The sequence below is a fragment of the Camelus ferus genome, chromosome 6 (genome assembly GCF_009834535.1).
Source record: "Camelus ferus isolate YT-003-E chromosome 6, BCGSAC_Cfer_1.0, whole genome shotgun sequence".
NCBI lineage: Eukaryota > Metazoa > Chordata > Mammalia > Artiodactyla > Camelidae > Camelus > Camelus ferus.
The window spans coordinates 58,576,140-58,690,623 of record NC_045701.1 but is presented as its reverse complement, the minus strand read 5'-3'; the positions used below and the strand labels follow the sequence as shown (position 1 = coordinate 58,690,623).

At 39.3% G+C, this 114,484-nt stretch overlaps 4 protein-coding genes and 1 long non-coding RNA gene across 14 annotated transcripts; 4 read left to right on the top strand and 1 right to left on the bottom strand.

Annotated features, from left to right (window-relative positions):
* Positions 1 to 1,478: 1,478 nt before the first annotated feature.
* CCDC175 (coiled-coil domain containing 175) lies at positions 1,479 to 58,111 on the top strand. The gene is made up of 20 exons (XM_032482131.1): positions 1,479 to 1,647; positions 3,342 to 3,427; positions 5,248 to 5,359; positions 9,185 to 9,320; positions 11,936 to 12,164; positions 16,555 to 16,677; positions 19,300 to 19,409; positions 23,484 to 23,565; positions 29,955 to 30,091; positions 32,359 to 32,469; positions 33,298 to 33,369; positions 34,399 to 34,534; positions 35,096 to 35,227; positions 40,531 to 40,669; positions 44,535 to 44,614; positions 45,838 to 45,990; positions 48,228 to 48,330; positions 51,379 to 51,422; positions 52,716 to 52,878; positions 57,980 to 58,111. Exons 1-20 carry the CDS (start codon positions 1,491 to 1,493, stop codon positions 58,069 to 58,071), a joined length of 2,397 nt encoding a protein of 798 aa, XP_032338022.1. The 5' UTR covers positions 1,479 to 1,490; the 3' UTR covers positions 58,072 to 58,111.
* A 542-nt stretch (positions 58,112 to 58,653) lies between these two features.
* Positions 58,654 to 73,437, bottom strand: JKAMP (JNK1/MAPK8 associated membrane protein). Of its 4 annotated transcripts, none has more exons than XM_006185714.3 (7): positions 73,321 to 73,437; positions 71,299 to 71,390; positions 70,591 to 70,745; positions 66,012 to 66,218; positions 65,081 to 65,262; positions 61,415 to 61,491; positions 58,654 to 59,542 (listed from the first exon to the last, which is right to left on the bottom strand). In XM_006185714.3, exons 1-7 carry the CDS (start codon positions 73,322 to 73,324, stop codon positions 59,324 to 59,326), a joined length of 936 nt encoding a protein of 311 aa, XP_006185776.1. In that variant the 5' UTR covers positions 73,325 to 73,437; the 3' UTR covers positions 58,654 to 59,323. The 4 variants fall into 4 exon arrangements, with proteins under 4 accessions (XP_006185776.1, XP_006185777.1, XP_014415636.1 ...); XM_006185715.3 differs by having other exon boundaries at positions 71,299 to 71,372; positions 73,321 to 73,436; XM_014560150.2 differs by lacking the exon at positions 73,321 to 73,437 and adding an exon at positions 73,173 to 73,308.
* Positions 59,551 to 61,715, top strand: LOC116664294. Its single transcript, XR_004320733.1, has 4 exons — positions 59,551 to 59,916; positions 60,164 to 60,284; positions 60,468 to 60,573; positions 61,579 to 61,715. It is a non-coding gene; the product is annotated as an uncharacterized LOC116664294 (long non-coding RNA).
* Positions 73,438 to 73,500: 63 nt separating the features above from the next.
* L3HYPDH (trans-L-3-hydroxyproline dehydratase) lies at positions 73,501 to 86,243 on the top strand. Its single transcript, XM_006185711.3, has 5 exons — positions 73,501 to 74,094; positions 77,634 to 77,803; positions 80,194 to 80,316; positions 80,407 to 80,544; positions 84,650 to 86,243. The coding sequence occupies exons 1-5, from the start codon at positions 73,587 to 73,589 to the stop codon at positions 84,773 to 84,775; spliced, it is 1,065 nt and encodes a 354-aa protein (XP_006185773.2). The 5' UTR covers positions 73,501 to 73,586; the 3' UTR covers positions 84,776 to 86,243.
* A 3,747-nt stretch (positions 86,244 to 89,990) lies between these two features.
* Positions 89,991 to 103,753, top strand: GPR135 (G protein-coupled receptor 135). 7 transcript variants are annotated; one of them, XM_032482128.1, is made up of 4 exons: positions 89,991 to 92,552; positions 95,081 to 96,887; positions 99,912 to 99,993; positions 102,514 to 103,753. In XM_032482128.1, exon 1 carries the CDS (start codon positions 90,125 to 90,127, stop codon positions 91,619 to 91,621), a length of 1,497 nt encoding a protein of 498 aa, XP_032338019.1. In that variant the 5' UTR covers positions 89,991 to 90,124; the 3' UTR covers positions 91,622 to 92,552; positions 95,081 to 96,887; positions 99,912 to 99,993; positions 102,514 to 103,753. The 7 variants fall into 7 exon arrangements, with proteins under 7 accessions (XP_032338019.1, XP_032338018.1, XP_032338016.1 ...); XM_032482127.1 differs by having other exon boundaries at positions 94,066 to 96,887; XM_032482125.1 differs by having other exon boundaries at positions 92,860 to 96,887.
* The last annotated feature ends 10,731 nt before the right edge of the window (positions 103,754 to 114,484 follow it).

Here is a 114,484-nt window from a genome sequence, read left to right as displayed (position 1 = left end):
TGAGGAGATGAGCAGGAATACTCTGGTGTCAGCATAAAGGTTGGCTCAGGGTGGTCCAATCCAGATAGTTGAAGAAGAGAAGAATTTATCACGGGGACTATGCCTCAAGGGCTATAGAAACCAAAGGGAACATAAGTGAAGAAGATCCCAGAGACCAGAAAGCTGCCCACATGCCTGCACTGGCTGATGAGCAGCTGGAGAAAGACTGCTGGAAGCACTGACTCCCACTCCTGCCACCTCTGGAGCCACCAAAACTGCTGGGACATGCAGTCAACTGTGGTGGCCTGAATCTGCTACTCCAGGAGACAGGAACAGAATGGCTTCTTTGTCAGCTAATCTACCAGCCTGTCCAGTCAGGGTGTTTGAGAAATGTAGTTCCTAGGCATCCTGCCCCTGCTACACAGGAGAGCACAGAAGGCCAGGGACGGACCTGAATGCCAAGTCTTGCAAAAGAGGGGACCCAGGAGAGTGTCCAAGGCCAGGATACGGTTCTCCCTGGAGGAGGCCTGGGTTCTAGAGCTGTTTCTGCTGTTGATGTGCTTGCTGTGTCCTCTCCAGGGCAGCGTAGCATAGTTATTCAGGGCATAGGCTCTGTGTCCTCATACCCAAAGTGGGAACTAACACCTACCTCAAAGGATTGCTATGAGGATTAAATTGACTACTGTAGGTAAAGTATTTGGGACGGTGCCCCAAACACAGGAAGCATTCAGCAAGTGATAGCTATTGTCATTGTTACTTTCACGCTGATTCCACTTTTGCCCTCTGTATAGACAGCTTAAGGAGGAGAGGGTTAAATCATCTTTGCTGCTCTCTAGCCAGCAGAGGAAAGAGGAACACAGTTACAGTCTGAGGCTGATACGGGGCTGGATTTTGGAGGCGCAGAAAAGAGTAAATAATATCCCTGCTTTCAAAGAGCTCACAGTTTGATGAGAAGGCAGAAGAAAATCACTGATTCAAGGTAAAATGTGCTCAGTGGTAGAAATATATACAGAGAAAGTTCTAGAAGAATACAGAGACAGGTTTTGTAGCATAATGGAAAGATTCATACAAACTCCACTTTAAGCCCCAAATTATCCTCTTGTGATCCTGGGCGATTCACTTAGTCATCCCTGCCTCGAGTTGTGAAAGTGGAGATAATAACGTTCCTGGTCGAGCCATTGTGAACACCGAGGAAGCTGTACATTATTTGGCACAGAGATGCGTTCAAAAGTGGTCATTATTATGATCCCCGTGGTCCGCAAGAAGTGCACAAGTGTTCAGGTACAAGGCCTGAACTAAAGAAATGAAAATGAAAGGAGGAAAGGACGGCTGAAGAGGGACTCGTCCTTAGCGGATTGCGTAACTATCGTGGATAAAGCTAGATAAATCGCGAGGTTTCTCGCCAGGTGAGAGCCGCGGGCCTTTGCGCAGTCTCGGTGCCCTCGTTGCCCCTGACAACCGGCGGTCCTTACCTCTGACTGCAGGCGCCTGCGCTGCGCAGGAGCAGCAACATGGCTCTGAGCTCCTGGTACCCTGAGCTGGGGTTCGGCGAGAAGGTGGTGCAGGTGACCGCTGTCTCCACGGGCCCCTCCCTGGAGTTATGCACTTTCCCGTCCACCCTCGGCTCCTCGGTCGCGGCTGCCGCCCTTGATCAGCTCTTTGTTGTGGGTGAGAAGCCCGTGGGCTCCCCAAGGGACGTCTTCTTAGAAGTGATGCCTAAATGGCGCTCAGCAGGAACCCTCATGGGGACCCTCCTCCCAGAACCCGGGGCATCCCTGGCTAGGGCATAACCTTTTCTGGCTCCTTGGGACCCAGGGCTCAGCTCTGACTTGGCCCAGCTCACTAGTGGCTGGTGACAAATCCAAGTCACTGCCACTTGCCTGTGACCAGAGTGCCCACCTGCATTTTGATTATGCGTTTAATTTCAGCTTATCCCTTCTTGTCTTTTCTTAGCAAGTTAATTTCGTCCAACACTTTGCCATGGCAAACTGGAGAATTTAACAGGCAAATAAGAAACGGAGTGTTTAAGAAGCTCCTGTTGCATTAAGCAAGGAATTGTGTATTGGGCACAAATACTTTTTCTGCCAATAATTTCTGGACCCTCAGAAGGTTTTTCGTAGAAAAAAGCTTCCTTATGCTTTCTTGCCCTCAGTGTGAGTTATAAAATATGTAGTTTTCCAGCCAATTTGCAAGTGGGAACAAGCTTGTGCTCATTCATTCCATAGGAGAAAGAAAAGGAGACAGCAGACAATGCCTGTCCCTCCATAAGTCACACTTGCTTGGAAGCTCAGTAACTGAGTTTCACTTGGTTTGAGAGCTTATTCATTAAGAGAATTCAGGTTCCCTGGAACAGAGGAACTGCTGTTTACTCTTCTGAGAGGTGAGGATGTCCACTAAAGGCATGGACTCTGGAGTCACACCACTTGTGTCTGAATCCAGTGATGGGCTCTCTGACCTTGAGCACATGACATGACCTCAAAGTCTTAGATTTCTTACCTGTGAAATGGGAATCATGAGGTTATAAGAATCAATTTAGATTACACATACGTGTAAGACATTAAACACATCAAACTCATCCCACACATGAGAATGCAGGCCTGGAATCCATTTAGACAGTATCTGTATAATGCAGTCGTGACAGAGCCAAGATGAGTCGAGTTTCCTCTGTTCTCTCTCCTCATCCTTTTATGTTTTCTTTTTTCCTTCCTTCCTTCCTTCCTTCTTCCCATTCTGCATGTATCTTGTCTTCCTTACCTTTGCAAGCATTTCCCAAGTGTCTCTTCTGTGTTTTCAATGTACAGTTTGTGAGAGAAAAGGTGATATCTTTCTTACATCAGTGGGGTTAGAAACTCTGCCTACATTTTAACTACCACTTTTATAATGTTTACTCTCATCCCATGATTAAAATATTGGCACAGAAGTGAAAATGACATAATGGGTTTTTAAAGAATTAAATGCTTTTTTTTTTTTGCAAAATACTACATTTAGTATATATGTATACAAATATGTGTATATATGAAAACATTCTTAAACCTACATTATGGACATGTTATATTTATCCCTTTCATAAATATTTGTTGAATTTTTTTGTCCTATCCTATACAGATCCCTTCTTTCTACCATGAGTGATACAAAGATGGCGTCTTAAGAGAACTTTGTCCTCAAGTAGCATAAAGTATATACCTTAATTAGAACACTGTAAAAATAATAGCAAGTACAAAAGAGATTCTTATTAAGTACTATAGAAATTCAGAGATGGAAAATGTAATTTTCAGTCGAGTAAGCATTTGAGCTAGATCTTATAGAGTTAAATCAGATTTGGACAGATAAATAAGCGATCTTAACTTTCAAATTTTTTTTAGAACAATCACTGCAAAGCGATTATTTTAAATGCAATGAAGAAGCTAGGACATTTCTTAAGGACGTTGCTGTCGCTGTTAAGAAATTGGTATTGTATTATCTATAAGAGCTACTTTTTCAATCTTCCACTTATTTCTTCCTCAAACTTTAACTTAGTGCCAACTCTGTTCAAGGTACTTCAGTAGGTGAATAGGGAAAATACTTGCCCTGAATGAAAATTTCTCTCATTTTACTAATTGCACCAGTGTGGATCAGCTGTGGATTGCTGCCCAGTTTCCCATACAGAGCACTAAATTAAGGACCTGTGCTCTGAATGAGGGCAAGCCTGCTCAGGAGAAATGACCTGGTGGTAACAGAGCTCAGTTCAGGGGTGGGCCACATGGGTAAAGGCTCACAACCCCAAGATGTGAGCATTGCTTAAAATCAGGAAGCAACGTCTCGGATAAATTGCACATGTGGTGCCAGTTTTCTCAGGTCTCTAGAAGCAATTCCTTACAAAACAAATGAAAGATTATTTGGTACCTACTCTGTTGACATAGACAGTGCTTTTCACTGGAAACAAACAGGAACTCTTTCAGTTACATAAACTTGGCCCCATCAAAGAAATATTTTTAAAATTTCCTTTTGAAGTGTCACAAATGCGTCTCTTTGGCCCTGGATGATGTCTGTGATGCTTCCCCGGCAGGGTCAGAAGGGTGACATCTGTTCATTTGATTTAAAAATATTAAGGATCTACTACATATGAAGTATCTAAAAAATGTGGAAATCTGGCTGTAAAGTAAGTGAGCTCAAGTCTACAGACTGAGAAAAGTTACTCTCATTACTTTGTGATCATATTTTTATGTAATTATATGTAGTTGTGTATGTATACTACAGAATTATACTTTATAATCCCACTTAATTAAGTACATACATGTAAACACTGAGAATGTGCATTGTCCTACACTACAGTCCTGTGGAAACCTTTTCCTCTGCTTTGTTCTTTTAGTTATGTCTTTCTCCAGGACTTAGAGGGGTCAAAATATTTATTGTGGCTTATTAAATTATCTAGTATGTCTCCATTTAATATCTGAGCTGTGAAATCTCTTAAATAGAGATAAATCCTCCCATTTTTTTAAAGTAACACATTTTTGCTATTATAAAAACATTGTGGGTTTACTCTGGAAAATTTAGAAAAAAATAGATAAGCAAAAGAAAGAAAGTAAAAAACCAGCATGAGCCCACCCTAAAATAATCACAGTTAACTCTTTGATCAATGTCTTTCCTATTTTCAGGACATAGATGTACCTGTATTGAAGTTCATTTTTTACAGAAAAGTGATCATACTAAATATATAATTATGCAACCTGCTTTTTATTATTCATAAATTATAATGGCAATTTCTCAGTCCATAAAGTAACTATAGCCCTTATGATCTCTTATTTAAAAGAAGATTTATCTATTTTTTCCACTGTCAGATTTTTGGATGTTTTTCCTTTTTAAAATAGTCCCACCAATATAAAATTATAGGATATTTGTTTGGATTTTTAGGTGTGTATAAGAAAACCATTTTTCTTTTTATACCTGAACATGCTTTTATAGGCATTTTCCATTCTTTAATTCAGTAAGTTTCTCAGTGTCACCCTTTTGTTGGAGCCTTTCCTTTTAAACTGATTGAAAAGATGGGAAAGGTGATTTCTCAGTAGAAGAAAATCAGCAGAAATGTAAAGATAAAATAACAGTGACACCTTAAAAACTGATTGTAGAATAATTATTTTTCCTGCTTTCTATTCCAAATAAAAATAATAGCAGAAGGCATTTAATGAAAAGCAAATTTTGATCTCTGAAAACATTTACAGGACATTGTTTAGGAAATCAATCTTATATTTTAATGTCTTAACTTTTAAAATATGTAATTTAAACTTTCAGGAAGAAATGAGAAAAGCCACAATTGATCTTCTGGAAATTGAAAGCATGGAATTCAGCAGACTATATTTTCTACTGGAAACTCTTCCCACTGATGTTAGCAGAGAATTGGAAGGTACTTTTGAAGTTATCAACTCTAGAAATTTAGCTTATCTTATAAAATCGAGCTCAGTACTTGAAACAAGTACGTTTAATAGTTATTTCATATCAAAAATAACTAGGAAGAGTACACAACACAAATAAAATGAGATCCATAATCATTTTCCCTTACTTTTTAAGTGGAGGTAATATATGTGACTTGAATTTATGTAATTACTTATAAATAGGCTAAATATATATAGATCAGCCCATTCCAAATTGCTATTTATCCAATTAAATTAGGCAGCTTGCCTGACCTAACCCACTACTCTGATTTCTGTCTCTATGAGTTGATTACTCTAGGTACCTCATGTTGGTGGAATCATACGTTTGTCCTTTTGTGACTGGCTTTTTTCACTTGGTATGTCATTAAGATTCATCGGTGTTGTAGCATGTGACAGGATTTCCTTTCCTTTTAAGACTGAACAGTATTCCATTACATGTATATGCCACGTTTTGTTTTCCATTCATCCATAGATAGACCCATGCATTGTTTCTATCTTTTGGTTATTATAAACAATGCTGCTACAAAAGAATAAAAATAATAATAAATAATGATGTTACAAACATGAGTGTGCAAATATCTATTCAAGTCCCTGCTTCCAGTTCTTTTGGGTATAAATGCAGAAAGGAATTGCTGGATTGTATGTTAACATGGTAATTTTATGTTTAATTTTTTGAGAAGCTGCCATACTGTTTTCCACAGCAGCTGCACCGTTGTACCTTCTTGTTCACAAAGCACAAGTGTTCCAATTTCTCCACATTCTTGCCAGCACTTATTATTTTCTTTTTTTTTTTTAAACAGTCACCCTTATGGGTATAAATTGGTATCTCATTGTGGTTTTGATTTGCATTTTCCTAATGATTAGTGATGTTGAGCATCTTTTTATGTGCTTATTGGCTATTGGTATATCTTCTTTGAATAAATGTCTGTTCAGGTCCTTTTTTCCTCTTTTAATCAGGCTGTTTGTTTTGTTGTTTTTGAGCTGTGGGACTTCTTCATATACCCTGGATGTTAACCCCTTATCATAATATATGTGTGTGTGTGTGTGTGTGTGTGTGTGTGTGTATTTGCAAATATTTTGCCCCATTCGATGGGTTGCCTTATCACTCTTGTTAATAATGACTTTTGATACACAAACATTTTTAACTTTCAGATAGTCCAGTATATCTATTTTTTCATTTGTTGCCTGTGCCTTGGTGTCATATCCAAGAAATCATGGCTAAATCCAATGTTATGAAGATTTCCCCTATGTTTTCTCCTAAGAGTTTTGTCTTTTTCATTCTTACATTTAGGTCTTTGATCCATTTAGAGTTAAATTTTGTATTTGGTGTAAGATGAGGCTCCAACTCTATTTACCCAGTTGCCAGGAATGTTGGCTAAGGCTCACAGCTCAGTTCCTCTGCAGGAATTGCTCTACAAAAGAGAAAGGCCTCACTGCAGGTTCCCCAAGTGCTGCCCACATTCAGTGATTGGTCACCAAGAGAGTACAAGGTCTACCTCCCTTGCTCAGTGTAGAACAACTCTGCCATGTCACCACAGCTCCAGAGCTCATCACCATTTAAGCCCCCCACCCCTGCCCAACCCTGATTTCCTCAGAGATGTTCCTAAGAGCTCTACTTAATAAATTTTCTACATACAAATTTAAAAATTTGTTTCCCAGGGAGCCCAACCTAAAAGAGTGGTCTGAATAAATAAAAACTGATTTTTGAAGTAGATGTTACCCATTTATTGCCTTGCAGCTCCAAATCTACCTTCATTGTCTGCTCTGTCATAAGGGAGATGGACCCTGTGATGGGCCCTTTGCCAGCTGGTACAATGTTAAGCTTTGTCATCAGAGAGCACCAGAGGGACACTGGAGGAAAAAGGGGTTTTCTTCCCGGTCTCAGTGTTCCCAGCTTGGCTAGCTCCTGCAGTGCAGGCAGCTTCTCCAGTGCAGGCAGCTTCTCCCTTAGCGAGCACCAGTCCTTGGTGCCCAGCAGCTTCCTCCAATAACCCCTGGGCAGCTCCAAAGTAGATTGCTACCAGTGAGGCACCTCCCTGTAAACAGTTTCCCTGGTGTCCTTTGGGTGGTTTTGCAGTGAGTTCTAGAGTATGGCAATTCCCTGTGGACAGGTTTTCCTCAATGCCCCTAGAAGCCAGATTTCTAGTAAGTTCTGCCAGCCCAGCATTTCACAAATTTTCTTGCCATCTAGTGAGCCACCACCCTTTTCGATGAGGTCTGAATCTCAGGTCTGGAGGTGCTCCTTCCTGGAAGGCACTCTGTCTCAGCCATAGGGGTAATGCTGCTGCTTATGCCTGCTATTTCTGAATTCTTTAGAGTTCTCTTTATTGTCTTACTATTTATTCCTTCGTTACTCTAATCCTCTGTTACAGTTAATGATTCTTCATATTAAAATTCCCCTGTTCAATTTACTATAAGATTTCTATCTCTCAATTAGACTCTGAGTGATAAAGTCAGTTATAAAACAATATGCACGGTGTTAGTCTAGTGCTGGCAGGGAAAATACAACAAACTCCTACATGCAGGGAAAGAAATAAGACTTCAGAGAATCTGTGCTTAAGGCAGAATTAGGAATGTTTTTGTTTTATTTTCTTTGCTTTCTTTGCTGTCCATTTGAATTATTTTTATAAGCAGGAAAAATATTTTAGAAGGAAAAAATACCATTCTAGTTTATAAAGTCCTTGGTACACACTGAATACTTAACCAAGTAAATTTAATTGGCCTTAATGTTTTAAAGCTTTGCTGCTAGAAGAATGGTCCTTGGATGAGTAGCACCAGCATCACCTGAAAACTTGTTACAAAATGCAGAATCTTTAGGTCAACTTCAGACCTGCTATATCAAAATCTGTATTTCAGCAACATCTCCAGGTGATGCACGTGCATATACGAGACATAAAATTTCAGAAGTCCTGCTACAATGAACAATGTAACTAGTAGCCTACAAAAAAATAACCTGGCTCTCTAGGGGAGCTACCAGTCCTTTTCTAGAGAATTTTTTTTTATAAGAAATGAGTAACCCACTACCCATTTCTAAATAGCAGTGTTCAAAAATTCATGCATTTTTACCATTTATCTATCAAGCACTGAGGTAATCCTTTGAAGTTATGTGATTATACACTAATTTGCTATTTATTGATGAATAATTATTTCTTTAATACACTCGATTCCCTAGAAAGCAGAGCCAGAGGCAATGGCTTTTGCACTATTGTTTTATTAGGAGATATAATCCACAGAGGAGGAGGATGGGATAAGAAGACCAAAGCAGGGAAACAGGAGAGTTGATATGGGTGGCAATATGTTGTTGACTGTCGCTGAAGGCAACTAAGTGTAAGAATATGCCCCAGGACACAGTGTTACCTCTTCTCAGGCACATCCAGGCACTGGCTCCTGTCCACCATTGGTCCCATTGGTCCAGTGCTTGTCACACTTCCCGCACTTTGGGTTACACATGCATGGGTGTGGGTGTCTAAAGAAGTCCGATGACAGAGGCGACAGGGAAGTCTTAGATAGGTGGGAAGTGGCTGTGACAGGCAGAAATCAGGTGCACTGAGTCTGAAGTTGTTCAGAGCTCATAGAAAGCTGGTCACCGACCATAGCAGCAGCTGAAATAAGGGAAATAATTGATAGGTAAGATTGAGAGGGTCCAAAGGAGTAAGTAAGAGGTGTCTGATACAGGAATACCAATTAGAGGAATATTTCAAATAAAGATATAATTTGTTTATGATTTTAAAAGTCAGTATCTACAGTTATGCTGTTTCTCAAATAATTGAGTAACATTTCTTCTACTTACTTTTAAGAATGTGTCAAGGATGCTCGAAGATTAAATCTTGTTGAGATAAATCAGTTACACACGAAAATTACAAGGATGAACAATGAAATAGAGTTTCTGAAGAAGAATATACTCAAACTGAAAAAAATTAATAAAGCTCTGGGGTACGTACTTTTTTTATTTAGTCCTTGAGGGAATCAGAGTCTGAGGCTGAAGTGGGACATTTTTCCTGAAGGGTTTGTCCTCTGGTCTGAACTAGCGCAGTGTGAGTTAAGAGGCAGAGATCACTTATAGATGACCTGGACTGATGAGGGGTGTGGGATGGCTGCATAGAGCTCAGGAAGAAAGCAGAACATCTTTAACTACTGCAGCCAGGAGATCTGCAAAATTTCAGAGGCAATCTAGCTTCCCAACTCCTACCTCGCACCTCACCTCCAAAGGTAGAAACACACAGTGGTTGTCATTTGATTTTTAGTAAAATTAAGTTTGTAAGTCTCAACCACCAAAGCAAGAAATCTTGCCGGGTATTGTTTTGCAAATATAATATCAAACTAGATATACTATAATTAGTTTAGTTCCTTGAAAACATTCTTCTGAAGGGCTGAGAATGTAATTGGTTCTAGGTTTCATCTGCAATTAAATGAGAGCTGACACCTGTTAGCTTCTTTCCTTTATCCCTCAGCTGTGTTGCCAGCACTTCGCCTCTGTGGGCCTCATTTTCTCCATCTATAAAATGGGGCTTACAAATCTTGACTTTCCCACCCCATAGGGAAGAGATCTATTCTGAAAGAAAAAAAAACAAAACAAAACCATGAAGAATAACTCAGCACTGCAAGTCAATTTGCAAGACTAATATATAAATGTCAGATTTTCAGTTTGTTTAGAGTAAGAAATACTCGAAGAGCCCTCATTAGAGTGAAAAAATCTTCTTGGGAAGTAAAATAATCAGAAGGTGGCTTGGTGGACAAGATATCAAAGCATCAGGAATTAGGTGGAGACCTCAAGACACGTTTCAAAAAGTAGGCCCTCAGAACACCTATTCTGGCAGATGCTCCATGAAAAGGCAAGTTCATGATCACATAAGTTTGAGAAAGAGTGCATACTCTAACTCCCTGTTAGGGATTCACAGTGCAGATTTGTGCATGGTGCATACTAGCCACAGTCACCAGAGACCACTGTATAAACTAGACTAGCAATTTCTAAATTAATAATGAGGAAGAGAAAACCCAGGCTGGAATACTCACCTCAGTTGGCCAGCACCTTCACCCCACTATAGACCAGTGATTCTCAAACTTGAGTGCTCATCAGAATCACCTGGAATGCTTGTTAAATCACAAAGTACTGGGACCTCCACCCAGATTTCCGATTTAGTAGGTCTAGGGAATAGGGGTAAGAATTTGTATTTCTAACAAGTTTCTAGGTGATGCTGCTGCTGCTGGTCCTGACCACACTTTGAGAATCACTGCTCCAGAGAAGTCTTCATGGAAAGGCAAATTACAGACATAAGGTGGGTTGCCCAATGAGCTGGCATCATCAAGCTATAATCACTTTTCAAAGAAAGATGTCTATCAGGGTGCCCACAGCGCTCTGATGGTGATCCTCTCCTGGACAGTCCTCAAAAACTGGACATGTGCAAGCTTTTTTGGGAGGAGGGGAGCTCCTTTGGTCCTGCATTTCATTTCTGAGAACTCTCTTCCCAACCTATCACAATACACCTAGTCAGTTTTTTTTTTTATTTGACTTGGTTGTTTTTTTTTTTTTTTTTCTTTTTTCTTTGCTTCCTTCAGGCTACTCAATCCTTAATTTGCTTCTTTCTTAGAAAGCTTCCTTTATTAAACCTGGGAAGCACCCGTTATCTGACCCAGTCTAGACTGGGCTGCTTTTAATTGCCTTTCTATGCTGGAGTTGACTTTTGGAAAATGAACTTACCAACAACCTGTTTCCATTTTCCTGAGCCTTTGCATACAATCGCCCTGAACTAAAGTGTTTACCCTGGAGACTAGAAAAGGGAAAATGTGTTTACATTGTAGGAGCTTTGAAAAGAGGGAAAAATAGAAAAGGTACCAATTGTCCCTCCTCCAAACCTTTTATTATTAGCCCTGGGGTAGATGTTTCTCACAATCTTAAGGTTTTCCTCAGGTGGATGTGGACAGCAAGGGCTATGTGAGGTTAATGTCTCCTCTTGAACTCAGATTTGGCTGCAGCTGTGAGGAGATAAGAGGGTTCAAATTAGACATCAAGCACCCTCTGAGTGGTGAAGATGGACTCAGATCCCTTCTCCCCAACTCCTGTCCATCAGAGAAGTACTAGCTTTCTCCTGAGCCCTCCCTGCAGGGCAGTGGTGTCAGAAGGCGGCTGGAGGGGTGGCGGGATGTTTATCTCTTTTTAGTTTCGCTACATATCTCAGGATGATAAGATAGCTTTGGCAATGCTGCATATCAAACCAGTTTGGGCAGATTCCATTCACCTGTTCAAAATTATTTTTGAATCATTGTATGGTTTAAACCAAAACATCCCCATAGTGACTACCTGGTGTGTGAGAATGGGTTGCGTGAGGCAGGACTGCATGACACTTTTGCAGTGGTAAACAGTTGCAAGGTTAACACTTGTGTTTCCTTCTGTCCTTCATGTCAACCAAGGTTAGGCAATCACAAATACAACTCTAAAATAAGTATGCCTTACAATTTCCCTCTTTATGGTGATTTATCTCACCAAGTGGACTTTAAATTTCTTTCCTAAAAGCCATCCTTTTCATACCATGAATAATTCTTTCTCCTAGTGAACAGCAAGAGGAGATAGCAAGGCAGCATGAAAAGATTGTCCTGTCACTCAACCACGCAATGAAAGAAAAAGCCATTACCAGCATTTACATCAATGAGACTTACACCAAAATTAACTTGGAGAAGGAAGAAATAGAATTGCAAAAAAAATATATTCAAGAAGTAGAGGAGCAAATGGGAAAAGAAAAACAAGAATATTTGAAAAGAAAACAAAAATTGAATCAAGAAGTAAGTGACATGATTTTTTTTTAATATACAGAATTAGTACAGAATCAAGGGCAGGAAATGGGAAATAACTTATTCGTCCTCAAGGCTAGCAAGTGCTCCTTGCATTATCTTCTGCAGGAATAGAGCAGAGACTCAGGGACATGGGAGCCCCATGGGGAGAACGTTTGATTGTAGAGCAGCATCTCAGTTCATGGGAAAGAATAATGTAAGTGACAGGATTGCTAACACTAGGGTGGTCCCTTGCTCACTTGCAGCCCGTTAGGGACAAGGAATTTGCTTCCATGTCATCCGAGGCCCTATGTCTGCACAAAGGATCAGTGAGTTTAGCCCTGCTGGAGCTTGTGCCTCCTGCTGAATGAATCTGAGAGGAGAGGCCTGTAGAGGGGCTGTGCAGAGCCAAGGGTCCTGTAGACCGAATAAACAAAAACAAAACCAAAAAACCACATAGTCTAAAATTTGCAAGTTTTGTTTCATTTGAGGACTTTTCTGAGGACTATAGCCCAGCAAGGCAGCCTCTCAGATAGCTAATAGGAACTGTTCCAAAGAGGTAAGGGAGGAGCCAGGATATAAAGGATCTTGCTTGGGAAAAACAAACAAACAAACAAACAATCAGGAGTTGAACCTCAAAAGATTACTGCTAATTACAAAAAACAGACATCTCAAGTTAATGACTTTAGTGCTTTCCTATGTATGGGAGGATGCAAAAGTCTGGGCTCATCGAAATCATTCCTTTGAGACACATCTTAACTATGTAGGGCCAGTATCGTGTTTTTCTCCACCCTCGGCTCAGAGTCAGGCGGCAGCTGCAGAGGCTGATGGGTTGATGGTAGGCAACATTCTTTGTTTACCCGAATGGCAGGCAACATTTTTTTTCTGTCCACAGCCCCAACAGAGAAGAGTATTTTGAGACTAGAAATTTTGTGAGTGTCAGTGGGGATAATTTACTGCATCTTGAATTCTTAAGAATTCACACTCAGAATGGCTTCTGATGGATTCCTCTTTGTTCTGCTTCCAGCTGCCCCAGGAGAAGCAGGGCTGTTTCTGTATTAGGTGTTCCCAGCAGGAGCCTTCTTTTCCCCCATGCAGTGAGGGCCTGGCCCAGGATGAGCACTGCTGTTGAACTCCTGATGCTGCCCAGTCCATCCCGGGAACTGGCATAAGGATAATGCAGAATTGAAATTGGACCAGGGCTTGCAACTCTGCTATATTATATACATATGAACATTTGTTAAATTGCATTTCTTGAGTCAATTAAAATTTAGTGGAATACAATCTGGCAGTGATCAAATTTGGTTCTTATGATGATTGGTTTCATAAGACTGTTCATTAAGTTCCAGTCAGGTTTGAGAGTCTATATTCTTTACAGCGCCTGTCTCTTCAGAAACAGTTTTACACTAAAACCATGGATTATGTTTCTTGAGTAGAGATAACTCAGCCCTAGTCATCCTTGGAATGGGCAGTTTGTGAAGTCCCTGGCAAGGAGTCTCTTGGTCAGTCTGCAGCCACTAAACAGAATTTGTAAAAGCCAAGCTTCCTGGACTTTTTCAGGGGTTGAAGCCAGCTGTTAGTGTTCCAGTGCTGGAATGAACTGAAATCCATGGCTCCTATCACTGGGCTAGACCTTACTTGGATTTATTGTTATTTTAATGAAATAGTGTCAGGGCAAAAACAACAATGCTGTGAGGACTTCATCTCCCACACTGTTTGCAGCCCTCTGCTGGACTGTTCTCTCTGAGCAGTATAGAACACTCATGCTGAAGCAGCGTACTTAAGTTATAGGGGCAAAAAGTGGGATGTGTCTGTGTGGACACAGCTGAGGGATGACTCGCAGGGTGCTGTGGGCAAGGAGTGGGGAGCCTTCTCCCTTTTCTTACTTCCCTTGGGTTTGAAACAATGGTCAGTGGTAGCATGGATCTGAGTTTTGCCCACCAGGAGGAAGGCTCCTCCAGGCAAGGATTTTGTCTGTTTTATTCATTGCTGAATCCTAGCACCATGATCCGTGCCTAGCATACCTGGTTCGAGGTAGGCACTCTGTCATGTTACTTTATTGAATGACTGAGTTTCTAACTTCATTTTAAGCCCTAAAGGGAAGTTTTTCCCATCTTTCTATTCTTTAACATAAATGTTAAAATACAAGAAAGAGAGCCCAGAGAGGCTTCAAATGGAATTTGAGAATGTGATAGGTTCTTCCTTTTGTGAATAGTGTTCCTCAGGGATCCACAAACTTTTTCTGAAAGGAGCCAGAGGGTAAATTAGGGTATTGTGGAACATATACAGTGTGGGTCGCAACTACTCAACTCTGCCATTTTAACACAAAGGAGCCATAAGTAATACCCAAATGAATAAGAGTGCTTTACAAAAACATGTGGTGGCTGGATTTGGCCCATGGGTAGTAGTTTGTCTACCCCTAGTCTATCTCCCTGGAAGAGGGCACCACTTTCAGATGGAAATAGCAGAAGCCCTGACTCAAACTGGCTTAAACAGTCAATAAGAGCATTTATTATCTCATAGTAGGAATTCCCAAGGAAAAGCAGACTCCAGGACTAGTTAATTAAGTGGCTCATCCCTCTTCTCCTCCATCCTTCATCTTAAGGCTGGTTTCCCTCATGGTCACAAGATGGCTGCCAGTGACAACTGGACTATATGCTTCCTCGTTCAACTAGAAAGAAGAAAACCTTTTCCAACCAAGGACATAAGTCTTTTTGCTGTGTCTGATCCAGCAGGTTAAGACACTGCCTACCCCAGAACAACAACGGATCCTAAGGGAATACTGTGTGCCAGTGGGCTAGACCAGCTGGAGTGGATTATTAAGGAGTCAACCACTGATGTTCACTAAATGCACATGATATGCATGGTGACAGCCTGTTAATTCCCTTTACTTCCTATAAAAAAGGAAAAGCTGTTTACAGGTTCAGAGTCTTCAAACCCATAAGGTCTCCCCTAACACAAAACAAAATGTTTTTTGCTAATATTATTTCTATAGTTGTAAGACCTAAGACCTTGGGAGAAGGCTTAGGCCAAAGTATGAGCACAGAAGTTCAATTTTCAACAAAATGTATTGATCACAGAGTTTCATTCCTATGCAACTGTGCCCTGCGGCAGAGATAATTGATAATCTCATTCAGAGTAGCCACCTGGGGTGAATTTGCTGCTGGCTTTGAATGGAAAACCACCCAAACATGTGTTTTCATAACTCTTTAATGCAGAGTTAAGTATGCTTTCTCAGGCCTTACAACTTAGTTACCTTGTTCTTGATAATTCATTTTGCCAGACAAATCATGATGAGTTTGATTCTGATAAGAAGGTGACCCACTTCAGTAGGGTCTGACAAGTAATCAGAATATGTTTGCTTTTAGTAAAATTGTTATTTATCACCAACGGGTCGGTGACTTTCTCAGGGTTCTTTGCCTGGAGTCGCAAATGCCAATCAAACGAAACCGGGTTAGGTGTAGCAGATCAGAAACTTGATTCAATGATCAAGGAATGGAGAAGGGAGAGCTTGTGCTCTGAAAATATCTTCTCCCTTAAGGGAGGGGAGTAAGGGAATTTTAAAGAGTAGGAGGCAGACGTCATCAGAGCTCTAGGAAAGGGGCGGAGATTTCCAGGGTCATGCGCAGTCTTTTGCTTCTTTGCGCAGAGCATGAATTGTGCCTAGCAGAGTGCAAATCCTCCCTTTTGGCAGAGATCTTAGCATGGTGATGAAGCAAAGGTAACTTTCAAACACCTCCAGGTCTCATCCTCGCAGGCAACTCATTCCTGTGGTCAAGTCACAACCAGTTCAGGGCAGTTGACCACTGCGTATCTCTTAAGGCATAGCTGCAAAACATCTCTGCTGAATACCAGGTGCTTTTGAAACAGAGATAAATCGAGGCAAGGATCCATTAGCTCTCAGGGGCTGGTATGGATGGCAAAACGGTGGGTTGTTCAGGATTGTGAGCTTCCCTGTCTTCAATGATTTTGTTTTTGGTATGTTTTATTTCCCATTAAATAACGTGAATTTAGATTTCTGAATAATTCTTCATTCCTTCCTTTGACTCTTCTGCTGTGCTTAGCACACTGTAAATCTGGTAACCATTGCTGTAATGTTTTACTAGTAAATTTTACAATGGCAGTTACTTTCGTAATTTGCTATTAATGATCATTGTTTTATTGTTCTAAATTTACTATTTCAGTATTTTATAATTAACACTTTGGTCGTTGTGGTTCATTATTTTTCCTTTGATGCGGCAAAATAAGCAAACCTGGTTGTTGTTTTTCTGAATTTGATAATATACTTAGATTGAATGTGGCATACTTATATTAAATATGAATTAGGTTGGCAAAATAGAAAGATTTCCTAAGCTGTGTTGTCTTAAGCTTTTTGATTGGTTGATTATGTTTGTCACTACAGATTGATGAATATAACAAATTCTGTGAATTAAAGAGAAAGGAGACTTACAAAAAGAAGACAGAATTGGATGGATTAAAGCTTAAAATGAAAAAAATTAGAGAAACAATTACTGCCAGCACAGGGGTAAGAAAGAAAGAAAACGTATTTTTCAAGCTTGACCTAGGGCACCTCAGAATACACTACCTTCAGTATAGCTGGGAGCAGGTGATTTAGTTCATCTTCATGACATTGAAAGGAGTTGATTTGAATTCAAATTCTTGCCGTTCTGGGGAGAATGTTTTTGGCATCTTAAGTTTCTGACTCTTAGTTTAAGTGTTATAATGCAACTGCGTTTTGTCCTTCAGGAATACGATGGAAGGAAGTGTGGAATGCTTTAGGTATAAATTGCATTTGATGGTCCAAAAAACTGTAAAAATGACTTTAAAAGATACATATAGAGCCGACTGAGTGCATGCAGAACAATACGTAACATTTCTGTGAGATTGCTTTATTTTACATAACAAAGTGAATGACTATGGGCAGATTCCTCAATTCTGACTGTGTGATAGTAAAACAGTTTAGGCTCTCCATTTATATTGAGTACAGGAACATTAATATGGAAAGGGGACTATTTGTTTGAAGTAGAAAATACTTCCGAGTTCTGCACTTCTATTTTTTAAAAATTGATAAGATTGATTGAAAGCCAGTACTGTGGTGTTTTGTGAGGGTTATCTTTATTTTAAAGATATGAGAACTGAAATTTATGGAGATGACTGTAACTGAAGAGACTGTAACACCACTTCTATGTTAATTAACAGAAACACCTGTTAATCTTCTATCACAATTAGTTGAATTAATGAATCTTTAGTGTATTTCTTCTCTCTGTATTAATTCCATGTAAAACTATATGGGGCAATAGTAACACTAAAATATCATTTCTCATCAGAATGTTCAGTGAATTCCGTTATACTTTTTATAGGGTGGTTCTGATCATTATAGTTACAATATATCTATTATGACATCCAATTATAAAACATGAGTAAAATTAAAAATTTTCCACAAATATGTGCATTTAAAAAGATCATTATCTATTTTTAAATGTCAACATACTAAGGAAGCATGAGTCAGGCTAGGCTCAAAGGGGTTGTGTAAAACAGATTTTATCTGCATGCCTTAGCTCATATCTCCAGTTTGGGCCTCATAAATCATGTCAAGCACACCACAAACCTAGCTTGGGAAGATGAAGTATGCATCCCTTAACCTGAATTCCAAAGACCTCTAAGGCCAAGTTAGACAAGGCTTGAGGTGGCAGGGATAAACTCACCTCCAGTGTCATTCTCCACCGCCTCCAGTCCAGCCTACCCACCCCACCCCACCCCTCTTACCAGTAGAAAATAGTGTCTAAAGCATTAACTTCAATTGAAAAAAATAAATAAATCATAAACTTCAGTGTCACAGAGACCTGGGTTTGAATCTTGGCTCTTCCAGTGTGAAGTTTCCTCACCTCTAAAATGGGGGTAAGAATCCTGCCTACGTCTTAAGGGCGTTTGTGGAGATGGAATGAGGTCATGTCTGCAAGGCTTTTAGCTGAGTGCTTTGTATCTGGCACAGTTTTGTTGTTGTTGCCTGAGATGAAAAAATAACATTTTTGGCTATGGACTGAGACTACAGGGAATTTCAGATTCATCTTGGTGTAGTGCTTTAAGTTTAGAAAACTCTGCAGCCAGCTCAAGCTAGTGTTGTGTTGGCAGAAAAGAATACTGGTATGTGATTCTCAAGGTCCCCTCTGCGTCCAGGGCAGGGAGGACCAAGGGCTGGAGGTTACAGATGTCAGGCCGGATGGGCCTTCAGCATACAGTCATTAATCCTGAAGATTGGTCAGAGTCCTTTGGATATTCTGCTAATTTTTGATGGCAGTTCTAGGATTTCAGACCCCTGTTAACTTTGGAACTAGTTATAGCTCACAGGTTCAATCATGTGAGTGCTTTAGAGAAAAAACAGTTTTGGGGCGCTTTCACCCACCTGTCTCACCTGACAGGTGCTTCTCTGACCCCACATTGCTGGGGGTCCATGGGAGCTCTATGCCAGAGAGCAGAGGAATTTTTGATCAGTTTCTCTCTCAGCTCACTCTCCTTTACAAGCTGAAATGCAGACCTAAGCTCTGATAAGTTTGCCTTCTCTTTTCTTTATTCCAAAACTACATTGTAAAAATATCTATTTCACTATGAATTTTTTCCATCTATATTTCCTTCTACTTAATCATTTGAACATATTTTCACAGTAACCAATTTTACCATTTCCAAAATACTGATGGAAAACTAAGAAAAATTTTCGGCGTGAACATAGCTGCCAACTAAGGCAAAAGACCAAATTTGTTTTGACTTTTGTATAATTAATCCTCGTTCTAGTATCCTCGAATAATACTTTGAAAATAATTATGAAAATGTATATCTAATTTTAAAATAGTAGTCAAAATGAATTTATGTCTTGAAAGTTGTTTTTATAGTTTCCACGTTCCTATTGCTATAATTGGTTGTTCTCACTCCCAAATTTTGTTTTCTTTTCTGATGATTTCAGGATTATTTCTGTCCCAATTTTTTTTTGTAAATTAGTCTAATGGCTGCTTTTTACTTTAACTAAAGGACAGGACACCCCCCCCCCATGTAAAAGTTGAGCGGGTGATACGTGAATATTTAGTGAGTTGAACTGCTGTCATGAATCATGTGGTGATGATTGAGTGCCATAATTTTACTGAATTTTCAACAGGTTCTTAGTGATGACAATTTAAAGATAGCACAATTACACGAATCAATAAGATTTTGGGAACAACAAGCTGAAGACATTAAGAAATCCTGTAAGGACCTGGAGGACAAAGTGTGAGTATAATACTTTATTTTTACTGAAGCATTTCCAGATGTTATGTTCCTTTCATTTAAAAAAATTTAATATCAGATGAAAATTATATTTTCTTAGTTTGCTAAAATTTGTGTGATTGTCAGTTTTATAGAGCCTCCTCTTCATTTTGAAATTAACCAGTCTCTCAGATGATCAAGAGGGAAAATTGAGGATGTGGTTAGTCAGGAAAAGGGAGGGACTTCTGGGTATGTACTACCCTCACTTCGGTTCCTGACTCCCTACAAATATGCCCTTTGGGGAAGGCACTGCCATAAAGCTATAAAGTCAACTAACCATGTTGTTACAGTTGTTCTTAGTCAAGGGGACTTCCAGAACTTACTAAGAAAATACAGGGAAACCTCAGAGTGAAAACTTTTACCTATGAGACTAGAACCAGAAACGTAAGGAAATAGTCCATCTATCCCAAGGCCCACAGTCTTTGCCTCCTTCTGCAAACATGTCCATACCTCTCTCTTTATCTACGTGCTGTGTTCTCTTCTTGATGACCCCATGGCTAAGCACAGCCATGCCAAACCCTCTGAGTTTGTTGCCAGTGACTAAGTTATTTTCCCGTCGCAGAAAGAATTCAGAGATGGCACATGGAGGTTAAGCGAGTAAAGTGGGGATTTTTTAAGGGAGAGATAGTACACTCTTGAGGGGAGAGCGGACAGGCTCAGGTGAGCGGCTGCCCTGAATTTCTTTGGCAAGTTGGTTACACAGGGTGTAAAGATGAATGGTTGGAATATTCACTGGGGAGGGAAAGGTTTGGGGTTGCATTCCTAGATTTTTATCCCAATTCCACCTTCCCAAAGGGAGGAGGGATTTTTATCCTTATTTAGTGTGGATCAGAAGTGTCATGTCATGGGTGCATGATGGGTACTTCTCATCTGCAAGGCTAGTTTTATTGAAATGAGGGTATAATGAGCAAAAGGTTACATCCAGACCTTCCTACCTTTTCGCATCTTTCTTTGTTGGCCTCCAGGCAACTTGTCACCCCAAAATAGACGACTGCTTATCAGCCCAGAGGTTCCTGCTTTTCTTTCTCTGCCCAGGGACCTCTGTTGTTTACATGATGTTTGGTTTCCTGCCCTGTGCCCCTCCTTTTTGCCCAGTTCCTGCCATTTGGCCTGCGTCCTCCTTTCTCTGCTCATATCTAGCTATCTGCTTGCTCTAACAGGTTTACCTGTCACAGTTCCATCTGTCTTTAGAGACTGTGACATACTCTTTCCCAGGAGAGTTCCCAAATTTCCCATCAAAAGCTGTTTGGCTCAGCTCTTGACAGGAAGGCGGGGCCTTTTAATATAAATATGGCTTTTGGGTTTACCCCCAGGGTTTGCTGAGAGTTTAAAAGACAGATTGTGGGTGATCAGATTCCCCAAGAGACAAGAAATTTCACATGTGGGATCCTGTTGTGCTCATTTCTACATAGGTTTTCATGTATTGTGATTAAAATTATGTCCTTGAAAATAGCAATTGCACAGTTCAATGCCTACTCTACCATCACCAGTCCATAAAATAGGCAATAATCTTTACATTCAGTATCAGATTTAAAAATGGAAACTCAAGTAATACAACACCTAAGACTCAGAATAAAAAATCTTTTTCTTTTAAAGTGATTTGATAGTTTTAGTTGATATGTAATTTTTACAAACTAGGTAAAGAATCAACATGGAAAATACAGATTAGCTCTTAAATTATTTCTAAGAGTTATAATTAAAAACCATCCACCCTGATGTTTTATTTATAAGCAGCCTTCATGTTGGCTAACTTATTTTAAATATATTTTCAAGGAGGAAATGGAGATTCATTGATCTTTTATTTTGAATGGCTCGTTTTATTCCCTCAATCCCTTTTCAAGAGTTTTCATGTGAAATCTCACTGAGGAAAAGCACTTTTGACTAATTGGGTGACTGGGGATATGTTTACCCCCTTTTATTAAAAAAAATTTACTTTTTCCTCTTTGTTATTTGGCAAATAAAGAGAATTTTCTGTATTTTTATTTTCTCAGTTCATTTTCTCTATCTTTGGAGGTGGGGAGAGGCAGCTCAGTTCTTATCTGGTGAATTTGAAGAATCAAAGTTTTATAATAAACATGTGATTCTTTAAGAATAAATTACATTAGAAACTAAAATAATTTGCTCAAGTCATCTTCCTTTTAACCTGTAAGTCTGAATTCCTTCCCCCTCACACCATGAAATCTTTACCTTGCAAACTCATTACCTATTTTAAGGTCAAAGTATTGAGGAAAAACGAAAATTACTCAACTATAAGTTTACATTCTCTATGTGGACAGTGAAGAGTACTTCAAAGTCTCCACAAGTCCACAGGAGGCATTGATAGTTTAATCCTTGTTCTTTGTTATTATTGATACCCAGCATGATGTGTTTGCATAATAAAGGCAAATCAGTGCCTATCTTTCTAAATGCTATGCTCTTTCTTTGCTATTCAGCTGGTTTTCCGCACATGGGAAGTGGGGGGCTGGAAGCTAAATGTTGTGTATAAATGACATCCAGTTTGTGAGTCAGAGTATATACTTGCCATTACAGTGCAGGAAGCTATACAAATTATGGATGCTTTTCTAAAACGGCTGAGATGGTTTCAAAATTATCAAGGTTACTAATGACTTCTATCCTACCAAATTTTAGTTATCTGGTCAATTCCTTAGAGATTTTGAATTCTTAATAGTTTGACACAGATGCTCACTTTTACCTTATTGAAATACTTTCTTCACTTGGCTTCCCAAACATCACATTCTCTTATTTCACTCATTACACTGCTCCTTCTCAGGACCCTTTACTTGTGCCAGTTCTTCTTTCAACTCGAAATTTTGGAGTTCTAAGCCCTTCAGTAGTCTCTATTCTCTACTCATACTCTCCATACATGATTTCATTCAGCCTCATACTTTGTTACCCCAGTGACTCCCAAATTTATATATCCAGCCTTGATCTCTAAATGCATATAGTCTCTAGCTTATTTGACCTTTCTACTTGGAGGATATCTCAAATATAATGTGTCCCAAACAGAATTCTTAATTTCTCATCTCCTTGAAATAGTTCATCTTTCAGTCTTTCATGTTACCATGTACCTAGTTACTTCAGCCAAAAACTAAGACTCATCCACCATTCCTGTTTTCTTCACTACCTGACCCTAACCCAAATCTAACTCCAACCAAATCCAAATGCAAACTCATTTTCAAAACTAAATCCAACTATTTCTCACCACCTCCACCAATACAACCTTAGTCTGAGCCACCATTATTTCTTCTGATCCACTGCCATAAACTTCTACATAGTCTCTCTTCCTACACTGTTGTCTTTCTCCACTGAGTAGCCAGAGTCATCTTTATAAGATGTTGATCAGTTCACGTCACTCTTCTCCTTAAAAAAATCCTCCCCTGGTTCCCTTCAAAATAAAATCTGAACTTTTGCCTTGTTCTCAAGACCCTACATGATCTGGACTCTGTTCTACCTCTTCAGCTTTCTCGTACTCCTGTCTTCAGCAAATACATCAGCCTCATTCCTATCTTAGGATATCATCATCTGCTGTTCCTTCTACATGAAAAGCTCTTTCTTCAGAACATCATATATCTGATTCCTTCTCATCCTTCAGGTATTTCACAGGTTATACCAGGAAGTGTCCCCTAACCACCTGTCTAAGGTACTTTCTCACTCTCAGGATTTCTCTATCCTTTACCCTACTTTGTGATCTTTGGAGCACTTAATACTATCTGAAATTTATGTGTATTTTTGATAACTCACTTATATTCTGACTACTCCACTAGAGTGCAATTTTCGTGAGGGTAGAGACTTTGCCTGTGCTGTATCTCTAGTACTTATAACCCTTGCAGAGTGCACATGTTTAAAATTGCTTCTTAATGTATAAATAAGTATTAATAGATCAATTCAAATAGTAAAATTTTTGTTTATTTTAATGAATTGTAAATAAATATGTTGCATAGGGAGATGGGGCCTGGAAGTTTCTGATGTCATAAGTAAATGTGGCTTTGCAGGAAAACATGTCCTCATAGAAATTTACTTGGCTTTCTTTGTTCATAGGGTTTTTTTTAGGAATAACAAGGAAGACCTGGATGATTCATCTAATTGTGAAAAAAATGAATTATTGCTGAAAATAAAACAGGTAGGAAGATAGATATGATGGTTTTAAGATTATAATAGTATTTTATTTTTAGTTAACATTTTAATTGTAAGAAATGTGAGATTTTCCAAAAGTAGCATTTTCATTAACTCATAATAATCATGATCATTCATAGTAATTGATTTAAAGATTTGATCAGCAAACTGGAAGACAGGGTATTGGAAATCATCCAAGCTAAACAAAAAAAAAAAAAAAGAAAGAAAGAAAAAATTTTTAAAAAATGAGTGTAGATTGAGAGACCTCTGAGACAACATTAAGTGTACTAACATTCACATTATAGGGGTCTCAGAAAGAGAGAAAGGGGCAGAGAGCATAACTGAAGAAATACATCTGAAAACTTCCCTAACCTAGGAAAGAAAACAGACATCTAAGTCCAGGAAGCACAGACCAAAATGAAACACAATGAACACAAACAAAATGAACATAGAGGTCTACACCAAGGCACAATGTAATTTAAATCGCAAAAAGTAAAGATAAAGAGAGAATCTTAAAAGCAGCAAGGGAAAAGCAATTAGCTATGTACGAGGAAACTCCCATAAGACTGTCAGCTGACTTTTCACTGGAAACTTTGCAGGCCAGAAAGGAAGTGGAATAATATATTTAAAATGATAAAAGGAAAAAACCTACAACCAAGAACACTCTACCCAGCAAGGCTGTTATTCAGATTTGAATAAGAGATAAAGAGTTTTACAGATAAGCAAAAGCTAAAAGAATTCAGCAACACTATACCCACTTTACAAGAAACATTCAAGAGATTTCTCTAAGTGGAAAAGAAAAGACCACAACTAAAAATATGAAAATTATGAAAGGAGAAATCTCATTGTTAAAGGCAAACAGACAGTAAAGGTAGTAGATCAACTACTTCAAAAGCTAATAGAAAGGTTAAGAGGCAAAAGTTAAGGGGTACACAAAACAAAAAAATTAAAAATATGTCAAAAACATTAAATATGATAGAGGGGGAGTAAAAATACAGGGTTTTAGAATGAGTTCAAACTTAAGATCAACTTAATCACACACACACACACACACACACACACTCACTCATATATATATAAGTTGTTATATATAAACTTCATGCTAACCACAGACCAAAAAAATCTATAATAGGTACACACAAAAAAGAAAATAATCCAAACATAACACTAAAGATAGTCATCAAATCACAAGGAAAGAGAGCAAAAGAAGAAAGGAACATAAAAGGACTACCAAAGCAAACAGAAAACAATCAACAAAATGGCAAAAAGTACATACCTATCAATAATTACCTGAAATGCAAATGGACTTAATACTCCAATCAGAAGACATAGAACGGCTGGTAGATTAAAAATAAAAAAGATCCTTATATATGCTGCCTACAAGAGACTCACTTCAGATCTAAAGACAGACACAGACTGAAAGTGAGAGCGTGGGAAAGGGTGTTCAGTGTAAATGGAAACAAAGAGAAAGCTGGGATAGCAATACTTATATCAGACAAATAGGCTTTAGAACAAAGACTGTAACAAGAGGCAAAGAAGGACACTACATACAGACAAAGGGATCAATCTAACAAGAAGAAATAACAATTGAAATACATATGCACCCAAATACTATTTCTAAAAGAGATACACACACCTATGTTTATTGCAGCATTATTTACAATAGCCAAAATATGGGCACAACCTAAATGCCCATTAGTAGATGAATGGATAAAAAATATGTGACGTATATATACATATATGTACACAATAGAATATTTCTCAGTCATAAAGAAGAATGAAATCTTGCTATTTGAAACAATGTGGTTGGGCCTGGAGGATATTATGCTAAGTGAAATAAGTCAGAGAAAGACAAATACCACATGATTTCACTTATGCGTGGAATGTAATAAACAAAATGAATTAATAAACATAACAGATACAGACTCTAGATGCAGAGAACAGGTTGTTCCCAGAGGGGAGGAGGTGGGGGTGTGAGTGAGATATGTAAGGGAGATTAAGAGGTACCGACTTCCAGTTATAAAATAAATAAGTCTTGAGGATGAAATGTACAGCATGAGGAATATGGTCAATAACATAATAACTTCATATAGTGACAGATGGTAACTAGACTTATCGTGGTGGTCATTTTGTAACAGTATAAAAATATCAAATCACTATGTTGTGCATTTGAAACTAACATAGTATTGTAGGTCAATTATACTTAAACCAAAAACAAACAACAATTTAAAAGAGTTGTCACAAGGGAAAAACATTTTTTTCTTTTTTCTTTGTGTCAATATGAGATGATGAATGTTAATTAAACTTATTGTGATAATCAGTCTCACAATATACAGAAATCAAATCATAATGCTGTATACCTTAACTTACATAGTGTTGTATGCTAATTATATCTCAATGAAACTGGAAAAATATTTAATTGAAAAAAAGATTTTATCCACTCCCTGAATGCTTTAAAATTATGAAAAAGTCAAAGTTGTCCATGTATAACTTTTCTGGTAACTTTTCATGTGGGTATGGTTATTTTACATTAGGAATACCCTTGTCTAAGGCACATTTTTACATGAATTATTTAGGTAAAATAGTACCTTTCTGCTGTTGTATGATATCTGTGATGTGTAGTAACCTGTACTGCATTTAATAATGTTAGTAAAATATTTGAGTCAGATTAAGTTCCCAGGAGAATTCTCCAGACATTTTTTTTAACTCAGGTTAAAAGAAATATCATGACATAAGTAAGTAATCATGGGTATAACCAAGATTTATCCACAAGATATTCAGTGAAGCATTCATTATGATTGTTGAACAATTGAGGAGGGGGATACAAGTGAAGTCCAATAAAAGGGCCTTGATTAAATGTCATAGTTCACAATATATTATCCAGTGACAAATATGATATAAAACAGTACACATAATGACCTCATTTATATATGTATATATGCAAGTACACATGCACACCAGACATAAGTGAAATTCTTCTTGCTCCTTGCATTGAAAGTGAAATGTCCTTGGTATCTCCTTCCCACTCCCTCATATATACATACTTAATTTCAGTAGTCCAGGACTTGTAGTGTCAGGTACCCTATGCCTACATTCTCTATCTTGGTTTTGTCCCCACATCAACTAGGGTGTAAAGTTCATCCCTTTCACTAGTCTCTAAAAGAAATTTAGTAACAGTACTATCTATTGCAAACTTTGTTGGAAATTTGAGTGATCATGGGGAGGAATCCAATTGCAGAGCACAAAGTACCTGTTCACCTCCTTTCTTTCTCTTGCAGTTCCTCATACATCGTCTTGCTGTAGGATGCAACAACACCCCATACCCTTCTTGTCTCTCTGTTACAAACCATACCTTCACCCTCCATCTGAAGCCTGCACCTATGCCTTGAGGCAGGGTAGTTCTCTGCTGGAAGAATGATTTGTACCAGTTAAACTGTTTCCATTTTTGGTTTTGAGTTGTCAGCATTAGGGATAGCTTACCTCTAGGCTACACCTACTCTGATTCTTTCAGTTGCAAGGATACTGAAAGATAGAAACTAAACAAGGTTAGTTGGTTGGTTGATTGGTTGGTTTTTTAAAGTTTTCTTTCACTCTCCAGGCAAAGGATTTTTTTTCCTTTCCATTTACTCACTAGTCTAGGAACTGTTAGGCAGCCTTCAGATGTTAGCTCCATGGTTTCCAGACCTCATGACTGTCTGAATAGTCCAGGACCCCTAAACTGGCATGACTTGCTTGGTCAAAGGAACAAATACAGAGGAGTTTCCTTTTAATCCATAGCCCTCAGTCAAATTCTATGAGTATAAGTGAGTGACCACCTTAAAGGGAGCATTTATTTATTATTTCCGCTGAACCATTTATTACTTCCACTGGGATGAAAACTGGACTCTTGCTGACATCCAGTCTTCATGAGTTACAGGAGGCAAGTTCAATGATGACACAAAGTTCTATTCTAAATTTAACTTTTGTTTTGAAATACTACGAATATACAGAGCAGTATATACGTTGTAAGTGTATAGTCTTTATGTACATACCTACCTTTTGATAAATGCAATTTATTAATTTTAATGAAGTCCAGTTTATCAGTTTTTACCTTTTTGGCTTATGCTTTTTATTATCCATGTCATAAGGATATTCTTTCTCCTACATGATCTTCCAGAAGCTTTACTGTTTGCCTTTTCACTTTAAGGACTACAAGCCATCTGGAGTGTGTGTGTGTGTGTGTGTGTGTGTGTGCTGCTGTGTGCGCGCGTGCGCACGCGCGCGCACTCGAGCATGCACGCACTCATGTGCTGTGAAATGGTGGTCAAGATTCATATTTTTCCATAAAGTTGTCCAATTAACTAGCACCATTAAATGAAAAAATGGTCCATTCTTCCACTATACTGCAGTGGCACTTTCGTCATAAATGAAGTGTGAATCATAAAAACCTCATAAATATGTGTGTGGATCTGTAGACTCTCTGTTGTATTCATTTGGGTTGAGTCTCTCCTTGCATTAAAACCATACACTCTTATTAGTAGCTTTAAAATAACCCTGTATATTTAGTAGTATAAGTCCTTCAACTTTGTCCTTCTTCAAGATTGGTTCCATTATTCTTGGTCCTTTGAATTTCTATCAGTCTGTCAAGTCCTGCCAAAAAAACCTGTTTGGATTTTGACTGGGGTTGAATTAAATCTATAGATGAATTTGGGGAGGATTTCGCATTTTGGTAATATTGAAGCTTCCAATCCATGAACATGGTATATCTTTCATTTATCTTAGATCTTTTTTGTTCTCTTTGATCTAGTTATTCAATTTAACTATGATATGACCAGGTTTTCCTTTTTTATTTATCCTGCTTGGGATTTTATGGGCATCTTAAATCTGTGAATTCCTGTATTTTATAAGTTCTGCAAAATTCTCAGCCATTTATCTGTTCATGTATTTCTTACGTCCCATTATTTTTCTGAGACCCCAATTATATATATACAATTATACATACTAATATTCATATCCTCCCTGTATCTTTCTCTTTTCTATATTTTCTACGTTTTGTCTCCTGCTGAATTCTAGGTAGAATGGTCTTATTTCAGTTCTTAATTTTGGTTATTACATTTTTCAGTTGGTAATTTTTAAATCTGCTTTGTCACTCTTTACTGTTTCTGATTCCTTGCCATATTTTTCAACCATGTCTAATATTTCTTTGATCATAGTAAACACAGTATTTTTGTATTTCAATGTCTAATTCCAATACCTGGTATTTTTTTTAGAACTGCTTCTGCCATCTGTTGTTTCTGCCAATTTTTGTTCATGCTGTCTTGTTTCCTTCTATTCCTGGTAGAAAACTGTGTGCTGGACATTGTACTTGAAAAAAGTATTTTTAGATAACAATTTGAGATCTAGGATGACAGCATCTTTCTCGGGAACAGATTTCATTCACTTCCATCAGACACCTGGGGTATTATCCTTCCCAGACCTTCTTAATCCACTTTAGGTTTCCTGGTGACTGAAGTCAGGCTGTACCATGGCTTGTTAGCTTCCAACTCACCTTTCTCTGGAGAGTGAACCTCTTTGGGATCCCAGACTAAAGTGGTGGGAGGTTTATCAGGCTCAACACTTGGATGAGCTCTAAGTATTGACTTTTGTCCCCCATGTCATTCATGCTAGAGATCCAAAACTCAGTTTCAAAGTGGCTTTTTCCATATCAGTAAATGTACTTAGAGTAAAAGAAGTTTTCAGGGCTAGATTTTTCAGTCTGGATTCTTGCTTTCTTGCAGAATTAGGCCTCCTAATTCCTCATTATCTTGTTAGTTCTTCAACACTTTTAAAAAGATCTCTTTTCATCCAGCTATTTTAGTGATCCTTAGCCCAAAGTTTATTTTGAATTATTCAGCCCACCATTCCTACCAAACCTAACTTTCTTACATCGTTTGAAGCAATTCAGTAGAGATATCCAAGCACAAAGTTCTAACCTCATTCAGAACACTTTTTGTCCTAGAATATAAATATCTAACAACAGGCAAGCATGATATCCAGTCTAAGAGGTTTTGAGCAAGAGCTTGTATTAAAGTTGCATTTTCTTTTCCCTGGTGTAGTTTATCTTATGGGGAAAAAGACATACAGATCTTGCTGAATGATCCTAGTTTATTAATCTCAGTTCTTATTTCAGTATAAATTATTATTTTATGGTTTTGCATCAGTGTTTACCTTTCTACACTTTTATCATACTTTATAGAAGAGGCCCCCAAATGTACAATTACATATTTGATACAGAATTAAATCACTCAACTTTTATGGCATTGTCATTGTGTGCTAAGTAATACACCCAGTGCTCTAGGGAGTTGCCCACCTGTTCCTTGACCCCTCAAAGGAGCCATGAAGCAAATCCTCTACTTCAATTCCTTTTTTTTTTCCTAGATAGCTGAAAAACTACACAAATATCATCTAGAGAACAAAGATCTACGAGAGAAATTGAATGCTGTTACCAGACAATATAAGATTGTCTTAAATGAGGAGGAAAAAGTTTTTATGCAGAAACAGAAATTGTATGCTGAGTACGTTTCTATCCATGGTCCATACATGAATCAACATGCTATAGTTATGGATTGCTTCCTCTGCTGTCAAAGTGGTGACACTCCAGTTAAACTTATCCTAGTTTTAAAATCTATTGACAACAATGAAATACTATCTACCCAATCATAAATAAACATATTCCTAATTTGCCTCTGTATATACTAAAAATTGCTTTCCTCATATGGGTCAGATCAAATCCATAAACACCAAATCCATTATTTTTACTTCTAAATCAGATTCTTGAAAGAATAATTATGCTTTTACCCCATGAGGCTGTTTAGAGAAATTATGAGATCTACCTTCAACAGAAACTGGCTTTGCGCCTGCATTTCCTATCTCAGAGAAAGGTTTGGTAATTGACACAATCCCCTAACCCAGAGGCTGGGGAATTATTCAAGGAAACTCCTGTCATTCACTTGGACGCCACTCAAGCACTAAGGCTTGTTAATTGCACCTCCCAAATATTTCTCAAACATGTCCTATTCTCCTCTCCATTTCTGTTCTTTTCACTCCTTTTAGCCTCTTTATTTTGGTTTGCCTCTCAAAAGTCCTTCCTACTTTCTGCCTTACCACCCCTAATGTGTCTCCCTCCCTTTCACCAGAATGGTCCTTCTGAAACAGCCCTCTGCGGTCATTCTCTTTCATCAGTGACTGTATTGTTATCAGCTGGGTACAAACCCATCTGTCCCACTGAACCATGAGCAGATCAGGGCAGTTGCTCTGTCTTACTCAGAACTATATCCCCAGGATCTTGTCCATTGCTTAGCAGGTAGTGGGCATTCACCAGTGTTTTCCTAATGAGTATTACAGCATAACATCTTGCACGCATGAATTATGTAAGTAATAATCCATTACTACACTCAAAGTTAAATCACATGGAAGTGTAATTATGGTGTCCAGGCCCACTGACATGAAGATGAATTTATGGTCATTGTTGTAGCATTTAAGATGCAGAGAGTTGTTGCAATCATTTTACCATCCAATTGAACAGCCTACTGCAAATAATACTGTTAGTATCCTTTAGGCAAAAAACTTTCCTCAGATTAATACTAGGTTATAAGTTTGAATCATAAAATGTACTGATGATAAATAATTGTAACACTAAACCATTTACTACTGTTACTGGTTTTTGTCGTCTTCAGCTTGGGCTGCCATACAAATTCCCCTAGACTGAGGGTTTTAAACAACAGTTCTGGAGGCTGGACATCTGAGATCAAGGTGCCAGCATGATCAGGTTCTGGTGAGAGCTCTCTTCCTGACTTGCAGATGGCCAGCCACCTTCTTACTGTGTCCTCACACAGTAAAGAGAGAGAGCAAGCTCTCTGGCACTAATCTTATCATGAGGACTCCACCCTCATGACCTCAGATAAACCTAATCACCTCCCACAGGCATCATTTTCAAATATCATCTCATTGAGGGCTATGGCTTCAACATATAAATTTTGGGCTTCAACATAATTCAGTCAATAGCAGTTTTTTTTTTTTTTTTAATGGAGGAACTGGGAATTGAACCCAGGACCTCAGAAACTCATGCATGCTAAACATGCGCTCTACCACTGAGCTATGCCCACCTCCATCATAGCAGTTTTGAGGAAGATGAGACATGTGGATAAAGTACTTGCTGTTACAGGCATGTCCCTATCAATGTCTGCAAATTTGAACAAAGTCATAAACTTCCCATTATTCTCTCTGCAAGTTAGAGACAAATTTTTTTAAATAAAATACTCATGGGTACCAACCACTCGCTTGAGGAATTTACATGTTGGTTAATCCTGGTACCAAGGAGATAGGTGTTCCCCATTTTACGGATGGGAAAACTGAGGCTCGTCCACAAGTGAAGTTTCTTTTAAAGGTCACTCTGCGGGCAAGAGGTAGACCACTATCCAAAGTAGGTCTGAGTGATTCCTTCACCTTTTATAAAAGAACATAAAGGAATTGATAAATTCATTAAAAAGACACACACCCACTCAGGAGATGAAGCATTATAGAACTGTTGTTGTGGTTCTGTGGTTACTATCGCAGTTAATGTTCTTTTCATAGCTTGGAGATTTCCATAAATTTAGGTTTAGCCACCACTAGGAAAAAAAAACTTGGTTTCTGTTTTTACTAATTTATTTGGTAAATAGTTCATGAACAGAACTTTCCAAACTACTTTTTAAATTGTCTGTGATTACATATTTTCTTATGCTGAAAAGTTAAAAACAATTATTTCAACCTTTGACATACAATAACTGTATTTTCATGGTAGAAATCAGAAACAACTGTCATTTATAACTCAGAAAGAAAACTTCCTATCAAAAAGAAGAGTAGACATCAAAAATATGGAAGAAGGACTTCTCACCCTCAAGGATCTTCATCGGTATGTTTGCTGCCTTTGAAATTTTTGATCTTCATTCCCCTGCATTTATTTTTTAATAAATGGTAACAGCAAATCTATGCCAATTTCTAATACACTATAGAAAAGGAGGTTTATAATTAGCTCTCTCTGTTTTACAGTCCAGAAGAGTCATTATCATTGACTCTTTCGTGGAAAGGATAGACAGGTGCTGAGTTCTGTGCTTCTAATACCTATGTTAGAGTCTTCATACCCCCGTCCATCCTAGATTCATAAGCACATCTTCCATCCTTAATTACCACCTATCCCTAGTTCGGGAATCTATGTTGGCTTTCTGAATTGTACACTGATCAAGTCAGAACTCAATCCAGAATCTAGAGTTTCTTACCAATTTGTCAGCCTTAATCCCTCCTGTGTCACAGTGTGATTTCCCTTCATGTCCTCTGGATGCAGCAAGTCTGCCTTGGTCACAGGTGTCCTGATTTACTGCTCCTTTCCTCTGTGTCTTTGCAAATGATGATGTCCTTTCCTTGGTGAGATCACAGCTCCATTCTGGGAATCCATGTTCCTCCCTGTATTAAACATTATCCTCCAGTAACCCTCGATGGCTTCCCCTAGAGTTATTCTTCTCTGTCCTTGGGTTCAATACTTGCAAAATCAGTTTGCACTCACATAAAATGGTAATTGTCTTTCCATTAGTCTGCCACTAAAATCTTTAGTTGTTTCACAAGGCTTGTTTTGTCTCCCAATTAGACGGTAATCTTACTGTGCATGAGAATTATACATAAAATCTTTTATACATCCTGGCAGCTCCCACAAATGCAAAATCCAATACATTTTTTCTTGTTTTAGAGCAACAAAGGAAGTATATCAGAAACAAATAAAAATCCTGAATGATAACCTGGAAAGAGAAAATCAGAGATGGTAAAAAAAAAAAAAAAAGCTCATTTATATTTTAAGTTGTATATGTTATCTTAATTAACAGTGCTTCAAACTTAGGAGGAAATCAGAGTGCTTGTTTGTTGCTAGAGTTCAAGGAAACCATTTTCCCAAATTAAATTGTGTGAGTTCTCTTGGATGTAGATGTGTTTGTTTGATTTTTTGGCATTGAACAGAACCGAAGTTTTTCATTCCAATCAGGTGACATCACCAAAGAGTAAAATTGCCAAGATGTGTGCAATGCCTTTTGCTCATTCAGGCTTCTATGTGAACCGGTAAGGGAGGTGATTTACAGGGACAAAGGAGGGTGGTTAAAAGCACCCTGGCTTTGCAGATGGGCTACTTTGGTTGTTCTGCCGCTTACTAGCTCTGTGACTCAGGCCAAGTGATTTGATAATCTCTCTGCTCCCATCCCTAGAAAGCGGAGAATGGTAATAGCACCCACCTGGTAAGGTCACTGCGAATGATAAAGTGAGATGGTTCATGTAACAGAGACAGCTCTGTGCCCAGCACCTAGAAAGCACTTGTGGACACTTAGCTGTATTTTATTGTTGTTGTCATTGTTATTAATATCATTTATAAGACTCCAATTGCATATTTTTTACCCTTCTCTAATTATATAGCTTTGCTAGTGGAGAGAAAAATTTGAGAGCCCTGAAGCTTGAAATCTCTTACTAGCACTTTGAGTGGTTTAGGTAATTCCATTGCTATGTCTGTCTGGGACTCTTCTTTTCCCACCCTTCCCTGAGCCTTCCCCGCTTACCTAAAGGAGGCGAGCTACCAAGTGTGGTTTGTCTGCTGACCTGTTGGATGTACTGATGCCACTTAACGTGGAGCAGCTGGCAGAGAGGGCACTGAGGCAGTTAACGTTTTGTCTTACTTTTTCCGCTAACGTGCCTAGTCTACATCATCAATGGCACAATTTTGTATAATTTGTTTTGTTTTGAATTCCTTCATCTTTTCAGTAAACAGTGATGTCAAATTGATGGTAATTCTTTTTGTTCTAATCTCTAGTGGCATAACTCAGTGGAAAATAGCTTGTTTACTAAAAAAACATGCACGTTGGACTGCCAGGGTAAAGGATGAAATGCAAGAAATTATAAATAAAATTCAGGAAGCTGAACTTAAACGCAGCGACTTACTACAAGAGGTAGGAGAATTCAAGGAACTTAGTATTTACTCCCTGTGTTGCATGTCAGTAATGCTACTTCAGTGTTTCATTACACCTTACATTATTAAAATGTATTTTCCTTTTTTGTTGATTTCATGTTTAGAGTGAATTCTGCAACTGTCTTAGGAAATGTATCCATTTGCTGTATAATAACTATAGGAATTAGCAAAGTAACAATTCTCTCCAGAATATGCCTTTGAAGCACCTAACTGAAACTTGAGGATAGTGTTTAGGGGAATTGTCTCTAAAAATAAAGAGACTAAACGGCACTTATTTAGCTCCTGTATTTATCCTCTACCTCCCCTCCATCCCTCACTATTCCCATTCTCCATTTCCTCATATCATTTATAGATACTGTTTGATGAAGAAATTAATTTTGGAGGGAAAAAAGATCCCTCTCAGTGGTTACTAAGAAATAATATAACCTGAAATCAGAGCCAAGTCTCATGCAAAGAGATATTAATTTGCCTGGCTTTTTGAAAAATATAAGACTGACTACTGCAAGACAAATGATTAATCTTCATTTTTTTTTCTAATTAGACCAATCTTAGAGAAAACAAGGTCAATGAATTTTTGGCACAGATTGAACAACTTACAATAGAATTAAAAAGAGAGGAGGAGGAATTTGTTGTCAAAGAAAAAAAGTTAATTCAAGAGTTGAGCAAGTATGAGGTAAATTTTATTTTACATCTAAGAACAATTTTTGATGGCTCTATGCACGGGGGGGTATATTACATGCGATTTTCATCTGTTAAATGTAAGCTAAATCTTCTAGGATGAACAAGACTACAATTTAATTCTGAATCTTTCTTCTTTTCCAAGAAAAGAAATAGAACAACAAGAAATTTTTTTTTCAGTTAAAAAAGTAAAATCCTCACACACTCCAAATTAGGTAGAAGTGCTGGCAAAGTCCTTGGAGGCAGGTAGAGTTTTGGAGAAAACCATACAGACAGAGCTGGGCCAGGAGTGGCTGGGGAAAGTCAGGCAGAGTGAGGGAGACCAGCGAGGCCAATCTCAGAAGTCCTCCTCAAAGGGAGGGCATCATACTGACCTGGGAACTGCCAAGAGCCAGCCTGGGCTAGAAGAGAGCCTGGGCGCTGGGAGAGGTGGAGAGAAAAGGCACTGAAAGGGCCCAGGGGGCCCTGAGGGGGGAGCTCTCCAGAAACACAACAGAAAACAAACCTTTTTGAAGTGATGGTGTTACCTTGACAGCAAAGGCATGTTTCTTGGAGACCACCATTGATAGAGGAGCCGAGGAGAAGAGGGATGGTCATAGAAGGCTTCCTGAATTTAATTCGGTTTGAAGAGGGAAAAAAGGCCTGGCTACCTACCCAGAGAGGAACTTTGTTGGAAGACAAAGTGCCTCACTGTAGTAAGGGAGTAGGGAGTCCCCATCTTTCAAAGTTTAGATCTTACTCTGGTCCAAGGCCACTTCTCCCCCGCCACACACACCCTGCCAGGTCCTGCAGAAACCCTCTGCATATAACTGGTCCCAGAAAAAGCCAATTCTTTCTAATATGAATAACAAAAAAGAAGCCTATATGTCTTCCACACAGAAATACTATGAGGAAAACAAGCGAAGAAGGCACACAAAACTTTCCAACAAATGAAGAACTCTCAGGAAATTGGTGCGGGAACAGGTGAAAACTGTGACTCAACATTTCTCTATGAATTTAAGGGAAAAAAATTCATAGAAGTGCCAAGGAAGATCAGCAATATGGAAATATAGGAACTCAGAGGAGAGACATCAGAAGGGGGATGGCCAGAAATAGGAAGAGGGGAAATGGAAACTGGCACAAGTCAGGGAACAAAGAACGGAAAGAAAGCACTGCTCAAATCCGCACAAAAGGAGCCGAAACAGAAGGGAGAAGAGGCAAGGCGGGGAGCATTTCAGAACAGAAATTTTTAAAAAGGAAAAAAAAAAAAAAAAAAAAAAACCCAAAGAGCTTTGCCCTTATGGAGCTTACATTCCAGTGGGGTTGGGATGGGGGATTGAAAATAAACAAGATAAACAGTAGGACATGTAATATATTCAATGGTGATAAATGTTACAGAGAAAGTAAAAAGGGAAGTGGGCTAGGGTGAGTGTATGTAGTGCAGACCGTGTGCCATTCTAAACAGGGAGTCAGAGGAGGTTACAGCCCCGAAGGATACAAGGAAGTGTGACGTGAAGGTATCTGGAGAAGGCGCTCCCGGCAGAGGGCATGCTGAGCGTGAAGGTTCTGGGTCAGGACTGTCCTATTTGAGGAATGACAGGGAGGCAGCTTGGCTGGTCAGATGGGGGAGAGTGCTGGAGGGGCCAGGGACTCATCTTCCAGAAGCAAATGCTGATGTGAATTAGAAGTGCAAAGGTTTATTAGGGAAGGGGGCAGGGGAAGTCATCAGGCCATTATGTAAACTGTAGGCTTGCTCTGGGGAGCTCCAGGGCAAGGATTGTCCATTAGAAGAGGCCTGCCTTGGGCAGAAATGGCTCCACCCTTGTACCATCTCCTTGCTCATGCAGTTCATTGGAGGCCACCCCTCAAAGAAGATCATCTTGGCTAGGTATCCAATCCACTCTGAAGGAGCCAACTGCTGGAGGCTGTCAGCTAACCACTCCTTGCCACGGGGCAGTGAATTCTTCCTTGAGGGGCAATCTACAGTGGGTAACTACAGGTCTGCCACACCTTATAGGACATTGTGGATGCTTTGTCTTTTTCTATGCATGGGCTGGGAAGCCATTGGAAGGTTCTGAGTGGAGGGCTGAAATAATCAGATTTTCATTTAAATAGGACCCCTCTAGCTACTATGTTGAGTAGAATTTAGGAAAGCAGTGGTGGATGCAAGACCAATTAGGAAGCTAGAACAATATGCCTAGTGGTTTAAGTAGGTGACTGGAAGTAGCCAGCATCTCAGATATTTTTTGAGTTCACCAGTCATACTTAATGGTAAAGCAATGAGGGCAAACCTCTTAAGGAATAAGAGAAGGACACGATTTAACATTGCATTCACACTTACACAATGCAATTAGGCAAAATAAGTCAATTAGAAGTACAAGACTGCAGATGAGAAAACTGCTACAGACAGTCCACTTGCCAGGCTGTGAGCCCACTGCAAGGCTGTGTCCCCCTGTGTCTCATTTATACAAAGACATGAGCAGGTGGCAGCCTGTGTGCCATTGTTACAAATCCCTTTTCCCGTTGATAATCATCATCAATAACCCTAGGCACATGGGAATCCCATTTCTGCCTTTAGTTCAGTGGCACGAGGAGCCTGAAATGGAGAGGAAACAACCTCAGATTTCGGTGTATGGAAGCATTATTGTGCCCTTGGTGGAATCACTCTTCTCACCAGTAGCAGGGTCCCTAAACCGACAGAGCCAAGTTCACGGTGAGGGAAAGCAAAATTATTAGGTTTAATAGAGAGGAGTCCCATCACCACTTGGGCCCCTGACCCACAGATTCCAAGGGAAACAGCTCTGAATATTAGTCACTGGTTCAGAATACAAACTTCCAAATCTTGAGAGGTGTTTTCTCAGCACAGGCGGTGCTGTGACTAAGTCTTCTGTAGACGTGGCTCCGATACCCAGGGGCCTCCACTACTATCAGAGCTTGCACAGCTTTCTACATCCTTCTCATCTTGCACAGACAATGTTGATCACAGGTGGATCTGCTGGGCCCTACAGCCCTGTATCGGCAAGGTTCAGTCAGAGAAGCAGAGCACCAGGCAAGGGGTTTATTAGAGGATTTGACCGTCCGCACTTGTGGGAGCTGGTTACACAGTCTAGTGAGTCTGTCAGCTGGGGCCTAAAGGCAGCAGGCAGACTTTGTGGAAGGAAAGATGGACAGGGAATGGAGAAAGCAGGGTCAAACTGGAAGTCGCAGGATGAGCAGAACTCACCAGCATCAACTGGTACCTGCATTGGTCTCTCCCGTCCAAGGCTCCAACTCCAAGGTGTTGCAGCAGAAGCCAGAGCTATGTATGCACCCGGCTCAGGAATCAGGGAAGCTGAGACAGGATTTGAAGGATCTGAAGAAGCTGCGGGCCTGACTGGTTGCCCACCTCCAAGAAGCTGAGCCAGCGGACAAACAGCACCTTGCCTGAGCTTCAGCAGCACCTGGTACCCAAACCCTCTCTCCAAGCAAAAACCAGAGCATGGTTTCTTGTTAGGGTGGTGTTGGCGAAGGGAATGAATGAATGCAACCACATGCCTCCTTATCCGACCCCAGGCCATTCTCTTTTAGGAAACAGTATAGATACTACATGACTGAGTTAACACTGCAGTCTGGAGAAATTTACTCCTGATTCTGCATTGTAATATTTTTCTAGTACGGTGTTTTATGTATGTGTTTGCCTTTCTGTATTACTCATAAGGATTCTAATGATGGCAATTTGGTGGTGGTGGTGAGGGGGTTGCAACATACCAGGCCAGCATATCACTGTATTAAGCAGGGTGTAAGCAAAGTGCTCTATCAAAGAGATGCCAAAACACAGTGAACATAAGCCAGATGTATAGTAAAGGGTTAGCAACCCTCTCTCCTTTATTGGGATGTTGAGCTTGGCTTGACTTTCTGGCTCCTTCCCCTAGCAGCCTGACAAAGATAGATTACCAGTTATATTGCCTGACAACCTTGTTTGTACGGACTGACCCATTATTGACCAGGAGAAGACTGGTGGGCAATCAGGGCATTGGGCTTTCCCGGGTTTGGTGCCTGTTTTAAATGGGCATGTCCCTTGCATGGACTTGAAAGTTATGCATGAACGATGTTGGTTCCTATTTGAACATGAGGCTTCTAAGCCAGGGAGGCCTTCACACCCACCCCTGTGGGTCTCTTTCTCTTGCACCAAGCTATCCCTCTGGTGGGGCCAATGGACACTAGCCTCTGGTCGACTGTGTTGTGAGGACACCTCCACTGGGGAAGCATGTCTGGAGTTGCTGGCACTTGGGGTTTCCTTCAAATTTTGTGTGTGTGCAACTTAGATAGAAATAAAAAATAAAAGTTTTTAAGAGTATACTGGGTCAAGCATGGCCTGTTCAACTCTTAAGAGTCTGAGTATCACATTGAGAAGACTCCCTGACATGGTCATTACAGAAGAGAGATGTTTATTTCTCCTTCCTGGTACAGGCTGAAGGGAAGAGGTCAAGGGGTGTCATGAGGCTGACATCTGTGGGACCAAGTGGCAGCTTGCATTCTCATCCTCTTCCAGCTAGGGGAGAGAGGAGGGACCTGGGGAGCACATACCACTCCCTGTTGTGGGGGCAGGATGCAGAAAGGGCACACACCACTTCTGCTCACAGACTTGTTGGTCACACCCATCTGCATGGGGAGCTGAGAAATAACTCTAGTTGGCAGCCATATGTTCAGCTAACACTCAGGAGTCCTGATACTGAAGGGCAGGGAATGGATGGTAAATGTCAGTTGTCTGTCTCTGCCTTAGTCACCATTTTAAATCCACCCTGACTTTCTAAGAGAGACTCAACTATATTCCATTTGAAACTAAATGAAGCCTGAGGTTGAATAAATAAGCAAGTATTTTCATGTTTTGCTTTAACATATTTATTGTAGTATTATATCCATTTATTTCTATCCTCTTCCCATTCTTACATCCACATTTCTTAGAACTTGTGTATATTTTGTTTCACTGCTGGTTTTGTTTTGTTTTTTCATAAAATATGATCAATTAAGAGAAATTTTCTCAAATATGTTTTTGGGGTACATTCATGGTAATATTAATGGAAACATAGCAGTAGAGCTATAGAAATGAAAGGATGTTTGAAGAGCCCAGTGAATTTAATCTCCTAACATTATAGATTGCCAGAGAGCCAGTGAGTCAGCCAACAAGTATTTATTTAATGTCTGGTGTGTGCCAGATTCCTTTCTATGTATCTTAGGATAGGAGGAGCCAAGACAGACAAAGAACTTATCTTCTGCTCTAGAATATTATGTGAATTCTCCAAAAATCATACCTCACAATCAGCTTTACTGTCTTTAAAGCAAAGATTTGTCAAGGAAATGCAAATTAACAAAATAAAGGAGGACGAGCTAGGCGAGTATCTTCCACAACTTCAGGTGGCAGAAGAAGAGTACACAGACAGAAACAGAAAATTCAGAGAGCTCGCTGATATTCTTACAGGTATGTATGAAGCACTTAGTAACTGACCTCCAGCCCACGTAAGGATTTCAGTGTGTCTTCTAACAAGGTGGGTCATTCTTCACAAGCCAGGGTGAAATTCTTCCAATTTTCCCCATCGCCTTTAATCTCTATTCTCTGGTTTTTGCCTCTTCTACCACTTTCCTCTCCTCTACACCAGAATCCTACTGTTAACGCTTGTCATACTTTTCCTTTTCTCTGTTAAAGACTGTTTAAAATTAAAAATTAGTAGCAACTGTGTTATATGGTTTCTCCCTGTACTTGGTAAAGATAAAACCTACTCCTTGATCTCCTACCCTGTGGAGAATTTTTTTTCTGTTCTTAACATGAATGTACAAATTATATCCTGTTTCCAGCTATGACTTTAACCATTTATCAGGTAGGTACTCATTAGATTTTTTTCACTAACCTGCCTCTAAGGCAGAGATAGATAAAAGCTTGCCTCAGATCTGGGGGCTTCATAGAGGATTGAAATGTGTCTGAAAGTATGCATATTTTGCATTCTCTTACATGGCACAACCATGTGTGTGTGTTTTATATAAAAATAATTATTTTCTCCACAAAAAAATGGATGTGGTCATCCAACCGTGCACACAAAAGTTCAGAGATCCAGAACAATCCCTAGAGGTGAGTCTTATCTTGAATTTGGGGAGTAAAGGATCATTATCCAAGGATTTATGTTGTCAAGCAGGACAACTTCCAACACTTCCATCTTCTAGATGATGGAAGAAGTGCCATGGGAATCAAAAGGCCAGGACCAAAAATTACAGAAAGTACTGGAACAGGAGTAAAAAATGTGCACTGTGGTGGGTGGGACTGACCAGCTGGCATAGACGAATGTGGGGATGGGAATTAAAGCCAGTGTGTCAAAACGAGGCAGTCATGTGGAAACCCAGTACGTTCAACTGTGAAATAAGTATTCAAAGTGAATAGTGGTAATTGTCAAAGAAGTTCAATTTTAAACAATATAAGAATATTGTAAGAATAAGTACCTGTGTAATTAATTGATCTGGTTCCCATTCCTCTGTTGATTTTCCACTTTTGTCAGGTTTTCATTTAGTCTAATGAGGTTTTCTTGGTCTTTTACCAAGACTTATGATGTATATGTACTCTGTTCCCAATTTTCTACTTCCCCAACCTTCCCCCATCCCTTCTTGCACTAAGGAGAGGAGATAAGAAACACTATGAGTATGAAAGTAAGCAACATACTGCAGTATGTTGCAAGGTTCTCTTAAGGCACAGACAAGGGAGAAAATACTGAAGAAAGTAGAGAAAAGAGGGGAAGGCAGGAGAAAAGAAGGAAAGGGGACGTAAGAGCAATGTGCTTCAGAGAATAGGAAAATACACGTCACCTGCCAGCAGTGAGACTTACAAAGGGTAGAATACAAGGGCTTAGAACACGTAAAGAATAATACTGTGACTTGTGGTCAAATATGATGGATAAAGCACATGTATCTATCTTTGCTCCCTATTGAAACTTCACAAAAATATATGCAAAGGATTTTTTTTTTAAGATATAAACCCACAAGTACAAAGAGACTGGCAGAGAAGACATCAGCTGATAATAAGCAAACTTTTGGAAGGTGTAATTGGATAGAGGTATTAGCAGAAAGAGAAGTATGAAGAGCAAGTGCTTGCAGAGAAGCACCGCATGAAGGCAGGAAGTTCTCTCCACAGGACCAAGGAAGTCTTAGACATTGGAAGACTGGAATATTGTGAAGGCAGAAATGAGTCATGGGGCTAAAGATTGACTGAAAGTCGTTACGGCAAGCAAGTGAACCTTGAGATCAAATGCCCTCTTCTGGGCAGTTGAGTGACTGTTCCTCCCCAGTGCCAGCAGAGACATTGGGCCAGAGGGTTCTAAACTTGAGGATATCAGATATGAGGGAGGACAGAAGACAGGTGCTGTTCTGAGACCCCCTTCCACTGCCTAGCTTGATGAAGGTTGCCAGCCAGTTGTGTTATGACTCTTCTGTAATCCCTTCCCTGCTCTGAAGAAGATGGTTGGATTCTTCCCCAAGGAAACTGAGCAGTTTCAGAGAAAAGTCCCCACAGAATCTTATATTGGAGAGCCCCCCAACAAAATGGCTGCTCCCTTCCTGATCACTGAGCAGTGATGCCTACCCAGGAACCAAACATTTTAGTCCTTCACTCTTAAATAGGATTAGGTCGTCAAAGATCACCAAACATCTCAGGAAAAAGTCTAATGCAAAAGACAGAAACTAAAGCAGATAGAAAAACATAACTTGGTGGAAACATAGACAACACAAAGAACATAAGACGATTTTTAAAGATATATTCTCAGAGAGTATATATTTTCTCTGTATAATACATATACAGTCTCCATTATTATGGAGACTATATGTGTGTATTCTTAGAGAAAAATGATAGTGCATTTTTGAGAAAAGAACAAGATGCTTAAAAGAAAGAACAATCCAAGAACAAAAAAGAACTCTTAGAGATAAAAAATACAACAACTTAAAGTTTAGAATTCAACAGGAGGATTATAAGAATAGTTAAGGGAATTTCCCTGAAAATAGAACAAAAAAATAAGGGGCTAACAGGATAAAAGAATAAGAAAATTAGAAAACTATTCTGAGATAGCAAATATCTAATAGGAAGGCCAGAAAAAGAAGACTGAAAAAACAAATGGGACGTATAAAGTTATCAGTGAATTAATACAAAATATTTCTTTGAACTGGAGAATATGATTTTCCTAGTTGAAAGGCCTTGTCAAACCCTCAATACAATGTATGAAAGAAAAGACACTAAGCCACATCACTCTGGGATTTCAGGAGAAAAACAGAGAAGTTCCTGAAGACTTTTAGATAAAAAAAGCAGCTCTCACATAAAAGATGAGATATCATAATTGTTTTAGATTTCTTAAGATCAATATCATAACAGAAGTTAGAAGACATTGCCTTCAAAATTTTGAGAGAAAATAATTTCCAACATTAGACACCCATCCAAACTATCAGTCAAATACAGGTATAGAAATAGAGACATATTTAGATATACAAGATACCAAAATATCTCATTAACTCTGTCTCAGGAAGCTACACAAAATTTGCTTCAACAAATAGAGGAAATATGTCAAGAGAAAGAGGAGATCCAACATGAGAGAGGCACAAAGGGAAGTCTCGGGAGGTCAGCTGTGCAGCAGGCCTGAAGACAAATGTACAGCAGCCAGTGGGGAAGGGCAGAGAGGTGGATCTGATGGATTACTTAAGGGGTTTGACCATGTGAGAAGTAATATTCAGAAACATCTTACAATTCTGTTGTAGATTTTGATAGGAATTAATGATATGTACATAGAAAATGAAGCAAAAAAATTTTTTTTAAATGTAGTTAACTCTAGGAAAAAAAAAACTACACAAAGGAAATGTAATCATACTACACCATTTGTCTTATCAGTGAATAATATTTACATTGTTATAATGATCTAAACAGTTAAAATTCATTTAAACAAAATCTACAGTTTTATGGGAAGTTTAGAGGGGGGAATGTGGAGGGTGTGGGTGGGGATGGGAGTAAGCATGCTATGTCCTTTACTACACTAGGAAGTAAGTAGAAAATATCTTAAAGTGACAAATCAAGAAATAGCCGTATAAACATTTTTAAGAAAAAAATTTTTGAAGAAAATTTTAAATGAGTTAAAAATAGTTGATTCTGAGAAGTCAAACCCATGGATAAATGCAGCCTTGGGGAGCACCTAACATCCAGTTTTTGAAATATGTCTTATAATAGTAGTTTGCTTTTAAAACCAGGCATGTATCTTATTTTGATTAATTTTTTTAAATTAAAGAACATTGTGGATAGTAATTTTCTCATTTTCTCTCTCTTATAGCACAAAAGCAGGAGCAGAATTTACTGAATGATCAGATTGCTCAATTGTCAAGAGACTTTTTAAGATATTTTAACGATGCGGTAAAGAGTCAATGTATCCATTTTTTCTTTTATTAGAATACTGGTGTATTTAGACAGTAATACTTACCTGGCACTGTTAGCGTTTTCAAGAAATTCACATTTTTAAACTTATCCTGTTAATACCAATGTTTTGAAATTTCTAGTCACAAAATGCACTCATATATATGTATGTGTGTGTGTGTATGTCGGGAGTTCAGTTTCCTTATTTATAAGGTAGAGACTGGATTATGTTTTCTAAGGGTCTTTTCAGATCTATTATTCTGGTAAATTCATATAAAGACAAGGATAAATGGGCAAATGTTGCAGGGATTGAGGGAGTGAATGAAATGAGAGCAAGTAAATAAGAGGTTTAGTACCTTTTTAAATTTTATAAACAATAGTCAGTGAATGTATGTGGAATTGGTTAATTAAAAATAGAAACCTATTCTTTGAGGTTTGCTGATATCAAAAGTAACTTTTAATGCATTATGGGAGTAGAAAATTGTAAGTAGATATGCCATATAGACAATTCTGTTTCCTTAATAATATATTGCTAGGGATAATTATACAATGAATAAAGTCAATGCAATTTATAACAGTATAAGAATCAAGAACTGACTGGAGAATTCAGTAAACTGTAGAGAATTATGAAAAATCCATGAAGTAATATTCTTCTTCCTTTGAGAAACATTAAATCCTCCCTGAAAGAGCGTCAACAGATTCCACTTCCCTCTCCCGCGTTTTTGCCAGGCATTTGTTCATATATTAAAGTACATTCTAGTTTGTGAAGTTGTCTCAACAACTTAACTTGGGCTCTTAACTTGGGATCCATAAACTTGCTTCCCAGAATCCATTAGCTTTGTAGTTTAATATTAAATTTTTCAAGGGAAGGTATCCACAGCTTCTGCTGATGGTCAAGGAATTACAGTTGACCCTTTAACGAAATAGACTTGAACTGCATGGGTCCACATACATGCAGATTTTTTTTCAGTGAGTATGTACTATAGTACTGCATGATCCGTGGTTGGATCAATCAGTGGATGAGAGACACTGGGGAAGCAGAGGACCAACTGTAAAGTTATATGCAGAGTTTTGACTATGCAGAGGTTGGCACCTCTAACTTCTGCATTGTTCAAGGGTCAGCTGTAACTAGAACCCCTCTTTGAATGTGGTCCAGGCAACCTAATACACTGGTGCCCTGCTCGTTGAACTCTGTGAGATAACTGGGTTTTATGTGTGAACAGGATAAAGTGAAGCAAGAATTAAAACAATTACGAGATCACGAAAGCTATAAAATCAGAACTCACTTTGAAATTCTGAAGGTCTTAGAAAATGAAATCTATGTACATGACCTAAAAGCGGATGCTTTGCTCGTGGAAAATGAAAGGTTGAAAGAGGTAAGTTCAAGAGCACTTCACTCTGTACAATGATCTTGGTTGATTGTCTACACCTGTACTAGTTATGGAAGAAAAAGAGTAACTCTTAAAACTTTTTAAGTGAAACTTAAGGTACACACAGAAAAGTGCCCAAGTCATAAGTGTACAGCTTAATGAACACACTGGGTAACCAGCACCCAGATCAAGAAACAAAGCATCAGCAGAACCCAGATGTCTTCTGTGTGCCTTCCTGTCACTAACCTCCTCACAAGGGCAATGCTCTACTGACTTCTAACACCATAGACAAGTTTTGCCATCCATTACATTTATGGAACGATACAATATACACTCTTCCGTTCAACATTATGTTTTCCAGGTTCATTCTTATTGTTGAGTGAAGTTATGGTTCATTCACTGTTAATTCTGAATTGTATTTTTTGTATGACTACTGCAATTTATTCATACATTCTACTGTTGATGGGGTTTAGAGAGTTTCTAGTTTAGGCTATTACAGAGAGTGTTGCTACAAGCATTCTAATCCATGTTTTTTGGTGAGTGTGTGTACATGTTCCTTTTGGGTATACATCTCAAGTGGAATTGTAGAGCAATGGGGAGGCATATTGTCTACTTCAGTGCACAATGCCAGTCTCCCAAAGACGTTGCCCTAACTGCCACTCCCAGCAGCAGAGTATCAGGGCACAGTTATCCCTCATTCTCAGTGAAACTCAGCCTTGTTCAAATTAACCATCCTGGAGACTGTGTAGACGTGTCCCATTGTGGTTTTAATTCGCATTTGCCTGATGATTAATGAAACACCTGTTCACATGTTGTTGGCCACTTGGATACTCTCTTAGTGAAGTACCTGTTCAAGTCTTATGCCCATTTAAAAAGTTAGGTTGTCTGTTTCATATTAATTGCAGCTCTTTTTATAGCAAAGGAATTTGTTCATCCAACCCCTTAAAGTCTCAATCTCAAAAGTTAAAAGTTTACTTATTTATATATACTTAACATTTACTTGAGTCTGTCCCTCATGAGTCACCCTGTGACTTTGGGCAGATCATTTAACTTGTGAGCTTCATTTTTGTCCTGTTAACATTAAAGGAATGACTCCTCATTCATAGGGTGAAGGGGACTTCTTTGTAAACTGAAAGTGCAAAAGAAATGCAATTTTTCAAATATCATTTTTTCTGGTAAACCTTGTTGACCTCAAAGGTCAGCATCTGTGTTAATGCATCCCAAGTGTTTTGCACAATGCCTCATGTACAAGAGGATTCAGTCCCATCTGATACTCAGGATAACCTGGAAAATGTATATGCATATTATATTATGTCCCTCTTATAGATTAGGAAACTGAGGCTCTATGTTTTTCCCCAATTTTTAATAGATTGAAAAATAAAAACAGTCCTACAGAAGTAAGACTCTGAGGGGAAAAATCTCTTTAGCTCTTTGATGACTTGGACTTGGCTTAAGGTGGCTTTCACTTCGGTTTACTACAAACCTGCCAACAAGCCATGCAAAAACTGACACGAGATCCAGGCTGCATGAGAGACCCTCTAACATGTGCTTATAAACAGTCCTACATAACAGTTCCATGTCTCCTCCTTCTATGGTACTGGGCACTATTTCTAAGATTTTTGTCAGTAGTTTCTAGTATTTGACTATTTTTCTCTAAGAAGTAGGCCAGTGCCAACTTTATATCCCAAAGCCCATACTTTCAGAGTTCTCAGAGACTTTAAAGTTCCTAAGAATTGGGGGCTTAGAACAGAAACCCATGACTTTTAATACCTAAACCACTGCTACCACCACCACCCAACCCAGTGAGACATCTGATGAGAATGAGCAATCCCAAGGGGATTCCTGACTTGATAATTCATCTCTCTGAGGTCTTTTGAACTCCTCCAGTGAGGCAGCATTGCTGCCTTGTGACATGTACTGCACACACATTTTGCAAATGATCAGTTTTTTTTCCCTGCGGACACGATGCATTTAGGCAGAATACCTTTTAGTTTATTTTTGTGGCAAATTCAGAATACCACGTTCATTTGGGTACAGAAATGCTTGCTAGGAAGCAGGATCCTTTCCCTCCCTCCCCAGAATGTGAGCTTGACAAGGGCTATGTTCACCACTGTGACCCTTGCACCTAGGACGGTAGGTAGCACAGAGAGCGGCAATCAATAAATGTTTGCTAAGTGACTGCATGGACAACTAACCTATGATAACTAAATGGCTTAGAGCAATCACATGCCTTTAATTTCCAGTATATTGCATACATAAAGAACAGCATAGAGGAATACAAAAAGGGAGGAGACGACCTCACGTGCACCTCAAATGACCTGTCCTGTCAGCTGATAGCTCTTCAGAGTAAGTAATGTGTCATGGGTGACCTTGACATATAAAAAATAAAGTTTCATTTTGTTTAAATCAATTTTACTGATTTGCATATAGTAGAATGCACTCATCTTAAGTTCAATGAGTTTTGACAAATGTACATACTACTGTAACCACTACTACCCCAAGAAAGATACAGAACATTTTCATCACTGAAAAATGTCCAATGTCCCTTGTGTCCCTTTGTAGTTGATTTCCCACCCTACCTCCAGTTTCTAGAAACCATTGATGTGTCTTCTCTCCCTAAGGATTAGATTACAAGTGGAATGATATACCTGTTATACCTGGCTTCTTTCACTCAGCAAACTTTTTAAAGATCCACCCATGTTAATACATGTATCATTGGTGTGTTCTTCTTTATGGCTATGTAGTAGTATTCCATCAAATGAATATATCAGTTGTGTTTGTCCATTCACCAGCTGAAGGACATTTGGATTGTTTCCAGTTTGGGGTTACTATTTGTTTATAAGTATCTTGGAGAATATTTCTTTTCATTTCTCTTGGGTGAATACAATGGATTGGAATTGCTAGGTTATATTTTTAGTGTAACAAGTTTACCTTTATAAGAAATGGCCAGTATGCCAAAGTGATTATACAGATTTATCATCCCACGAGCAATAGCATACTCCACATCCTCACCAATGCTTAAAATTGTCAAGAAACCACTTTAAAATTGTTAACATTTTAATAGGTATGTAATGGTATTTCATTGTGGTGTTAATTTGCAGTTCCTCTTGGCTAAGATTGTTGAGTATCTTTTCATATGTTTTTTGGCTGCTTGTATATCATCTTTTGTGAAGTGTTTTGAACCAATTATCTGTTACAGCGTAACAAATATTAAAAATCACTTACTACACACAAATTGGCAATTTGGTCAGAACTTAGTGTAGACAACCCACATCTGCTCTACATGACGTCAGCTGGGCAACTTGATGACTGGGGACTAGGATCATCCAAAGACCCACTCACTCCCGGGTCTAGCATTGATGCTGGCTCTCAGCTGAATTCAGGGGAACATACCTTCATGCAGCCTCTCCAGGTAGCTGCTTGGCTTGCTATGTTCTGGAAGCTGGCATCCCAAGAGAACAACGTGGAAGTTCATGGCATTATTGTGACTTGACCTTGTCAGTCAGAGTGCTACTTCTGCAATATTCTAATGGTTGAGGCAGTCAGCCAGGTACAAGGTGAAGGGATGGAGACATCACCATGAATAGAAGGAGTGTCCACAGTCATATTGGGGGAAGAGCATGTGGGATGAAATATATTTGGGAGCCGTCTCTGGAAAACGCACATGTGTCTGTCCAGATCTTTTGCTTGTTGCTTGTGTTGCTTGTGTCTCTTATTAATGAGTTAAAATCTTTATGTAGTCTGGAAATGAGTCCTTTTTCAAACCTGAGGCTTGACTTTCATTTTCTTAAGTATCTTGGAAAAAAACTAAAAATTTCTTTTGGACAAAGTCTACTGTATTGATTTTGTCTTTTAAGGTTAGTATTTTTTGTGTCTTGTCCAATATATTTTTGCCTAAGCCAAGTTCTCAAAGATTTTCTCCTATATTTTCTCTATTAGTTTTTAGTTTAGCTTTTATTTCTGGAGCCTTGGTTCATTTCAAGTTAACTTTTTCGTATGGTGTGAGGTAAGGGTTGAATTTCATTGCTTTCTCTTATGCATATCCAGTTGTTCCGGCACCATTTTTAAAAAGATTATCCTTTTAGCATTGTATTACCCCAACGACTTTTTAAAAAATCAAATTTATGAGTCTGTTCCTTTATTCTAAATATCTAATATACAAATACCACACTGTCCTGAATTACTGTAGCTTCATATTCAACCTGGAAATAAGGTAGTGTAAGTTCTCCACATTTGTGCTTCTCTGTTAGAATTATTTTGGTTATTTTAGATCTTTTGATTTCCATACAAGTTTTAGAATCGGCTTATTAATCTACACATACACATAAACACAGACACACACACATACCTTCTGAGATCTTCATTGAATTTGTGTTGAATCTGTAAATCAATTTGGGGAGAACTGACATCTTAACAAAGTTGTCTCTCAATTCAAGGACACAGAATATACCTCCACTTACTTAGAACTTCTTTAATTTTTCTCAGCAAGATTTTGCAGCTTTTAGGATTGTTTCAGAGGTCCTCAGGGTCACTCTCGGTCTTGATGATTAGCTAGGTTTCACAGGACTCAGAAGTTGCCATACTTAATGTTTATTGTCTATTACAGAGAAGGATACCAAGTAAAATCCGCAAAGGAAAAAAGCACATGGAGGAAACCAAGTGCTAGCTTGCAGGTGTTCCTGCCTCGTGGAGTTGCAGAGATGCGCTTAATTTCCCCACCAATGATGTGTGACACATGCAAAGTGCTGCTAGTCCGGGGAGCTCACAGGGGCTTGGGTATCCAGGGTGTTTATTGGGGAGTGTCAGTCACACAGGCATGCACTGCCTGTGTGGCTGATCCCAGCTGCTCAGGCAGCTACGGAGATGCTCAGGCGGTATTTCTTCTTTATGACTTTAGCACAGGAAACTGCACTGATCGGTTTTTGAATGTCAAATCAACCTTCCATTCCTGGGATAAAGCCCGCTTGTTGGAAAGCTATTGTTGTCTTCATATATTGCTGGATTTGATTTGCTAATCTTTGAACATATCTCCATGTCTGTGTGCGAGACTGCCTCGCTCTGCTTGCACTCTGGGCTGGAAAGTGGCCCCCAGCAGAAAGCCCAGTGACCACAGGGCCCACCTCATTTGTCTCCTTCTTTTCCAGTATCACAGTCCTGTGCTGCTCATTCTCCAGTATCTGAAAGCTGGATATTAAAACAAATTATTTGTTTACTATACTTGGCCTTATTTTCTCCTTGTTTACAGTGGGAGGGCAAGTGTGATCCAGTTATTCTGACATTTTGAAAGTAGTAATTTTTAGATACAAATAATTTTTGAAGATCAAGTTGCATTACTTTCATTAAAATGTTCAAATTATTTCAGTAATCTTTGCATTTTAAAAATCTTTATTTTAGCACAATATTCAGATTTGTGGGCCGAATTTCAAGGTACACTTAAGGTGAGCTTTTTTGTGTTGCCTCCATAAATATCATATTTCCAAGATATTTACCTGCCTAATAAGTGTGCATGCATGTGTGTGTGTGAGGAAGGAGGTCAGGATTTCAGGGGAGTGACAGAGCTGGTGTGACCCTCATATCCTAAAATGTGTCCTTTGTGCTATTAAAAAACAAATTTCAACTGAGTAAATTTTAAAAATCTTATGGGCTTTGTCAACACTTCATGAGTCAGGCAGCACCCCATCCAGTAGACAGAAAGGCGCTCCAAGAAGCTGTACAAATGAAAGACTTTCATAGGCAGCAGGGATCAGGAACGAGGAAATTATACCAGGCAGAAAAGCAAGTTGGTTATTGCAAGGTCACTGTCCTGCAGGGGATGGCAGGGGTCTAGCAGTCTGATTACCGATCTAGTGCTGATTAGGTGATTCCTGATGAGGTGGTTTAAGATTCCATTTCTAGGAGCACTGAAACTGTAATTAAGTATCGGTTTGGTGACGTGGCACTTAACGTAAGTGACTCCATTTGGGGGCTGTTTTATCTTGAAGAGTGCCAAACCCCATTATGTGTCTTCATCCTTTGGGAAGCTGTCTTCCAATTCTGCCAACTCAGTTAAAGTAGGAATGTGGGAATGTAATTTTTTTTTTCGAGCACAAACTGAACACAGATTATTTTAGGACAAAGTTGTCAGTTCTGAACTCTATCTATCTGTCACCATCTCAACCCCTCCCCACTTTAGAGGCAGGTAGATGGGACTTTAAATCCTGATTCTGCTACTTTCTGAGTAAAGTTTACATAAGATCATCGTTCAACCCTTAAAACACTGGATAAGGGAAGTGTTAGTAAATGCCCTTTTCAGATGAGGCTACTGAAGTTCAGAGTTTAAAGTAGCTTGCCCAAGACCTAACAGTTAATGAACTTACAGGAATTTAAAGCTCGGATCCAGCCTGATTCCAAAGTTCCTTCTCTTAAGCTTTAAGCCAAGCTGAATCTCCTCTGCAATTCTGTGCAGCTCCTAAGGTGAGCTGGCTTTTTATGCCGCCACCACCACTGCCCTGCCCAGTTAAAGGTTTGAGTTCAGTGAGCATCCCATTAAATCTTCTTGTTTGCTAATCCATTTTTCTGAGATCTTTTACAGAACTTAGTGAATTTGCTGTGTATGTGCACTTATTTTACGTGACTAACGCCAATTTTACGTATGTGTTTTTGTCTTGTACATGATTCACTCATACGAAATACATTTTTAATTATTTTGTTGCAATTTATATTCATACACCCCCAAATGCTGTTTTTTAAAGGAATTGGTAGAGAGCAGTAATGAGACCTTGCGAGAAATAAAAAATCTAGTAGAAAAGCTGAATGCGAGAGATGAAAACATTGAGCAAATCAGTGTCTGGCTACAAGGGAATCTTGAAGAGCTGCATTCTCTTATGGAACAGGAATCACAAATGGACCTTCCTGGTAAGTAACACCTCAAGAGCTTTGGATAACAGAGAACTTTCTGCTATTTTACTGTACCCGGAGACATCAAAAAAAAAAAAAAAAAAAGCCCAAAAAAATGCCGATCAGTAATTTAGTTATCCCCAATAATCCATTCCCAATAATGTCACATGCGTTCAGTGAGTGTTGATTTGCAGGGTTGAATGTGGTAATGCAGCAGTGTTGGACAACTGTCCCTTCCATCAGAGTGAGTCTCTTAACTAACTAAAGAATCTCAGCTCCTTTCTGATCTTTGAAAAGCACTTTCCCCCAAAAAACTCTCTTAAAACTCTTTTACACACTTTCTTGTCTTCTTAAAGTGAAGATATTAAACATCATGTTGAATTTTCTTCCTGAGCTGAGTTTAGCATTAAAAACAGAAATTATTGCCTTCTCTGAAAATCTCATGATGCCTTCTGGGGCTTCTGAGATGTGAACACATCCCATGAAACACGAGTGACTCATGAGCGTGGAACACAGTCTCTCCAGAGGAATATCAGCTTCGTCTTCTACCCCTACTCTGATGTCATGTTAGACACGAGGGTCACAGAATTCTGTCCAGGTCAGGGATGCAGGTGACTCCTTATAGAGAACAGCCCAGAGGTCCTGGGGTAGAATCCAATGGGAGAGTGAGAACGAGGAGGTAGCAGGGGATGGTAAGAAGGAGAACAGAGCGTAGGGGAGAGATGGAATGGTAAAATGAAAATAATATCATCTGGCAAGTGTATGGATCTGTTAGAGGTTATTCAGGTTTAATTTTGAAGTGCTTGAAGAGCATCATCATTAGAGAAGCAATTTTAAAGGTGGGTTGTAGAAAATAAAATGAGATAAAAGAAAAGTAAAATGAGAGAGAGTGATATGATTAAAAACATCTCAATATTTGGTAGAACCAGTGTTCTGAGGGTATTGTTTGACAAGAGAAATAATGTTTTAGCAGCCAGTAAGGAATTTTATGGGTAAACTTGCTTATCAACCTTAAAGATGACGTGGTCATCCTGGTGATACCTTGGTCACTCCAGCCTGGTGATACTTACTATGTCTTAGTGCATAAGGGTCCCTGGTGGGTCTTCCTTCACTCTGCATTTTCTTTGCTAGGCCAGGCCATCACTAGCAACTGTAGATCAAGCAGAATTTTGAGCTAAATTATCCCCAAGTGTCAACTGCACTATTTTCACATGAGCAGATCTTCCATTTTTGCCTGAAACCTGATGAAATCTTTACATTAGAGCAAATTTAAATAGACTGTATTGAAAAGCTAAACCCACTGAGTAACTAATATCATATTCCATTTTCTTCATGTATTTTGAGGACTGTCTTATTGATAACCTATGGAAAAGTAGAGGATTGCAGTGTGGGAGTAACAGAAGGCCACCCAAATGAGAACAAGCTAAGACATAAAGCTTGGTAGAGCAAGGGAGTCAGAGTCACCATCACTTGTTTTTGGCAGAGATTCAGAGGCAGGTGGGGGAGTGGGAAAGGTTTAGTGTGGGAAAAAAACAGCTTCATATGTGTTCTGATTGGAGGTTGTTGGCATGGGGAAGCTGATAACAGGCTAACTAGAAGGAGGACAGGCTATGTGATTGATTAGTGAGCATATTTGGCTTTTCTCTGGTCAGTCCTGAGTTGGATGGAGGGTCATAAAGTAGGGAAGTTGGAAGTCAGGGATCAAGTTGTGACTGATCTGGGCCAGTTGCAGAGGCTGTGGACCAGAGTTCTCTTGTCATGTATGGTCTGGCCATTGTTTTTATATTCAGCCTTTCAGCATGGATTTTAATTTTTATTTCCATTTTCAATTTAAAGTATCATGTTCAGAAGAGAGTTATAGTTGCTTTGAATGAAAACCAACCCAAATAAAAATAATAGGCCAATCCAGTATGTGCCATTCATTCTTATTCCATCCAAATAGTACAATTGTTTAATTGTTTATTTGATGGGCAATCAGTGTATATGACTCTTAATTGAACTGCCCTTATTCTAGGAAGCTGGAACAAGTTCCAGTTAATATTCATTATGAAATATTGTAAGTATAAAAATCACACACACACACACACCTGTTTACCTGTATATCCACCATCAAGCACAAATCTTAACATTTGCCCTATTTTCTTATGATATCTTTCCCCCAAGAACTAGAACATGACAGATGCAATCAAAATCCCTAATTGACTGCTTTATTCCATTTCCCTCCCTCCTTCATTCCCCAGAGGGGTAAATACCATCTTTATGCAGGCTTCTCAGTCCCAGCTGCCTGCCTGCAAGGAACTCTGGGTCTTCTCTCTGACATCCTCCTGCTTATGGAGAAATACACTCTCTCCCTTCTCCCACCCCAGGCTGCAGACAAAGTGCAAGCTCCCTCTCCTGCCTCAGGATCTCACCCCCTATTTGTTTCAGCCTTGTAGATTTCCTTTGCTTGCTTTCAAATTCAGCTCTGTGCTGAAAAGGAAACTGATCACCACTCCTAGGTTTCTAGGTGTTTTATAATACAAAAAGGATTTTCAAATTATTGAGTCTACTCATTTCTCCCAGAAACCAAAGTTAGTAACTCAATCAAAAGCATTTATCATCAGTAATAATTATTACTATTAAATACTAATTGTGCTCCTGTGTTGTTCACTACCGTTAAGTCTCTGCCTAGAATACCCTTTCCTCCGCTAGTCACAGGATTCAGATCTAGGTTAATAATGTCACCTTCTCAGATACATCCTACAAGAGCAGACTGTAAAGGCCATAATATTTTTGCCTTCACCATCCGTAAGGTCTCGTGGCCACTACTCAGGCCTGCCGTTGTCGCAGAATTGCCCGCAGGCTGTAGTGTGCCCACCCCTGATACAGTGGGAGAATCAGGTATCATACAGATGTCTGTAAACCTCTTGTCGCAGGGGTATTACAGGTGAGGCATGGGAAGTGCGAGAGAACCTAAGAGGGGGAGAGATGACCTAGTTAGGGCATCGAGAGAGGTCTCTGAGGAACTGGGAATGGAGCTGAGATGTAAAGGAGGCTTTATGTTACTGCACTTATTTCTGCTCCCGGCACCGGCGCCATAGAGGCTTTGGAGGAAGGTGGACCTGTTACAAGATCTCAGCTCTGCTTCCAGCATGATATTTTACCTCCACTCTTCAGTTTCCTTGGTTGTAAAATATGGGTGGTAACTAACAGGAGTAATAAATAATGCTTTAGGCACTGAGATCCCTGGAATTTTCTGCCCTCCTGGGGTGGTAATAGTCAGCCTTGGCCCCTTGAATTACTTGACCATCTCTGAGCCACCTGCTATCTCCCAGCTTTTGGTTATTCTGTGTTGCATGGTTTCTGTCACTGATGGGCTTCTAGAGAAGCCCCTTTATCTCTTCCAGCTTAACAACCCTCTCCTGCCCTCTTCTGGACATAATGTGTCACTGCAGCCCTGTGGGTTCTGGCGCTCTGCTTCAGAATTATTATTAACATACTGTATTAACATACTGAATACCTTTGGGCCCGGGCACTATAGCACAGGCGCAGTTATAAGTTAAATGAGACTCAGTCCCTGAACCTCAAAGCGCACACACTGTGAGAAACAGACAAGTGAAGAGACGATAAGAATACAGTGGACTTCTAGTGACTGGCTCTGGAGGGTAAAGAGGCACCCGTAAGTCTTCTGGAATGCCGGGAATACATAGCCATGTCTTCCTGAAGGAGCAGCAGACATACCATGGCCGGGAACAGTAATAGCATGACTGAGTGGAGATGTGCTGGGGGTACCAGCTGGCAGCAGTGGGCGATAGGCTTGGCAGAATGTGAAATGCCAGTCTTCATCTTGAAAATTAAAAGTTGTACTTTTTACCTTAACAATCTTTCTTGTAAGTTAGAGGTAAATAAGTTAATTCTTAGTGTATACCTAAACCAAATAGTAACTGCCTACAGATTATTTTTAAAGTATTAATTTTTGCTTTAAAATTCCAAAATCCCTGAGTATTATACCATATACTACAACTTAAGTTACAGATAAACAATTTGTGCGCTAACCAAATATCTTGATATGCGCTCTGTAGAGTAGAAGCCGTATTTAGCCCAAGAGATATTTTTAGAGAGAGATCAAATAATTTGTGTAACTCTCTGTTAAAGTTATCTTTTTGTTATTGTGATGAAAAGGACTTGATATAATTATATTTTGATCATTTCATTCTGGAAAAGAACCTAGTTATTAAAGCAGAATCAAAATTTCAGTAAGAAGTAATTTTAAAAATCATTTGCTCAGAAACTGTCAAAAGGTCTTTTGTAAAAATAAAGATCTGAACTAGGAAGAGAGTTTAGACTCTAGTTTTTGAACATTAGAATCACCTGGAGGAGGTTTTAAAAACCTCTCTGCTCAGCCTACACACCCCAGACCAATTCACTGTGAATCCTTGGGGGTGAGACACAAGTGTGCTTTTAGAAATCTGTCCAGCTTGTTCCAATGTGCAGCCAAGCCTTGCAAACCATCAGTTTTAGACAAATATGTAACAATGTAATTGTTAAATTTATTAATTGACCCAAATCAAGAAAATATTTTAACTTTTAAATTACGTATTCAGTGCTGGTTAGCAAAAGAATTACCATACACTGTAGCAGAGTAGCAATGTAGTACAAGGACCTAAGACAAAACAAAGCTGAGCTACAAAAAGGGTTGTTTCTGCGTATTTTTAATAACCATTTTAACAAATTTAGTAACATTAGCAACCATAATTGCTATGAATTATTCTAGTCGTGTTCTTAAAAAGCAAATTAAAAATGCAGATATGTACTAAATATCCCTGAAATTCTTTGCATTTGAGAACTTTGAATCATATTACTTGCATGATTTCTTCTTTTGCTTACACGTTTTTCTGCCAGAAGAGGATACTGGAGGGAAAGATTACTATTTTAAAAATTGGCTCCCAATGTGATGAGACAAAAAGATAGTCCTGGTAATCAGATAAAATGATCCCCTTGCACAATCCCCCCACCTGCCCATCATACAGTCTTCCAATTGAGGATACTTTGGGCAATTTAGAATTTTAATGGACACTGATAACTACCTAAACCTTTGTGAGTTACATATAGAATTCTTACATTTTATTTATTCCTACAGAAAGTAAGAAGAAACAGAGTCGTATCAAAAGAATCCATTTCCCAGTGGTTGAATGTACTATGAAAAAAAGTAAACAAAAACTAACAAAATAACTTAAAGGATACAACTGCTATGAATTCAAAAAGGTACAAAACTATAGAAAAAGTGAGTACACTTTCTTTCTTATTTTTCAAGTGTCAATCAAAGTCTTAAAAGTCCGAGATTTAACAAACTCACAGAACCCTAACCAAGCAGAATCAGGAAATAACCTTCTTAATAATACAAATGAATAACATGGTCAGATTATTAAGTGTAAAAATCTTATTTTGCTTCCATGTTTGCAACCTTGAGTCTCTTGAGGGCTTCAGAGCATAAAAATCACAGCACACCTGTTTACAACCAATCACAGGAAAACTGTTTATGTACTGTATATATTCTGTATTTTATTAAATCTAAGAAGCCATCAATTGTAAGATGCATCCTAATTCAGAAATGTCACAACGTGACCAAAAAAATTGTCTCAGGATTCATAAAATATGGCATTCGTACATACCCTTCAAAAATGAAGTGTAAGAGGAAGGAAATGTGTGAGTATGTACATTTATTCATTTGGGAAAGGACACTAAACTTATTAATATTTTGAATTATTGCCACAATTAGTGTGGCAAATACAATTAAGTGCCAGACATTTGAGATTTTTTTTGTAGTTAAATTTTTATTATTTTTCTTTACAGGAACAGAAATAACCTGAAGACGTCTTCAACCAAACTACCTATAAACAGAAGGCCTGTTATATAAATTATGCTCTATTTTTGTAGTAGGTCAAAATACTGTATTGGTGAAAATAAATAGATAACAAAGAACAATATATTTTATTTCTATGTTTGACATCAGACCCCCACACATACGTTTGTCTTTGTAATTAAGTATATTTGAAAAACAAATTGAAACACAGCAGGCATGCACAAGTTATGCCAACCAAGGATTTCAGATTACACTTGTTATAGTTTTTTTTTTTAAATAAAAATGGGAACAACATATTGCTAGGTACACAGAAACATGATTTTGCTCTAAAGAACAGCTGAATTGTTGCAAGAGTCAAGTGCTTCCTAATAGGCTTCTAGTGTAATATAACAGTGTACTGTAAGTGTACAGTGTGTTATACTATGTAATACAGTATGAAGGTGTTTTGTATTTTCCTTCAAATCACAAAGTCTGTTAAGTAAAAAAAAAAACCCCAAAAATATTAGATGTACTGGTAATCATATTCCCATGTATGACAGATGAGTACTTTTTTTTATTTCTTTACTTTTTTTTTATTACAAACACTTCTTAGGTTTTTTTTTTTCTTTTTGGCATTTACATTCAGTGTCCATTGGCTCCTTCTGAGAGTATCCGTGAAGGTTCAGTAAATTTTGCAGTGAACAAGTAAAACAGGGCTGGTGTGGGTACCAGTGCCAAAAGGGGTAAGTCTTGCTCGAGTTTATCGACTCTGGAAATGGAGATTATCCCATAGGCATGAAGTAACCAGTGGCTGAAGAGAACAATGAGTCTTTTCTTTCTGACCAGAAGATCATAGAAGTTCTACATCATTTTATAAAAGATAGAAAAGAGAGTTACAGATTATCAGGTTGAATCAGCTAGATGATTCATTACACTTTAATTGAGAACATATTATTTTCCCACAGAATCATAACCTCAGAATCACAGAATGTCTGAGCTAAAAGGGACTTAAGAAATTACCCAGTCTCGCTGTTATACTTTACAGATGAGGAAACTGAGGCTTCCTGCTTGTAAGCACTCAGCGGCAGCACCCAGACCATGTCTCTTTAAGTTGTGGTCGACACTACTACGCGACCTGGAAGCACCACGGTTTCTTCTGAAAGATCTGAACTGGAAGCGGAACGCCGCGTTGCGTGCCTTCTTCCCGCCCTGATCCACAGAAGCAGAGTCTACAGGTAGGGAACGGGTGGTACACACCCGACTTCCTTAACCTCTAGCATTCCTAGGGACTGCTGCTTGGATAGTTAGGGGGCAGCAGAAATGACATGCGACCGCTCTGATTTCCTTTTAATCTCTAATACCGGTCTACAATGTACAAAAACTGGAAGGATAAAATTATTATAAAAGTAATATCTAAGTGTGCTAATGAACACACTAAAGTGTAATTAGCAGTCGGTCAGTGAACAACTTTTCCTCATTCAGTGGCGTATCAACTCACCTGGAGCTGGACGTCAGAGCCCTATTTCTGATGCGTGTACATAGTGCTAACTGAAGTGTATGAAGAGATTTTATACAGGGGAGACTCCCAGCAGCAGAAAAACAAGTATGTTTCAAGCTAACTGAACTTTCCATAGTAGTTATGGATAATGAACAAAAATTCAAACACTTCATCTTATTCAAATATCCAATTATTTTGTCCTGCAACTATTTCCCTAGAGTTGATAAAAGTGCCAAAACTAATTTGCTTATCTTCTTTAATTAATCACATTGCAATTGTTGATTAAAGATTACAAAGAAGAAATGAGGGTGGAAATATCTGAAAAATCACCATAAAAATGCTGTCTTCTAGCTCCTCTACTGCTATTCTACTGAAAAGTCACTATGATTTCCAGGTGGGTTTTCCCTCTTATTCTTCCACTAATGTAATAGAAACAGGAACTTCAACAGCAACCACTCCAAAATAGTTAACAACTTACTTTCTCTGTGTTGAACTTTTTTATGTTAAGAATTATGAGAAAGCACATGTCAGCTGTAGTGGGTGGTTGAAAACAGTGCGCAGACACTGGATTAGCAAACATAGGATGGAAGAGTACTATAAGTCACTTAATGCTTTTATTCCTTTAGACGTTACTCTCAAAGAGTTCTAACAGTGGCCTTCCACTGAAATACTAAAAAGAGGCACAAAAAAGGTGTCTCAAGACAGGATCAGTAGCAGAACTAATTTGAGTGTTAATGGTATTTCCAAATCACCAAAATATTATAGATACTAGAGGGCAAAAGTAAACATCCATAATCAAGAAGGTAAAATCAGGGACAAAATACAGAAGGGTATGGAATGTGCAGTGTAATTACTGATGACTGTTAGTGCTGCTGTGGAAAAAAAAAAGTCTAGAAATATTCTCCATACAATAAAGCATTTTTATGTTTCCCTCAAAATAGTGTTCATAAGGTTCAACATTTCAATAGTTAAAATTTTCTATGCGGATAAATGATGTGAAATGAACTTTTCTCTAACATGCTGGATAGTTCAGCCTGACTACTTCACTAACTTCCCAAGCACATATAGTCCAGCATACAAGCCTTCATAACTAATGAGCTAAAAGCCAAGTGACTGTTTAGCCAGGGATTACTGAAACCGTCAGTTGTAACATATCATATCATGCACTGCTCTCCTATTCAACTGTCAGATCTATTAAAAAAAAAATCTTTAGCAAAGGGAAAACGATGCCCTACCTCAATTTCTGAAGCCGACATGTACACAGCCAGAGTCACCAGAGATAATACTAATATAATGTATGGGAAGGCATAATCTGAAAAACAAACATTGGTATTATATTGACAATTAAATTTTCTGAATAAACCATCAAAAAATTCAAACAGTATAATTCTTTCCATAGACAAAAACCTCAACCAGCCCTGCGAGAGACCGGAGTTCTGATGCCTCAGGCAGGGGTCAGCAAACTTTCTGTAAAGGGCCAGGAAGTGGATATTTTTGGCTTCATGGAACATGCAATCTGTCTCAACCACCTAACTCCACAGTTGTAGTGGGAAAGCAGCCATATTATACATAAATGAATGGCTGTGTCTGTGTTCCAATAAAACTTACTTTATACGTCTGTAGGTTAAAACTTTTTTATAAGTTATTCAGACAAGAAAATTCAAATTTCACATAATTTTCACATGTCAAGAAATACTGCTCTTCTTTTGATTTTTTTCACTAACAATTAAAAAATGTAAGCTCTCCTTGGCTTGGCTTTGAAGACCCATGCTTTAAGGCGTCCACTGATGGAAAGCACTAACTTCTCTACTGTGACTCTAGAATGATACTAGTTATGTATCAAACTTGGGAGAATTGAGAAAATCATTACTCAGTTTTCTGTGTTTTGTGGTCCAGATGGGGAATTTCAGTTGAGAAAGGCTATTTTTAAGGGTAATTCAGCTTTAATTATTCTTTAGAAAAGTTCATATATCAATAAACCTCAAAGGCTAAATGGATCATTCAGTGCTCTTAATGTTAAAATTCTGGGTATTTCTACTTCAAATACAGTACAGTAAAATACTAAAGTAGAAACAATACTTTAAGTGAAATTTTTTGTTAAAAATATCACCTTTCTCTTAAAATGTTTTACATTTAGAGCACACTAAAACAAATAGACAAATAGAGAAAATTATCTTGAATGGCTTTTTGTATAACTATTTCAAAACAATTAACCTCCGTTAGTAAAACTGTTAATCATTCTACAATGCAGTGGAACCCATTTGGAACACTGTCAAGTGTTAAATCAGGATGTGGCAGCCAGAAACTCTGAATTATCTGTGCAGGCCTGATTCCAACTTACTAAATAACTGAATGACTTGTTTGACATTTAGAACCTTTTATTTCCTAGACAGTGATTAGGTCCTAACCAGCCATTCAAAAAAAAAAAAATCCCAATTAACTTATAAATAGCTAAACAATGCTAATGATATAAATTTAAAACCTGGGGGCAAAAAGGAGAAAGAGGCAGTTTCTAACAAGGCCCAAATTTGTGGGGGAGTAGAGGGCTCAAAGCAGGATTTAGAATGGTCCTTACTCTAGTGTTTAAAGTGGTATAAGATTTTGAGCAGCTAAGTATGGGGGTAGTACCTGGAAACCTGCATTTCAATTCTGCTGGTGGTTCAGGTGCAAATCACACTTAAAACCTGGTTTCAATGGTACTTCCAAGCAAGTTAAGAGTGTGTCACTGACATTTCCCTAATTATCCCCAGTGTCTCTCTCTCTAGACCCCTGGTATCTTAAGCTACCAAGACCTCTTGCTGCTCTACCTTGCTCATTTGTTATATTCCCTTGTCATGGGCTAAATGTTTGTCCCCCAAAATTCTTGTGTTGAAATCCTAACCCCCAGTGTGATGGTATTAGTAGGTGAGGCCTTTGGGGCGACTAGGTCATGAGGCTGGAGCCCTCATGAATGGGATTAGTGCCCTTATAAAAGAGACCCCAGAGAGCTCTCCCCTCTGCCATGTGAGGACGCTGAAAGAAGACAGCGCTCAGTGAACCAGGAGAGGAGCCCTCACCAGACACCAAATCTCCTGATGCCTTGCTCTTAGACTTCCCAGTCTCCACAACTGTGAGAAGTCTCTGTTGTTATAGCAGCAGCTTGAACTAAGACACTCCTACAAACCAAAAATTATCTTTTTTTTCAACATAATGTAATTGTGAGTTGGTATGATAGCCTCTGTGACTAATCTCAGCAGACTGCATAAGTTATACTTAGTGCAAATAAACAGTAACTCCTTGATCCTCCCTATGAAGGTGCTTTGAGTGGAGGCTTGTTAACAGAACAATCTAAAGACATTCAGTGACTGACATTCAGTCAGCAAGGGTATTTTTCAATATAGGCAGCTACACTATAGGAAGCAACACTCTCTGGCAGTCTCCTTAGGTTAACTTCCCAAACCTTTCCCTGCTTTCCCCAGCTTTTCTCTTTCCTCCATTTCATAACCAAGAGGTTCTACACAATAGCACCAGCCACAATCTGGGACATGAGGATATGAGGGCTGACAATTAATCTTTCCAGCCTACCCAGCTCTCCCAAGTTTGTCTAGTATAAATAACTACCTTACTTTTTTGAATATTCCATGAATACCTAAAGCTAAATTCACTTCTCCTCAATCTATTTGCTCCTTCTAACATTCACACAGTTCACAGATTCACCAGTTCCTAAGGCAGAAAGCTACTTATTGTACTCCCCTCCCACTCCCTCAACCCCTGTATTTAACAAGTTACCTAGTTTAGTTAACTCAATCTTTGAAATAGCTTTTCATCCCCTGTGTTTCTCTGCTTTAGGTCACACAGTCAGACTTGGTTACTGCAGTAATCTCTTACCTGACCCCCCAGCTTCTCTTCCCTACCACGCTGCTACCATGTTATCTTTCTAAAATGCAAATCTAGTCATGTCTTTCTTCCTCCTGAAATCTTTTTAAGTGTAGATCTCTCATCCCGAGAGCAAGAATAGCAACCTCAAACGTTTACAGAGGTCAGCCAGGAGAGTAACTGAAGTGGGCCAAATCTAAGAAAATAGGAAGTGGTAGGAGCTAGAAAAACGAGATTTTCAAACACCATGCAGGCCAGAGGAACAATACATCTGTAAACCAGAATACAGAGATAACCGACCCCTGACTAGTCTCCAGTTTCTCCTTCCCTTGGCCTGCCCTCAGCTTCACCCTCACTTTGGACCAGATTCATTAGTGAGCTACACTATTTGCATAATGATGCTGTCTTTCCCAGTTCTTTTAGGCCAGAAGGCTGGCCCTCTGCAACCCTGGCAGGCCCCACATAAGGATGGTGTCCAGCATCTTTGCAATGTTCAATGTCACACATTCAGAAAGTACCACACTATGGTCTCTCAGCTATTTATAGCTTTCCTAGTACTATGTGAGCCCTTTTATACTAACTTACTCTTCTTTTGAGTCACAGATCAGTCTAAATGGTTGCTGAATAAATGAATGAATGGCTATATTATAATAAAAAATATATTGAGGATTTTTTTACTGTACCTAAGCATTTTTCATAAAGGAACTTAGAAAACTAAGACCTAACTTTAATAGTAAATAGTATATATTATCAAGAGTAATTTCTATCAAGTATATGTAAAAAATAGTTTTTTTAAAAACTATGCTCAGGTTTTTAAAATTTTCCTATTTAGGTTTTGAGCTTCAAATACAGAGTATTCTCTAAATAGAAATCAGTTTTGATTAAGAATGTTTATATGTTTTAGCAAATATATATACTATGGTTTATTTTCAAGGATTAAAAAACAATAACAAAACTAGTTTAAAGGAAAAGGTCCAAAATTATACTCAGAGAAAATACTGTTTATCACATATAATAAATATACTGACTTTACCCATCAGACTTACATAAAAGGCCTCCACCAACTGCCTGAAGCACAGTTAAAATTGGGAAGAAGTAAAGTGCAGCATAAATACTTTTAAATCGATCAGACTTCCCTAACCCACAGGCAATCTTCTTTACCAGAAGAGGTCGGAGCAGCATCATTAATACCAAGCAGAATGCATAATAGATAAATACAATGGTGTAGCTGGAAAATGAAATAGAAAATTACAGCATCAAAAATATGTTTTAAAATGTCTTTTTATCATTGATCATTTTAAAATCAAAGATCCTAAAAAAGGTCTAAAAAGTATATTGTCTACCCATCAAATATTCAGATTGGTAGAGGGTTGGCCAAAAAGACTCATATAATGCTGGAAAGTGTATGCTAGTTCCTTTCCAGTAGAATGTTTGGAAATGTGTATCAAAAGTCCTAAAATGTTTATACCCTTTGATCCAGAAATTTTACTTGTAGAAATTTATCAAAGGGAAACAATTGGGTATATACAAAAACCTGATGAACAAGCATTTTTACTAAATCACATAGTTAAGAAAACTCATAAAGAAAATAAATATTCAACAATAGGAAACTGATTAAATTTTAGAGTACATTTATGCTGGAATACTATGCAGATATTAAAAATCCAGTCATGAAAGAAATGTTAACAAAAGCAACTGTGCCTCATACACTAAGTAACAAGAACAGGTTACATAATGGCAAATGCATAGTGATAGTCTTTAAAATATATATATCTTTATATACACACACACATACATACATACACACACACACAAAAATGCAACTGCAAAGACATGTATCCCTTAAGAGAAGAAAATCATTTCTGTATATACCCCCAGTGCCTAGAAGCCACTTCACAGTGCTCAATCTGCTGAAATGAATGCAATCTATAATTATCATTTTTTAAAGAATGATCTTAAGTCTGAGTAAATACTTACAGTGGGTAGACAGCTTCATGTGTGCAGTGCACTGTGGTAACATAATCTGGACTTGGGTTGTACAGCATCGTATACCAGTCAGAAAGCATCAGTACTCGACACGAACGGATATAGAGCACACCGACTGGATCACTCACAAGTAAGGTGATGAGAGCTGCCACAGTGCACTCAAATAGTGCAGTGATGTGCTGGAAGAGTGCACTGGAGCTAGCAAGACAAAGGCAGCACAATCACCAGAGAGTCCTCAGCACTTAGGTGGCTTTGAATAAAACCCATGTATGTTTCAAAGAAACTTCTTTCTAAAAAGAAGTTTTAACTGATAAATCCTAAAACTAAAAAATCTTCTAAGTAGGTAAGAAAAGCTAAACACATATGAAAACTTGAGAAGAGTTTTACCTTGTTTACTAAAAAGGGACAAATACTCATCCCAGATAACACTGTGCCAGTGCTGTCTACATGTGTAGCAGAGCAAAAATTAGATCCACCTTTAACTTCAGTATCTCACCAAAAAGTTGTCTATGCATCATTTAAAATTGTCTTAAACATAAAACTACATAAAAGATTATATGTAATATATATTAGCTGTAAAATATAATAAACATTGTAAGCTTACACCTAATTTAATAACTAGAATATTAACAATTTATATCTACCTCTGTTCCTCCCCAATCCATATTACTATCTCTCCTCTAGAAATAACCATTATAGTAAAATATCTTATCAGTTTTTCTAAAAAGTTTTTATTCCAACTATTTATGCTTCAAAACTACTATTTAGTTTTGCTTATTTTTCAACACAATAAAGTGATGTAAGTTTTCTGATTTTTTTTCCACTCAAAATTACATTTCCAAGATTCATTCATGATCTTGCTTATAGGTGAAGCCCAGTCATTTTCACTGCAGTATAATATTCTACTTGTGTACCCTGTTATTTATCCATTCTGCTTTGTTAGTAAAATATGTTGCAAATATCTTCCTCTCAGTTTGTGGGTTGAATTTTCATTTTCTTTGTGATGTCTTTTTTATGAAAAGATGTTCTACATTTTCATATAACTGACTATCAAATTTTAAATTTCTGGTTAGCAGTTTTAATGTTTTAAGAAATCCTCACTCTAAGAAAAGTATTATCCTATATTTCCTTCTAAGAGTTTTAAGGATTTGCTTTTCATACTTTAACCTTTAATTTGCCTAGAAGAGATTTCTGTGTATAATACCTGCTGGGATGTAACTTTTGATTTCCCCATTTGGATATCCAACTGTCCCAGCGCAGCATGTTATTGAATAGATACTCTTTTCCCCTCACTAAGCTGCCTTGTCACATCTGCTGTATAGAGTTTCCTATCTAACTGGTCTGATTTTTAGGTTCTCTATTTTGTTGCTGGTGTCCGTTTATCGATCCCTGAGATAACAGAATATGACAGGAGTTCTTGATATTACATATGTTCTTCTACTTCTTCAGCAGTCTTGGTCATTCTTCTATATACTGGACTCATTTAGTCCCAGTTTCTCATGGCACCCTCAGTTCTCATTTCTTGGTTACACTGTGCTCTTTCTCTGTACTTTTGCACATCTTTTTCCTGCGGTCTGGTAGACTCTTTCTTCAATTCCTCTATCAAAAACTACTCATTTTTCAAAGTTCATCTTAAAGTCAGTTTTTTCTTCTGTGACATCGCCCTATTTTGGGAAGACAAAATTAACTCTTTCCTTCTTTATGCCAGCCTTAAAACTTTGTACATGTCTGTATTATAGAACCTCACATGTAATGTAATGGTTTGCCCATCTCATCCATTGGACCGAGAGCATCCACATTTTAGTCATCTCTGAATCCCACAACCTAGTATAGCACCTGGTGCACTGCAAACACCCCTAAAGATTGTTGAATGAATACATTTAAAAAGTTATAAATTATATAAAAATAAGTTACCTACAAAGCACAGCTTCTGACTACATTACTTAAAAATATGCAATTTCTGCCTATCTCTGCCCTGGCCTCAATGAAAAACAAATTTGATACTAAACTCTAGGGAAAGCAAGTTTGTCAGAAAGGGAAGTTTGGTTAGTGTCTAGCCCTTGCATTCTCACTGGATGGTAGCACTCCCAAGGGGGCAAGAACTGACCCCTAGGTATAAAATAATTACACTTTTTATTTATAAAACACATGTATACATACACTACATCAAACAATAAACAGTATGTCTGTGATAATAAAATTTCATGGGGATAGGTGGAATTAGGAGAAAAAAGGTATCTGAAAAGGTTCCTCGAGGTGACCATGAAAAAAGGGTTGAGAAACATCGGTCTAGCCTCAGACAACTAGGCCCCTGCTTCCTTGATTATAAATGCAACATCTCAGGAAAATGCAGGAGATGGCCTTTTGTTCCTTGCTACCAATTTCCTAGACAAAGCATAGTTATGCAAACTCCTTTTTAATTTTTAAATTTTTTTGTTTCTATAATTTTTTTCTTTTTTTATTGATGTATTGTCGATTTACAATGTTGTGTTAATTTCTGGTGTATAGGACAATGATTCAATTATTTATATATATATGTATATATACACATATATATATATTCCTTTTCATTATAGACCATTACAAGGTATTGAACATAGTTCCCTGTGCTCTACTGTATGACCTTGTTGTTTATCTGTTTTAAACCCCTTCTTTGTAAACCCACCTCCTCTCCTGCCTAAGCATTGATCACGTCAACAGCTTACCCCCAAACCAAAGCTCTCCCCTCTGTTCCAAGATTCTCCCTTAAATATACCTGATGTTTTAGTTCAAATGCATTTGGTGGGGTACATCCCTTCACCCCATCTCTTCTCCTCTCTGAGCTGAGACGTTCCAACAATTAACTGAGCAATTATTCTATTTTAGCTTTAAGTTCATCACATCTCCTTTCTTGCCCTCTCTCTCATCATTCAATGACAGAAATTAAAAGCAGGATGAGAGCTGCTTTTAAAAAAAAATTATTTTATAGATTCCTCTGAAAAATAACACCTGCTTTGCCAATGTAGATAACCACTGTGGATTTACTGGGTAGATCCAGAAAAGTGCTGACTGCATTTCTATCTGACCATCCTCTCCACTTCCATTCCCACCACTGGAGTCTAGCCATCTCTACTTTTGGGCAACAGTCTTCTATTACGTCTCACCTCTAATCTACCCTCCATAGAAGTTCTCGTCCTAAAATATACATCCAGGATGTTACTTCTCTAAACCAAAACCTTCACCCACAAAATCATTCACTTGGCAAATACTAAGTGAGCATCTGCTGCTTGCCAGTGGCCGTGCTGGTCTCTGGAGATTCCATGGAGACAACAGCGATGGCCACTGCCCTTGTGGAGCCTAGAGTCAGGGAGTGGGAGCACGTTAAATGAGGAGACAAACATCACTGCGAACCATGCTGAGTGCTAAATACAAAGCAAAAAACAACAAGATCAGAGTGCTATTAAAATGAAAATAAAATGGGGACAGACCTACTTCAGATTGGGTCAGGGAAAGCCTCTCCAAGTAGGTGTAATTTAAACTGAAATCTGAAGGGGAAAAAAAGGCAGCTACATAAAAAGTTGCACTCAAAGGAAGAAGAAAATAATTCAGGCAGAGAAGAGTTCGGGGAAAGGGAGGGGACCTAAAGCAGGAAAGATGCTGAAATGTTGGAGGAACTAACAGCCAGGATGGCTGAAATGTACTAAGGTAGAATTTGGTTCCTCATTCTCAATGGAATAAAGTTCACATCATCATCAAGAACCTTCACATTCTGGCCTCAACCCCCCTTTCCCATCCTCCCTATTATTACCTTTCTCCCAAATGCAATCCATGCTCGGACCACCCAACTACTTCCATTCCCACCCACAAGAGATCACAGGTTTCATACCTCCATGCCAGTGTTCACACTGTGGCCTCTGCCCAAAATGTTCTCTTTTAAGTCTCTCAGATCCCACTAGGCACAGTTTATCTCTTTTTTTCTTTGTGTTTCCAAATCATTTTGTTTAGAACTCTTTTATACACTTTTTGTTTATATACTTTGAAGTCTGATTTATATTATAATTAGTTGTGTATGCCTGCCTTTTCCACAAGATTATGACTATAAACCACATCAGTTATTTTGTATTTCTTCCCCTAATTTTCTAAACATAAAACACTAACCAATAAATTTTTGTTGATTTAATAGTTTGGTCTGTTTTCATAATTAGGTTGCAGCTATAACATTTAAACCACATTACATGAGATTGCTAGTATTAAATTAAATCACAAAGTATTTGTTTTTGAAAAATAAACAGTTTGTAATCATAGCCAATTTTTTTGTAGAAAACCAATAAAGATTATAATTAAGAAATAAATATAAATAAAATATTCTCTCAACATCATTCAGAGTAAAACAAAGAATATTTCCCTTAATATTTACTGAAACACACCCTATCACTAAGTTTTCTTGCTACAGTCAAAAGTAATCAGAAGATAAAGGAAAAACATGTTTGCCACTTTTAAAACAACAGACATACAATTACTTAATAAGGTCTTCTAGATAATAAATATTCCAACATCAGTCCATCCAGATACATTCGTAAAAAGTGCTAACCTCTTTTTCCCCGAGTACCATTCAATGAAGAACCAATGCAGAACAAGAGGAAGCATAGCCATAAATCCAAGATAGAGCCAGTCATACAGTTCTGGAGACTCTGTGCAAGGCTCACAATATTTCTGTGCATTTGTTCTCTGTCCTCTTGGACACACCTACAATATATGAGAACAGTACTGTATGTACAGTTACTATTTTAGAACATTAACACCCCCCAAAAATCATTCACTAAGACATCCCGTTTTGGTTTAAGCAGCTGTTTACATGTGCATCTTTTAGAAATAAAAGAGAAAGCATAAGTAAAACAAAAAGCAAGCTACATTGTATTGCTACATCTGTATAATGTTCTTAAAGGACTCTGTTTATTAAGTTTCTAAAATAGTTGACTAATATTTACATGAAAAATCTAGTTATTAACTCCACATAAAAACAGTTGCAGAGAAATGCTCTGGAGTTGTAATGTTAACTTATTGTCCATTCACTGTACTATATTAATAAAAAGTAATTAGAAATTATTATAAAATCCTTAATAACTGTGACTATCAAGAAGATGTATTAGACAATGTGACAACACAAAAAGGGCATTATTAATACCTCCATATTTTTATAAGCTGAGTACACTGAAGAAAAAAGTTATTCTATATATGACAGTATTTCAAAAGCAAAAAGATTTTACAAATGAAATAACATACAACTGTTAAGACTTACCCCACATTCTCCATATATTTCAGTCGAGCCATTTTTAAATAACAGGGTCTTCCCACAATAAAGTCCAAGGCATGCTGGTTGAATATCGACAGCTTTTTAAAAATAAATGCCAGTATAGTAACATCTTTTGTGATTATAAAAAATAATGCAATAAAAGCTGAAACATTTGGCAGAAATATCTCAACACAGTTTCAGTTTTAAAATATGTATTAGACAAGAGTCTTGATGCATTTATTTAAATTTTTCCGTTTACATTGTGACACTGCAAACATTATAAATGGAACCTTATTGCTAATAATGTTCCTTAAGATTAAGGTCCTCAACCAGCAGAGCAGACTCTATCCCCAGAACTCAAAGCCTAACCTGGTATGTCTCCAGTGGCTCTAGCCAGCCATTCCCCTAGGTTAGATAGTCTAGATTTTTTAATTTCCTTTTTTTTTTTAAACTGGAGGACTAATAGAGGATTGACACTTTGTGTTTTGCCCAGTCAGGACATTAAGTGCCTGCGCATATAGGGGCACACACAAAATCTATTATTACCTTCCTTCGTAACAGAACACATTTTAATACCAGAAAAGCAGAAAGGGCATAATTTCAGAATAAAGGGAAGGCCTTTAAAGTAAAAAAATTCACCTTTATAAGGAGCTTAGGAAATTGTCCTAACTTTGGTCGTTTTTGTAGAGGACAGGTTAAAATTTTATGAAGGCTGTCTGTCACTGGGCCTCTGACCAGTATTTATGAACCAATGCCTTAGAATCAACCTTCTGACCTCAAGGATTGGAGAAAATCAGAAGCAGCTATTTCTTACCAAAAAACTCAGGGCCTACAGATTGTCTTTGACCTCATCAACAGGGAGAAGTTACTGAAGGATTTTTTTTTCCATCAGTGACATCTGATTCCCTTCAATCACTGATTTATTCATTCAGTAAACATGCATTCAGTGTCTGATTCCACTGGGTAGGGACTCCTAAAGATCCACAGAGGAACACAACAGAGCACCTACTCTCAAAGAACCTACAGCTTCGTGTGGAATAAATCCAAAACAACTGTGCTCAAATGTGAACTAATTTGGGAACTTAATCCATTTTATGACTACTCCTGAACAACCATTTCCCAAATTCTTCATAAATTCACAATCTAGAGACTACCTGATCCACAATGCCTTTTCTTCTTTCAAATTTGAGACCGACTTTTTATTTCTCCTTGTGTTGTTGAGAAAAATAGAAATAGCACTGACTAAAGTGCCTGAAGTTTAATATTTTCACTCTTACCAAATTTCTGACTTTTACAAAATCCTCGGGCTTCTTACTTGGGACTTACTTGTAAACCAATTGTAATCACAGTGCTCTAAACTAATCAACAAAAACGAATTGTTTCAGATTTTCTGAGAAGGCAGAGGTTAAAGAATTGGCAACTTATTCTATACCGGTTTCGCATCTAGTAGGTGCTTAATGAATACATTTGGATGTAAATAATCTAAAGTTTCTCAAAATCCAAGGCCTGAAAACCAGTATGATAAACTGAAAGCAACAGCTCATCATCGGCCAAACAAAACCCTAGCTCCCAGTGTCCGTTTATTTCCCCCTTTCATATCCTTTAGTAAACGATCTCTAATTTTTGACCTTCTTTGCAACCCTCTTAACGTGTGATGCTGAAGCAGGACACAACAGTTATGCAGCAATTGGCGTCTGCTTCCTTTACTGTTTTCCTGCACTTAGCGCCCGCGCTTTAAATTGTCAAGTCAACCCTCAGAAATGTTAAACAAAGGGACTGAAACAAAGGGGCTGTTGTTAACAGCGGCCTGGCCTTTTACCCCATCCGCAGCCGGCCTCCCGTCTGCAGCTTGTCACCAGCAGAAACCATCCCCATCCCACCTGGGCCCGGTCGAGGGCAGGTGAGTCCAAAGGGTAAGGATTCACCGCTATCCGAAGGCCACCCGCTGGGGCCGAGCTCAGAGCTGGCAGCGAAGGGAAGAAGCAGGGACTAGGAGAAGCGCTTCCGGGGACCTCGGCGACCACTCACCCATCGACAGCTTGTAGGTTTCCCGGGAGAGTCTCCGGGATCAGCCGACCCGGCCGCAGCTCCCGGACATCCGGGCCAAAGCGACTTCGGCGGCCCCGCCTCCTGGTAACCCGGGCGACCGCCCCGAAGCCCCGCCCCAGCCCCGGGCTTCCGGGTCTCGGCTCCGAGGCCCCGCCCCCTAAGACAGCCCGGGACCTGCCCCTCTGGTGCGCCCGAGCCTTGAGGCGCGCGCGACGTCAGGGTGGTTGAGTTCTCGGACGCAGACAATGGAGAACATGCTGGCGGTGCCCCGACTGCCTCCGCACGACCCGGGGACGCCGGCACTGTTGGTGGTGGACATGCACACGGGCGGCGAGCCCCTGCGCATCGTGGTGGCGGGGTGTCCGGAGGTAGCCGGCCCCACGCTGCTGGCCAAGCGGCGCTACATGCGCCAGCACCTTGACCACGTGCGGCAACGACTCATGTTTGAGCCTCGAGGGCACCGGGACATGTACGGGGCCGTGCTGGTCCCCAGCGAGCTGCCGGACGCGCACCTGGGCGTCCTGTTCCTGCACAACGAGGGCTACAGCTCCATGTGCGGCCACGCGGTGCTGGCGCTGGGCCGCTTCGCGCTCGACTTCGGGCTGGTGCCGGCGCCTCTGCCCGACGCCTACGAAGCCCTCGTCAACATCCACTGCCCGTGCGGGCTGGTGGCCGCCTTCGTGGAGTGCGAGGGAGGCCGCAGCCGCGGCCCAGTACGCTTCCACAGCGTCCCGGCCTTTGCGCTGGCCACAGGTAATCGGCAGGACCCTTCCAGCCCTGCAGCCCGGGACCCAACTAATTACACTGCTCTCTGGGCTGGAACCCAAGCAACGCAACTAACCTGTCCCACAAGCTTTTGCAGTCAATAAGAAGGTAATTCTAAACAACTGCAAATTTGTGTTAGCATCTTAGCCTTGCGGATTTGTGCGGTGCGTGCAGGTTTGATGATCCTGCAGATCTGTCTGCCTTTGGCTTGGGAAGAGCTTTGAGGAATATAGAATTCCGTATTTCCCTTACTCAGCGCCTCATTCCCCACTCATCAGACATTCCTAGAGATTTCACAGTTGGATAAAGCAGGTTCTGCTAGGGTCAAGGAAAGTGCAAAGAACAGCCAATGTACCGGGGTTCCCGGCTGGCTCAGAATACACTTGTTAGACATATTATTACAAGTTAGTAAACAAGTTACTAGAACTCGTCTGTTAAAAATGTCTTCCCCACTTCTTGGGGGAAGAATTAAGTGAAAATAAACTAAGCAATTTATATACAAATCGAGAAGATACGGATGTTGCTGCTCCTATTCTTTAAGAACAAGGACAGTGCCTTAGTCCAAATCCTAACAACCTCTTAAAGCTGTGGAACCTTAGTCAAATAACAACTTCTCTGTGCCTTTTATGTCTTCATTTGTTATCTCATTGAGTTTTTTGTGAGGATTTAATGAGAGTATGCAAGGTACTTAGGAAGTTTTAAAAAATTTTTACTGGAAACAGACTGCAGAATATATAAGGTTGCTAGTTAGAATTCTTTAGGAGTGCAGAGCCTTTAAAAGGTTTTGGTGGGTTCTCTAGTACAGGGTCTGTATGTTATGTAAAATAGAGTGTCTATAACTATAATCCTTACAAAGAGGGATATTCTTACAAATTCTATCAGTGAATGCTAAATTCTGTTGGTGAGGATGCTTTAGTAGTCTGACTGGAAGTGAGCTGGGAGCTAATTTAGTTACCCCAGGAATAGGATTATCACCCCTTTTCAATGAAGTCTTCAAACCATGCAAATTATTCTATTAATTTGATCTTGATCCTCCTGGTGGATTTGGGTTCCAGATTAGCCTGATTATGAATGTTATGAATGATGCAGTAATAGCTCAGGTGTTTGAGAGTCTCAGACCAACCTCAGGCAGCTGAAACACACAAGTTGATAAAGAATGCCACTGGGAAAACTGATGCCAGTTTCCCAGGAAGAATAGTGTCACATCTGGTTTGGGAGGGCACTTGAAGGAGCAGGAATTTATGTTTAGGATTGCATCTAAAAAAACCTGTTAACTAGCTTAGCTACCTGATTTCTCCCTAGGCCACCCCAGCAGCAGATCAAACACTCTAGATTGTGTGGGAAATGACCGCTGGCAGCAAGATTACCAACTACTTACATCCTAGTTTGGGGTTGGTTAGGGCAGGGGCAGCCAACCCCACAAGCACAGTAGTTCCTGAAAGCATCACAGTGTGACCATACAGTAATCAGTGGGCATTGATGGTCACTTTGAGTCATTAAGAAGACAAAATCTTCAAATTTTCTACTTTGAATATTACATAAAAGGCAGACTGGTTGTTCAGGATCACAGCTCTGCCCCTCCCTGCTCAGTGACCTTGTAGAAGGGACTCATGCCTCAGTGGCATCTATAAAATGAGGATGACAACAGTCCCCACCTTAGGACTGTGGAGTTCACCTCCACTCCACCCAGCTAAAATGAAAGCTCTCTTTAGTTTTGTTCACTGTATTTAAGTGCTGGAGCAGTAGGCAGTCAATATTTGTTGAATGAGTAAATAAATGAAATTAAGAGAATAATACACTGATTAGCAGATGTAAGTACCTGGTCCTCTTAAGAGCCCTATTTCCTAGGGAAGTTAAACTTTTGGCTTTAATAGTAACATTTATTGCATTCCTAATCTGTGCCAAGCATTCCCTACACATTATCACATGGAATTCTCAAAACAACCCTTTTAAGAGTGAAACAGTAATTCCATTTTACACATGAGGACTCCAAAGCCACACTTGGCTTAGCTTTCCACATTCCAGTGGTCCCTCGTTTCCATCTACTTCCTCAGCCTTCTTTCCTTAAGCTGCTTTTCATGTTGTATCAACACCAAGATAAAGACATTTTTGATTCATCCTTGCTGTTATGTTCCACAGGCATGTTTTACTCTGTTGATGATAAACTTGCTCTGTTTTGACCCATCGTGTGTTAGGAGGGTTCTGTGGGCCACCCGGTAACTGAGAGCATATTGATATCTTTGTGTGACTGTGCAAACTCAGAGATACAAGAACTATTTTTCACAGCTTAATTTCTGAATTTGAGACCTTTCTCTGCCCTATTGATTGAGTTGGCCTCATCCTTCCCCTTTCCTGATACACGTGTGAGCAAAGATTTCTTCAGAGTGCCAGAGTCTTGGTCCTCAGCTTGCACAGTTAACCAGCAAAGCAGCATCTGCTCCTGTCCATCTGGTGTGTGCCCCATCCCCTGCCTCCCCCATGTTGCCAGCTCTGTCACACCCCACAGCCTCCTCATCATGCTGTGGGAAAGTCAACACAGTCCTCTGCACTCGAGACCTTCAGCCTCCTTTCTCATCCAGAGGAAATTCCTCAGTTGACTGGGAGACATATTCTCCCTTTAGGACACTCCTTTGCCAACAAATGTCTTTCCCCTGATATCTTAGGTTTCCAGAAAGCAAAAGCAGGCTTGCTTTCTCCCCGCTGTCTGCCTCTTCCAGAGGCAGGGATCCCCAAGCACCCTTGAGTTGGGGAGGAGGAAGAGAAGAAAATACGAGAAGGGGTGAAGCAGTTTTAATGTCCCAAAATATCACCCAGCCCCGTTCCTTTGGAAATACAAATTCAGGATTTCAAACAACTGCACTTCAGGTGAAACTTTGGGTATGTTGGAGACTTAAAATACTCAAATAAAAAGCCTAATGCAAAATGATACTGTAAAGGCCAGAGATTCTACAGTGGTTTTATTCTGAGTATTTGTCTGCAGCAGGCTTTCATGAGATGAAAATATCCAAATAAATAAGTATATAAAACTTATATAGAGAAATCTCCTTTTTTCATTTTGTTTTGATGTTACAGCTGAAGAACACTAATTTGTGAACAGGATCCAAAGTCCTCACTGTTTTAAACCAGTCCCAGCAGTATGAGAGGGGACCGACCTTTTCCCTCAGTTTTCACACGTTCATGTCCCAAAGTTTTCCCTCTCTTGGCCTCTAGGATGTTTTCTAGAAAAGACCCTCAGAATAATTAACAAAATATGTATGTATGATTTAGGAAAAACATGGCATTCAGATATTCTAAAACTTATGGAAACTTCAAGTTAAAAATAGAAAGAGGCACTTAGCAAAGATATGTTACTGCTTACCTGATGCATGCTTATTTTGAAAATGGATTTTTCCTTACTTCGTTTTTATGATAGGAAAAAATACCCCCACCCCATCCCCTATCTCCCAGATACACACATATTAAAAATTCTGTGAATTTTATTGCTAAAATACTAAAAACAAACTTATTTTCAAACACATCTTTTTTAGATCTCCTGGTGGATGTTCCTGGTCATGGAAAGGTGATGGTGGATGTTGCATACGGTGGCGCATTTTATGCATTTGTTAGTGCTGAAAAGTTAGGGCTTGATATTGGTTCTGCAAAGACAAGAGACCTTGTGGATGCAGCAAGTGCAGTGACAGAGGCAGTGAAAGCCCAGGTCAGTACAAACGCTGCTGTCATAACAGACGCCATCCTCTGCGCCTGGAGGGAATATAAATGACACATATACAGAAAACTAAATGCGTATTCAAACTAGTAGTAGTACTAAGAATACGGTACGGGTTATGATCTTAGGCTCTGAAGCAGCGTTATCTGGGAGTTGTAGCATTGCCACTTGTAACTTTCGTAACCTTGAACAAGCTACATAACCTCCTGTGCCTCAGTTTTCCTGTCTGTAAATGGAAATTAGGAAACACCTGCTTCTCAGGGTGTTGTAAGAATAAGTCAATATATGTAAAGGACTTAGAAGAGTGCCTAGCCATAGTAATAAATGATAACTATTATTAACTTGAATAATACATATGTACTGCTATAATCTGTGGTTATTTAAATATACAGAAAATATATAGCATTCCACTAATTCAAAATGCTTTGCTATATGTGGTCACTCTGCAAAACCTGAAAATAATGAATGTAAAATGTAGCTTACAAAATAGATTTCATTAAATCAGATCAGACTTTTTCTTATTTCACAGAGAATATTAATTCCTAGTTAGTGAATTTTTTCTGTATCGCTAAGAAGTTACTTAAATAACTACTCAAGTAACTCTAGTTTGGCTTGGGAAAATTATTGTGATAAAATCAGTGTAGATAGGTCTAGAATATTCTTTCATTTCTAGCATAGGTCTGCCGTTTTACCTAGTGGAGACCTATAAATAAAACTCATACAGTATTTGAATATTTTAGCATATGAGAATTTAATTATCATTCTAAGTAAAAAAATAACAGGAAAGAGAATCTAATGCACTTATACTAATAATTATTTATGGGTCTATTTAACACATCTGACACTTTAGTTTAGCATAATTTATAACTTAAATAACAAAATTAAAATGTATACTATATCCCAGTTCTAAATTATTATTTTTTTCCAGGACTGTTAATACCAATATGGAGAATTATTTTATCATAGTAATTTCTGAAACTCTGAATTTACATCAATTTTCTGTTCCAGACAGCTAACTGTTTGAGTTAACAATTTGACACAAAATAATTTAAACTTATTTTTAATAAAATCAAGAGATTTTGAACTTCTCTTTAAACTCGAACTTCTCACCAAGGTGGCAAGGGGTGGGCTTTGAGGGAGAAAAATGAGAAGTTCTGTTAGCGTTGAAGCAGTTAGTCCGACTACTTTGGGAATTGCTGACCATTCATATGGCTGATGAAGATTTAGGCAAAGGCCATTTGGGGGCGGGAAGGTGCATTTAGTAAGTATAATGTAAATTCATCTTTATTCCTTCATTCCTTTAACAAACACTTACCTAGAACTTATCGTATGTCAGACACTGTGCTAGATGCCAGAGACCCAGAGGAAGAACAAATCCCACCACCTTCCGGGAGCTCAGTCTAGTGGAGAAGCCTCCCTGTGCACAGTGCGATGTGGTGCTGGTGTTGTTGTGGAGGTGGGAGGTGGGGCATAGGTAGGGGCTTTAAGAGGACAGAGAACAAAGATCCAATATGCCGGTCTCTTTTGCTCTTTGGATTTTAAGACTCCAGATCTATTCAGCTGCTTCAGGTAATGTGGTGGTGGAATGCACTATCTGTGGGGGTACACGTGGAAGTAGGATTATATTATACTGGGTTAGGCTAGCAGACGTTACAGAAATCCGAGAGAAGTTAACCAACCAGACCTCCGGAGAAGAGCAGGAAGCAGTGTGCGCTTGGGGCTGACCAGGCTTTACCTCAGGCGTGACTTAGGCTCCCTGCCCATGCCTGCTTCTCTGTGTGTACCTGCTGCTTTTTATGTTACTGACTTCATCCTTTACAATAAATCTTTCTCCCCATCCAGTTGTTTTTCTTACCTAATAGCTTCTGCATCCTTATGATGTTTGCTTGCTCATGGCCTCTGACAGTCCTTGGCATCTGTCAGTGGTATTAATTTCAGTTCTAGACACTCATTGCTCAATTTTTCAGCCTTATCCCCTTCAAATTCCTGAGTGAGAATAGGATTGCCTTAGCTCTTCCTGTTTGAGCAGGCTGTGGATTGACCATCCTGAGGTCAATGCTGGAGTCAGTGCTTCAGAGAGTGTGTGTGTTTAGGGGGGTGTGTGTGTGTATAAACTAGGACTGTTTAGAGAAGGCTCTGTGCAAGACAGCTTCCTTAGAAAGGACTCTAAGTGTAAGAATCATAACTTCCAATAAAATTATCTTTATTCATCTAGACAAAGATATAATTTCTAGTGTTTAGTGCCAGTGACCAAAAAGATATGTTTTAAATGATAAAGAGGGAAAAATTATATCTAAGAGTGCCCTTTATACATTATTTAAAAGATAAATTTGAATCAAAATATTTACTTTACATGTGGTTGATAATTATTTTATTTACAGTTTAAAATTAATCATCCTGACAGTGAAGACCTTGCCTTTCTATACGGAACTATATTAACAGATGGAAAAGATGCTTATAGTGAGGAACCAACCACCAACATCTGTGTGTTTGCAGATGAGCAGGTATTACAACTGGAATTTTTGTGCACAAAAGCCAGGTGCTGTGGAACTAGAACACTGTGAACACTCTTACCTTCATTTCTTCGGAAACAGGTTGACAGAAGTCCTACCGGCTCGGGAGTGACGGCCCGAGTTGCCTTACAGTATCACAAAGGGCTTCTAGAACTGACCCAGACCAGAGCCTTCAGAAGCAGTGCAACCGGCTCAGTATTCACGGGAAAGGCTGTGAGGGTGAGTGGCCCCCTTTGCTTCTCCTTTGTACATGTGTTACTTTTGAGACGGCAGAGACCTAAGTTGGGCGTTAGATAAGTTTCTTCACTTAGCTCTTAGAAGAAAATTTTAAGACAGGCCTGTAAAAACTTCTGTTCAGCTAGGGTATTTGTTCTCAAAGTGTGGAAAGGACCTTGGGGTTCCTATCCATGAGTCCGCAAGGTCAAAGCTGTATTCATAATAATACTGAGACGTTACTTGCTTTTCACCTCCATTCTTGCACTAATGGAAAGTGGAGTTCCCCAGGGGCTATGTGACATGTGATATCCCAACCGATTGACTGCAGAAGCAGATTTGAGAATCTAGCTACCTTTTTGAAGCCAGACATTAAGGAGGTTTGTAAAAATACAAGACAATGCCGTATTTCTCATCAAATTCTTTTGTTTTGACAGATGTAGTTATTTTCACAAAAATTTGTTTATGTAAACATGTAATGGCTTTATTATTTTTAAATGAATTAATGGACAAATATCTTTAATTCCCAATATAGCAAAATATTAATTGATATAACCCAAATAAACAAAAACTCTTTGAGGTCCTGAAATATTTGTTTTTTAATTGAAGTATAGTTGATTTACAATATTGTATTAGTTTCAGGTGTATAGCATAGTGATTCAGGATTTTTGCAGATTATATATTCCATTATAGATTATTACAAGATGTTGGGTATAATTCCCTGTACTATACAGCATATCCTTGTTGCTTATCTGTTTCATGTATAGTAGTTTGTATCTGTTAATTCCATACCCTAATTTGTCCCTACCCCCATCCCCTTTGGTAACCACAACTTTGTTTTCTATATCTGTGAGTCTGTTTCTGTTTTGCATATACATTTATTTGTATTGTTTTTTAAATTACACAAATAAGTGATATCACATAGTATTTGTGTTTCTCTGTCTGACTTATTTCACTAGGTATAATATTCTCTAGCTCTGTCCACATTGCGGCAAATGGTATTATTTCATTCCTTTTTATGGCTGAGTAGTATTCTATTGTATATATATACCACAGCTTCTTTATTCAGTCATCTGTCAGTGGACATTTAGTTTCCTTCCATGTCTTGGCTATTGTACCACTGCTTGTTGAAGAGACTGTCTTTTCTGTATTGTATATTCTTGCTGCCTTTGTCGTAGGTTAATTGACTATAGGTGTGTGAGTTTATTTCTGGGCTTTCTATTGTGTTACATTGATCTATGTGTCTGTTTTTGTGACAATACTATGCTGTTTTGCTTACTGTAGCTTTGTAGTGTGATCTGAAGTCTGGGAGGGTTATACCTCCAGCTTTGTTCTTTTTTTCTCAGGATTGCTTTGGCAATTCAGGGTCTTTTGTAGTTCCATATAAATTTTAGGATTATTTGTTCTAGCTCTGTGAAAAATGACCTGGGTATTTTGATAGGGGTTGCATTAAATCTGTACTTTGCTTTGGGTAGTATGGACATTTTAATAATATGGATTCCTCCAATCTAAGAGCATGGAATATCTTCTCATTCCTTTGAGTCATATTCAGTCTCCTTCATCAATGTTTTATAGTTTTCAGCATATAAGTCTTCTGCTTCCTTGCTTAAGTTTATTCGTAGGTATTTTTTGATGCAATTTTAAACAGGATTGGTTTTTACTTTATCCTTCTGATATTTCATTATTACTGTATAGAAACACGACAGATTTCTGTACATTAATCTTGTATCCTGCAACCTTCCTGGATTAATTTATTCTAATAGTTTTAGGGTTGAGATTTTGGGGTTCTCTATACAGAGTATCATTTCATCTGCAAATAGTGACAGTTTTACCTTTTCCTTTCCAATTTGGATACTATTTATTTCTTTTTCTTACCTGATTGCTAAGACTAGGACTTCCAATACTGTGTTAAGTAGCAGTGGCGTGAGTGGGTACTGTTGTCTAGTTTCTGAATTTAGCAGGAAGGCTCTCAGCTTTTCACCACTGAGTATTATACTGGCTGTGGGTTTGTTGTAAATGGCCCTTATTAGGTTGAAATATGTTCCCACTATACCCACTTTGATGAGAGTTTTTAATCATGAATGGATATTGAATTTTGTGAAATGCTCAATACATCTATTGAGATGATCATGTGGTTTTTATCTTTCATTAATGTGGTGTATCATGTTGATTGATTTGCAACTTGATCATTGTGTATGATCGTTTTTATGTAGTGTTGGATTTAGTTTGCTAATATTTTGTTGAGGATTTTTGCATCTATATTCATCAAAGATATTGGCCTGTAATTTTCTTTCTTTCTTTCTTTCTTTCTTTCTTTTTTTTTTTTTTTTTTGTAGTGTCTTTGTCTGGTTTTGGTATCAGGGTAATGGTGGATGAGGTCCTCAAATCTTAGGGTATAAAAGCATCCTGAGACCAAAATGTTTGAGAACCATTAAATTAGCTTTTGGATTTTTTTTTTGTTCTGTAGGAATGTTCCATTTTATAAAATAGGATGTGAGAGCCCTAAAAATTTGTGGAAAGTAGAATTTTTGTAATGGAATCAAATTTTAAATAGGCTAATGGAGCTAATTAATGAATTTACTCATAGTAGTAAGTGAAATCTACTACAAGATGATTCATTTCCATTTAGTAAATGAATCTACTCACAAAGAGTTTTTTTTTAATATAGCAAAGATTTATCCTAATAAAGACTTTTATATCCTAAAATAGCTGTTTTTAAAGTTTGGTTTTTCTGAATATTGAATTTTCTTTAAGTTAGGGATTCCTATATAATACAGTGATCTTATGGGATACCAAACCATTTATGTTATATGCAAGGATTTGGAAAACATTGTCTTCAGGTCTGAGATTCAAGATAAAATAATAATCAACAACATTTCTTGGGTGCTTCACTATGTGTCAGTTTCCAAGCTCAGCACTGTTTATATACCATCTCATTTAATTCTCATAAGAATCCTATGAGGTCAGTACTGTTATCATCCTTTTTTAACAAATAATAAAATGGAGAATTAAAGTTTAGTTAATTTGCCAAAGGTCAACAGTGAGTAACAGAGCCAGGTGGGTGGGTCTCTCTGAGCATACCCTACCTACACTGCTAAGCACCATATTTTATCATCCTTAGTTTTCAGTGAGGCTCTATATTGTAGCAGCTTTATAAAAATATAATGAAATTACTGTACCCTAATCTAACATTGACATTTTACCTTGAGATTGTTATTCTCATTTAAAAAGAAAAGAAAAGAAAGATACACTGTAGTTAAGATTTGAAGTTTATTTCCTTTATAGTTACTAATTATATTTGCCAGAATAACTTCACATGCACCACACTCCTTCCCTTTCTGTCTGGGCTCTTCCAGGCGCTCTGAAGCTATCTTCTTTAGTGTCTTTCCTTGTCCTTCCATGTAAGGGTCCCCAACATTTTATCTTTAGCTTCCTCTCATCTCATCAGCAGTTTGACCCAGGGGGCAGTCCCACCCACTTGAGAGTGAACTCAGCTCTGAGCCACCCGCTGATGAAGACCCCCACGCCTCCCGCCCTGCCACGCTTACCCTGTGCCTCTCTCCTGAGTCCAGCACTGCCCACTAAACGCATCTCAAGATGACTGTCCCAGAGATATCTCAAACAGCATGTTAAAAAGCTCTTCCTTCCTTCCTAAATGTGTTCTTCCTGTCTTATTTTCCATCTTGGTTAATGGTGGTGCCAGTTTCACTTCCAGGCTAGAAACTGTGGTCATATTTAATACATCACTATCCTCACCTCCCACAGACATCAGTCCCCAAATCTATCAGTTCTCCCTCCAAAATGTCTCTGTATTTTGTTCTCTATTCTCACTAAAAACTACCATCGTGTCACTAGACTCAACTGATGAATTAAGATTACCTCTTACCAGGTTTCTGGGTTGCTCATCTCCTCTCCAGATTTTTCCCCCACTTCACAGCTAAACTCATCCAAAACACAAATCCAGTCACATCACTCTCCTTAAAAACCTCACATTGCCTATACAGTTAACTCTTGGGTTTTCTTTAAAATGATAAATTGAGAATACAACTTTTAGGCTAGTTACAGTATGAGGGCAGTATTTTGATATTCTCCTTTCATCTTCTCTTTTCAGGAAGCAAAATGTGGTGAATTTAAAGCTGTTATAGTGGAAGTATCTGGAGAAGCCCATTACACGGGGACAGCGAGTTTCACAGTAGAAGATGATGACCCATTGAAGGATGGGTTTCTTCTTAAGTGACTTCTAGGCCTTTCATGTTAAAGAAATTATCATAAGTAATTTTTCTCTGATTTATGTGGAAAACTATATCCAAACTGTACATGTAAGTCAACTTCCTTTCTTTCTAAAATAGTACAACATGGCTAGATAGAAAGTTGTTATTCCTCATATCTGCACATGTATCTTGGGATAAATATCACTTATAGAATACAAAAATCCCCAAAGTGCAGAATACTTTTCTAATTATGAACACATCAGGTAAAATTAAAATCTTAGTTCTTGTTACTTTAAAAATATTACTCCATGGTAATTACTGTAGTATTTTGTTTTAAATGCTCTTTGAATAACAGTTTGAATTACAGCCCTCACAACCATGGGTCTTACAGGCGTATTGTTTTAGTCTTCTGTTTTTTTGACTAAAATAATGCCCTCTCTCTAAGCAGGATGCAAGGGACATGGATTATTATTAAGTCCTCAGCACTTAGCATCCATCACCTGGGAAGGCCTGGGGTGGGCAGCTGCTTTGGGTAGAAGTTGTTACAGCTGCTGCCTGGATGCCCTCAGCACTGCCAAGCCCTGCTCCTGCAGCCAGGTAACTGAAGTCTTATCAGCTCATGAGAGATGACCAAGGATCTGGCTTTTAATATATTTCAGGGCTCTTATAAGAGGGGTTGTTTGTTGCATTACTGAAATACAGCTACACACTAGGAGTCAATCAGTGAATCACTACAGCAAGGCGAGTCTCATCTGTACCAACTGCATCTCTACCAGGTAGATTTAAAACATGAGAGAGGTGTTAACTATTGGCATTCTTGCTAGTTAATTGTCTGTGAGCCTGTTAAAATTTGAGCATTATCAGTCATTATAAAATGAAGTATTAAAAATTAGTCAATATGTGATTCAATAATTAGGAGACTCTTTTTTTGAGGGAAGTAATAGTATCTCTTTTCCTGAGCCTACAGACACTGAATTAATTAATGTCAACTGGCTGTGTCATCCAGCAAGTCCCTATAGACCCAGTTATTAGGTCTCTGATTGAACTTCCTGACCAAATTGAAGCCTATAAAGGTAATGTTCTTGATTTCTCTATTAATTGCACAAAAGCTAATGTTTTCCACTATCTATTAAATTCTGTGGTAAAGAAATCACTTACCTCCAAAAAAGTAACGCTGTCCTTACAGTGACCAAGAAATTTTCTACAGAATAGGGAGATTTGCTGTATTTTTTTATTTTTAATAGAAACAGAGTGACTGTTTTCTCTCCAAATTTCACAAGTCACATTAAGTGAAAAAAAAAAAAAGACACATGCATTGTTTAAAAGTCACATTTTATAGCGTTTTGTCGTGCGCAGGCACACATCCCCTGCTCTAACGAAGCACACTATGAAGTTTGTACTGTTATCCCGTGGCTGCCAAGGGTGGGGACTGTTGTGTCACTGACCTTCTTTAGAATTGTCAGCACATGGCAGTAATAAAAATATAGACTGACATTTAGTTTTCTTATTGTTTTAAATTTCACTACAGACAGTGCATCCCTGATCACCTGTGCCTGGGCAGACCCCTCGCTCTGCCCCACCCATGCTATGGCACTGTTTTTAATCTCACTCATAAAAATGAGAGAAATGCAAGTCACACGTGTTAAAACTCTTGTCAGGTAATATTTGTGGCTGTAAATCTAGGGCTTGTGACTCCAAGTCTAGTATCTTCCTGCTAACACTTCCTCTACTTCTAAGATCGGACAGCCAGAACTTGTTCTGGGATATAGTACTTAAACAAAAACGGTCTATTTCTTGAGCACTGAGAAATAGATACTGCCCCAATCTTCCTAAATTCTAGTCCAGATCAGAGCCAAACCCTTGCAACACTATGAATACCTTCTGTACCTCACTGTGTCTCCTGTGGAGTCAAAGCCACAAGGGAATTAACTCCTGCTACTCTCACCTCCATGCGTCTCATCAGTCACAAAGCCCTGTTTGTTCTCCTAAATACTGCTCACATCTATCCCTTCCCATCCTTGCAAAGGCTCTTGCCTCATCACTTAACCTCTCTCAAGCAGCCTGCTTCCCCTCCCTGGTTCCTTCCTCTAAGGAATTATCAAGTATCATAAATAAAATGAAACACCCTTGGTCTGCCTTCCCTCTTCAGCCTGCCATCTCTCACCCCTATTTCCTTCCCTTCGTAGTCAATTCAAGCTCCTAGATTCCTCACTGTCTGCTCATTGGGTACATTTTCTCATCTTCCATTTGCTATTCAATTACTGCAGTCTGGCTTTGATCTTGTTACTCACTGGAAACTGTTTGATCAAACAACCAGATTTACTGGTCACTCAAGGAATCCATGATGGCCACTGCTGCTTGCTTCTTGCAGGCAAGTGTGGTACATTTTAGAGCAGGAACCTCTACTCCCTTAGTGCAGAGCTCGGACACAGAGCAGCTCAGAGATTCTCCAGGCCATAGATTAGTTCCCAGTCCCCATTAGTACCCACTCTCAGCTGCAGCCATGTGGGCCCAGGTCCATCTCCTCTTCACCATGAACTTGTAATGCTTTTTGCTCTAAGACTCTGTAAGAGTTGGGGCACCCTCCTCTTCAACCTTCATATTCCATAAATTCCATACCATCCCTCCTTAGGACAGCGCTTCTCATACTTCAGCGTAGGTGTGAATTACCCGGGGATCTTAGGATGCAGGCTCTCATTTATCAGGCCTGGGGTGGAGCGTTTCTGACAAGCTCCCAGCTGATGCTGCTGCTGCTGGTAGGAGGACCGCAGTTGTAACCGATCCATTTGAATTACCGTTTCGGGCCCAGGCATTCTAGGTGAGTCTCCCCTACCAGGCAGCTTCTCCTTTTAGTTCTGAGATACACAGGAAGCCTTTTAGCTCTCTATCTGGAGGTAAAGAATAGAGCTGATCTCATTATTATAGCAAGTTTTCTGAGAAGGGGCTGAGAAAATTACCTTACCTTCTTTTCTGAAAAACAAAACAAAACCCAAAACAAAAGATAGCTGATTTCTCAGTTGGCCAAATATGCCTTGTTAAATATATAACTTAACCTGCCTTGCTTTTTTCCCGTTATCTGCTGCTTAATTTTTTCTGCTCCCTAGCTTTCCAATCAGACTCTCTCCTCCAGGACCTGGGATCCTGAGGGAAATGACATAAGGTCTGAAAAATGGTTAAAGCACACCTATTCCAATAAAGCTCCAAAGAGATCACCTTCAATTTGTTTCTGCTGTCTCTGCCTGCAGAGCTGCCCTGACTTCTCTTGTTCTTGGGGCTGGTTATTAAACTATCCTTTCGGACTTCCCCTATCCTTCCAGTAAATTCCTCTTTTGCTTAAATGAGACGGTGAGCTCGCTGTTTGTATTGCTTATATCCACCAACCCTAATCCATATACTACCTCCTTAAAATCTCTTCTCCTTCCTCACTGTAAATGCCTTAGTTCAGACTCCTTCATTTCTCCCCGGCATTTCATTACAATGCCTTTTCTTAACTGGTCTCCCAGTTGCCAGATACTCTTCTTACAGTCATATTTTTAAACAACGTTTATGACATTGTAATATATTTGTGTTTGCCTAAAACTGCAGGTTCTTTGGTCTGGGATCTTTATCTTTGTTGTTTCTGAAAACCTAGCATAGAGATTTGCTAAATTAATCTGTTATATACTTTTGTCTTAATTCAGTTGTTATCAGCTGAGGTTTACCCCCCCACCCACCTCTATCCTGGGACATTTGGCAATGTCTGAAGACATTTTTAGTTGTTACTACTAGCGTCTTGTGCATAGAGGCTAGGGATACTGCTAAACATCCGGCAATGCATCAGGTAGTCTTCACAACAAAGAATTATCTGGTTCAAAGTGCCAATAATACTGAGACTGAGAAACCCAGTCTCAGTTTACCACTTAAATGAACTTCTATTTATACTGTAAGTTTCCAGCAGGGTATTTTTCCTCACTGAACTAAGCACCCGAAACACTAATATCATTGATTCTAAGACCTGAGGGTATACTAGCCATTTTTTAGATCATGTTTCTCAAGTGTGCATTGGAATCACTTGCAGGGCATGTGGCTGGGCCTCACCCCCGGAGTTTCAGATTCAGTAGATTTGGGGTGGGACCTGGGAATCTGCATTTCTAACAAGTTCCCAGGTCATGCTGATGCTGCTGGTCTGGGGTTCACACTTTGCAAACACTGCTTTAGAGAACTTGAGTGTTTATCACCCCCCTCACCCTCCACTTCCCACCCCCAATTAGAGGCCATGCCCCAAAACTTGAGATGCAGCCTGGGCAGGCAAGCCCTTCCCATTCCTGCATCTCTCTGCCAGAAATCTGGAGCAGCATCTGTGGTGACTGCCTGGCTAGCAGCACCTTAGACTCAAAGCATACCACATTCCAGAGAACTGGTGAAGGCTGCCCGCAGGGCAAGGAACCAATCACTTTCCCATCTCCCCTGACACGTGTGAGCCAGTTATGGTCCTGAGGTCCCTGAAAACAACATGACATCCTTTCTCCAAGATCCATATCCTAGTGCCTCAGAGTACCTATATCAGAATCACCTATGGGGTTTAGATTCATGGGGCCACCCTCAGTAATCCTGGGAGTCAGACAGTAAATCTGCATTTTAATAAGTTCACAACATCAGTGGTTCTCCAGCTGTGGTCCTTGGACCAGCAACATCATCACCACCCAGCATCTTGTTAGAAATGCAGATTCAGGGATAGGACCCCAGACCTACTGAATCTGAACCTCTGGCGTTGGGCCCAGTTACTTGTGTTTAAACACACCTTCTAGGTGATTCTGTTGCACCCTCAAGGTTGAGGACAACTTGCTTAAAATTCTCTGCCTCCTCAAGTTTAAGATCTCCGGATTTGGGTCATTTTCCACTTCAGGTTCTAGATTCCTTTCCTACCTATAAATGCCAGAAACACCCACAAGAAGCAAAGCAGCCCCACTCCCCACCCCAGGCCTCCCTATAGGACATTTGTATCTAACAGGAGAGCTTGAGAGTGAACCCTTGTTGAATTTGGTCACCTAGATGAGGGCCTGTCCAGATTTATTTGGCCAGCAGTGGTCCCTGAGGAGGTCGACCTGGCACTCTCTGGAGCCCAGCCCCCCAGCCCCGTGGCTGGGTAACCTCCGGGAGAGGTGAGGTCCTGGGCCGGCTTTTCGGAAGGTACTTGGCTGGCGTCCCGCCCCGCGTTGCTGCGTAAACACACGGTTCCCCCGGCAACGCCTGGAACGCACGTCAAGGGCTCCGCAGGGTCCGGGGCAACTGCCACCCCTCCGGCCGAGCCCCATTCCGGGCAGATGCCTCTAGCCCCGGCCCCGAGCCACCTCGGGCTTGCGGCATGAGCAGACCTGCAGCCGCCGCGGGGCCCCATGGAGGAGCAGCCGCCGCCGCCGCCGCCCGTCCGCCCGGTGGTGAGCACGGCCTTGTCTGGCAGCCCACACCCCGGCGCCCCCTCCGCGGCCGGCACGCCTGGCGGGACTTCCTCCGCGGCGACGGCGGCGGCCGTGCTCTCCTTCAGCACCACGGCGGCCGCGGCGCTGGGGAACCAGAGCGACGGGAGCGGGGGCGACAGCACTGGCATCCCGGCTGGCGGCGGCCTTGGCGGGCGCGGGGCGCCGGGGGCAGCGGGGAGGCTGCCGCTGGGCCCCGAGGCGGCGCCGCTGTTGTCGCACGGGGCGGCAGTGGCGGCCCAGGCGCTCGTCCTCTTGCTCATCTTCCTGCTGTCTAGCCTGGGCAACTGCGCCGTGATGGGGGTGATCGTGAAGCACCGGCAGCTCCGCACCGTCACCAACGCCTTCATCCTGTCCCTGTCCCTGTCGGATCTGCTCACGGCGCTGCTCTGCCTGCCCGCCGCCTTCCTGGACCTCTTTACGCCTCCCGGAGGCCCGGCGCCCGCCGCCGCCGCCGCCGCGGGACCCTGGCGCGGTTTCTGCGCCTCCAGCCGCTTCTTCAGCTCGTGCTTCGGCATCGTGTCCACCCTCAGCGTGGCCCTCATCTCGCTGGACCGCTACTGCGCCATCGTGCGGCCGCCCCGGGAGAAGATAGGGCGCCGCCGCGCGCTGCAGCTGCTGGCGGGCGCCTGGCTGGCCGCCCTGGGCTTCTCCTTGCCCTGGGAGCTGTTCCGCGCGCCCCAGGGGCCCCCGGCGGCGCAGAGCTTCCACGGTTGCCTGTACCGGACGTCCCCAGACCCAGCGCAGCTGGGCGCGGCCTACAGCGTAGGGTTGGTGGTGGCCTGCTACCTGCTGCCCTTCCTGCTCATGTGCTTCTGCCACTACCACATCTGCAAGACCGTGCGCCTGTCCGACCTGCGGGTGCGGCCCCTGACCACTTACGCGCGCGTGCTGCGCTTCTTCAGCGACGTGCGCACCGCCACCACTGTGCTCATCATGATTGTCTTCGTCATCTGCTGCTGGGGGCCCTACTGCTTCCTGGTGCTGCTGGCCGCGGCCCGGCAGGCCCAGGCCACGCAGGCCCCCTCGTTCCTCAACGTGGTGGCCGTCTGGCTGACCTGGGCCAATGGGGCCATCAACCCTGTCATCTACGCCATTCGCAACCCCAACATTTCTATGCTCCTAGGACGCAGCCGAGAAGAGGGCTACCGGACTAGGAATGTGGACGCTTTCCTGCCCAACCAGGGCCGGGCTCTGCAGGCCAGAAGCCGTAATCGCCTTCGAAATCGCTGTACCAACCGCCTGGGGGCCTGCAGCCGGACGTCCTCTTCCAAGCCGACCAGCGCTATGGGAGGGGATGTGGCCATGTGGGCTCGCAAAAATCCTGTTGTGCTTTTCTGCCGAGAGGGGCCACCAGAGGCTGTGACAGCAGCGGCCAAACAGCCTAAATCCGTACCCGGGGATACCAGTCTCTAAGAAGGGTTGGGCTGCACAGCTTGTGAAGGCAAATTTTCACCCACTTCGTTTAAAACACAGGATTCCGGGAAGAATCGTGTATTTCCTAAAACGAAACTAAAAGAGACAGAGAGGAAGGCTTACCACTTCCCCCCAAAAACATACACAATTTCCCTTCCTTCAGAAGTGCCCAAAGGAATGTAAAATGCAGAAATTAAAACAATCGTAAACCACACAACCAAGCATTGTGAACTGTAAGTGCCAAAAGTGACAAAAATAAAATTCACAATTACTGAATAGCTAATATTACAGGACTCACACTGTGAAACAAACAAACAATTATTAAATGCAAGTGGTATTTGTTCAAATATGTAGAGTTCCAGGAAAGAATGGAGACCTTAAAAATTGCTTGAAGTCCCCTCTAAATCACCAGCATTCCACAGAACTTCAGATTTCTAGAACTTGCACCTCTAACACATGCTTTGGGTGCTTAAGTTAGGAGTATAAATTCTTATCCTTACTTTGGTGCGTTTCCTCCCCCCCCGCCCCCACCCTACCCTTATAATCTTTATGGGAAATTTTAATTAATATCCTACTTAAAACCATTTTAGGATTTTGAAAAGGTGGTTTATTACTATAAAATTCAACCATTTGAGGCCCAAATAGAAGTATGAACATAAAGAAACGTGGCTTTTTGAAAAAGTATTCCAGAATTATACTTAGAAATTAATGTCCCCCCTTGGACTCCCAATATTATCTGCCTTGGAAGCTTTGAGTCTTTAACTTTATTCTAACCTGCTACTTTTGTTTCTAATGATTTAGGAGTGCTGCTCAGAGAAAGCGTCCACATTCTTAAAAAATAATTTTCATGATAGAAAAATCTTTGCTTTGGAGGTAAATTTGATTTTTGGATGCAACCAAATGTAATTTGAAGTCAAGTTGATTGAATCAGGTGAGTAATGCATATATATGTATATGAGAGGTCTATAAAATAACCAACTTGGCTATCCTATGTAGCTTTTGACTAACTGAAGATGATTCTAAAGAATTCAAAAAATTTTTTGAGAAGTGGCTGCATTCTTGGAAGAAGAATAAAGGTCTCCAAGAAGATCATGTTCTCCTACATTTGGAAGGTTGGGTACATTTGTTTAAACAAAAGTGGTTACTCTATAGACATGACATGTAAAATAATGTGTTCTTTATTTGAAAGGAGAATGGCTGTGAGATTATTATATGTAATAAGAGTATTCATAACCTAGGCACAAAGTCAGAGAGGTACTTCAATCAAGCTGGAAATACCTTCAGAAAGGTGCAAAACAAAGATGCTTTTTTAAAAAAAAAAATTCAAAAGCACAATTTAGGATTTGTGTGGGTGAAATTTCTCACATTAAATGCCACTGTACATAGAATCATTTCCTCAGAATTTTTAAAAGATGTTTTTGCGTTTTCTCCCTCTTTCTTTTCCTCCATCTTGCCCCTTCAATATTGCACAGCCTTCACTGAGTAAGTACTTTAAACTTTAAACTATGAAACATCAGCTCTCAGATAAAGATTTTAATGTGAAAAGGACACTTTTTTCCCTCATGAAGTGTTCAAAGATAGTTTATTAGTATTTAATTTTTTTGTGTGACACATGAGTGTATGTCATTATTTTGTAATCAAAGATGGAAATATATGATTCTTGTCAGAGCTAAAGGTGTTTTAATTGTTTCTCTTTCTCAAGGCATCATCACAATCAGAAGTTTATAAATTATCTGAATCGATCTTGCTATACTCAGTGTAGTACAAAGTAGGTGGGATCATCTCTCTTCAGCACTTATTATAAAACACGTACAGACTTAATGCAGCTGAACTCACATTTAACAGATATCCTGTTAAAGGCAAAAAAGTTGTGTACTTTTTAGCATTGTGAGAAAATGGAAGTCACGTCTGATATTTAGGGAAAAATGATAAAAGTCTTCCAATTATGAAAGGTATCCTAGAGCAGGGATTCAGCAATTGTGAACAGAGGCAGAAAGAGAGTTAGAGATCTTAGGGGAAGGAGGTGGGCATGTTGCAAAATATGGTATTGCCCGAGAAGAACTGAAGGAAGGTATTTAAAAATAAACATGACATGGCATAAACCTGCCTGGTGAGTGAAGGGAAAATCCATGAGATTGGAAGCGACAAGGTGGATGGCATGAAGACTTTAGGCAGAAAAGGAATTCCCACCCTAACTCTTCATAGGCAGAGGGTAGGAAGTTTTAGGAAGGGGGTGGCTTGGGGAGGAGATTGTTTTGTTAGTGGTTCTAAAAGTTATGATTGGCAAGAATGGGAGAGGAGAGACAAAGTTGGTAATGTTACTGAGCAATTTACAGCCTTGTGTTTGTTTTTAAATTTGAGGCTATACAACTGGTCAGTGATAGAACTAGGACTTGAACCTCAGAGCCCCATATTCCCTTCCCCACCCTCTGTTGTCCCCACAGAGATCAATGACTAGGGAAACCAAGGATGAGAAGTTACGGTACTATCATCACCATCATCACCTCGGTCATCATCACCATCATTACCACCTACTGTTTTTATTTTGTACTTTATGTAGAGAAACTTCCTGGATGCCAAGGCTACTAAAAGGTAGAAAACACAGTACCCACCTTAAGAGGGCATACAGCTTAATTGAGGACTTTGAGTTTTATAATAGTTGGCCATAATCAGGACTCTTCAGTTTACCTGTGGGGAAGAAAAATTACAGCATTTTTAGAAGTGGTTATCAAAAAGAGGAGATGGATTTGGAATAAAAAGACATGTAGGTAGATAAATGCCAGGAACCAATCTGGTTTAGTTGTAGATACGTAGAGACAAAAATTAGTGCCTTGAACAAAGGATGAGAATAACTCTCAAATAAGACTTAGACCTTTCCTTATGACTTTGTGGGAAAAGAGGAAAGAGAAGCTATGAAATATTGGGATGTACTAAATAAAACTTAGTACATAAAGGCTAGAATGTAATCTTTCCTATCTCATTCTGCTCCCAGCTTGATTATTTAAATTACAAGTCGTAGTCAGCATAGTACATACATTAGCTTATTTAATCCTCAAAGCAATCCTCCAAGGTGTGGGGGGATGCTAATATTAGCACTCCATCCATTTTACAGATGAGGAAACTGAAGCACAGAGGTGCTATGTGATTTGTCTAAGAACACACAGGAAGTAAATGCTAGATGTAAGATTTGTACCTAGCAGACTGGTGCCAGAAGTGCTGTCTTAATCACTGCACGGTATTGCCTCTCTAATTTGTAAAAGATAATGGGATACCTGGAAAAGACCCAGGGGAGATAAAATCAATTATCAAAGGGGTGGGAAATAGATAACGAAATTTAAAAGAGAGAACAGCTGTATAAGAGGCATCTTTTAAAAATATATGAAGAGATTCTGAGCAGTTCTTTTCTGGTATAATCCCAGCCCTAGATGACCCTATTGGTCTTCTCCATCCCTACCCTAGGGCAGCTGATCACAGCTGAAGAAAAATTACAGTGTCAGATCAACTAGTGTCTTCTGCACCCAGAAGCCATAGCCTGTCTGGACCCCTCCACCCTGCCCAGCAGTCTGAACCTCTTCGCTGGTCAGCTCATTCTTTTTGCCCCTTTAGTGACCCGTCAAACTTTCTCCACTCAGACTTTTAACCAATTCTTCCCTCTTGGAAGGCCACTTTTGTTCCTACTTCACATAGAAAAAGGAAGCCTTCAGTTATATATACGCTCATATTTTAGCCACCAAATGTAACAAACTAAACCAGATTTACACCAGTTCGCAGCTGTCTTTCCAATAATAAAGAAGCTGTTCCCCTCCACAGCCTCAGGAACCACATGCTATCAATTATCTCCTTTCCTTGGTATCCTTAGCCTTTCCTGCTGAAGCAAATCCTTCCCATGAGCACTTAAGCATGCCCTAAGCTCTCACTTAAAAGGCAAAAACAAAACCTCTCCTATTTATCCACCCTCCTTTCTCTCCCTCAGCTCCCTCCCTTCAACTAAATTTGTCAAAAGAATTGCCTACATGTTTACAGACCTAAATCCTAGTTCACAATGCAAGAACAGCACTTTTATGAACTCAGATTTTTCCCCAATCCCCTCTTCTGCCAAATGTTAGAAATTTAAGATGGCAGCATCCAGGTTCTACAGGCTTATTTAGCACCAAGGCACAGGTGAACATCAGTCTTCAGTGATCATGCGTCTATGCCGGCATCCTCTGAGGCACCCACCAATCTTGTCTCCGGTCACATCCACAGCAGGCTGTGTGAGTTACCCCCACTCAGTCCCAGAGGGTCCAGCTCTAACTTTGGACAAACTTAGAGCTCCTCTTTGGACAAAGAAAGATTATTACGCCGTCTCAGCATTAACAGAGGGCTGTGGCAACCCCTATAATGCTGTCTTAGACTTTTAAAAAATTACTTTTTAATATTTTTGATGATTTGAAACTTTTTAGTATTGGAGGTTAATCAAAATAATACATGAAGTATACGTTGGGAGTTCTACTTATGGAATGGAATTGAAAAACTATGTGACCTGCTCGCCGATGAAACAAGTATAGCTGGTGGAGAATACTGAAAAAGCTGCTACTTGAAGTCTCTGGAAATTGTCAGAAGAGCGAAACTATGGGTAATGGTTACTCAAATCCATTTCATCTGCTTTCACTAATCAAGGTTGTTTTTGACTTGCTTGTCCTCCAAGCAACACGTAGCATAAACAATAAGATACCTGCCCGAGTTATTTTCCAGGAATTTGGGGTCAGCTGTGCCTAGTTTGAGCTGAGTTGGCTGACCACCGGCCCTCCAACTAGGCATGCGCGAGTGCCCGGTGACCTTTGACGTCAGAGGCTGGAAACTCCACCCTCAGATGGTTCGAGGCCTATAACCTAGTTACGCCTGCGCAGAAGGCTGCAGGAGGAGGATTCACGCACCTTTTTCCAATCACCCTTCCCCACGCCCCCCGCGCTGCAGACGTCCCAGCGTCTCTCCGTCATCCCGTAAGCACCCGCACCCTCGCCTCTGCGGGGGGAGAGCTGCCGGTGCTTCCACCTCTTCGCTTGGCTGCCTTGTGTGGAAGCCCTCTCTTTGCTACATGCCTCTGCGGCTCAGCCTTTGGCTTGCTGTGAGTCCGGTAGGACGAACCTGATTCGGTAACAAGAGTATATAGCAAATGAAGAAACATTTATGCGAGAAAGTCTACTCTAACTCAGAACAGCAGAAGTCTGTGGAATTTGAATTATAACCTCCTCGCTCTCTCAGCTCTGTGTGACAGAAGCTTCCGGTGAGTACAGTCAAGAACCCAGGGCCCCCTCTCTCCCCAGCTCCTAGCCCAGGGCCAGATAGCTTCCTGGGAGGAGCGGGACAGTGAGAACTTCTCATCTTTACAGCGCCATGTTGGAGAGGCTAAATCCCAAGTGATTACAGCTGAGAGGTTGGGCGTTCTCTTCCGTCTGTCCCCCGTTCACAGGGTGGTTGCTTGACCTCGGGTGCATAATACTGGGGCCATGATTGTCCTCACCCACCTGGTTAGCAGAGGGGAGGCTCTGTGCTAGAAAGAACTAAGAGACGCTGGAATCAGGCTGCTGCCTCCACCCACTGCCCTGCTCCTAAAGCAGATAATCACTCCCAGAGAAGCAGGTACCCGAAAGAAACAGGCCGCTCTCTTCCCCCAGCCTCAGAGCAGTGTCCCAGGGATTTTGCTCAGAGGTATACACAGGCCTTTAGGCAGAGAGTCTTGAAGCTCTCCCTAAGGAACTAACTTGATTTAAAACAGAGTGTGGGGAAGTTCAAGTCCAAGGGCATTCTCAGAAACAATGCATTTTTGGTGATGAACAATAAAGTGGGGCCTGGTATCTTGAGAAATACAAGCTAAACCACAGGTCAGCTAGTTTGCTGAAGGGAATCAGGGAAAGAGACATAAACAATGTATCATCTGATGAGCAATTCCACTTCTCCCAACGAGTTTATAGAAATATTTCACAAATACGGACAGATTTAGATATAAAGATGATTATCAGTTATCATTGGGAATAACTAAAACACCCAATAATTAATGGTTAAATAAATGATACATTCATACAAAGAAATATAGTTATTATGAATTGTTTTATATATATTTTAATAAGTTGGGGAAATCCTCTTAGAATTTTAACTTAAGCAAGATTCTGAACTGAATATTCAACAGTAACACCTATTTTTTAAATGAATGCACACACACAGAAAAAGACTAGACATAAATATATCAGTGTTAACAGTGAAGGGAGTATTGTTTTATATTTCTGGTTGTATGTGTATTAATTTCATAGGACTGCCATAATGAAGTACCACAAACTATTAAAACAGCAGAAACTTATTCTCTCCCAGTTCCTGGAAGCTAGAAGCCTAAAATCAAGGTGTTGGCAGTTCTCTGCTTCCCCTGACACCTGTAGGGGAACCATTCCTTGCCTCTTTGTAGCTTCTGGTGGTTTGCCAGCAATCTCTGGATCCTTTGGCTTGCAGCTGCATTGCTCTAATCGTGTCTTCACATAGCGTTCTACTTGTCTTTCTTGACAAGCTGTTTATCTGTGTGCTCAAGCTTCCCTCTTCTTAGAAGAACACTAGTCGTATTGCAATAGAACCCACCCAAGTGACCTAATCTTGACATGAGTGTATCTGCAAAGACTATTTCCAAATAAGGTCATATTTACAGGCACCAAGGGTTAGGTCTTCAGCACATCTTTGCAGGTGGGTTGGGAGCGGTAGGGGTTGGAGGGCACAATTTAACCCATAATAGCACTGTCCTCCATTTTCTGAATCTCCTACAATAACTGCATATTCATTATCAGAAGTGGCTAAGGAAGCCAGTTTAGGGGGTCAGCCTAACCCAGTGTAAAGCTTAACAGCTCTACCACTTAACAGCTGTGTGACAGCGCTCAAGTTAATCTCACGATGTCTCAGTTTCCTCATGTGTAAAAAAATAATAACGACTTAAGAGGATAGTATATGTGATGCACTTAGCATAGTGCTAGGTCCTTAGTAAATATTCATAGTAAATGCCCAGCAATTATTATGGCTGAAAGAACAATAATAGACAAAATACTACAAAGAGATAAATAGGATGAGGACTGAGAAAAAGCTATTAGAAGATAATTAGTGACTGTAATGAGTCATTTTAGGAGCCTGCCTGTAACAGACACCAGATACCTTAGTGATAGGAAATGAGAAACTGAAGGCAGCAAACAGAGGCCAGTCTCTCAAGCACTTGGGCTTATAGAGAGCAGAGGAAGACGGCTAGAGGGGACAATGGAAGTAAGTTTGTTTTATATTAATAGGGGTGACTAGAACTTACTTAAAAATAAGAAGTATATGGATACAGAGAAAATGAAGATAAAATAGCAGTGAAAATTGAAGCTAGGCAATGAGAAGGGTAAGTAGTCAATTTTCTGGATAATATGTGTTTTATATATTATCTAGGAATTTGAATATCTATTCTTACGGATTTTTAAGGTATATTTTTGGTTTTATCATGTTTAAACTCTTTGAAAGTTTACCACCCTTTTTTGATTTAATTATTTTAAAGCAGTTCTAGGTTTACAGCAAAATTGAGAGGTAAGGAGATCTCCCATATTCTCCCTATTGCTACATGTACATAGCCTCCCCCATTATCTATTAATATCCTCCACGAGATTTGTTACAGTTGATGAACCGACATACATACAACATTGTTATTCAAAGTTCATAGTTTATATTAAGGTTCACCATTAATGTTATACAGTGTGTGGATTTGGACAAGTGTATGATGACATGTATCCATCATTATAGCATTATGCAGAGTGATTTCACTGTCCTAAAAGTCCTCTGTTCTCCACCTATTCATCTACCAACCTCTGCCAAGCAATGTCTTTTTACTGTCTGTGTGCTTTTGTCTTTTCAAAATGTCGTATGGTTGGAATCATACAGTATATAGCTTTTTCAGATTGACTTCTTTCACCTAGCAATGTGCATTTAAGTTTCCTCCATGTCTTTTCATGGCTTGATGGCTCATTTATTTTTAGCACCAAATAATATTCCATTGTTTGGATGTACCACAATTTATTTTTCCATTCACCTATGGGAAGACATCTTGGTTGATTCCATATTTTGGAAATAATGAAGCTGCTGTAAACGTCCATGAGCAGTTTTTTTTGTGTGTGGACATAAGTTTTCAACTCAGTTGGGTAAATACCAAGGAGCATGATTTCTGAATTGTATGGTTAGAGTATGTTTAGTTTTGTAAGAAATTGACAATCTCTTCTGAAAAGTCTATACCATTTTGTATCTCCACCAGCAATGAATGAGAGTTCCTGTTGCTCCACATGCTCACCAGCATTTGGCGTTGTCAGTGTTTTGGATTTTGGCCATTCTAATAGGTATGTACTCATCTTATTGTTTTAATTTGCATTTCTTTGATGACCGGTGATGTAGAGAATCTTTTCATATGTTTGTTTGCCATCTGGAAGTCTTCTCTGATGTATTTGTTCAGGTCTTTGTCCCATTTTTAAATTGGGTTGTGCATTTTCTTACTAACTTTTTCAAATTCTTTGCATATTTTGGATAACAGTCCTTTATCAGATGTGTCTTTTGCAAATATTTTCTGCTAGTTCGTGGTTTGTCTTTTATCTTGACTTTTTCCGCATTTTAGAGAAAATATGTTAATCTGACAGTTTTAAGACTTTGATGAGAAAACAGAGTTGCTCTTATTCTACGGGGGCATTTTTGGTATCACAATGTCACTAGCACTTAGTGAGTGGTGTCTGAGAATGCTAACTGTCCTGCAAAGTGTATGAGAACACTGCCTGAGGCAGAATTGTCCCACATCCCACAAAACTATCAAATGTCCCACCAAATATTGAAATAGCTGACAAGTCTATGAATCATTATGCAATTACACAGATTTAATTCATTCTTCATAGAAACACAGTATTTTAAACATAGTTTAGTAAACACTGAAAAGTTTAAGTGTGACTATTTTATTAATACTTGTATTTGTTTTATATTTTTATCGAGCACTATTCACCATTTAGAAAGCTACATCACAGTTTGCTACACTTCTCGATGTAATGGGTTGTGAAGAAAATACCGTTCTATCAGTCTGCGTTTGTCACTATCGTAATCATTGTTCTACATTTAGGTATAAGCATCCAATGACTTCATTGTTTACTTTGCAATAAGCTACTTGCCACACGATAACAGATTAATGCTTGACCTTTTGCCGAGAGAAAAATCTGGATACAAAAGTACATACTATGTGATTTCGTATGAAGTTCTAGAATAGGAAAAATTTATATTGGAAATAAATAGAATTTCTAGCTCTTTGCTGAGAATTCCCACATGTTCATTCAGTATGTCCACCTTTTCCTTTAAGCCATTAATCATATTTATAACAGGTGTTTTTAAAGTCCTTGCCTGGTGTTTCAAACATCTGGGTTATACAAGGGTCTGTTCATAATCAAGAAGAAGGGTCTGCATCTTCTTGATTATGGTTCATATTTCCTTTCCTTTTTTCTTGTCTAGTTATCTTTGATTATATGTTTGATATTTAGACAATGCATTGTAGACAATGGATTTTGTGTTTTCCTTTAAAGGGTGTGTTACTTAAATTACTAGTGTGTCCTTTAGATCGTTTCAGGCTTGGTTTTTAATCTTTGTTTAAGGCAGTCTAGTTTTGTCCTTAGTCCTAGGATATGACTCTTATTTGGGGACATAATTTTCCCTGCCAAGTTAGTCTTTCTGTTGTCTTAAAAGAATGCTCAATATGCTCTGTGAAATCTCTCCACTCTGGCTGGACTATAACTCCAACGTCATTAAGTCCAATATAATGTCCGGTATCTGTGTTCATTCATCTCCCAGTTTTACAGTAGCCAATCTCTCCTAGGCTTCATGGCAAGCTTTTTCTCTATATGTACGCCCCAGTTCTGTAACGACCTTTGGGAGAGTCCCCCTGCAGACTTCTGTCTCCCTCCATCACGTAACTCCCTTTTCTCTAATACTCTGGTCCACAAATTTTTGGTCAGTTCAGCTGCCTTGAACTCTGATCTGTACATTCTCAGTTTGGGAATACCACTGTTTTCTACTTGGGCTCCACCTCCCAGTGCTCAAGTCTGAAAAATAGCCCTAGGCAGAAAGATGGAGTAATTTACATACTGCGTGTGCATATAGGGCACCTAGCATGATGCCTCCCCATAGTAAATGGGCAACAAATGCTGATTTTTATTATGAAATCTGTATTTAGTAAAGTGAGATTATATCTACAAATTTCATTAAAGAAAAAAGTCTGTTATAAAATATTTATGAGTGACCTTATTTTTGGATAATCATCTTGTATTGAAATCTGAAAAGATATCTGTTAAATATTACTACTAAATAATATTTTTACCAAACAATGTAAGATTCTTCAGTTAATAATTTATCCTATTATATTTTTATAATAAGCATGTATTTTAGAAATAAATGGTAAAAATAAACCACAAAAGAGCATTTTGAGGGGTCTGTGTTGAAGAGGGGAGCAGATCCCTCTTCTTGGTCTTGGGAGTAAAATCATTTACCTTTTTTTTTTTTTTTTCCTGCAATGAACCCTTGGCTTTTTCAGGCCTGTTGGCTGGAGGCACTGCCTTTTCTGCCCAGTAGCCTCTGAATGAGGCCTGAGTCACTGGCCTGGGCCCTTGAAAATATACCACTTCTAAGTTGTGCATTTGAGTAGTTAAAAAAAATCTGGAAAAAGTTCAGTTAGACTGTAAGCCAGTCTTACCTTTTTACTTTTAAACCTCTCTATTTTGGATTCAGATAATTTTTCACATCCAGTATCTTGTTTTATCCTCTCAACATATGAGCGAGGAGTAGAAGATAATCTTACATCACTACTCCCTTGTCCCTGACTCTTCCTCCTTCAGCTGGATCCCTGTCATTGGTCAAGAAAGCACATGCACCAGAATGTAAGAGTTGTTACCATGTTCACTGATGAAGTTGACTGGTGTGGATGGCTGGCGTCTCTCTCCCAAAGCACTGGGCTTTGTTAAATAAGGCTACCTTTCCTCTCAGGAATATGCTCTCGGGTCAAAAGTAGAGAAATCTCTGCTAGATTAAGGCAAAACACACACCTGACTAATAATGTTCTCAAGGGTCCCACTACATGGGCCAGTTTAAAAGTCAACAGTTGTTGTTCACCTTGTTTTCTCTCCAAAGAACCTAACAAAGAAAAAAAAATGTTGATCTGCTTTACTTTTAGCTGCAAGGACTGCAGACAAACCAAAGGAGAGTCGGCAGAGTTCACCGCTCCTGGTGGTCATTAAGGGCCTGCCGATCTCTGGATGTCAGGAGTCCACAGGCAAATACATATTTCCCTGCGAGCACTCCTACATACGCTTCCACTGTGAATGGGGAAAAAATTAAGATAACGTTTTACCCATGATTTGAAAGACTGAAGTACTATTAACTCCCCACAAGGAGGCTCCGTTATCAAGTGCAATAATTTTCAGAGGGAAAAGTATCAACCATTTTAAAAGCACATCATGGTACATTTCAACACCTTAACATTCTTACTGATTGTAGTTTGGTTGTTATAAAAATAACGTATCATCTTAGTGCTATGCAAAGCTAAGGCAAATGTATCATGTGTTAAATCCATAGCTTAAGCTGAATAGACAGAATAAGACAGTCTGTGGGGCAGAGGAGGTAAAAGGGTATTCATTATGAAAGATTTAAAAGCAGTTTCCTTATGCTTCAGTTACCACATTTTATCCAACAGTTGTCACATCGGTTCAACTTTCGCTTTCTCAATCAAATAAGAAAGATTAACCTTTGGTTAAAATTTTTTCCCTTTATAAGGTGAAACATTATTATCTGTTTAGTAGCTCTTTGCCTAATCAATGACACATAGGGCCATGGCGTTGTATGAATGCTTTTACTTCTTACTGGATGATGTCATGTCTTAAAATACTGGGACTAACATTTCAGAATGGTCAAAAAATGTATTTGAAGTATTTAAACAGGAAATACAGACTAAATACATAATTTATACAGTTAAGGTTTTTACCAACGTATGTTAAAACTAGATGTGTGATCGAACATCATACAGTGTTGTATCTTTTTATTTTGCCTCCTTAAGTCTCTGGAAAAAGAACTTGGAATAAATATGACTAATGCTATAAACGTTTAATTAACTTTGTGTTTAAATCATCTATTTCATAATATATGTGGATGAAATATCGAGGCAACTGAGAGACAAATGTCTTTAAATGGAAAATAGAATGAGGCTTGTAACTTGGGAGTTCTAGTCTTACTGAGTGCTTCCATTAGGTCCCTTGCTTCTATCATTTATTTCATGTCTTTGGGCTAGATATTGCTATTCCCATTCCACGGATGCAGAGACTGAGATTCAAGGAAACAGCTTACTCAAAATCACATAGCCAGCTAAATAAACAACTAAAATCAGAAGTCCTGGGATTGGAACCCCAGCAGGGTTGGGTAGGGGAGGTGTGTAGGGACGGAGTTTTGAGAATAAGGAGGAGGCAGGATGACATGAGATCGAGTCTTATCTGGGAGCTCTCTTAAGTGTGATTTATATCACTTAGTGTGCCTCCCTTGTCCTCATCAGGCTCTCTGCTGCCAGATGGTCCTTGGGTTTTTTGTTTAAAGTCAATTTGAATTTAAGCATCAATATTTGGAATGTAAGAATCAAACTGACCTCCTATGATAACTTCTTAAATGATGACTGGGAGCCCAGGCAGCCAGCTCCTGAATGTCCAGTTCCTCTTCCTAAAGGTCAGGACTGTGTTGTTGGCTCTGCTAATAAAGTGAACCTAGTGACCACGTCTCAGGGCAGCGAGCCAAGCAGTGAGGAACTCACTGAGACTAACTGGTGCCCCTTGTGCACCTAGAGGACCCTGGTTTCCTTGGGGATGCTCAGGCTGCCTGGAAACCTCCTCCCCCCCTCCCCTCTGTGAGCAGACCACCCAGCCTGCCTACAGTGGTGTAAACCTGCTTGGCTGGGGAGCCTCTCCTGTATTCCCCACAGGAAGGACAGGAGACTGCAATAAAGCTTGCTTTGATTGCTTTCAACTAACTTACAGGAAGACTTACCTCTTTAAAGGAAAGAGAAGATTCTTCAAGTTCTGTCTTGGAAATGGAAAGTTAGTCTTATAGTCTTAAGGCTAAAACAGATGATCTGCAGATTATCCACGCAGACTAACTCTGGGACCTGGGAATGGTCTGATTCTCTTAGAAATCGTGTACAATCAGACGGGCTGGATGGGAATGTTTTTCAATTGTGATTCTCTCAACTATGCAAGGCAACAATATACCCCCCTTAAACATTGAATAAAGTCATGAAAATTCAGAGCTTCCTGAATTTGGTGAAAATGTCAAACAGGAGAGGAGGAATAGAAAATGTGGTCATGTGTAAAGATTGTTTTCTTACTGGCTGCTGAACATTCTCTAATGATTATCTCCTAAATGTCTTCCTGTGATGGACTTTGAAGGGGAGGGGAAAACATCTCCTAAAAAGAGAGAAAGAGAAGGAAGGAAAAAGAGCGGGCTAATGAGGGAGGGAAGGGAATAATGAATTCTTTCAAAAGGAAAGAGGGAAAGAGAATTGGCTGCAATTACAGGGTGTCAGATGAGCAACAGAAACATTGATTAGTTTGAAATGCTTATTGAGCACCTACTGCGTGCCAGGCTCTCAGTTAGACCCTAGTCAAAAGCAGGGGAATGGACAGTTTTGTCTTACAGAGCATGTGGATTGAGGGAAGCACAAAATCAAACTAAATTAGGTTGCTAATAAATTCTGAATTCATTCTATTTTTACCCTATTCTCATTCCCCATAAATTTATCCATATACCTAAGAGAATAGAAATGAACTACTCTGAACTATTAAAATATAACATTGCCTCAAAGCATTTTTCAATTTAACTTTTTCTTTTTGCTTTCCTAATTGGGGTAATATGTTTGTAATACTGCATGTCTGCATATTTTAAAGGCGCTGATAAAAATATATTTGTTCCCATATAGTCTTCTTGAGCAGCCTATTTGCAAAAATTTTCCTGAGAAATGTGTAGAGGAAAAGAGTCAAGAGTGGGTTTTGTTTTAAATCAACAATTGGAATAGATGTGGTACAAAAGTAATCTGAAATTAAACAGTGTTGGATTTAGCATGAAGTAGATAACCTGATAGTGTATCAAAAAAAAAAAAAAAAAAGGGAAGAAAGAAATCAAATACTCTTATGTACCAAAGCATTTAAGTCAATAAGCTTGAGATCAATGCTGCCATAATTTCTATATAGATTCCAGATTGATTCTTTCTTTGGTGCCAAAAAAAAAGATCAATTTTAAATTGTCAAATTTTTAAATTATCAAACTGCAGGTTTGGGAGACAAATATTTAACAACCAGTATGGCATGGACCCAGATACTGGTTATACACCTTAAAATGTAGTTTTGGGTGCATCCTGGTTGGATAAATATCTACCCTAATTATGTGGAAACTGGTAGGCAGTTCACATGGAATGAAATCCCCCCCCCCCGCCTTAGCCCATTAAACATTAAGCTACTTCTTTGAAAGAAAGTTAATACGACTGACGTGGTCCTTAAATAGCATAGCTAACATGGGAAAAGAGAGAGGACATGGCTCCTGAAGAGATTCTCCATTTTTGGAGAACTTTGCAACGTTTCTAAAATAACATGTCAGCACTCTGGTTGCCAACACTATGTTGAAATGATGTAGAGGATGCAGTTTGAAAGCACATGTCTGTTTAGTGAACATTGAAACACCAATAGCCATACCGTGAGACACAAGGAGAAAGGGCTCCAGGGATGGGGACTCTCTAAGCGCTGGCTTCCCCGGCTGGGAGAACCTAGCTCTGCTCTTGGACTGCGTCGCAGAAAGCCATAGTGCTGCTCGTACACACGGGGGAGAAGGAATAAACTTGATTCCACGTGGTCTCCTGGGCACCTTTGAGTGTTCTCCTGCCTAACTTGACAGTAGAGGAACAAGTGCCCTGAGAAGGGCACAGTGAGCAGTGGCTTGGATCACACAGTAATGAGGGTCTGGTCACCTGAGCAGGTAAGCCACCTAGACTAGCAGAAGTTATAGCCAAGGGTGAGGAGAATCTGGGATGTGCAGTACAGAGGGAGATTTGGCCATGCATTGCAGCCCTGAGATCAACTGCAGTAGTAGGATTGCACTCTGTCCCACTGACTTTTCTCCTCTAAGTTTCCCAAGGAAAAGAGACCAACCAGAATCTTGAGGAAGCTGAACCCAGATGGAACAAATGGTTCATACAAAGTAAATGAATCCAAGCAGTGCGAGGGATGAACTGTGGTGGTGCTGTGATATCCTGTCCAGATACCCTTCTGGACCAAGGCACTCGTCTTCTGAGCTGGCAGACATGTTACCTGTTGACGGTTCATAGCTAATCCCTCCGCACAATGAATTGCTTTACCCAAGGATATGACCTCTCCCAGGGGAAGCCCATAGCCAAGGACTGGTCAATGTCAGGGTACAGAAATCCAGCCTCTTACCTTAATTTGGGACACCTCTGAGGGACCAAGCCAGCTCCCCAGCCCCTATGGGATCTGCTGAGGCTTTTCTTGAAATTTCATCACAGTTCACTTTTCTCACCAATCCTGCTTCCTTAATTCCTCATAATTCTTATTCCTGAGAATATTTATTCCTAAGAATAAAAATACACTGTTATATTACACTCTACAACAAACTTCCTGTATACAAATTTCTTTCCTGGGAAGTATGATATAAGAGAATTTCCTATTCAGTATTTTAAAGTGTATGTTTGTGACACATTTTAATCAAAAATATGCTATAAATATGCTATGGTTTAGTTTATGTTAACTAATTTAGCAAACCTCAGTAAAACAAATGCAAAGATTTAGCAAAAGAATAATATTTGGTAATTAGTTCTAAATCACTGGACAGGCTTTCTAAACATACTATTTTAAGGCTATACTTTAATGTATGTTCAGCCAAATCAAATGAACTGTTTTAGTTCTTTCAATAACATTTGAGGCTAATAAAATAAACACCAATATTCATTAACTTCTCCATGTTTTTAATTTATCAAAAAAATTTTTAACTAAGCTTTGTAGTCATGAAATGCATTTTGGGGCCTAAGGTTTATTATTTTTTAACCTCATGCTTTCAGTAGTTTTTAATTTTTTTAATTGAGGTACAGTCAGTTTACAATCTTCTGTCAATTTCTGGTGTACAGCACAATGCTTCAGTCATACATGGATATACATATTTTCATTTTCATATTCTTTTTCACCATAAGCTACTACAAGATATTGAATATATTTCCATGTGCTGTACAGTATAAACTTGTTTATCTGTTTTATATATACCAATCAGTATCTGCAGATCTTGAACTCCCAGTTTATCCCTTCTCACCCAGCTCCCCCATGGCAACCACAAGTCTGTAATCTCTGTCTGAGTCTGTTTCTGTTTAATATATAAGTTCATTTCTTTTTTTTTTTTTAGATTCCACTAATGAGTGGTATCATATGATATTTTTCTTCCTCTTTCTGGCTTACTTCACTTAGAACGATATTCTGCAGGGACATCCATGTTGCTGTAAATGGCATTTTATCATTTTTTATGACTGAGTAGTATTCCACTGTATAAAAATACCGCAACTTCCTTATCCAGTCATCAGTCAATGGACATTTAGGTTGTTTCCATGTCTTGGCTATTGTAAATAGTGCTGCTGTGAACATTGGTGTGCAGGTGTCTTTTTGAATTAAGGTTCCCTCTGGATATATGCTTGTCTCCACACCCTCTCCAGTATTTATCACTTGTGGACTTTTGAATGATGGCCATTCTGACTGGTGTGAGGTGATACCTCATTGTAGTTTTGATTTGCATTTCTCTGATAATTGGTGATATTGAGCATTTTTTCATGTGCCTGTTGGCCGTTTGTATGTCTTCATTGGACATTGCTTGTTTAGGACTTCTGCCCATTTTTGGATTGGGTTGTTTGTTTTTTTCCTATTAAGTCATATGAGCTGTTTATATATTCTAGTAATCAAGGCCTTGTCAGTATTATCTTTTGCAAATCCATAGGTTGTCATTTTGCTTATGGTTTCCTTTGCTGTGTAAAAGCTTGTAAGTTTAGGTCCTATTTGTTTATTTTTGCTTTTATTTCTATTGCTTGGGTAGACTGCTCTAGGAGAACATTGCTAAGATATATGTCAGATAATGTTTTGCCTATGTTTTCTTCTAGGAGGTTTATGGTGCCGTGTCTTTAAGTCTTTAAGCCATTTTGAGTTTGTTTTTGTATATGGTGTGAGGGAGTGTTCTAACTTCATTGATTTATATGCAGCTTTCCAGTTTTCCCAACACCATTTGCTGAAGAGACCGTCTTTATTATTCCATTGTACGTTCTTGCCTCCTTGGTCAAAGATTAACTGACCAAAAGTTTGTGGGTTAATTTCTGTGCTCTCTATTCTGTTCCATTGATCTATATGTCTGTTTTTGTACCAATACCATGCTGTTTTAATTACTGTAGCTCTGTAGTATTGTCTGAAATCTGGGAGAGTTATTCCTCCAGCCTCATTCTTTTACTTCAGTAATGTTTTGGCAATTCTGGATCTTTTTATTCTATATACATTTTAGGATTATTTGTTCTAGTTCTGTGAAAAATGTCGTGGGTAATTTGATAGGGATTGAATTAAATCTGTAGATTGCCTTGGGCAGTATGACCATTTTAACAATATTGATTCTTCCAATCCAAGAGCATGGGATATCTTTCCTTTTCTTTAAGTCTTTAATTTCTTTAATCAATGTTTTGTAGTTCTCCATATATGTCTTTCACCTCCTTGGTTAGATTTATTCCTAGGTATTTTATTGCTTTGGGTGCTATTTTAAAAGGGATTATTTCCTTACTTTCTTTTCCTGTTGATTCATTGTTAGTGTAAAAAAAAATGCAACTGATTTTGTACATTAATCTTGTCTCCTGCTACCTTGCTGAATTCTTTTATTAGTTCCAGTAGTTTTTGTTTGGCGCTTTTAGAGTTTTCTGTATATAATATCATGTCTGCGTATAGTGACAGTTTTACCTCTTCTTTTCCAATTTGGATCCCTTTTATATCTTTTTCTTGCCTGATTACTGTGGCTGGGACTTCCAAGACTATGTTGAATAGAAGGTGAGAATGGACAACCTTGTCTTGTCCCAGATTTTAGTGGGAAGGTTTTCAGTTTTTTTTTTACCTTTGAGTACTATGCTGGCTGTAGGTTTGTCATAAATAGTTTTTATTATGTTGAGATAGTTCCCTCTATACTCACTTTGGTAAGGGTTTTTATCATAAATCGGTGTTCACTAGTTTGGTTTAATTTGCCTAATATGACAAGTTTCAGAGTTCATTAAAAATTATTTTGTTGAAATTTCATTTCTCTAAATGGGAGATTCTACATAAGATATCTTAAAGTTCATTTCACAACCACATTGATATTAACGAGGCCTAAGAGATAGTAAATGATAAAGCAGAATTGTAAAAGCTGTTCAACATCTTTGAACAGCTTTGAGAAACAAGATACATACTGTATGATTCCCCATTTAAAGTATACAATTGAGCAGGTTTTAGTGTATTCAGACTTGTGCAACCATTACCGCCATTTGACTTCAGGACTTTTTCATCACCCTAAGAAGAAACTGCATATGCATTATTAGCAGTCACTCCCCATTTCCCTCCTTTTCCAGCCTCTGGTAACTGCTAACCAACTTTCTCTATGGATTGGCCTATTATGGGCATTCCATATTAATGGAATCGCACAACCTATGGGGGTTTTGTACCGACTTCTTTCACTTAGCATATTAACAAACCTTACTTTCAAGGTTTGTCCGTATGGTAGACAGTGTCAGTGCTTCTTTGTTTTTTATTGCTTTACTCTTTTTATTGCTGTATTCCATTGTATGGATATACCACATTTGATTCATCAGTTAATGAATGGATTTTTTTGTGGGGGAAGGGTTGTCACTGCTTTTTAGCTATTAAGTGAATAATGCTGTGATGAACACCGTGTATGAGTTTTGTATGGACATATGTTTTAGTTTCTCTTGGGAATATACCTTGCAGGGAAATGTTTGGTTATATGGTAACTCTCTGTTTCACATAACATTTTGAGGAACTGCTAAACTTTCCTGAAGCAGTGGCACCATCAGCAGTGTATGAGAGTTCCAGTTTCTCCATTTCCCCCCAGTCCTTGTTATGGATTATTGTTTTGTTTTAAACATTAGCCACCCTAGTAGGTGTGAAGTGTTATCTCAGTGTGGTTTGGATTTGCATTACCCTAATGACTGATAACTGTTCTGTGAAGGATAGTGAAGAAAAAATTGAATGTTTAACTTGGAAAAGGGAAGATTTTGGCAGCAGGGCCTGATGGCTATCTTTAAGTGTTAGAATAGAGGGGCAGAATTTTATTTATTTACAGATGTACAGAGCTGATGTGAAATAGCAGTGGAGTTTAGCTCTATGTTAAACAGAGACAGAATTTAGCTGTGTGTAAACAGAATGTCTAATGACATTGAACAGGGAGAGAGTAGGTCCTCATTCTCCAAAGATGTTCAAGCAGACACTGTAGAAGGATTCTGTAGGGCTGCTCTAATACGCTACAATTTGTAAACATTTGTCAAATTTACAGAGTATATCATGAATATTTTTTTAAGCCATACATGTATTATCTTGGCAGGAACATTGCTTCAAGTAAAGTTGTTCACATACTGTTAGGTTCTCTGGAAAACAGTCTTATACTAGTTGGAGTCTGTGGGGTGTGGAGTATATTGGGACAAAAGAACTTTGCAGAAGCCCCTGTATTAGGTGGATGCCGCCTCCACCTGATCAGTCATGCTAGAAGCCACCAGAAAAACACTTTGCTGATTCCTGAGGATCACAGTGTCTTTTCTGAATGCTCTCAAACCTGTTTAATAATGTCCTAGAGAATCTTTCCAGGGCATGATGTCATGTTCTGAGATTCACATGTTTGAGAATCAGTCTTCACTGTTCTGACACATCTACTATACATAATAATTATTTAATTTCTATTACATATTTCTGTTATATATGTATGTGTATGTATTTGTATGTGTACGTGTGTGTATATATATACATATATATGTCAGTAATTTTTGAATGAATGAATGGTGATGATTTCGTGAAAAAGGGAGTGATGTCATGACATATAAATCTGCCTCCAAAATAATGAAACAGGAAAAAGAGAAAAGTGTGCGGACAACTGTAGATATATTTACTGTGATTTACTTGACTACTGGTTTTCTCAAATGGAGATATAGAAAAGTGAGGCTATTGAGCTGAACTCTTCCTGAGGCTAGAACAAATTCTAGAAATGCTTAATAAACTTGCTAAAAGAATTCCTAAAATAGGCTTGTTTACTAGCAGAGTTCAAATAAGTTAGTTATTTGAGGTGATCGAACATCTTGCTATAGGAGTTGTCTGGTTTGCGGTAAGCTTTAAAATACATAGTCTACATACAGTTTATAAGACACGGTCTTGCCTGCAAAATATTAATTTGATAAAATTACAAGAGAAAGCTCTTGATATATCTCATTTCTTTTTTCCTCCTTTAATAGCTTTATGGTATATTAATTTATGGTATGGTAAATTATGTATTAATTTCCTGTTGCTGTGTAACAAATTAATACAAATGTGGCTAAAGATAACATACATTTATTCATAAAGTTTGGAGGTTGTAAGTCTGAAATAAGTCTTGAAGGGTAAAATAGAAGTGTTGACAGGGCTGATTCCTTCTGAAGGCTTCATGAGAGAATCCATTTCTTGCCTCTTCCAGCTTCTAGAGTTTTCCAGCATTCCTTGGCTTAGAGTCACATCATTCCAATCTTTGCTTCCATCATCACATTGCCTTTTCTGTCTAACCTCTCTCCTGTCTTTTGAGAAGACTCTTGTGATGACAGCGGCCCCACTGGATAATCCAGAATCATTTCCCCATCTTAAAATCCTTAAATTAATCATATCTGTAAAATCCCTTTTGCTGTGTAAGGTAGCACGTTCCTAGGTTCAGGGGATTAGGACATGGACCTCTTCAGGCAATCATAATTCCGCCTACCACGGCAAATAATACGTATTTCTAAAAATAACACAGCCTCCATCATTTTGGAGTTTGGTAGGTACGTGCCACACAAACCAACCAACCAACAACCAGTCCTCTCTTGTTGATATTAATTTCTCTCTTACTTTCACTGTCTTATCACCGAATATTTACCCAAATATTAGAAGATGTAAACTTAGGAGGAGGTGCATTTCCAGCACTGGGTCCTGTGTTGATTCATGGTCTGCTCAGGTAAGTGCTTTTGACTCAACTGGGAAGGAGGAACGTTGAGCTTACCCTGGGGCCTGGTGTTTGCTTGAGAGACATCATGCCCACTTCCTGAGTGATGTGTGGATCAGTTCTGAGCAGGGTAAAACCGCTGGCAAGTGACGTCCAGGTCCTAGCTGTGGGGTTAGCCAGAATCATAGATGCAGTGTTTAGAGAGATCAACCTTTTTGATAGTTATAAAAAATATTCTTAAACTCTTTAAGAAAACTGTAGACTCCCATGCAGGTCTGTGAAATGCTAGCAATCCCGTGTGCCTTTTGCCCAGTTTTCCCCAGTAATCAACATATTGCAAAACTATAGTGCAACATGGCAACCAGCATGTTGATGCTGATCTGGACAAGATAAGAGGCATTTTCATCACTGTTGACTTTTTAGCCACATCCGTTTTCTCCCACATCCTTAATCCCTGGCAACCGCTAATCTGTTCCCCATTTGTATAATTCTATCATTTTAAGAGTGTTACATAAATAAAATCATACAGAATGTAACCTTTTGAGATTGGCTTCCTTCTCACACAGTAATTCTCTGGAGATTGATCCAGGTTGTTGCGTATATTAATAATGGATTCCTTCTGACTGATGAGTAGTATTCTGTAGTGTGAATGTACCACAGTTTGGCTTTGCTTAACCATTCATCTGTTGAAAGACATCTTGGTTGTTTCCATTTGGTGGCTATTACAAACAGAGCTCATATGAACACCAGTGCACAGGCTTGTGGGTGAAGGCAAGTTGTCACGTCTCTGGGGTAAATGCCCAGAAGTGCATTTGTCGGGTTATATAGTATTTGTACATGTAGTTTTTAAAGAAACTGCCAGGTTATCTTCCAGAGTAGTTGCACCATTTTCTATTCCCACCGGGAGTATATGCGTGATCCTGTTTCTTCCTATACTTGCCAGTATTTGGTGTTCTGATAGGTGTGCAGTGATATTTCGTGGTTTCAATTTGATTTTCCCTAGTGACTAATGATGTTGAGCATCTTTTCATGTGCTCATTTTCTTATTTTGACTGCTGTCTCCAGAGCAGCCTTGTGTCACCATGAGATGGACATCACAGCCAAGAGAGCTAGGCTCGGGACCCGTAACCTCTGCTTCTGCCAAAGCTGCTTCATTTTTACTTACTAGGCTTTTCAACCAGATTTCATTTGAACAAGGTTTCCTTTGCTAAAGGAAAAAAGAAGTGTGAAATCTACTTACTTCATCTATTTTACAGATTATCTTCTAGGAAATGACTTGATTTCTCACTATCTAGACAAAAATTAAATTCACAATTAGAAGTAAACATGCTCAAATGTATTTATATAAAAATATATTCAAAAGCTTAAGCCAATATGTACTTTTTTGATACTTTTCTTTTCAGTGAATGACTGCAAGCTGACTCTAATTTTTAAAAATGAAAACTGTATCTCTTAACTAACTAAAAAAAAAGCTAAAAAATTTCTCATTAACAGTCTGGAAGACAGTTTCCTTTCATGCAGGACCAGCACATCAAAGATCCTTCCACTTGTTAG

Bases quoted from the DNA above. Each gene is read 5' to 3' on its own strand.
- JKAMP (XM_006185714.3), bottom strand. The intron at 66,219-70,590 runs GTTAGCACTTTT...TTGTCTTGCTAG, and splicing joins TGGTACTCGGGGAAAAAGAG to CTCCAGTGCACTCTTCCAGC. The intron at 61,492-65,080 runs GTAAGTCTGATG...TTTGTTTTTCAG, and splicing joins AGTTGGTGGAGGCCTTTTAT to ATTATGCCTTCCCATACATT.
- GPR135 (XM_032482128.1), top strand. From the start codon at position 90,125: ATGGAGGAGCAGCCGCCGCCGCCGCCGCCCGTCCGCCCGGTGGTGAGC.
- L3HYPDH (XM_006185711.3), top strand. From the start codon at position 73,587: ATGGAGAACATGCTGGCGGTGCCCCGACTGCCTCCGCACGACCCGGGG. The intron at 77,804-80,193 runs GTCAGTACAAAC...TTTTATTTACAG, and splicing joins CAGAGGCAGTGAAAGCCCAG to TTTAAAATTAATCATCCTGA. The intron at 80,317-80,406 runs GTATTACAACTG...CTTCGGAAACAG, and splicing joins GTGTGTTTGCAGATGAGCAG to GTTGACAGAAGTCCTACCGG.
- CCDC175 (XM_032482131.1), top strand. From the start codon at position 1,491: ATGGCTCTGAGCTCCTGGTACCCTGAGCTGGGGTTCGGCGAGAAGGTG. The intron at 3,428-5,247 runs GTATTGTATTAT...TTAAACTTTCAG, and splicing joins CTGTCGCTGTTAAGAAATTG to GAAGAAATGAGAAAAGCCAC. The intron at 5,360-9,184 runs GTACTTTTGAAG...CTTACTTTTAAG, and splicing joins TGTTAGCAGAGAATTGGAAG to AATGTGTCAAGGATGCTCGA.